The sequence below is a fragment of the Saccopteryx bilineata genome, chromosome 3 (assembly GCF_036850765.1).
Source record: "Saccopteryx bilineata isolate mSacBil1 chromosome 3, mSacBil1_pri_phased_curated, whole genome shotgun sequence".
NCBI classification, from domain to species: domain Eukaryota; kingdom Metazoa; phylum Chordata; class Mammalia; order Chiroptera; family Emballonuridae; genus Saccopteryx; species Saccopteryx bilineata.
In genome coordinates this window covers 116451045-116595223 of record NC_089492.1, presented here as the reverse complement: position 1 = coordinate 116595223, position 144179 = coordinate 116451045, and positions in this window count along the sequence as shown.

The window sequence follows — 144179 nt, the reverse complement described above, 5'->3', positions numbered from 1 at the left end:
CAGCCCTCAAAGAATACAGGCTTTATTTCTCTTCCTGGTATGGGAAAGCAGAGCTCCCAATCAGTATGCACAGCGTCTGGATCCTGGAGATCTTGGAAATGACCTGGATGTCCTGGAGGCTATCCAGGGCCTGGAACCAGATGAAGAGGCCCCACTGCCCAGTGCTGAGGCCTGAACTCCTTGTTCAAGCAACCCCTTTGCCAAACCGCCCTGGGCTACGGCGACCGGCTCCAGAGCAAGACTTGGATGGAGATATTAGAGAATGGTTCTGACACCCACCTCCTTTTCCTTCTGAAAAAGCCCAGCTTTATGACCCTTTCAGGAAATATGGAAAGGGAAGGCCCAGAATATAACTGGGGCAGGAGCAGGGGTGGGGGTGAGACGGAGAATTCTTGTGTTTTTCGTTCTTGACTCTAAGTCAGTCTGTTTTTGTACTTGTGTCTTTTAAGCTTTTCCACATGTGCCCCAAGGGCCCGTTGGTGAGTGTGTTTTATAAACTGGAAAAATGAATAAAAATAAGACCCAGAAGGGAAACACCAGAAGTAGTGTGAAGGGAAAAGTGTTAGTTCCTCTGCACCTCCCAGCTAGGCCTGCCCTGCATTTGTGGGAGTCCCAGGGTCAGGTTTATTTGGCTTTATGGGTAAAATGTGGAGTCTTCGTTCAGGGAAAGCCTCATCGGTTTTGTACTTGGCCTGCTCTGTTCAGCGTTAATTAACTTCAGGAAAGTAAAAGTGATCCTTTTTTATTTGGCTATCTGGCTGCGCAGACCTCGCTGGCTTCCTGTCCCATAGGTGTTGGATTGATGGGACTGCAAATGTGTAAAGTCTTGCACAGGAAGCCCCCCAGCACGGCCATTCAGAGCTCTCACCTCCTGCCGGACCCCAAATGCAAGAAACGAGGAGGCCCAGACCCCATCTCTCAGTTTGCACCTTAGGAAATGGCACCTGGTAAAACACACATACACACACACACACACACACACAACCCCCTCCCCTCAATTTTCTTCTTTTAACACACTTGGGCCAATAGAAGAACCCGGGGAAGGGGCTATTTGGAAAATAAATTCTCCAAATTGCCTGAAAACTTAATCACAACCTTGAAAAGCAGCACATTTAGGAAGTTTGAAGAAAGTTTGATTAATTCCAGAAGGTATATGTTTACCCCACAAGTCTCTGTCTTGTGACCTCAGGCTTTATGCTCCAAACCTTGCTTGATCAACTTTATCAGTAAGATTATTTTTTTGAGAATGTACCCCTAGCATATGTATATTTATTTATTTGTTATAATTTACATATACATACTTTTGTACTCACGTTTTATATATATATATATATATATATATATATATATATATATATATATATATATATTTAAAGAATAACCACCTAAATAAAATGTTGATTTGATACAGATAAAATTAATATTTAAAAATAGTGATTTTATTAACAATAGCAAAACTCTTTTTGTTGGTCCCACTAAGATGTATAATCAATAATTTTTTTTAGTGCAGGCCATTGGATTGGTTAGGTTCATTGTTTTGGAAAATCTTGGCATATTGCTTTGTGACACAGTGAGTCCAAAGTCTGGCTCTAGGTTTGGTTTTAACACCTGGGGTGTAAGATATATAAGCTTATATTAGGCCAAATGGAAGAAAATTGAGGCTCTCATTTTTGAATCCCAGCCCCTGTGAAGGCAAAAATTACAGTCTGTCATGATGTGCTGCAGCAAACAAGCAGGTGAGGATATCACTGTCAGTCACCCCTTGTCATGAAAGTCCCACCTCCCCTCAAGACACTTCCAGTATCACCTGTGACACTGATCGTTTGTCCCACAGTAGCAATTTGTATATCAGATATTAATAAAGCTTATTTTCTTGATTATTGTGGTAGGCAGAATGTTCTCCAGAGATGTCCATGCCCCAACCCCTGGAAACTGTAAACATGTGACCCTCCCAGGAAAAGGGAACATTGCAGATGTGATTAAGGATAAAGATCTTAAAATAGAGAGATTATCCTGGAATATTCAGGTATGCCCAATCTATTCCACGAGACCTTAAAAGCAGAGAACTTCAGCTGGAGTTGGTGAGATGTGACAAAAAGGGAGGATAGAGGTCACTTGAAGAGTGAGAAGGGCTCAGCCCATATTGCCGGAGGAATCTACGTGGGAAGCATGAGTAGCAATGCAGGTACTTCCAAGAGCAAAGACTGGTTCCCAGCTGACAGCCAGCAAAGAAACGGTGACCTCAGTCCTACAGCCTTAAGGAACTGAATTCTGCCAGCATCCTGATCAGTTTGGAAGAAGGTCCTTCCGAATCTGCAGGAAAGAATATGGCCTTGCTCTCACCTTGATTTTGACCTGCGGGGCACTAAACAGAGGATTCAGTCAAGTCCTACTAGACTTCTGATCTACAGAAACTGAGAGCATACACACTGCATGTGTTGTTTTAAGCTGCAGCGTTTGTGGTCATTTGTTACAGCAGCACTGAAACACTAATACAATGAATTATGTTAGAAAAACTGTAAGTGGAGGTTCTAATATTTTCTTCCCACACTCCAGTTGTTCATCTTGTATACCCCTTGGGGTATGGGACCACAGTTTAGAAACCACTGTCATCCAGGATTTCAGCCCTTCACCTGGGAAAAGACCCAGAGGTGACTTTTAGGATGTATTTTTAAGCTATTTACAACTAACCCAGAAAAAGGAGCTGACCTACCCAAGTGCAAAGAAGTAGGACAGTAAGTTCTCAATGTAACAGCTTTAACAGTTGTCACCAACTCTTCAATGTCCACCTGTCAGCCCTGTCTAGTCTTTCTGTACATGAGAGGCAATGAGAAGGAAGTGGTGATAAGGCCCAGGATCCCCACCATAAGGGTCCCCGTGGTTGGAGCCTCCATTTTAAATGGGATGTCGTTCATGCTCATGGCCTGATTGCATCCTTTCAGATTTGGGGGCTGAATGTACTCCTGGAAACTTCTGTTCTGTGAGCACAACAGATGTGATGGTGACACAGTGATTCAGCGTGGGACATTCCTTTGATATTTACAACAGTCAGATGAGTGAGGGCATAATTATTAAATAAATAAAAGCTCAGAGATGCTCAGTGATCTGCCCAAGGTAACAAGGCCAGCAAGACACAGAGTCAGCTCACCTGAGGGACCTGGCTCCAACGAGGTCTGGGAAGGGTGAAGAGGCAGAATGGGGCCAGGACCTATAATCACCAGGACGTGGGGAAGAGAGGGCATTGACACAGGGGCAATGAGCCTTCCCTAAGGCAGGACTGACTGGGTGTGGCTGTGTTACGGCCCAAATGTATCTCACTCATTTTTACTACAAGTCTGCTCAACCCAAATCTGTCTATTTGAAATCCTTCCTGCTTTCTCTCAGCCTCTCAATCCTTCAAAAAGTCCTCTTGAAATGCCCCTTTCAAGCTTTCCCTAGTCTTCTTTTATTCCCTTGAATTTCCATGGTGCTAATCGTCCAAAAGATTAATTCTGGCACTTATTATATGCTGTTTATATTGCCATTAAAATAAAAAACAGTGACCATCATGACCCATTAGGTGGCCTTTATATGCCTTGCCTGTATATATTTCTGTGGCCCTACTCTACCTGGCATAGAGGCAAACACAAAAGGGTTTTAATATAACTAAATATGTAAATGTTGAATGAATGAATGAATGAATCAAGAGATGCTATTGATTCCTCTGTTCTTTTTCTCTGTTTCATGTCTTAAACATAGTTTCCCCTTATTGACAGTAATAGTATGACTTAGATATGGGGGAATGTAAGCCTGTGTGGTCCCAGCTGGATGAAGAATAGTATATCCATTTCTGCCTGAGCCACACACGCTGAATCTGTTTAGAGGCACTGCAAAAGAAGGCCAGGCTGGATCCGATTGGGCGCTGCCTTGGAAGAAGCCACAACACCAACGCACCAATTATCTCGCTGTGTCTGATTTCAAGCAGCAGCTTCATTTGTTCTCCCCCCCCCCCCCATCTAGGACTATATAATCGAATTTGGTACTTAAGCATCAATTCTCAGTCTGGCTCCTAATTGCATCTCCTTAAAGGTCCAGTCTGGGGGTGATGGCAGCATTGGCCACTCCAAGACCTGCACATATAGACTAGTTTTGAAGACTCACATTGGTCTGTAATGCTCGCCATGTTGAATCTGGTCCCTGACATGCCCTGACCTCACCTCTGGCTTGGCTCTACCTGTTCTCAAGTTTCTACCATACAGGACCAGCTGAGTTAACACCCTCCCCCTTCTCAGAGGGACTGGCCTTTCCTGGACCCCCACTGCCCAGCACATCAAGCCTCATTCTCTCTGCCTGCCATTCAAAGCCCTCCAAAAGGTCTTTGCAATTTATTTTCTCTCTCTCTCTTCTTCAGGATAGCTTCTGCGCCACCAGGTGTTGGACACTTACTAGGTGCCAGGCATGGTACCAAGTTTTTTATGATTTTGGCTTTATGGGATCAACAAATACCCCACGACAGGCAGTTCTATCCAGGGGAACAATCCTAGAGAAACTTGGGTGCACGTGCACAAGAGATTTGGGTCAGGGTACTTCCTGTAGCATTCGGTCTGTAATCGTGAAACCACAGAGCAGTCCAAATGTCCATCGAGATAAACAAGTCCCGTTAAATTCACGTAGTGAAGTCCTACAAGCAAATCGTGGCAAATTTGTATAGTGAAATCCTGTACAGTGGTTAAAAGGAATAAATGAAAGTCACACATAACAACTTTGATACATCTTAGCAAACATAACTTTGAAAAAAGAGTGATCGGCTATAGAAACAAATGTCCTGTGTAATACCATCTTTATGGAATTTTAATGCACACCGCACCACACCCTGGAGGGATGCACACATACAGAGTTGCAGCATTACAACACATGAGATGGTGAAGAGCAGGCCTTGGCAAACGGGCTCGCCTGCCCTCTGCTTTGGTACGGCCTGTGAGCCAAGGATGGTTTTTACAGTTTCAAATAGTTGATAAAAGTTATGTGTCAGTTATATTCCCATAAATCTGGAAAAATATATAAGAGAAAAATAATTGAGAAAGAAAATCAGAAGAACAAGACTTTGTGAAAATGACATGAAATTCAAATTTCAGTGTCTGGAAATAAAACGTGTTTGCATACCATCGCACTGGTTCCTTTATGTATTGTCTATGGCAGGGGTCCCCAAACTAAGGCCCGCTGCACTTCTGGAAGGGGCACCTCTTTCATTGGTGGTCAGTGAGAGGAGCACAGAATGCATCCTCATCCTGTGCTCCTGGAGTACTGTGTGTGGCAGTGCCACAAAGCACATCGTCGCTCATGTACAGTACTACTTCTGGTGACGCGGGATGCACGTGTTATGGCTTCAGAAGCACGTCATATCACTTGTTATGGCTAGCAGTGACAAATATGGAACGGACATTGACCATCTCATTAGCCAAAAGCAGGCCCATAGTTCCCATTGAAATTCTGGTCAGTTTGTTGATTTAAATTTACTTGTTCCTTATTTTAAATATTGTATTTGTTCCCGTTTTTTTTTTTTTTTTTTTTTTACTTTAAAATAAGATATGTGCAGTGTGCATAGGGATTTGTTCATAGTTTTTTTTATAGTCTGGCCCTCCAACGATCTGAGGGACAGTGAACTGGCCCCCTGTGTAAAAAGTTTGGGGACCCCTGGTCTATGGCCTCTGGTTCTTGTGACAGGGACCCTAGGGCCCATAGAGTTGAAGACAGTAACTCACTCTGGCCCTTTACAGAAGAAGTCTGTCAACCCTTGCTCTCTGTTAGATTCAGGGCAATGGTTACCTCTGGTAAGGGAAAGAGAGGAATATGACGGAGAGCTGTACAGTAGGGTGTCAATGATAACATTTGATCTTATAAGCTACTGGTGAGGTGTACATAATCACTTATATTTTCAATATGTAAAATATTTCCTAATATTAAAAGAGGTAAAATACCATCCCTTCCCAAACTCCTATAATAGGTACCATTGTTGTCTCTAGTTACAGACGAGGAAGTAAGGCTAAGAGTTGGCACAGACAGTAAATATTGGAAGAGGACTAAACACAGGATTGGGTGTCCTGCAGCCTCAGAAGTGCTAGCCTGTGCTGCCCCCCAGGCCTGCCGACCAGCTGGGCACAAGAAACTTAACACAGAGCTGCCCTGGCATGAACATTTGTCCCAGGTGACAGTTGTTTTCTGAACTCTCCCATACCCGTTACAGGCATATCTCGTGTTACTGCACTTTGCAGGGGCTGCGCTTTTTACAAACTTAAGGCAAGACCCTCCATGGGCACAAAGATTATGATTTGCTTTATTGGGACACTCACTTTATTATTTATTGGAACCACACCCGCAATACCTCTGAGGTATACCTGTATTAGCATCTTCTGAAGGTGAGAGGAGTAAGGCGGACAGGTCACCATCTACGACATCACTTATGACTGCCTTGCCTAGATATTAACCATATCCAAAGTTTTAAAAAGCTTTCTATTTCTGTAAGTCATTTTCACAGATTCACTCGAGAACCCTGGTGGGGAAGCAAGGCAGTCATAACTGCCCACATTGTGGAGATAGTAAAAGGAAAATTCTGAGTGGCCGGTTACCTCTTTAACATCCCCGGAGAGCAGAGAGACGCTGCGGTGTGACTCTGAGTCCCTGTGGCCACCCAGCTGAGTGATCTTGGATAAGTCCCATCTCTTTTCCAAGCCTGGGGAGCTGCATCTGTACAACAGAGACAATAATTAGTTCCTATTGCAGAGGCCTGTTGTGAATTAGATCAAACGAAATAATGCACATCAAGTGCAGGATGCCAGCAGGCTCCATTGGGAGGGTCTGGCTGATGGGGTCTAGGTCACTGGCCCCTCCCTGTGAGGAGAGGAGAGGAGAGGAGAGAAGAGGAGAGGAGAGGAGAGGAGAGGAGAGGAGAGGGAAGGAGAGGGGAGGAGAGGGGAGGAGAGGGGAGGAGAGGGGAGGAGAGGGGAGGAGAGGGGAGGAGAGGGGAGGAGAGGAGAGGCCCATTGTACATCTAGGGTGGCAGGAGCCTGGATGCATGGGAGGTAGGTTTTTTTCTGCCACCTCACTGTGAAAACGAGGGTGATTTTGGTGGGGAGCACATTCCCTTTCGTTTGCCTCAGTACCATGTGCACAAACAAAAAGAAACATGCCATACTGTTGAGCTGATTTTAAAGGGGGAAGTAAGCAGAACCTGTAACACTGGAAACTTAAAACAAGGAAACCATCCAGCATCCTGTGTGAAGTACACTTAAGCTACCTCCAAGTTACCCCTGGGGGCCTCCTTGTCCTGCTTTCTCCTTTAGGCTGAGTTGGGGCTGCCTTCTCACTTCCTGTTTGCTTGTGAGTGTAAACAAAGTACATCAGGGCAGGATCCTCAGGGATCTAGAAGATGCATGGTTTTCCCTAGAGTCCTAACCCAAGTTCCATAGGGACAGATGGGCTCTCTGGGCCCTGGGGAGGGACCCAGCTTCTCGTGGTGATGTGCAGAGGCCGCTCTGGGAAAAAGTTCTACCTGGTCTGTAATAAATCCCTTCCCTTCCTCCCTCCCCCTTCAACAGGGGATGACAAAGCTGGCCCTTTGCATGAACATGAAAGATACTAAATTTGGGCTCAAGAACTGGCTTTTTGGACAGTCATAGTTACAGAATAGTAGAATCTATTCATGTGGCTCACCTTGCCGGCTGCCCCGTTTTCAAAGTCCCAGAACCAACAGGCAAGTCCATTTGTTTTCGGGGAAAAATATCTTGTAGAATCTTTGCAGGGTCTTGCTTTGAGGCTATTGGAAAGTGGTTTTGTGCCCTTCCTTTGTGCCTGGCTGGAAGCCTTTCCCCTCCCTGTGGCACGTCTACCAAGAACCACCTTGGGCTCAGTTAGAGGTGTTGCCCTTTTACAGGGCAGCCTTCACAGCTTCCTCTTCTCTTGAGTGATGGCTAATGCAGCTCTTCCCTTTTCTAGAAAGGGATTAATAAAGTCCCAGCTCTTTGCACAGTGGCCAGGAGGACTCTTCTTGCTCAGTCCTCCTACCTTTCTTCCAGTCTGCAGTGTCCCTTCTCCCACTGCCCTTAAAAATCCTTCCTATCCTTTAAGGCTTCAAGTCTGACTTTCTTTATAAACTGAACTTCAAAAGCATGTCTAATGTGTACTGCCTGACCTTCAGTTTTCCATGTTGCTCTGTATGGGCTTCCCCTGTGTGCTCTTACCACTGGGCTAAGCTGGGGGAGGGGAGGGGTCAGGCTTCTCCTTCCTTTGCCCCCAGCCCCCACCCTAGGACTCACCTTTATGTTGGGCACATAGTAGGACTTGAAGAAGTATTTGTTGACAGATGTTTTTAAAAATGCAACAGAACTCTATTCAAATGGAGTTGTAAGTGGAAAACAAAACACATAAAAATATAAAGCAGAGTTGCTCTGATAGACTGAGAGGCCAGGAATCCCACCAGCTTGCCCCTCTCCCCACCTTGTTACCGGTCCCCTCCCCAGTCCAGCAACAGAGCAAGTTCCCCGGAAGTCTTGGGGACTGGCCCACAGTGGTGCTCACTACACATCTGTCGATTTGCTTGATTGCTGTTAATGTTCATGGCGTATGACTTGAGTTGTTGGCTTGTGTTTTTTGGGGAGCCATTCTGCTGAATGGCGTTCCTAATTGTGATGAGGTGTCTTCCTTGCCCAACAGTCACTCTAGGACAGGGATTGGCAAGATTTTTCTGTAAAGGGCTGGATAGCATATCTTTTAGGTCTTGTAGGCCACATGGTCTCTGTCACAATTATGCAACTTCGCAGTTGTCAGGGGAAAACAGCCATAGACAAAATACAAAGAAATAAGGATGCCTGTGTTCCAATAAAGCTTTACCTACAAAAACAGGTGGCAGCCCAGATTTGGCCTATGAGCCACAGTTTTCTGACCCCTGGGCTAGACCAAGGATTTAGCTGGCTTCAAGGGAGGCCCTTTATGATGACCAGAAGAAGGAAATTAGTAAGTGAAGGCTACTTTTTTAATTTTTTTTTATTTTTCTGAAGCTGGAAACGGGGAGAAACAGTCAGACAGACTCCCGCATGCTCTCGACTGGGATCCACCCGGCACGCCCACCAGGGGCGATGCTCTACCCACCAGGGGGCGATGCTCTGCCCCTCTGGGGCTTCGCTCTGCTGCGACCAGAACCACTCCAGCGCCTGGGTCAGAGGCCAAGGAGCCATTCCCAGCGCCCGGGCCATCTTTGCTCCAATGGAGCCTCGGCTGCGGGAGGGGAAGAGAAAGGCAGAGAGGAAGGAGGGGAGGGAGTGGAGAAGCAAATGGGCGCTTCTCCTATGTGCCCTGGCTGGGAATCGAACCCGGGTCCCCTGCACGCCAGGCCGACGCTCTACCACTGAGCCAACCGGCCAGGGCCAAGTGAAGGCTACTTTGACGGTGTCACCAGCACTAGCTGTCAACACTGATGCTTTAGCTGTGTTTCCTCCTATAATCTCAAAAGGACAAAAGAGGGCCACTACAACCTCTTTAGTGGGCCTGCCATGCTCTCCTGTCCCCACAAGCCACGTTTTTTGCAACTCTTGTGTCTTTGCATCAGTTAGATGCTTCCAATTTAAGGAACTGTGACAAAATACCATCACTTTTAATATTGGGGGATTAGTGGAAGACCACCCAGGGAAGTGAGGAAGAACAGAAAATCTTCTTAGTGGTCACAGCACGGGCCTCACTGAGAACAGGAACGTCAGTCATGGCCACATGGGATTCAACAGGAGGGTGTGGAACCTAGTGAATGAAACCTTGCATTCCATAATCAAACTTCCTGCATTCAGATTGCAGCTCTGTTATTTACCAGCTGTGTCGCTTCCCTAGACTCACTTTTCCCATCTGCAAAACAATCATAATTTTAGCACTGACCCAACAGGGTCTTTGTACAAATTCAGTGAGATCACCTGTGTATGGTTCTCACAATGCCAGGCAGAAAGTCGTGCTCAACAAGGATGGTTGCAACTACAGTGGTTCATTAACAATATTGTTATTACTACTTGCTCCTAAAAGGGGTTCTACCCCATAGACACAGGTATCTGTTACTGTCCGCTCCAGGGATGGATAGTTGGAGCAATTTGGTTAGTCTTTTCTGTTTTGTGGCATCTACTATCACTTGCCAGTTACGGCTCCCCATGTTTCATATCCAGGTGTCCCTAGAAGACCTAATAGCCCTGACAAATGTTCTCTAGTATTGGGCAGTCCTAGGGAGTGGTTTTCATGCTACTAGTCTGTTGTGATCAGGAAACCCATGACTGAGTACTCTCTCAGACAGTGGGCAGAAAGGCATCTTAAAGAGCCTATGTAATGGTTCTGGGGACCCTCTCAGAACCCTACCTGGGTCACAGGAAGGCTCTGCTAGGGAGGGTCCATCCCTGCTCATGCTACACACATCCCTTCCTGCTTTGGCAGGGCTTCCACTTTCACATTCTGTCCCAGGTGTCCCCATCCTAGTGCAAGCATTGACTATCTATATTGGAAGCTAGAAGTGGGCCCCAAAACATACTTCAGAGAGGGTCCCTGGATAGCACTATCTCTGGGCTAAAGAGGTGAGGACAAAAGGGTGACCTTGATACATATCCTAGGGACCCCAAATTCTCCTGTGTATCCTTCCCCCAAATGGCTTCTCCCTCACTGCAGTGGGAATTGTAGGTAAAAGCGGTGCCTGGAATAGGATCGAGGCTCTGTTGCTTCTCTGGAAATAGCCTCCAGTGAACGAGCAGAGAGGGGTCGAGTTTTTCTGGACTGGGTTCTTGGAGACTCATTTAGAGGTGACGCTAAGAGATTTTGGAGGTGGGCTGTTAGTTGAAGCTTCTGAATCTCCTTTCTTTTCTTCCTTCAGCAAAGTCCCAGCCTGTTGACCTTTGGGTCCCAGTGCTGAGCCCAGCTCTGGATTTATCTACCCCACTGGGGCCAAATACCTGACTTGTTAGCCATGCTGACTGGTTTTATTTGTTTTTGGTGTGCATTTTTATCATTTTTGCTCATGTGTCTGGAGACCTTCCTTAGAAAATGATGGATGCGTTTTCATAAATCAAAAAATAAATGAGAAAGAATATAAAGGCAAGAAACAGGCCTAAGCCTGGAATTTGCCGCGCTAGGTCGGAAGGAGCTGCTAGCTATTTCCCAGCGAGGATGAACTTTTTGATTTTATAAGGTCAGATCCTGACTTATTTCATAGCGTACAATTTTCAGAGCGTTTCCTAATAATAATGGTCACAACCGTGGTGATGATAATTCCAACCGTGTCTGGGGTGATGCCGAGGGCTTTGCATACACGCTCACGTTGAACACTCACAACAGTCCTAGGAGCTCGGTTCTGTTATCTCCATTACGCAGATGAATAAAGAGAGGTTCAAGCGGTACTGTTACCTAACCAAGGTCTCACGGTTGGTAAGGAGTCAAATTAAAATGCAGCCTTCCCTGATGCAAACCTCATGCTCTTGATTGCTACACTGAACTCTTTTTTAGTGCTTGATGGAGGTGCTGAAGGGTTGCGGTTTGTGGTTTTTCCTGTCAGCTCTCTGGAGAGTAGGTGGCTGGGAGAGATATAGCAGCTCCCAGTTGGGCGGAACTCCTGGGGAAAATCGGCTCTCACTGGCTCTGTTCACAGGGAGGGCCTGAGTCAGAGCATCAACCTTACTGGTGGCACACAGGGACACAACTGTTTTCCCATGATGCCTTGAACAGTGTCACTGTCACCACCAGCAGGAATATCACCTCCCCTCCTGCTTCATCACCCTTGAGCCAAGGCTCCCTCTCCCTCAGGGGGTCCTCTAGGACCCAGACATAGGGTGGGGGTCTGATACAAACCAGAAGACGACTGGTGAAAGTCCGCATGCTTCCTGTATTACTCATGAGTCCTCTGGTTGTAAATAACAGAGATACCACTGGAACAGCTTAAGAAGAAAGGAGGTGCAGATATTTATTGGTTCATGTGACCAAACAGAAAATATTTTTTCTTCTTGTGGATGGGTGCTAACATGCATGTATTGTCCCAGGCCAATCCTAGGACCAATCGGGGGAATGGGGAAATTGACTGACCCAGTCCTGGTCAGGAGTTCTCTTCTCCGGCAGGAGGATGGGCTTCTGGAGCCGTGGAATGAAAGTGGGGGTGGAAGAAATCCGCAAAAACGGGGGTTGCTCTTCTTACAGACAATTCGCTGAATATCCAGGACGTTTTCTATTGCTTTTCTTCTATTCCATGCTTCCCTTCCTTGTCTGGGTTGCAGTATGTCTGGTCCAAGTCAAAGCTGTGAAATAAATCTTGGGTGAACTTCTGAATAATTCCCTTTCTTATTCTTTCTTTGCCCGGCGCAATCCTGGTGTCCCATCTCACTTGAAGGGATGTCTTTTGTGGTTGGTGTCTATATTCTCTCTTAGGGCTTTTGAGGTCAGACCCTGTCCTTTGCTCAGGCTTGGAGATCTTAAGTGCTGTCTCTAGGAACTGTACAGGTTTGGAGATGGGATTTAAGCCCAAAGACTTTCTAAGAGGCCAAGTTTGGAATTTTCCGTTTAGCAGATTTCCACTTCTGTGAGCATCTGGTAAAACCAGAATCTTATCCTGATATTCTGTGTTCTTTTTTCTGATTTTTGAACAGTAACAACATTTGTAGTTTTGCAAAAGGTTCTTTCACAATTTTCTGAGTATGTGTAAATAGGCTAATAAGCTAATTATTTGCTCTTTCTTCATCTCTGTGATACCATGTGGCCTGGAAACATGTCACTCCTTCTGAGCTCCAGGCAATGAGAAGGGCAAACACCCACCTTTGCTGACCTTGAACTGAGAGATTTCAAGATGCTGCCCTGCAGCTCTGGCCAGGAAACCCCTCCTTTCTTTTTATGGGCAAAGATGAAGGTTTGGGGCTCACTAAGCAAAATATTTTAAAAAGCAAATTAGAAAACAAACTTCTGAGAATTATGAGGCACCTTTATAATACATGGTTCTCTCTCTCTGCTTGCTACCTGGTGACTGTGTTACACAATGGTTTATCAGCTGCTCCGTACCACCCAGGAAGCAGTTAGGAGCTTTGGCCAAATCTTCTCTTGTGTTGTTCCAACTTGTTTCTCGTAGTTGGTCTGGTCTCTAAAGCTCTCAGAAGTTCTCTGAGGATGAGAGGCCTGTCTACTCTTTCTTTTGCCAGACATGCAGTTAGTGCTTGATAGCTCTTCCTTGACAGAGGAATTTGTGTGTGTGTGTGTGTGTGTGTGTGTGTGTTGGGGTAGGGGTGGGTGTGTATCAGTTCCCTAGGGCTGCCATAACAAAATACCACAGACTGGGCAGCTTACACAATAGAAATGTATTTTTCCCAGTTCTGAAGTCTGGAAGTCCAAGTTAAGGTGCCCTCAGGGTTGCTTTCTGGTAAGGCCACTCTTTATGGCTTGTATATGGCTACCTTCCCTCTGTATCCTCTTCTTGGTGCAGGTGTGGAGGGAAAGAGAGCTCAGGTATCTCTTCTTGTATTTATAAGGTATCCAGTCCTATTGGATTAGAAGCTCACCCTTATGACCTCATTTAACCTTAGTTACCTCCCTAAAGGCCCTATCTCCATAAACAGTCACAGTGAGAGTTAGGGCTTCCACATACACCAATTCAGTCTATCACAGGGTGGCAACTACAAGTTAGTGCTCTGACATGGTTGTATCTCTGATCTGTTGGGGGCTCCTACATTGAGTACATATGTAGGTTTGCATTCTTGGGGGAGGCGCTGTTGCCTAATTGTGCAGTTTCTAACTGCCCCTTTCCTCTCATTGCCTGGTCACTGCAGACTCTGAACTGTGCATCGGAAACGTGACTGCTCTCCAGCACAGTCATGCACTTACCTGGGGCTGAGCGGAGGCCCAAGAGTTCTGGAAGTTATTCAAAGCCTTCCTACCAGTAACCTCCTGAAGTTAAAGGCTAGTAACATGCCTGACCTGTTGTTCTGGCTTCTCTAACGTCAAATTCCAGCCGTGGTTGATTCCTTGTTCATTTGAAATATGTCTGTAGGAGATATAGGTAGACATCGCGTGGGAAGGTACGTGAGGAAAGCAGAGTGAATCAGAAGGGGAGAGGAGAGCTCTCTTCCCTGACAGTGCTGCAGCCTACTTTCTTCTGATGTGTCTAAATGGGTTACAGGATTGGACGTGACCACAGGAAAACATGCCTCAGGAAAAGAAAAATGTCAGTGTTTTGAGCCTTTTCCGTTGGAGAGGTTGAAATGCGGTGGTCACTGCACGTTCTCCTTAGACCAGGCGGGGGAAAGGGAAGTATGTGTGAGTCTCTGATAATTCTCTTCTCCTTCTTCCTCTTGCTTTCATTCTTCAATAAATCACTCAGGACAATCTGCTTCTCTTTAGTGGTGTGTTTTCCTAGGGTTTAGCCTTTGTTTGAAATTCTAGAACAACAGAGTTGCAGTAAATATGGTCAACCTACGTGTAATTACGCTGGTATGTCAACTTTGCCCCTCAGAGTCGGGTCTCCTTTGGTTAACCAGAGCCCCCCCCCCCCGCACCCCTGACTCAGAAATGAGACCTCCTGCAGGACCCTGTGGAGGGCTGACCTTGGGCCCTGCATCTGAAGGGGGTAAGTGAACCCATAATTATGTTCATTGTTTGGGTCGGAGCACAGGAGGGTTTACATTAAAGACCTCAGATGGCACACACAGCATGTCGATGGAAAAAATGAACCGGCCCCTCCTCTTGCTCCTCGGGCCCGGCATTGCTTGGCCAAGGGCTTTGAGTTTCACAGACACATTCTGTGACTCCTTGCTTTCTGACCACTCCTGATTAAAAGCTTAGATTCCCCTATTTCCAACATACATCTCAACTCTGAGGTCTAGAAATTGAGCCAGGAGCTGACTTTTGAGAATCACAAGATTTAGATCCTGGAAAGGACCTGGGATGGTCTTAAGCTGATGTATCTCAAACCTTAATCTTCAGACAACTCCCTTGGAGATCTTATTAAAAAGTGCAGAGTTGAATGCAACAGTTCTGGTATGGGGTTGGGAAGTCTGCATTTCAAAAAAGCTCCCTGGGAATGCTCTGGTAAGGTCCCTGGTCATTGGACTACACTTGGAGTGGCCAGATTCTAAGTTAAGCCTTTTGTTTTTACAGAGACTAAAACAAAGGCTCAGAGATCAGAAAATGCTTTCGGGGCAGAGTAGAGACTTGGGCCTTCTTCTCGTCCATGGTTTCACGTGGGTGCTACCAGCAGGAATGGCGTATCTTAGCAGAAAATAACCATCTGGGACGACGGCTAGAATCCTGGAGCAGAGGGCTCTTTCCCAGCCACTCCAGGATGGGCATGAAACCCCAGAACTCTTGACATGAGCCTACAGGCCTCAGCAGCTGGAGGTCTTGATGAGCATGGTTGGATTACAATAGGCTTCTTCCCAGAGTCTTCAAAGGGGCATGGGAAGAGAGAGCACTTTTGAGCATGTCATCTATTGTGAGATGTGTGTGCCTAAACCCAGGCCTATGGAAAATGTCAGGTAGAGCAAGTGGGGTTTGGAGGAGAGGATATACGACCTCATGGTAGAAAGGAAAGAAGGATTGTAGTAGAATTCAGAGGATTGACACTTTATTTCCATCTACAACGCCATGAGACTGTAGGCAAGGCAGTAAATCTCTAAGATCCCGCTAGTAAAATATTGCATGTGCTACCTACCTGAACCCAAGGACTAGGCCACATGCAGAGGCGGATTAAGGTTGGTTGAGGCCCTGGGTGCAGAAGAAAATATTGGACCCCTTAAAAAAAAAAAGAGAGAGAGGGAAAATAAAAATACATGTTAACCATATTTTTAAATAAATAAAAATATTATATACTATTAATGTTGAAATTGTACATATGAAAAAAGTGTCAAGTTGGGGTTTTGTGGGGCCCTTCAGAAATTGGGGGCCCAGGGAGAGTGCTCAGTATGCCTGCGTTAAATCCACCTCTGGCCATGTGCTCTTTTGAAGTTTATTTTGACTCAACAATTGAAATTGTAGATTTTATTCTATCTATCTATCTATCTATCTATCTATCTATCTATCTATCTAATCTATTTTTTCCCGTCTTTACCTTTGTTAAGGTATGTTGATATAGTATACATGGCTATGTTGTATAGAATTAACCTTACCTAAACATAACTCTGGCATTTGCCTTTAACTACTGGGTGGTGATCTAGGTCCCCGGAACATCTTACCTGATAGGAATGTCTTTGTCTTAGGGCTTTGGCCACTAGGAAGTTTAACAGTGTCATTTATGGTAGGGCATGGGGACATACCATGTCACTTCTCACCTGCAGAGTAACTAGAGACTGAAGGTATTGTTGAAGCTCCTGGAAGGGTTGGAGACTAAAGGTCAATGATCTGAGCAGTATGTGAATGGGCCTTAATAAAAACTGTGGACACTAAAGGTTTGGGTGAGCTTCCCTAGTTGTCAATACTCTGTGTATTGTCACACATAATGGCCAGGTGAGTATAACATCAGCCATGACTCCACAGGGGAAGGAAAACCACAAGCCTTGCAGTTAGATCCTCCCAGACTCTGGTCGATGCATCTCTTCCCTCAACTGATAGAAATATGTATTATTTCACTGTACTAAAACTGCAATAATAAGTATAGCATTTCCTGAGTTCTCTCTGTTAGACTTTCTAGTGAGTTATTGAATCTGGAGGTGTTTGTGGGGACCCCCACATTTGTAGCCAGATGGCCTGAAGCGAGGGTGCTCCTGGACACACACAGCCTTGCAGCTGGTGTCTGTAGTGAGGTCAGTGTTATGGGAGTCTTCCCTCAAATTTTGTACTTGGTTAAATTCTTAACAACAGCAACATGCCAATTAACTCCTTTAACAAAAGCCTGCCTAGTTGTAGAGTGAATCAAGGAGTCTAGGAAGTTAATTCATCTTTATATCTTCCATGTTTTTCTATTTGGTAAGTTCTTTAATAGAGGTATGTGCTATGTTGTAAAGAACTGAGGGAGAGAATAGAGGTGACATTTGTTTTTGCAAAACTTTCACTTCTGTTATCTATTCTTTCTCTTCCTTTTTTCACCTCCAGGCATTGACAGGTCTCTCCAGAGGCTATATTTTTTCTCATTTCTCTTGTTTTTTTGCTAACATGTTAGTTACTTGATAACTAAGAAGGTAACTGATAAGGATTCAAGACATTGTCCAAGAAGATTTCTATTTTGATATGAGCCAAAAGAATATAACTATAGTGATAAGAGATGATGATGATAAACTCTATTGATAAACATAGATAGTGAAATGTCCAAAGAAAACAAAACATTCTTATCCCCAAACCCTCAAATTAAATCCTAGAGTAGAATGACTATGGAAACAGTTCTAACTGGCATTCCAGAGTCCCCAGGTTAGAGCAGAATACTGAATCACAGCTCTGACATGGACTAGCAGGTCACTTGACTGCTCTGTGCTTCATTGGTTTTTTTTATTTATTTATCTGTAACATGGGGATAATAATAGTATTTACTTCATGTGTTGCTGAGAGGAATAAACAGACTAATAATACAAAGACTCATTGATTTTGGCGGCCAGTGATGTTTCAATAAAAAAAATTAGTAAAATAAAGACAGCATACTAGAGTAGTTCAGTTGTTTGATCATGATATACTTGAATTGCACAAGTTGACCACTGACATTTTGGGAGCCCCTCAGAGCTTTAACTAGTGGGCTAGGAGTCAAGCAGAACTGATTAAAAATTTGGAAGACAATGTCCTTTTGTGATTTATCAAATTTGATTAGCAGTTGAAATGTATATGGCATGAATCTTGTTTGGTTAAATACAGGTCACCTTTGGGCAACATGGGAGTTAGGGAAGTCACTCCCCCCTCCCTGTGCAGTTGAAAATTTACATATAACTGTTGATTCTCTCAAAACTTAAGTACTAATAGCCTTACCAATAAAATAAACAGCTGATTAACACATATTTTATATGTTGTATATATCATATACTGTATTTTTACAATAAAGTAAACTAGAGAAAAATGTTACTAAGAAAATCATAAGGAAGAGAAAGTACATTTACAGGACTGTGTATATTTATTGCAAAAAAAAATCTGTGTGTAAGTGGACACGTGCAGTTCACACCTGTACGAGAACAAACACTCTCTTGCATTTGGTAGTGATGTGTTGAGATATTGGAGATAAACAGTCATCAGGCATTTGATGTAGGTCCAGATTTCCCCAGCCTTCGCTTTGACCTTGACCTTCAACTGCTGAAACTTGAATCAGAACACAATTGAAAGAGCATAGTGGAGAGAGTTTGGAATCAAACATCAATATAGCTACGGAACTGGATTAATGACAACTTTTGTATGCCTCAGTTTTTTTATCTCTACAGTGAACATGACAAAACTTCCTTCACAGTGCTGTTAGGAGGACTAAATAAGATGATATATTTGAAATGTTTGGAAATAATTAAGGATAATGCAAGTGTTTATTATTGTTTTATCGTTGAAATGTATTGACTCATGTCATTGCTCCTAGAAGGAGGCACAGCTGGGTTCAGTGCATTGCCCAAGATGAATTAGAGGGAGGATGTGATGTGCCTTCGGGCTACACTTGGGCTGAGCTTAGCAATCGCCTCCTACACTTTTTCACCATGTGGGTCCAAGTGTCGGCTGCTTAGGAACAGACTGCAGTCTGTGCGTTGTTTTGTCTGCTTGGTTGAACCGTAAGGATCTATGCATGTGCTGGGTTGGGTTCCATTTTGTGTCCAATTGCTGGTTAATGTGACTCAATGAAGTCATGTAGGTCCAGTGTCTTCATGACCAGGCACTGGCTCTGCCCATCTCAAAGGGCATTTGGAAAATAAAGGGTTGAGAGTACAAGCACACTTTGGAGGACACTTCCATTGTGGAGGCAGGATGGCGTTGGGATTAAGTGCACGGACGCCTGGGTCAGATGCCTGTGTCTGAATCACACCTCTGACACCGACCACCAGGTCACTTAACTCTCAGTGCCTCAGTTTTCTCATCTGTAAGTGGGGGTAACAACAGTAAATTGGGGTTATTGTGAGAATTAAAGACTCAATAATTTAGGCCTGACCTGTGGTGGTGCAGTGGATAAAGCATCGACCTGGAAATGCTGAGGTCGCCGGTCCGAAACCCTGGGCTTGCCTGGTCAAGGCACATATGGGAGTTGATGCTTCCAGCTCCTCCCCCTTGTCTCTCTCTTCTCTCTCTCTCTCTGTCTCTCTCTCTCCCCCCTCTCTCCTCTCTAAAATGAATAAATTAAAAAAAACCTTTTAAAAAAAAATGAAGTTTCTTAAAAAAAAAAAAAAGACTCAGTAATTTAAAAAGCTTTAAACAGGGTGTTTAAAGCCCAGGTGGGTACTCTGCAAGTGTCAGCTGCTGTAGGGTAGGGGTCTGTTCTTGAGGCCCCTTTGAAGGTTAGACTCCGGTAGGAGAGATCAGTAGGGGGTGTCTGGGACCCTTTGGTTCTTATTTTTCTGTATTACTGCCCCATCGATCACTGGCAAGAGGACTGTTGGCCAAGTGCTCTGCCAATCTTTGTAAAAAGGTGAAGAAAAAAAAATGTTTAAAGATAATTTATAAATATTGACCCTTTTCTGACTATCTTCCTAGATCTTTAAAAGAAGATTTTTATTTATTATAAGCTTGGGAGGAAAGTTTAATGGTTAAATTAATGCATACAATGATTTGTTCAGTGGTAAAGCTGGAGCATCACAAAGAAAGTCCCTCCTCATGTCCCAGAACTGAAGGACAAGGTCACACTATAAGGCCGATCAGTTAGTCCTGTTTTATAGTCACAAAGTCTGTCTTCCAAAGTGCTGAAATGAATGCTATCTGTTCTTTGACCTGTTCTTCAAAGTTTGGTGCAGGTGGGCGGTTTCCCTGTTTATGGACAGGGAGCCTGAGACCCAGAGGTACCTCTATTGGCCATCTTTACCAGGAGTACTGATAATGGTTGTGTTATTCTGAGACTAAGTGGGTCAATTATGGAAACTTCTTGGTGGATAGAAATCCTACTTGAAGGAACTTTGGCGGTTTCCTAGGAAAACATGCTGGTCTATGTCTGGTTTAGGAAGAGTCAGTTGTTATTCATTATAATTGTTTGTAGGCAAATTCAATCAATACGACACTTCTGACACAGCAACCCCCCCCCCCCCCCAATACCAATGTTGGACTGAAAACACCATTTAAATACCTGGCGTCCAAGCTGTGTGCTGGAGCTGGGCCTGCTTTTGGGAGGACTGAGCATCCTTGATGAGCCCAGAAGGAGAGAAAACAGAACCCGGTGAGCAGGATCGCTGGGAGCTCTGGGTCTGTGTGTGCAGAAGGCTGCTCAGGTGGGACAGGACTGTGGGCATATGCCCTGGAAGGTTTGCCTCCAGTGCAACAGCCAAGAGATTTCCAAGAAAGCTGTGCATTGCTCTACCCCCACCCTTGTCGGCCCTGGGAATTGCTTTTATTGTGGTTCATAAAAAAATAAATAAAAAATTTTTGTTTTGTACTTTTCCTTTCCAAACACACATGAAATTTGTCCAGTGGAATTCAGTGCTCTGGGCCAAAGGGAAAGGGAAATTTCATCCTAGTCATTTCTTATTGGAAAGTGTAGTTGAGGTCTGGTGTGTGTCATTGTCCAGAGTATGACATCATGTAACATTCTTGGAAATTGTGGGAACATTAGGTATGAGCCTTGGCATTTTGGATCCAGGAGCTGCATTAACATATGGGCTGTGGCATTCTCTTATCTGTTTACTCACCAAGATTCATTTTCTCCCATTTACTCCTCATTCTTTTTTTTTTTATAAATAAATTTTTATTTTAATGGGGTGACATCAATAAATCCGGGTACATATATTCAAAGAAAACATTTCCAGGTTATCTTGTCATTTAGTTCTGTTGCATAGCCATCACTCAAAGAGAGATCGTCCTCTGTCACCCTCTATCCAGTTTTCTTTGTACCCCTCCCCCTCTTTCTCCTCCCCCCCCCCCCCCCCGTAACCACCATACTCCTGTCCATGTCTCTTAGTCTCATTTTTATGTCCCACCAATGTATGGAATCCTGCAGTTCTTGTTTTTTTCTGATTCACTTATTTCACTCCGCATAATGTTATCAAGATTCCACCATTCTGCTGTAAGTGATCCGATGTCATCATTTCTTCTAGCTGAATAGTATACCATGGTGTATATGTGCCCCATCTTCTTTATCCAGTCTTCTATTTTTTTTACAGTGATTGAAAGCCTTTAAGCAAACTTTTGGCCAATACAGCAAGAATCCATAAAAGAGTAGTGTCCTTAACATGTTCACCAAGTCCAAGTTGGCCCCATCACCATGCCAAATCCCTGAAAAATGCAACCCAACCACTGTTCAGTCTGTTAGGAGCTGTCACAGGGAGTAGGAGTCCAGGAAAAGTCCACATCCAGGAAAAGTCCATATGGCACTGGAATTGTTGTCACCATTCTATACTTTGCAGCTCATGTCCAAGTCCCAATGACCACTGCTTCTAGCTGGTAATGATTCAGGTAGACTGGAAAAAGCCATTTGCAGCATGCGTGGATATGGAGCTTCTGTTCTCCTCTGCCTGGAGAGTTGAGACCAGATTGCTTTTCCCTGGAGCTCTGTGACTGTGGCTTGGTAAAGAGAACCTTGGGATACACTAAGCTGGGTGGCAAAGGTAGATTCATAATAGAAATTGGCAAAAGGGGGAAAGAGAGCTCTAAATTAGGAGTAGGTCCCAGCCTGAAATATGTGTGGGGCATTGAGGTAGGAGGGATAAAGGAAACACTATATATTAAGCAAAGCAGCAGAAAATAGGACTATCAACACCCACAACAGAGATCTTTGAGGGAAGAATAAAAAATCTGACTATTCAGGCAAAACATAGTTAAGTGGCCCTTGTGCAAATGAGATCAGTTTACCTGCTTCTTGGAAGAAATACCCTAGGCTCGTCCACAGTGTTATAGATGGGGCCGACGGCCCTGGGCACCTTCAGCCTTCAGTGGCAAACCCCAGCTTTCTGGGCAAGGTTATGTCATAGGTGTCTGGAGCAGGGCTGGAAGAGACTGAACCCTCCCTTAGAGGAGCGAGGGGGAAGCCTACCTTCCAGTGTCCCTATTTCCTCACAGCAGAGGCATGTAAGCCTGGCAGGCTTTAGCTCAATGACCTTCCTTTCCACTATTGAAGCAGGACCCAGATGGCATCCTATGAGACCCCTTTGGGGCATTGGAGCCTTTAAGGGTGTATCCTAAAAGCTGGTAGTTCCCCTGATCTCTATTGGGCTTTTTCTGCCTCTAGGTATCTTAAAAGCCATGCTCAGAAGATCTCGCTGAGGGGTTTGAGGATCCCCATCCACCTATATAAATCTTTTCCATATATCTGGAGCTATTTGGAAAAAGACAAAATAGTGTTATTAGCTGGATCTAATAAAGAAGGTAGTAGTTTGTAGGCGAAGAAGATTTGATGTCTCCTGTTCATCAGCATTCAAAAGAAATGTAAAAAAAATTTTTTTTAAGTAAAAGGTATGATATGGTAGACCTGTAGGAGTTCCAGGATATGACTACCCCCTTAAAAAAATTTTTTTTTAAAAAATTGACCTTACTCCTCATTCTTTTTAGAAGAGAATGTTCTAGAACATCTGAGGGTCTTGTAGTATATGCTGTGGTAAGGGTGCCCAGCTCCCCCGAGGAGACCAAGAGAGTATTAGCTTCATATGATTCGTAGCTGTACTTTCTGGAACCAGCCCTGGAAGAAGGAAGCTGCCTTGTCCAATCTTGCTTCCTCTCCCCAGGCATACTGCATCCAATTGTTACTTGAGTTGAGAATTAGGAAAACCTTGCTCCTTTGCTTTAACTAGGACAATTCAGAAGGGCATCTCAACCCCAGAGGTTTTTTATGGGATTGGCCCAAGCCTTTGTCACAGCCGGACCACGGTTCAACTCCCGCACCTGTCCCTCTCTGCTTCCCTCTCTCTCTCTTACGGCTGTTATTCCCAAGAGCAATTTGCCCTGCACCCAAATCTCTGTCATAGAGTTTGTTTCTGGGGAATCTGATCTGAGGTATGTCCCCTGGAGCCACAATGAGGGCTAAGTGATGGCAAGGTCTCTGACCCTTTCTATCTCTTTAAGAAATGTTTTCTAGTCATTTTTCCCCTCCCACAATCAGAAGGCGGGGACTTCTGAACCTGTCCAGGTCAATATTGTTTACAAGTGTATATATGGAAAATCTGTAAGGACACCTACTGAGCTGTTGTCAACAGTTATTATAGGAGAGAAATAAAGAGTAAATTTCTATTTCAACTGTATAAACTTCAATATTGTCTAACTATTAAAATAAAAATACATGAACGTGTCACCTGGATGATTATTTCATTTACTTATTAGTTGTCTTTAGTATCTGAGAGTGAGCATTCTCCCCGCTCATGTGTTCACCATCCCCACCTTCTTCCTCTCTTCCTTCCTCTGCCTCCCTCTCATCACTGGTCCTCTGCGTGTTTGGTGGAGGGCCATGGTGAGGTGAGAGGTGGGAAGTGGGGATGACTCCCAGCCATCGAGTCGGCGTCTGTTACCTATTCCCTGAGATGAGTCAGAGCAGAGCAATGGAGCAATGCCCTGTACCCTTTACCACACTGATTGGGGGAGCTGTCCTACCTCGGTGTTTGAGGGACTGTTAGTTTGTTATAGCAAGTGAGACAACTCATCGAAAGTATCTAACGTGGCTGGGAAGCTGCTTAATCGATGACAATTGTTTTATCCTCATTATCATGATGTTGTTGGTGTTGTTACTGGGTTTTAGTTCAGAGCTTTAGCTCTGTAATTTTTACTGGAAGGGTTCCCCTACCTGTGCCAGGAATTCCTCATCGAGGCAGGAGAATTTGGTGCAAAATGAGTACTGTGATGGGGCTCTGTCCCTCCAATTCCTTCATGGCTCTGAAGCCATGCCTGGCGCCTGGTCTGCTGGTGAGGGATGGTTAAGAGAAGGGACCTGGGAAAGCTGCCCTTCTCCCTGAAAGTGTCCTTTTAGTGTTTCGGGCTAACTAATCTACAAAGCATGGTGTCAAAGACTGAGTCCTTTCTATTGGGCAAGGACAAATTGTTTCCACTTTGGGGAGGAGGCAGAAGGGCGAAGCCTCAGACTCCCTCCTCTCCCTTCCATGAGCCCCAGTCTTCTGTCTCTCTATCCTGGGTAGCACAGAGCACAGGATGTCAAAGGACAAGCAGGCTGCAGAACTGAGCTTGTTCAAATAACATCAATTCAACAGTAGCCCCCAAATTGAGAGCCCAGATCCTATACCTTGTTGTTCCAAGAGAAGTTACTCTCCCTCCTTGCCTCAGTTTACTCATGTGGGACATTTAAGTTGCAAACAGATGCTGGAGCAATGGGAGTAGATGTTTGCAAAGCGAGACTTGGGGCAAATCCTTATTACTTGTCCAGCCTCGCTCACACTGCTGTTTGGGGCTTAACTAGGTTAATGAATGTATAAAGCAAAATGTATGTAAATATAAGATAGTCATCAATAAAAAGTATGGTTTATTTCATTTAAATAAGCTCTTTAAATAATGTCTTCCTGAAGGTCAAATACGACAGTGCAGCATTAGCATGATAGATGGATGTGGATAAAAAGGGGCTACTTTGTTCTGCAGCACTGTTTTCCAGGTGTGTTCTGAGAAGCTCTAAGCACAGTAGATGGTGCTTTGAGAAAAGGCTATGTGTCTGTGTGTGTATGCATACATATGTATTTATTTGTATGATCAACAACTTTGGGAAATAATACACAGGAATTTGGAAGAATGGAAGCTATAAAAGTAAATTCATATATAGAAGGAGAAAGTACTAACTTATGCAATTCTTAAAATGCTGACACATGATTTTTATTCATTAATTACTTGACATACTTCTGTGACAGTTTTCCTTTTATATTTTATGGCTACACATTCTTTGTTTACCTCTTCATATGACAACATTACAATGTTTTCTAGAGAAAGACTAGAAAAATAATCTAGTCTTTCTTTAACATGGTTGATGAAAATTTTTATTGTTGATAATTAAGAAAATGTCAGCTTTTCCACTTGTTATTGGCAGTGTCATGTAGACGTTTAGGTTGTTGACAAATTTAGGACAACTTTTATCAGGTTTCTTTCTTACATGAGCTGTAAGATTTCAGGATGTTTCAAGTTTTCTGTTGCAGTAACTCATTTTACCTACTCTTTACATTGTTGACCCTCATTGACCTACCAAGGTTTGGAAGGGCCCCCTTGATCTAGTGAGGGCCCTGACACTTAAGCTTCAACCACATCAAGGTAAATTTGCCTCTGTATAAGACCCCTCCTCCACCCCCATGTATTTATTTGGAAAAAATTTCAAACCCAAGGAAAAGTTGAAAGACTAGTACAATAAACACTTGTTACCACTCACCAGGATACACTAATGAACATTTTGCCACATTTGCGTTACCTTTCTTAATCTCTACCTCTCTGCCTCCCCATTACACACACGCGCGCGCGCACACACACACACATACACACACACTCCTTCAGACTATATATTTTTGGAATAAGGACATAAGTTATCACAACTGCAATACTATTACCATGTCAATAAATGTAACTTAGATAACGCTATTATATTTGCCAGTGCCCTCAGCTATGAGTTTAGATATTTTCCAGAAAGAGCAAAAATTTCCCCCTACCATTCTGGTGGCAGGAGAGCTTTGGAGCCCTGAGAACACATCCTGAGCTAAGGAGGGTCAGTAAGCCTGGGCCCTGAAAGGGGCAACTAAGTGTGACAACCAGGTTGCCTTACATGAGCTTGCTTCTCTGCAGTCATTTCAGAGTCAGTAATAAGTTTCCTTTGAGAGTTGTCCTTTGGAAGAGCGCCTGGAGTGGAGCTGTGTCTGCGAAGGGGGTGCTACCCAGGAACCAGAGGGCCACGGGAGCTGGCTGAGCAGCGCACCCTGGGCCGGCCACCCCAGGAGGGGCCAGGGTGGCATCGATGAGGTGGAACTGGAAGTGGCCACTGCTGAGGGCTGCCAGGTGTGGAGGCGGGATAGGAGAAGCCACTCCCAGATGCTGCCACAGGGTAACCCTGGTAAGAAGTCCTTCCACTGGAAACAGAATTTCCTCTTTTTTCTCCCTAAGCAAGTAGCTAAAGAAGGAAGTTGGAAAACCAGTTAACTTTTCCCCAGTGTAATCTCCTCACCAATAAGCCAGGGGACTAGATAAGGTGACTAGTTTTCATGCCTTTTCCCCCATGCATTAGCAAAATGAAGCCTTCTGTGGAAGCCTAATCAGGTAGACATGCACCTGAAGGGGAAGTCAGGGCCCCAAAACCTTCCCAGAATCCCCAACCTCACCTTCCTCCACTCCTCAGTGGCCCCGGAGGGGAGCTCTGGGTTTTTACAAACAGATTCTATCTGGAATTAAAAACAAACAAACAGACAAAACAAAAGAACACTACCCCCCACCACAGGTCAAAAATATTTTCCTCATATTAAACATGCAAATATAGGCAGAAAATTGATTATTTGGAATTGTGCATGGAAGGCCTTTGCAGGTTCTGGTAGAGGTGACATAGGAAGTGCCTTTAATACCATGTGTTTAGATAGCTGCAATGAGAGCCAGTGCAGGCCCCGGAATCACCCAGACTGTTGGCTTTGACCAGGGCTAAGCAAGCCAGACAAACCTGAGTCCTGTGCCTGTGGGTCTTGGCTTTAGGAACTCAAGGGAGCTACAGGGTCCAAGTCTGAATTCACCCCAAGTGCCTTCTAAAGTCTTTATCATTTCTGTTCTGCTTGCCACAGGTCTGTGTAGACACTGTAAAACAGTGATAGTCTTCCTAGAAAACATGAGCAATTCTAGTCATTTTGAGAAACTCTGTGTTATCCAACTCTAGTCTTAGAAGAGGGTCCATTCATTCTGTTTTTGCACAAGATCCATGAAGAGTTAGAACCTTATGCTTCCAGAAGGTTTTAGTTTTCAAAGAAAACCCCATGATCTCATTTGATCCTTATAATAATTCAGAAAAATAAGGAGGGGAGGCATTAGGCTCATTTTTCAGAGTGGCAAACAGAAGCCAAAGAGATGGCGATGACTTGCTCATGGAAATATAGCCGGCACTTGCTGAAGCCAAAAATGTTTTTTCTAATTTTGCTAAGCCAGCTCCAAATGCCCCATGCTGTCTAGCTGGTGGATCAAATGCAGGTGCCCAGAAAAGAGTTTTGCTGCTATGGCTTTGGTGGGGAGGGTTAGGCACAGGCATCATTAAAGGTGGATTTAGGACTCCTTAGCAACTCCACCAAGTGCCTGCTCTGAACTCCAAACTCCACAGCACATGTTGGTATCCACTGGGGAGAGCCGTGCTCCCTGCCACTGCCTGGCCTCCAGTGGTAACTGCTCTTCCCCTAATGCCCTGGGCAGCAGGATGTGGCAAGTGCTCAGACCTGAATACCACTCCTAACTTGACTGCTAGCTGGTTATGTGTGTCTTGGGCAACTTGTCTGAGCCTCACAGAATGTTGGACTACCTCATTGTTCTAAGTGACCTGTGACAGAATCACGTGTGTATGTGTGTTCCTGGGTGGCTTTCAGCCCCACTGCACCAGCATCTCTGGGACTGTGTCACAGGCTCTTCAGGTGATTTGGTGGCCACCACTAGATGAAAGAGTGTCCTTCCAACACAACGCCTGCTTTCAGCAGTAACCTGTTGTTTTGTTCTTGGGTGGGCTGAGGTTTTTGAAGGGAGGCAGTGACACTTAATTTAACTGTGGATTTAAGAAGCTGTTTCAGGTTAAGACTTGTAAAAACGTGAGAGTTTGAGGGGGAAGTTACTGAGCAGGTGGTACAGGCCAGTGTGTGGTGTGAGAAAACATCACGTGTGCTGGTCAGGAACTGATGCAAGTTCTTAAACTCTGCTTATGCCAAACAAAAGTGTGAGAACTGTTGTGGCTCTTATAAATCACCTCGATGGGGAGATGCCTTTTCTTGCTCTCCTCTGCCTAGCCCTCTCAATTGAGGTGCTACCTAGAGCTGGTATGCGAAGGAAAAGCTAATTCTTCCTTTCATTTCCCTGAGAAGAATGTGGCTGAAACTACTTACTGCATTGACCAAAGAAATGAGACCAGAAGCACTGAGATGAGGAAGAAGGCCAGAAAAAGGGTCACATTTTAAAATATGTGCAATACTTATTATAATTGTTCTGTGCACTCCTATGGTGTGTTAAAAGATTTCACACTTTATAAGGCCTGGCTTCCAAACTGAGTATGATATCGTTTTGTACTCAGGTCACATATAAAAGTAGTTGTAACAACTTAAAGAACTAGTCTTAAGAATAGACTCATGGACCAATGTTAGTTGACACTTATGCTTGAATTTGGATATTTTAGTACACTGGGGTTGATCAAGGCATCAAAAGTATCATGGCAAGAATCCAAATCCTAAAGAGAGATCATTGTTTTAAAAATGATTAGCATTTATAGTTTACTTGGGAACGTAAGTTTAACTCACCCAAGTCTACAAAGTGATGCAGAAATTGCGTACAATTTAATATCAAATACAAAGAGTGTAGCCAAATGAGAGGGATATCTTGCTGGGTAAGCTTATCCAAAGTCTTCCTGTATAATTTAGAAATGTATTTGTTGTTTACTTAATGCCTGTAGATTATTATCAGCTGCCTGTGAGATTAATTTTAGGAGCACTCTTTTCTGTGGGGTCCAGAAGGGAGTAGTTTGAGAGTAGCCTGTGGTCAAGAAATGGGCACGATCCACTAGAACAATGAGCAGTCCCATTAAGAACAAGGAAATAAATAGGCCCCCACCAGTGTTCTGATGCATTTATTCTCATTCTTCTTTATTCTTCAAAGACCATGCACAGTGGATGTAAGGCCAAAGCTGCACATTATTTCAGTATCCTGGGATCTTATTTAACAGAGCCAAGGAGACTCAAGTTTCTTTTAAATTGCTAGGTTCATTATTCCAGTCCTTTATCTCTCCTATGTGGCTATTCCAGTGACCACTGTGAGCAACTTCCCTGCAGCTGACAACCCAAGAGTCAGCCGCTTGGACACCAGCATCTGTGGTTAAGCAGGCTTTTGACATTCCAGCCCTCAGTTTTGGCTGCTGGAGCTTTTCCCCATCCAATGGTGATGCTGAAATGAACTGTTCAGATGAAATGAAGATATCTAGGATGAGGCCTGGATGTCTGAGTCTGTGGAAAGGTCTGCAGAAGGAGGAGCTCTCTGGGACGTGCGTTAGCAACGGAAATGAAATGCGGGGTGATGTTCATCCTGCCAGAGTTGCTGTTTCCATGTGGGACATCTAAATTTGGGTTTAATATAGTTAGAATATTTTGCATATTACTGTTTTTTATTTCAAAATAATAGCTACTTTAAAAAATAATAGTTCTTAAATAGTCGCCGGATTTTTCCATTTATTTTTTTAAATTACAAAAGACAGCATTACTGATAATTTGAGTAGTAAAGATAAGGAAAAATAATCACTCATAATCCCTAACAATTATTATTTTTGCTTTTTCCCTTCTATTCTTTTTTCTATATATTTATAAGACTGCTTTTATCGATTGTAACCACAGTGCAATACAATTTCCAGCCCCTTTCCCACTAACCATGTGTCACTTGCATTTTTCCATGTTGCTATATGGTCTTCATCCTCCTAATGGCAGCATGTGGTCCACTGTAGTGCATATCATAATTAACTTAACCATTTACCTATTGTTATTGTTTTGATTGCTTTCCATTTCCCACTGCTATAAAGTGTGTTGATATGGGCATCTTTGTGCATATTGTTTCCTCCTATTTGTGTTATTTGCTGCATTTAAAAAAGTCTCATTCAGGAGCCAAGATATTTACTCAACAGTGGGAATTACATTTGAAGCTAATGAACAAATGGGGCATTATTTAATAATTTGTTAGGTCTTCACTCTTCCAGAAATTGAGTGGATGATGCAGCATTAAGGTATTAGTACAATCCTAGATATTTAGACACCTTAAAAGTACCGCTGATGAATTCAGAAGTCTTAAAGTGCTATTAGAACTGTTCTGTCCTGAGCAACGTGATTATGTACGTTGCTGCTGGTCTTCATTGCTTCCTTAAAATTTCAATGGCATATGCAGATACATAAGAGGCTATGTGCAATGGTGAAAAAAAAATCAGCATATTCTTTGGTCAACACCCTCCAGGAAGGATATCAGTAATATCCTATTTGTCTGAACTTCACCTAAAGGTGTAGGTATTGTGGTTGTAATAGCCCTGCCATTCTTGTCATGTTCAATGTCAGTAATAAGGTCCTCTTCAGTGTCCACATGAAGGTGTGATCCTCTGCTTAATATGGGCTTGTAATTATAATGACAGTCTCTAGTTTTTTCAGGATTGTGAAGCTTTAATTTAATGAAACATGTTTAGGACTAACTAGACTACTTTCTTGACTCTCTTTCTACCTGTTTTCTTGACTGTACTTCATCCCCTCAGTATGAATGGGAAAGGGTGAGTTTGGGGAGGCAAGGAAGCAGGGTTCACAGGACTGGATCTTTGTGAGCTAACAGCAGGGAAGAAAAATAAGCATCGCATTTTTTAAATGGGGGAAAAATCAGGAAAAAGGCATGCATAAAGGATTTATCTTTTCCATGAAAACATTGATTAATGAAATCTAGTATGAACGAGGTGTCATGCCCTTTAAATATTAGATTTCATTACTTAGTAGATGGGAGTCTTCTGAAAGGAGATATTCTGCTTCTGCCGGCTCTTCTAGGACACAAATGTTTCATGCCCTTGCAGTGATCAGGATGTAAATGCCTTGGATAACTGAATCACTGGACAGGGTGAAACATTGTGCTGGACAGATGTGTTGTCAGAAAAGGGCTTTTTCTGATAAAAGGGACAGCTGTCCTCAGGATGGGTTGGTAATGGGGGTGGGGGAGTCACACAAGAGGAAAGGACGTATGCAAGGGAAGGTGACCCAAGCACACGAAGCCAGCCTCTTGAGCCCCCAGCAGGGAAACTCCACCAGCTTGATAGCTCTTCTGGTTCTAGCAGAGCTGGCCAGACATCTGGCCTCTGTTCTAATTAAAGTGGTCAACCAATTTCGTGGCTTCAGTGAGGAAAACAGTAGTGAAATCTTGATGGCTGTAAGGTCATAACAGGGCCTTTCATAATTCTTCAAAACTGATGCTTTGCCAAATTATATCCATGTCCTAAAGGCTATTCAATTCAATTCTACTTAGATTTATTGAGTGCTAGTTATATATAAAGCCCAGATTCCAGCCCTAAGGAAGCCCTTGTCTACTGGGGAAGGGAGACAAGGGGACAGTTGACTACAGCATAGAGAAGAATGAATTACAGACCATGATAGAGGCACACACAGAGTTCTGCAGTGTAGCAGAAGAAATAATATATTTTCATTGAGATAATCTGGAAAGGCTTTCTGGAGAAGATGGCATTTTCTCTGAACTTGGAATTTGAAAGTCAGGTTCTAGACCAGGGGTAGTCAACCTTTTCATACCTACCGCCCACTTTTGTATCTCTGTTAGTAGTAAAATTTTCTAACCACCCACCGGTTCCACAGTAATGGTGATTTATAAAGTAGGGAAGTAACTTTACTTTATAAAATTTATAAAGCAGAGTTACAGCAAGTTAAAGCATATAGTAATAATTACTTACCAAGTATTTATGTCAGATTTTCGCTAAGTTTGGCAGAATAAATCTTTATCAAACAACTTACTATAGTTAAATCTATCTTTTTATTTATACTTTGGTTGCCCCGCTACCACCCACCATGAAAGCTGGAATGCCCACTAGAGGGTGGTAAGGACCAGGTTGACTACCACTGTTCTAGACAAACATTTTGGAAAATTGCCATGAGCAGAGAAACAAATTTCCTAAATGCAATTTCCCACCTGGAATTCTCTTTATGAGAGTGAGACAAGACACTCATTCTACTACATGCACGCATTTCATGGGTGACCTCTAAGACTAGGACTTAGACAGATGGGACAAGCCAGGAGCCTGGCTTTTCACTTACTTGAATTGTTGGAGAAGGATCAGTTTGGCCCCTCAATACCTGGCTTATGTTTATGGCTCCAAACAGTGCATATGGTAACCTGTTACTGTCAGGAATAATTAAGCCCAATCTACCCAAGTTATCTCCTGCTAGGTAGTTAACCTGCACTTGGCTCTGTTGGCTTTGGCGACAGGCAGAGAGAGAGCTGCCCATCTCTATGTAAATGAGCCAGTTGGAGCTTGTTTGTTAACCGTTTTCTTTCCCTTCAGTGCCCTCGCTGACATTCTTCCTCCTACCCCCTCTTCCCTCCAAGTGTCCAATGACTGGCTGGCAAGACTGTGCCAGGGTCTGAAAAACTCTGATTTGATATTTGTTACTGAAGGCAAAATGATCTGCTATGTATATTTTATAAGAGAATGTGTTTTGTTTATAGCTCTACAGTCAGCCTTCCTTTTTCCCCCCTAATAAGCTCATGTCAGTGCTCTGAAGTAAGTTTGCCATAATGGTTGCCTAAAGGACATATTTTGTAAAAATGAAAAATGAACATATTATTTATATATCAATAGTGTAAAAAGCATTGATCAATTCAAGCAGCCTGATGTTTTGCGTCTCTATTTCCCCTCCAACCTTCTTTCTCCTTCCCCTGCTCCCCCTCCCTTCTTGCCCCAGGTTCCTGTGACACTCCTACCATTTAGAAAGAGAGTTCTGGTCACTTTGTGCAGGGATTTGGTCTTTAATATGGAGCCTTCAACGGCTGAGCCTCCAAAATGACTCTCTGACAGCCAGCCATTAATTACCATCATCCGCGTCTAATTCATTCATCCCTCTCCCTCTCATGTAGAGGGACAGCTAGGGCTGAGGGCACTCAGGGAAATGTAGGCATGAGTCCATGTTCTTTATGCAGAGAGGGCTGCCGGAGACTTTGTTGGATGCAGGGGCTTTAATTGAATTGGCTTGCCAATAAAGCTGTTGTCATTCAGTAAGTGAATTTGTTGTACTACTCGAACCACAGCTGCTGCAGACAGCCCGGAATTTCCTGAAGGCAAGCCAGGCCCTGGGCTTGCCTGGGTTCAGCCTTTTCCATTGATCCTGAAGGCTGGGCCCAGGGTCCCTACCGTGAGGCTTAGTTTTGGCACCCATTGGGATGGCTATGAGTTGCAGAGGCAGGCTGGAATTGAGCAGGAACTTGGGAGATCTTGTAGGAAACAGAGAACCCATGAAATGTTAGGGGTGGTGACTGGTTGGCAGGAAAGCCTTTCCCTCTGCCATTGGGTGACTTATTTCAGTCCCCAGACAGTGGCTGCCCTTGGCTCCATCGAGATGGTCATAAGAGGATATCATTTCCCATTGTGAAAAAAGAAATCGAGACTATGACAGTTAATATATTTGTAGAGCCTTCTTTAAGAGGCTGAGCGGTATTGAGGAAATGCCGCAGCATTAGAACTGGCATTTGTTACGGGGAGATCATTGGGCCAGAAATGCACTACCTCTCCCCACAGTTTATAAAACATGGCAAGATTGGCAGGTTGTATGATTTATGATGTTTTTAAAGTAACATCAAGATTAAGGAAAGTTTTTCAAGGGACTGTAGGGCCATTTTTATTTTCTGCATCCAAGCATATGCATGTAATGGGCTCAAGTGAATGACAGCAGGACTGGCAGGCAGATTTTCATGTTTTTGGGTTTCTTTACAATTGATAGAGATGGGGATTTCTCATTGAGCCCCTCTTTCAAGGGCTTTCTCCCCTTGTAGTTGGGGATTGTCTGACCAGTGCCCAGACATTTCCAGGGAACCCACTCAAATGGTGGAGGGTTCCTAGAACAGAAGGATCTCTGGTCTGCTTTCACTTGTTCGGGAGCAGTGGGTTTTCCAGCCCTTTGCACCTGTTCTCCATGGTCTGCTTATCATTTGGCCATTTCATTGGACCTTTATGGGGAAGTTAAAGGGAGGAAAATTCTAAGTCAAATTTAGTTTTCATTTGAGTCCTGAAATTCTGACAAGACAGAAACTCTTTAAATTAAACCTACGTATTGGCCCTGTTCTTGAACTGACTGACAAGTGAGAAATGAATTGTTACATTACACACATAGCTCTAAGATTATAAGGAAAAAGGATGGTGGAATGTGGGCGAAAGAGATTTGGGGCTGCTCTGTCAACGTGAATACATGGAGTTAGAGAGGGTAAGGTGTGTGTGTGTGTGTGTGTGTGTGTGTGAGAGAGAGAGAGAGAGAGAGAGAGAGAGAGAGACAGAGAGGAGGGAGGAAAGGAGGGAGTGGAGGAGAGACTGATTTATGTCAGTGCTGACTTTGAGATGAAATAGAGAAAATGATTCTCCTAACTCTAATAAGTAAATCTGTTGACTATACCATTCCTTAGATATAATCATGTCTTTGTAGACTATTCCCACAAATTAAATCATGACAAAATACGTAACCATGAAGATATAATTATTGTTTTATTTTAAGAAGGTAGATTGAACTAAAAATCAAATTTAAGGTCATCTTCTATTTTTTTTTGTATGTGTGTCTCTCTTTTAAAATTAATTTTAATAGGGTGACATTGATAAATCAGGGTACATATGTTCAGAGAAAACATCTTCAGATTATTTTACATTTGATTAGGTCCATCTTCTGAAGTTTCAAGCTTATACTAATTTTTCACCCCGAATGCATTAACTTTTAAAGTCATAGTCAAACTTGTTATATGAGTTGAAAGTGAGGTCTTTTTTTCCTCCTTTCAAATGAGAAGTTTGTTTGTCCAAGCCACAGACATTCTGAAACAGTAAGAAATAAAAAAGCAAATTAAAGATATTCCTCTGAATGGCAAAAACATACCTCCCCAGTAAACAATTTTGGTGGGTACATTTCTTTATTCCCGCCATCTGGCCTCTTCCTGCACTTTCTGTTCTCTGTCTTCTGGGCTTTGCCATCTTCCTACTACTCCACACTCCTCCCTGGTCCCCTTCCTTCTTTCTCTCATATCTCTCCATCTTTTTCTCCTGGTCTCATCTCATTGTATATCAAATTATCTAAGAATAATATTTAACTTTGTGTCTTTATACATATGATTTCCTTAACCTGCTTCCCTAAATGATCACTCTCCCTTCCTTGATGTTGGTGGGTTTGCACAGCTCTTACCCAATGAAGACGCCACCATGACCCTGCTGATTTGCTCCCAGATGCTGCTCCCTGCTAGCTACCATCTAGGGTGGACAACTGTTTTGAACTTTCTCAGGTAATCAATTCAGGGAAACCCAGCTGAGACCAACCCATAATATTATTCATTTGGGGTTTCTGTTTTTCATAGTGAGTGCCTTTCTGTACTTCTCTTTGATAAGTGGGGATTAGCAGCTCCATGTGAACTGGACATGCTAAATCGACAATAGTCTCCCAGGGATTTTGAACCTTGCTGTGACTCCTTCAGTGACTTCATCAGAATGTAGGTGTATTAAGGGATCAAGGAGTTTGGCTTAAATGTATGAAGTTCTCAAGGTGTTTTCAGAGCCTGTTTCTAAGCCAAGTTCTGATGGTCCCTAGGGGAGAAACCTTTTCACATGCCAAGTGAACACAGTTCCGTGTGAAATCTCATGACAAGTCAGCATAATACTTTAATCATTTTCTACAGTGGCTATGGAAAATGGTTCTGGAAAAAAAGAAAATCAGTATCCCTTTTTGGTCTCCCCCTGCTTTGGTAACATTGTTTTCACTTCTCTTTCCAGGATTTAGAATTCAGCTTTGGTTCCCTTGTTGCTTTTCCTCTCACAGCGGCTATGGGAGGTGGGTGGTGGTGTGCTGAGCAAACCTTGGGACAGAGATAAACACAGGGATTTTATTGGAGCACTTATTTTACTTAAGAATTTTTGAGGAAAAGTTAATTAATGGAAAGATTATTATTACATTATAGTGTCAAATACAATGTTTATATTGATTTTAAGTAAAATCAGGAAACTTCTACGCAGAACTCTCAACTCTAGCCTCTATCTCAGGGGCTCCAGAAGTGTGATTTCACTTTTATCTGCACGAGGGGTGGGATGTTGCATGACCTTTGAGCCAATTACTCTACTTAGTTTCTTATCAGAGAAAGATTGATTTGTCTGACAATGAATTTTAATATCTTTGGAGCATGGATAGTATTGTATATATAATGTTCAATGCACTCACTCTAATAGTGATGCTAGATATTAGCAGTAGTGCAAGTGTAGTAAAGACAAAAGAGTTGGGTCAGTTTGAACTCTTCTTGTTTTATGAAAATGTCTGAATATGCATATGTTCAACCTGTAGTTATTTGGGGACTTATCATTTGTGTGTAGATTAGTTCAGCTTATGTTCCAAATTTACACTGATGGGCTTTTGGGGGTTTCTTTGCTCATTAGGCTAGTTGTGATGAGTTGGAAAGCTATTTAAGCAGGATCCCAAACATCAAATCTTAGATCAGTCTCCAGGGAGACATGCAAAGTGGGCACTCTTGGCAAATGCATCTTACTGATTTCCACGCGGCTTTGGCTCCACATCCTGATGTGAAACTCCTGCTCCTGCTGAAATCTGCAGTGCCAGGTCAGGGGGTTTCCTTGAGCCCTTCTGGCTGAAGGCCTGGCCCACGTGCAGTCTAGTGACCCCTTGAGTCTAAACCTGCACACTGAGCTTGGTCTTTCCAGTTTTGCTTTTTGAGATGAGAAATAGCGCAGGTCCTCAAGGAGGAGCTGATGAAAAAAATTTTCACGGCTAAAGTAGAGTTGATCTAAGATGCCCACCTTTGCCAATCCAAAATGGTAATGGCTCTAGGCTCATGTTGCCCCTCAGTGGCGTGACGTACTCAGAGAGGGAAGGAGCAGAGGAAGCTTGCGCGCCAGGTGCAGGCACTCCACAGTCCTTCGGCCTTCCCTCCTCACTGTCACTGTCACCGGGGGAAGTGTGGGAGTGCGGGGAGGGAGGACTCAGGGCAGAGGGCAGGCCAGTGTGGAGCAGGGCGTGGAGGGCAGTTTCCTGGAAACACTGTCAGGTTTCACCTGCTGGTTGGAGTGTGGGACTAACATGTTGTTCCCACCAAAGGAGGACGCAGCAGTGTCACCTACAAGGACTCCTTGTCATTTTTCAGATTCTTAGGTGTGATAAAATGGCTCCATTGCATTGTGTGCGTGCTCCCCTGCTCGCTCCTGGGGTTGACGGCTCCCTGGCCGGCCTGGAAGAGGTGGCGCTGAGCAGATTCACAGTGTGGATAAGACTGTGGGAGGAGCCATTTATCTGCCTGAGGACAAACTGTCTTCTAGCACTCTCCTAGCACCACTTACATACAATTTTAATGTGTTAATGGCAAACGATTATTATCTAGTTAGTGAATTTACTTGAAAAAAATCACATAGCCTTTACTGGTCTCTCGTTCAGACATCTCACCAACTCAGACTGGCGGGTCCTCTGAGCAGGGTGATGGTAGTGTTCTCTTGTTGGATTTTTGGCGTCCGGAGTGTGTGTGAGCACTTTTCTTCTCCAGAAGAATAAATGACAGCATTCTGTTTGGGGGCTGGAAACCACATGCCTGAAAACATAAAGGTGACAACTGTGATATGGTTTTTTAATGAGGGCAGAGATGTCAAGACAAACCAGCCTTCCAGGGACAAAACAATACTCTGTCAGGTGAGGTGGACGCGAGACCTTTTTCTCTCTTGGAATAATGTTCTTAAAAATAACCAAATTTTCCATTCAGTAGAAAAATGTCCATACCTCCCTCCCCATCAATATGAATTGTTGTCATTGAACATGGGGCACCAGCAAGCCATATTGATTTGGGGAATTAAAATGGGAATGTTCAAGAATGTTTTCGAAGAATTATATAGGATTTTAGCCATCTGAATGGCGTTCTTTTTAGGGTCAGTGAGAGTATTCTTGCTAAAATGTAGCCTATTGCTTTAGAAATAGTTTTCTTAATGTCTTTCCTGTCACCCCTGCTGGGCCTGTGCAGGAAATGTAAACCAACATACAATATGTGTGTTTATTTTCATGTCCCATTTTATGGGAAATTGGATGGGATATTCCACTGAGGCTTCAGCTATGAACCGTTGACAATATGGGGAGAACAGGGCAGGCTGTTGTTGAAAGAGTTTGCAGGGGCCGAAGGGGCTTCTGTAACCTTCGAGTGCTATAGGGAAGAACCAGGCCTGCCTGCTGGGGGATGGAGGGAGGCGTTCAATAATGCAACCAGCCGCCAATGGCTGAGCCGTTAAATGACATCCTTGGCAGTCAGCCGGTTGTCAGCACAGTAGGTCTGCCGTGCCACACCTCATCTTGTGGGATGTTATGTCTGATACTGTGTGGTCTTCCTGCTTCTCCTGGCCGCAGGAAATTTAGGACACCAAACACCCAATCCAAAGCCCACAGGGGTCATTTAACCAGGCGGGGGTGGGGGTGGGGGCTAGTTACCTCAAGAACCCCTGCAGGACAGGAGAGGCTATAGGTTGTCAAACCAGTCATATCCTGGCCATGTGCAGGTGGTAGTTAAACAAAACCTTTTCCTGGGATCCTACTGGAAAAGTAATTTTAAAAGTGTCTGAGTAACGTGGGGCCTGCAGAGGGTGTGTGTGTGTGTCTGTGAGTTTCCTGTAGAAGGTTTGAAATCTCAGCGCTAGGTCCATCTGTAAGACAGCAGTAGGTGTCAGTGGGAATGCAAGTTCTTCCTGCAGAAGAAAGGAGTTAGTATGTTTGCATTTTAAGCTCATAAACAGCTGCAGCTTGAACCATCACTGCAGGCACACTGGGGTTGGGGGCGCTAAGGGCTGCTGTTTGCCAGTGTACTGTGACGATTTCCAAGCTGTAGACAGAAATACTGTATAAACTTCCAGTTTGATTAGAATGTTGTTTTGTGTTTCTAAACATGAAAATTGAGGAGTGTCAAATTAATTTTGTAGTCTTGGTCACTTTTTAATTCCAGTTGGCCATCCCAGCCTAGATTTGTGCAAATACTGATTCCAGGAAATAGTTGAAGTATTAAACATAGTAAATAAATGTGTTTATTTTACAAATGGATTCAAGATGAAACACCCAGCACTTCTCCAGGGCATTTCTGTCCCTGCCTGTTCACTTTAGCGGCTTGACCAAATGAATTCCCTTTCCTTGGTATAATATTTAAATGGACTTCTGGCATCTGATGCATTGCCTGCTGCTCCAATTCCCTAAGCAAGTCATTTAAATAGATTTTGACTATTTTGCATCTACTATGAAAGCCAATCTATTAAAAAATCCTGGTCACTTCTCTTTCTCTCTCTCTCTCTCTCTCTCTCTCTCTCTCTCTCTCTAATTTTAGGAGAGCCATGTGGAATTATTGGCATTTCAGAAAGCTCATCTTACCAGAGCTGAAAGTTTTGGATTTAATATTTAATAAAATTTCTCCTTTCCTAGCTAGGAAAATGAACAAAAAGACAAATTAGAAAATGTTGCCACAAGAAGTTAACAAGCTGTCAATAAAGATTTCACTGCTAAATGAAGCCACTTTAGCTTTTTGAGAGAAGATTCCCACCTCCTCTTCTCTCAGGTCCCCATTTTCGCTCCACCCCACACTCCCCAAGTCCAGTACAGGAAACAGGAAAGAGCCTGGGCAGGTGGACCCTGCCTTCCAGGAATTTGCAGTCTGATTCAGGAAATAAGCTCTCCCCATTTAGAAGGTAACCCCGCGGTTTGGGTTATCTGTGGAGCGCAGGAGCAGAGGTGCAGAGTGGGAGGGCAAGATCATGAGGCAGGTGTCAGGGACCACGATGTAGGGTCAGTTGGTCTGAAGGGCAAGGATGGTGATGCTGATGACAGTGCAAAGATGGCGAGTGTCAGGGGCACAATTGCCACCAAAGGAAGAAGTGAAAAGCAAAATGGAGAGTTGAGAGGCAGGGGATTGGCCAGTTTGACTCACCTCCAGAAACAGAGGGGATCAGGTAAGGGAGTAGGAAGGATGGGTTGGAAAAGGAGTGTGGGTTAGTCTGGGAGAGGCCCTGTGGTCGGGCTCAGGAGCTGGGATTTGGTGTTGTAGCCCATGCGGTGGAGTTGCCCCGAGAAGCAGTGGAGACTAGTGAAGCCCAGGTAGAGAGGCCCCTGTTCTCAGTGTTTGGGGCCTCGGGTGGAGCACATGTTAAATCACGATGTGAGTCACCAGAATGATGGCTTCCAAGAGGCCAGAGGCCAAAGCTTTTCTCTGAGTGGGGAGGAGATAGAGAAGGCTATGGACTGGCTTTGGCTGAGAAGGTGTCTAGGAAGACGAGGGTATTTCGAGGTGAACAAAATAGTACTTAAAAATCCTTAGACCTGTCTTCTACCGCAGAAACATGATTATTAAAGCAGCACTAGATCCTACCTTGGCAGTCAAGATGTATGAATAAAAATATACTGGCCGCCAAATTTACTTCCTGTTCTCTTTCTTCCCGTTCAAAATAGTAATTGATGCTTTTTTTTTTTTTTTTTTCAAACAGATGTTCTCAATTTTTTAGCATGTTGTGGGGTTGCCCAGCATGTGGGGGGTAGCAGCTGGCAAGAACATCTTTTGCTTTTTATTTTCTGGATGTGGGTTGGAGTTAGAATTGGGATTTAGAAATGGAGAAGCCATGGCTTATGGTCCTGCATCCTGACACCTCACACTCTATCTCAGGTAGCATTTGTCCTTAGGAATCAAACCTGCAACCTACTGGCAAGTAGGTTGCATCTTTATATCATGTAAGTTATACCTGCTTGTGGCAAAAGAAAAAAGAAAGGGATGTTTCCTTTGCTCTAATTTCTCTCTCCAGAGGAAACCACTGATAATATTAGATAATTTGCTTGGGATCACAGGTGGTGGAAAGTGAAGCCAGGACTGACACAGAGGCAGAGTGCTAAATCCGTGCTCTCAATCATGACTTCATGCTACCTCCACAAATGTGTATAATAAAATTATGTATTCAGTTCTTAAAAAATAAGATCACATAATATCTGTTGTTTCACAATTATTTTTTTTTGGTAAACAAAAAAAATGTGAATATTTTTTCATGTCAGTAAATATAAATCCACTTCATTATTTTAAAAATCTGCCTAGAATTTTACTAATGTATATACAATCACTTATTTAATGATTCTCCTATTGCTGGCCATTTGTGCTTTTTCCAGGTTTTTGCTATTGTAAACAACAGTGCAGGGAACATCCTAACAACCATAGCAGCAATAGCTTCCATTAATCCTGAATAGTATGCTTACTCCGCGCAGGATCCCGTTCTAAGTTCTCTCCACATATGAACTCATTTAAGCATGCATCTTTGTGTAAGTGAGCAAGTATTTCTACAGGTCAGGTGTCTGGAAAGGGGGTTGCTAGGTGAGAGGTCAAGTGCATTTAAAATTTTGATTGCAACTGCCAACTTTTCCTTCAAAAAGGGATGAGTATTTATTATAAACTTTCAACTCATGACTCTATTAGGGGTCCTCCCCAGAGGTCTCCAAGGGTGGAGGGACAAGATGGCAGAAGTCACCAGGTGGTTGAACAGTCTTTATACAAAGCTGGTGGCATAGCTAGCAGCAGAATGGGAGTATACAGAAGGAAGGTTGGTGAGGGGCAGAAGGGATTGGGAGAGCCTTCAGAGAGGAGGTGGGCTGTATGAGGCTTGGAAGGATGGAAGGGTTTAGAAGGAATGGGTAGGGTGCAGTCCTGGTGCGGGACAGAGGAGAACAAGGCTGGGGGTGGGGTTGAAGGGGAGCCAGTGAGTCGGTGGATTGTGCTTCTGACTGCAGTGCAGGCTGTGTATTGGGAAAAGGCAAGCCCGCCAACCACCGAGAGGAATAAGGTAAGAGTAGAAATGGAAGCACACATGTCTGATGTCTGAAGTTTTAAAATTACTTATTGCTATTTAATTTATTATTACAAAAGCTAAAATATGTTCTATGCTTCTGCCTTGATGCATGAATTTTCATAACTATCTGAAACAGGTTTGCACAGAATTCTCAACTCCATGGAACATGACACTGGGAGGTGGTGAATGTTTCAAGGTCAGCACAACTCAGAAGGGGAATAGAGCCCTATTTTTGCTGTAATCACTTTGTTCGTTTTTCCTGTCTGGCAGTGCTAAAGCTGGCTGGCAGTGTAACTGTGCATGAGAGTAAGGCAACCATGGCCCAGAGAAGGCACGTGGGTGCCCTGGGCGCACAGAGTTTGGATCCCCCATCTCTGAGTTCAAGTTGATGTGTGGATATGGAAATATTCCTCTCTCTTCTCCCTCCTTACCCCACCCCCAACTAACAAAGAAAGAAATGCAGGTGCTTGCCTAGGACTTTCTGTTCTGCAATGAAAATGGCCTCCCGTGTTTTTGTTTCACAAGCACAGTTAAGGTCCGATTTCAGTGAGACAATAGGGAAGCAAGGGCAATGGTAAGAAACCCAGAACTTGGATGCAAATAATTGAGCCATTTTTAATTTGTTCAATGTAATCAGGTGGGGAAATTCTCTATTTAAATGTAACTAACCACTTTGAACGACGTATGAACGGTAAAGCTGTGTACGAGATGTTTACTAGGTGGCATAAGTTGTAAAATTTGTACCTCTCAAAATGAGCACATTCAAAAGTTAAGTTTCTCGTGGTGACGCCAACCTATCCCCATTGCATTGCACAGGCAATTCCACACCGGGACACGTGGATTTACTAGCTTAACCACTACTTAGGAATATCACACGTGGGGAAGTGGCTGAATTAATGTCACTGTGAGACCTTTACTTTCACAGAGGATGTTTCCTCCACTTCAAGCTGGGGCCAGGCAGGGGCAAGCTAGAGAGGGCCACTGTCGCTGGGGCCTGCAACTTTTTCTAACAAGCAAAAACACTGTTTTGGACTCAAGGATCTTGAAGTTCATAGCCACAAATTATGGGGAAAGAGAAATCAAGCATTAATATTACCCCTGGTTATTATTGACCAGAATGGTCTGGAAATTTTAGAGTCTTTCTAACTGTTGGCAGGGGCCTCTCCATCAGGTCGAGTGATGTGGTGGCATTTGCTTTTGTGGCTGCTGTTCCTCCATTTCTGGTTTGACTTGCTCTGAGCCCTCTTGGGACAGGTGTGGGGAGCTCTCTTATTGTACCTTTCCTAGAGCTGGAAGTGCTCCTTGGGGGAGAGGAAATGCGTGGGGACCGGGGCAGGACTTACACTCAAGTCCACGTGGGCCCCAGGGTAAGTCACACCTGTCCTCATTTACCCATCGAGGTAGAATTGGAAGAAAAGAGACTATGATGACAGAGGGAGGATGGGAGGTGGGACTAACAGGTCTGGTCTGCTACACTGCCCCTGGTCCAGGAGGCAGGGGTAAGCCTGCCAAAATGGGGTTCAAGGCTGACCCTAGGTTCTCACATCTTGTAGACAACATGCCTACATGCACTGCTCTCCCCATAGAACCTCTCGGGGTGCTGGTCTGGGGCACACAGGCTCTCTGACAGGGAATCTGCGTTTCAAGGATAGTGTGCTAGGTTTCACTTTCCTTCAGTGGCAGAAACTTGACCAGCTGGTTGCTCTGGTGTGTCTTTAGTGTATTCTGTTGGGCCAGGAGCTGTGGAGGATACTAAAGAAGTCAAATACTGGCCTTCTCTTGAAGAGGCCCAGCCTTTGGTCATGACTGCAAACATACACACATTCTAAGGAGTAAGCCAGGATCATCATGGGGGCCTGACGGGATGGCAGTTAGTAGTCAGGGAAGGTGTCATGGAAGAGGCAGCCCTGAGCTGCTTTTCAAAGGAAATAGAATATTTAGACAGGCAGAGAGGGGTAGCAATGAGTCAACAGGGAAAGGGAATGCCATAAACCCCGGTGACCTCTAGCCCTGTAGGAGACAGGACTCCTAGTGATAGGTTTTGTTTTTGTTGTTGTTGTTGTTTTTTGACTGAGTTCAGGCCTGACTCTCAATTTCAGCTTAAGGGCTGGTCAGCTAAAGAGAAAATGATCCCCTTGCTCGTGACAGTTGTGATAAGTATATAACCAACGTCATGCCCCCAGAGGCAGGGAGGCAGCTAGCCCTCACCACTGGTGCAGAGCACCGAGTCAGCCAAGCGGGCTTCCACCGGAACAGGAAACTGAAGTGCCTGCCTGGCTACGTCCTCTGGGACACATTCCCACCCCGTTCCCTGAGAGGAGAGCGTTGGCATGGCTCCTGCCTCACTGTGGACATGCAGACAAGGCCACCGGAAGGCCAGAAAGAGCCCTGGCTGGCTTTTTTGAGATGTGATGGGTGGCTTGTCATTGAAGAGTGTTCCTCCATCAGGCAGCTGTGTGTTCCAGGTGAGTGACTTCCTCTCTCTGAACTCAGTTTCTGAATCTGTAGACAGAGAGGGTGGACCAGATGGCCTTAGATGTCCCTTGCAGGTCAACTCTCTTCTGTCCCTAAAGGCAGGTGCAGGCAGGTGGGGAGGGCAGCGGAGCGGAGAGGAATTGAGAGGAATTCCCCAGCAGAAACTCTCAGGAACCGCACAGTTCCCCATTCTGATGCCACCTGCGCAGAGGGTACGGTGAGAAGGGTGCTGGCCTTGAAGGCAGCCTGGGTGGGTTGCCTGGCCTTCCCAGACATACCCTCAGGTTCTTGGGGTCCATGCCTGGACAATTGTGGAGCTCTTTCGTAAACCTCTTTTGATTAGCTAGGAAAGGTTCAGTTTTGCTTTGTATAGACAGCTGCCGGAGGTCCCAGGCACGGAACTGTTGCCCGGAGATGAACACCGTCCTGTGATGCAGTAAGGGCTGTGTCATCGTGGCCAGGAACAGCAGAGCAGCAGACAGAGGTTCAGCGGGAGTCCCATGAACTCCCAGGAGCAAACACATCCTCCTGCCCACAGTGCCTGTTGTCTGCAGAGCCGAGGCTGGAAGACCCTGACCGAGGCGGCACTGATCCTGGAAGGAAAGTTCTTTGAAGAATGCGGCCTGGAGAGGACAGAGGACTTGCCCAGAGTTGCACAGCCACTTGGGGTCACAGCTGAAGTTGCCTCTAAGGCTGCAGACTCCCAGTTCGTCATGCTTTCTGTTCCACTGAATTGAGAGGTGGCAGCAGGCTTGGTGCACCACAGATTGAAACTTGCATGGATCCCCCTGGGGCTCAGATCATTCTCTAAAAATGAGTCAGAGGAAGTGAGAATGCAGAGCCTCTCTTCACACAGAGGAGCTGTAGGTGGGGCACGTGCTCTGAGTTCCAGGCCAGGTAGAGAAAGTTGTGGAAGGGCAGCCAACCAAGAAGCTCTTACTGAGCTAGGCACAGCAGGGCATGAAGGGGCATTAAGGCACACACTTCACACAGCAATTTCTCTGCAGCTGGTGAGGCAAATTTAACTCCCAAATGGATTAAAAACAACTAAATTCAAGCTCTTGTTTGTGTAATAAAATAAAACAACATATATTTATGTTTGCATAAAAAAAATCTAGAAGAATACAAAAAGCTAATAAAAGTGGTTAATTGAGCTGTCACGTGACAGGAGTGGGGGTGACACATTGAGATATTGTCCTTTGTACCTTTCTGTTGTAAAAACACCATTTTGAACTATGTGAATGTATTATTTTTATAAAAAAATTAAATATAAATAGCAACAACAAGGCCAATGAATCATGCACTGAATTGGGTGACTAGTGGTCAAAGCAATAAAAAAAGAAGCTGAGTTAGAAGGCTCTTGGAGCCTTCTCAGGCTCCTGAGAGACTAGAACTGGGAGGGAACTGAGGTGACAGGTCATCTGATTTCCCACTTCATGGTGGCATGTCTTATACAACTGTCAACATGTGGGCCTTCCAGTGTCCCTCACTGAATAATTCCTAAACCCAGTGATCTGTATGGACAGTGCTGATCCTGGAGTCACAATGAATAAAGAATCAGTCTTCATCCTCAATGGCTTTATGTTCTCTGAATGCACCTTTAACTGAAATGCCAAGGAGATTTTTTGAGTCCAGGGAAAAAACAAGGTGCTAAGGGACCTTGGAAAGAGAATAAGATTAGGAAGCAGCAGAGTTAAGATAGCACTTGAAATAACTCTCAAGGGATGGGTCACATTTTGGCAATCAGAGGGCAGGAATACCAGGTGGAGAGAAAATGGGTAAAGACAGAGGCATGGGTGTGTTCAGGGAATTCTCTGGATGGGGCGGAGATTGGGCCAGGTGTGGTAGGATAATAGGATGGAAATCTGGGTGGGGACTATGTTGTGAATGATACTGAAAGCCAATCTGAGGTATTTCTTTTTTTCATGCAATAGAAAATGGGGAACCAATACAGATTTGTGGGCATATGCTTGAATTATTCTTCTTGAGATTCTCCAGTGAGTGAGCACTCTCTACTTCATCCAAGTGCTCACAAAGAGAAGTTTGCTGGAAGCAGTAGGAATTAAACTGGGTCTTCAAGAATCAGTAGAATTTAGAAAGCATTCTTGGTGGAAGGAGGAGCATAAAACCTGTATTGATGGACACTAGTGAAAGATTTTGCACATAATGGAGCATGTCAATGCTGTGCACTGAAAGGACACCTCTAGTTGTGCTAGCTAGGATAGAATGGAGGGTGAATTGCCTGAGGCATGGTGACAGGTGAGGAGACTTCCTGAAAACCTGACTTAGCTGGCAGTAATGGGAATGAAAAGAGGCAGACCCACTGGAAAGACCCATCCCTCTCCCATCCTTAAAGTCTCCTTTGCTTGAATTTGCCAAAAGAGAAATTTAAGTCATTTGCCAGTCCTGAGGAAAGAGACCATTCTTAACACTCCCAAGTTCTCTGTTGACCAGATGATTTCCTGGGTCATTTCTCTACTGTCTGTGGCACTGGCATGGAATGGAAGTCATGGTCACCCTAGGCCTGCTGTTCCTTGGCATTTGCTGCAATCTGGATTGCATTTGTATTGTTTGCGTTGATGGTGGGATAAACCTTAGTATCCTTGGGCATCTTTTGCCAGGCTAGAGGAAAACGTGCTCAGTGGAGCACATTCAATGGAGGTGAGAAGTCATCAATACAATCTTATCACTTTACATGTAAGGAAATAGAGGCCCAGAGAGTTAAAGAACATTCTCAAATCACACAGAGAATGGGGGCAGAGAAGCAGGACTAGGTCTTTTGATTCCAAGCCTAGATATTTTATTTTTTAGTATAAATTGCAGTTTGTGTTGAATAATGCTAATATTTACTGAGCATATACTATGGGTCATGTACTGTGTTAAAGATTTGATATCATTATTTAATGCTGCCAATGACTGTCTGCCATTATCTCTCTCTTTGTAGGAGAAACTGAAGGTTGGAGAGAAAAAGTAATTTTCTTAAAGTTGCAAGGTCAGAATTTATATCCAGATTTGTCTGATTTCAAGTATCTGTCCAGCTATTAACCCCCTAAAATTATTTTTATTTTTAATTTTTTTGTATTTTTTTTGAAGTGAGAAGCAGGGAGGCAGAGAGATACACGGCTGCATGCACCTGACAGGGATCTACCCAGCATGCCCACCAGGGGGTGATGCTCTGCCCATCTGGGGTGTTGCTCCATTGCAACTGGAGCCAACCTGAGGTGGAGACCATGGAGCCATCCTCAGCTCTTGGGCCAAGTTTGCTTCAATGAAGCCTTGGCTGCGGGAGGGGAAGAGAGAGACAGAGAGGAAGAAGAGAGGGAAGGGTGGAGAAGCAGAGGGGTGCTCCTACTGTGTGCCCTGGCTGGGAATCGAACTTGGGACTTCCACATGCTGGGCCAATGCTCTGCTACTGAGCCAGCCAGCCAGGACCCTCTCTAAAATTATTTATTAAAAATAATTGGTGCCCTCAATAGAAGTTCTGCTTCTCATATTTGCTGTTTGAGAAGATAACAGTGAACTCAATAATGCCTTTCAGTGAATTTGTGGTTGGTAATCAGTGTTTACACACATTTTAGAAAATATGCATTTGGAAAGTAGTTGTATGTGTGTGTGCAAAACATGGCAAGAATGAGTTTTAGAACTCATCAATTGGGGAGAGAAGGTAATTGGTGAAGTGGGGAAGGTGGTGGCTAGGGAAATATAGTAAGATGAACAATCTCATGGAGGGAGTTTTTAAAGCTTTTCAGATCTCTGATATAACCAGATCACCAACCTGTGGATATAAATTAAGTCACACATTTGATTGGCTCATTACTTCCACCTGCCTAGGTGGAAGTAATTACCTCATGACCTAGGGCTCCTGCACAGTTTTCCGCTTTCAACAGGACTCCTGGGACACTCTGAGAGGCATTGTGTGTAAACAAGGTTGTACCTGCTGATACACCCTGGATATTTGTCATGTGTGGCACTGATCTCCCCAGTGTTCCACCCAGTGTCTCTGTGGCTCACTATACTGCTATACTGAGGGAGAACAGGGGGTAAGGAGAGGGGTGGAACAGAATAATGCCTTAGTCTTCTCTGTTAGAGGCATTTGTTCGGTTCCTGCTGAAGGTCTGCTTGAGCACTGATGTGTTACAGAGTTTAGAGAAACACCTCTTTGTAATTTTTAATTGAGTATAATTTATATTCAAGAAAATGCACAGATCATTGGTGTTTATTTCAATCAATGTTGAACATTGTATATGCCTGTGTAATAATAAAAATGTAAACATCCCAGAAGCTTCTCTTGTATCCTTTAAGGTTATTCCCTCGTCCTCCCAGAGGCAACCACTTTCTAATTTGTCATCTAAGATCAATTTTAACTTCATCTAAATGGAATCTTACAATACGTACTCTTGTGTCTGCTTCTTCCACTTAAAAGAACGTTTTCAAGATTTATCCATGTTGTTTTATGTGGCAGCAGTTCCTTCTTTATATGGCTGAGCTACATCCCATTGTATGGATATGGTACATTTTTTTTTTTTTTTTTTTTTGCATTTTTCTGAAGCTGGAAACAGGGAGAGTCAGTCAGACAGACTCCCGCATGCGCCCGACCAGGATCTACCCGGCACGCCCACCAGGGGCGACGCTCTGCCCACCAGGGGGCGATGCTCTGCCCATCCTGGGCGTCGCCATGTTGCGACCAGAGCCAGTCTAGCGCCTGGGGCAGAGGCCACAGAGCCATCCCCAGCGCCCAGGCCATCTTTGCTCCAATGGAGCCTCGGCTGCGGGAGGGGAAGAGAGAGACAGAGAGGAAGGCGCGGCGGAGGGGTGGAGAAGCAAATGGGCGCTTCTCCTATGTGCCCTGGCCGGGAATCAAACCCAGGTCCTCCGCACGCTAGGCCGACGCTCTACCGCTGAGCCAACTGGCCAGGGCGATACATTGGTTTTTTTCTGTTATCCTATAAATGAATATTTGTGTTGTTTCCAGTTTTTGACTGTTATGAATAAAGCTGTCATTAACATTCTTGTACAAGTCTTTTTGTGGGAGCACTTTTTCATTTCTCTTGCATAAATACCTAGTATCGCAGTTGCTGGGTCATAGGGTAGATGTACATTTAATTTTATAAGAAACAGCCAAACAGTTTACCAAAGTGATTGTATCATATCATACTTGCACCACGAAGTGAACTTTTACTAGCTCAGTGCCAACATTTGGCATTGTCAGTGGTTTTATTTAGATCATGCTAGTAAGGTGTGAAATTATGGTTTTAATTTGCACTTCAAGATGATGTTGAGCACCTTTTCATGTTTAATTGGAGGTGTCTTTTGCCTCCTCCAATTGTGAAGTGTCTTTGGCCTATTAAAAAAAATGGGGCTGTTGGTTTTTAAATGTTTAATTGTAGCTATTCTTTATATGTGCAGGATTCATGCCCTTTGTCCAATACGTGTAAATATTTTTTCTGTGTCTGAGGATAGTCTATGCATTTTCTTAATGGTGTCTTTTGATGCACAGAATCATTTTTATTTTGATAATGCTCCAGATACTATGACTATATCACACACTACCCCTAAATTTTTTACTTTAAATAATGACAACATTTAATTTTCTCACAAATCTATAATTTTGGTAGGTCTCAGTAGGCATAGCTCATCTCTGCTTCTTTTGGTGTCAGCTGGGGTGGCTGAAAGGCTGGCTTGATATCATCTGAAGGCTTGACCGCTCACGTGTCTGGCCATTGACACTGTCATCTTAGACCTTATATTGAGCTGGTAGCTGGAATATGTACCACGACCTCTCCAGGTGCCTGGCTTCCGACTGTGAGGGCATCTCAAGAAAAAAAGAGTCAGATGGGAGCTGTTTTCCTTTTTGACCTAGCTTCAGAAGTCACATAGCATCCCTGTTGCTTTAATCTAAGGGTTGGAACAGTTACAAGCTCACCCAGGTTCCAGAGGAAAATTAATTGACTCTACTTCTTGGCTGGGGAGCGCTAAAGTTTTGGAAGAGCCTGTGAGACTGGCAAACTGCTGTAGTCATTTCTGGAAAACACAACCTGCCTTAGACTAACTCTAATATATCAGTTTATTCTTTATTGGTTAGATTGGTTAAGTCTAAAAGATCTTTGGCTACCACAAAATTGCAAAGATTTCCTTTTATGTTTTCTTCAAGATGCTATATGTTTCTACCTTTTATATTTAGTCCTGTTATTCATCTTTCTTGAATTAATTGCTGTGTAAGGAATGAGGTAGATGTTAAGGTTCACTTGTTTTTCATACAGATATCCAGCTGATCCAGCACCATATGTTAGAAAGACTTTACTTTTTAACAAAAATTGAAATCAGTTGACCATATATGTATGTTGATTTATGGATTTTCTACCTTGTTCTATTTATTTATTTGTCTATTCTTACATCAATAAGAAACTATAGCTTTATGACAAGGCTTAGGTCATGTAGTATAAGACATCCAAATCTTATTCTTTTTCAAATGTTTTGGACATCCTGTGCCATATAGCTTTTAGGCTCAGCTTGTGAATTAAAAAAAAAAAAAGCCTCTTGGCATTTTACTTGCAATGGCATTGGATCTTTAGGTCCATGTAGACAGAATGGACATCTAACAGAATTTTGTCTTGTAATTCATGAGCATGGTATATAAGCATTTATTTTCTTTAATTTCATTCTAAAATCCTCCCCCCCCCCCCGAGCCATGGTGGCACAGTGGATAAAGCATGGATATGGGATTCTGACTGAGGTTGCCAGTTCAAAACCCTGGGCTTGCCCAGTCAACTACTGGCAACTACCAATTGATGCTTCCGGACCTCCCCCTACCCCACCTGCTTTTTCTCTCTTTTCTCCTCTCTCTAAAATCAGTAAATAAATTTTTTTTGTACCTCGCACATTTTCCAATAGATTTATTTTTAGATACTTGGTATTTTTGATGACATTGTAAAAAAGATTTTTTTTTTTTCTACAGAGACAGAGAGAGAGTCAGAGAGAGGGACAGACAGACAGGTATGGAGAGATGAGAAGCATCAATCATTAGTTTTCCCTTGCACATTGCAACACCTTAATTGTTATTGATTGCCTTCTCATACGTGCCTTGACCGCGGGCCTTCAGCAGACCAAGTAACCCCTTGCTTGAGCCAGTGACCTTGGGCTCAAGCTGGTGAGCTTTGCTCAAACCAGATGAACCCTCGCTCAAGCTGGCAACCTTGGGGTCTTGAACCTCAGTCTTCCGCATCCCAGTCTCACGCTCTATCCACTGCGCCACCGCCTGGTCAGGCATTGTAAAAAAGATTTTAAAAATTATTTTCCAACTATTCATTGGTATTATATAGAAATTAAATTGCTTTTGGGATATAGGCTTTGTATTCTGTGACCTTGCTAAATTCATTTATTAGTTCTACTGCTTTGTTTGTAAATTCCAGAGGATTTTCTACCTTTGCAATCAAATTGTGTGCATTTAACAATGGTTTTACTTCTTATATAATCTTTATCTGTTGTATTTCTTTTTCTTGCCTTAATGTGCTAGCTAGAACTTCTAGTACAATACTGAAAAGACATGGTGAGAGTGGATATAAATATAATATCAGTAATAGATTTCTTATAAATTTCCTTTATCAGATTAAGAAAGTTCCCCTCTCTTCCTATCTTCTTAGTTTGCTAACAGGTTTTTTGATTTTCGGTTATGTTTCATTTTTTTTTTTTTTTTAACAAATGGGCATTAAATTTTGTCAGTTGCTTTTTCTGTATCTAATAGGATGATTATGTAATTTTTCTCCTTTTATTACATTGAACAATTTTAATGTTATACTAATTTGCATTCCTGGATCAACTTTATTGAAATAACCTATTTATACATATATAAATTTGTTTTGCTAATAGTTGGTTAAGGATTTTTCATTTATATTCATGAGGAATGTTTGTACTTTTTTTCTTTGCAATGTCTTTGTCAGGCTTTTTTTTTTTTTTTTGTATTATTCTGAAGCTGGAAACGGGGAGAGACAGTCAGACAGACACAGACTCCCGCATGCGCCCGACCGGGATCCACCTGGCACGCCCACCAGGGGCGCCGCTCTGCCCACCAGGGGGCGATGCTCTGCCCCTCCGGGGCATCGCTTTGCCGCGACCAGAGCCACTCTAGCGCCTGGGGCAGAGGCCAAGGAGCCATCCCCAGCGCCCGGGCCAGCTTTGCTCCAATGGAGCCTTGGCTGCGGGAGGGGAAGAGAGAGACAGAGAGGAAGGAGGGGGGGGGAGTGGAGAAGCAAATGGGCGCTTCTCCTATGTGCCCTGGCTGGGAATCGAACCCGGGTCCCCCGCACACCAGGCCGACGCTCTACCGCTGAGCCAACCGGCCAGAGCCTGTCAGGCTTTGATAGCAGAGTACTCTAAGTCTCATGTAACAAGTGGGAAAACATTGCCTCTAATTTCTGAAAGTGTTTGTGTAAGACTGGAAATCATTCTTCTACAAATGTTTACGTAATTAATTGGGGAAGCCATCTGGGCCTGAAGGTTTCTTTGTTGGTAGGTATTTTATTATGAATTTAATTTAATACACATATGACCATTTAGACTTTTCATTTCTTCTTATTTCAGTTCTGTTAAGTTTTATTTTTCAAGGAATATTTCCATTTTACATATGTTTGCTGATATCTTGGTATCCACTTGTATATAATATCTCCTTTTTAATCTGTAGGATCTGAAATGATATTTTCTTATTTCATTCTTTGGTAATTTGTGGGTTTTTTTGATTAGTTCTGTTAAGGATTTATGAGTGTTATTAATTTTTTAAAATATTCAACTTTTTATTTCTTTGCCCACTATTTTATTTATTTTTACTATTAATTTTATTACTTGCTTTATTCTATGTAATGCTGGTTTTAATTTGCTTTTTTTCTTGCATCTTAAAGTAGAAATTTAGTTCTTGGATTTACTTGTTTCTTTTCTAATGTAGGCATTTAAAACTCTATAAAGTTCTTCTAAGTTCAGCTTTATATGCATCTCACAAATTTTGTTAACTTTTCTTTATTATTCAGTTAGAGATATTTTCTAATTTTCTTTGTGATTTCTTCTTTGACTTATGGGTTGTTTCTTAGATACCTTTGTTTGTAATTGCTATTTAACTCAATTCTATTGTGATCAGATAATATTATTTTGATAACTTGATATGATCTTGAGCCTTCATAATTTTTTTAGATTTATTTTATGGCCTAGCATGTAGTCTCTTCTGGTGAATGTTTTAAATACACTTGAAATTAATGACTATTTACAGGTTTGGGGAATAGTATTTTACAAATGTCAAATATGTCATGCTGCTCCTTAGAAGTGATGTTCAACTCTTACATCCTTACTGATTTTTTCTGTCTATTAGTTCTATCAATTACTAAAAGAAGAGTGTTAAAATCTAAAAGTATGGATGTGGATTTCTCTTTAGTTCTGTCAATGTCTGCTTTGTGAACTTTGAAATATTTCTATGAGTGTATGCATATTTAAGATTGCTTGATCTTCCTGTTGAATTGACCCTTTTATAATTAGGAAATGCTCTCTTTGTTTCTAGTAATATGTTTGTCTTGAAGTCCACTTTGTCTAATTTTAATAAAGCACACCAGCTTTCTTATGCTTAGTATTTACATAAAATATATTTTTCAGCATTTTTCTTTTAATCTACCTTTCAATTTATATGTATAATCTGTTCCTTTTAAATAACATATAGGTAAATCTTACTTTTTAAACTCAGTCTGACAATTTCTGCCTTACTATTGGTATTTTTTATCTCTTTACAGTGAATATAATTAAGTCTATGATTGGATTTCAGTCTATCATTTTTGTATTTTTTCCATATGTTCTTTGCTTCTTTTATTCCCATAATTTTATTTATTTATTAATTTTAGTGAGAGAGGAAGGAGGAGCGAGAGAGACAGGAACATTCATCTGTTCCTGTATGTGCCCTGACTGAGGACTGAACCGGCAACCTCTGTGCCCCAGGATGACACTTAAACCAACCAGGATCTCTGGCCAGGACTTTTTTCTTTATTCTTTTGCATGAATCAGGTGGTATTTGGTGTACTGTTTTGTCTTCTTTATTGATGTTTTAGTTAAATTTTTTGTATTATTTTTAAGCATTTGCTCTTTAGAAATTAAACTATGTATCTTTAAATGATCACCATCTACCTTCAAATATGTTCACATTATTTTGTGAACAATGTAAGAAACTGACAGCAATGATTTCATGTACCTGCCTCTTGCCCTCGTGTGCTCTTGTTTTCATATATTTTATTGTTATGCTATAAACACCATAATATATTATTCTTTTTGTTATGAAAAGTAGTAGTTTTATGGGTATATTTATCTATCTTTTTTTATATATGTCTATTTAGCTATACCTATCTCTCTCTCTCTCTCAGAAAGAGAGAATAAAAATTGCAACTGGTATCCTATCACCATGAAAAGAGAGATACATTACATTATATATAAATAACACACAAATAAACAAATATATATTACATACACATATATAATTTTGGAGGGACATTTTTTGCAGTACTGGTCTTCTGGAGACGGATTCTCTACTTTTTTGCCTATCTGAAAATGTCTGTATATTACCCCTATTTTACAGAATGTAAAACTCTAAGTTGATTGTTCTGTTTTGTTTTGTTGTCCCTAGCACTTTAAAGAAGTTGTTCCAGTTTTCTGGCCTCATTCTTATTGCTATTTCCTGTACAAAATGCTTCTTTTTACCTCTGGCTATCTATCTAAATTTTCTTTTTATCTTTGAGTCTTAGCAGTTTATGACATGTGTGAGTGTTGTTTTCTATTTATTCTGCTTAGGTCACTGAGCTTCTTGGATCTATGGATTGGCTTTGGAAAGTATTTGGCATTATTATTATTATTATCATTATTTTTAAAAGAAGGACCATATTTTTCCTGTTACCTCCCTCTTTTCTTTCTGAAACTTCAATTACCTTTTGTTTCCTAGACCAGTTGATATAATCCCATAGTTCTGTTTCCTTTTTCTCCTTAGTTTACTCTTTGTTTATGTTTGGGTAATTTCTATTTATTTGTCTTCAAGTTCATTGATCTGCTCCTCTCCTGTATCTAGTTTAATGTTAAATCTATTAAATAAATTCTTTATTTTTTTATATTATTTTTTATTTCTTATAGCTTGCTTCTCTCTCCTAAAATTACTAATCTGTTCATGTATATGTTTTATTTCTATTATATATTTTTTGTTTTTGAAATTAAATTTATTGGGGTGACATTGGTAAATAGAATTATATATTCTTTAAAATATTTAAATATATAGCACTGTTATTTTAAAGTCTCTACCTGAGCCATCTCTGGGTCTGACTCTATTGACTGTTTCCTCTTTTGATCATGGATAAAATATTTTTGCTTCTTTGCCCCTCTCACATATCCTAATATATGGGGATGTTATGTGTAGAATAATAGCAGAGACTAAGTAAATAATAGTTTCCTCCAGAAAAGGGGAATCATCTTTTTGTCTGAGGCCACATGTGGGAACACTGAGTTAAGTTGTAGTTCATCTGGGTCTGGGCTTGATTGCAAATTAAGTTAAATTTGTTTTGCCACTGGCTTAAAACAATTTGGAGGGGTGGGGATCAAGATTTCCTTTACCAGGGTTTGGGATCTGAGCACTGGTGAGATTCTAGAAAATAATCATATGCTTTATGATTAATATCACTGCCAGTTTCCCTTTCCCACCCACACACAGACTGGGGAGTATTCTCTTTGCTCTTCCATATCCCCCTCTGCTTTCTATATCTCGAGAGTTCTCTCTGTCCCCAGATGTCTGGCCTATATTTTTTGGAGAATGGCTGCAGTGCACCTGGTGGAAGCCAAGAGTGCCTCTGCGTGATTTTTCTCAGATCTCCTGCCCTACCTCCAGCTTCAACTTTGCGCTTGAACAAGGTCCTGGTCACGTCAGGGGGATCTGTCTAAACCCCTTTTCCCTACCTCCAGCCTTCACAGACTATCTTCTGGGTCTGGATGAGAACTGTGGGAATGGATTGGCAAGTGTGTGCAGATTCATAGCCTGGCTGGGGCTCCTCAGATCATAATCTGTAGGAGTTTACCACTCACTGCTATCAGTTTGTCAAGAGTTTGGCAGCTTTCTTTTTGCCCCCATGCATGGCAGATTCTTCTTTCTCTGCTCCATCTCCAGTGATGAAAGCATCCCTGGTCTCTTCTTGCCAGGAAGGAATCACTACTTTTTGAAATTTTTACTTCTTTGCATCTTCAGCTCTCCAATGGTCTTTAAACAATTGTGATTTTGTAGCTTATTTGGCTTGTTATCATTGTTAAGGTGGAAGCAATAGTCTCCTGTAATTTTCTGCATCTAACTGGAGGTGGAGCTCAGTTCTTTCTATTTTTATTAACTTTCTATGTCCATGATCTAGACCCCTATCCATGTGACTGGGATAACTCTGAGTGATTCCGACTCAAAATCCCTACACCCTTTCTGTGCCAAAGGCTCTCTATTAGGTGAAGTTCATAATTTCTGATTGTTTTTCTCAGGAGGAGTTGTTCCCCAAGAGGCTCTTCAGCCCCCATTAAGTGAGTTTCTCTTGGGTCCACGTCACCAGTATCACAGAGGTAATTGCATCTCACTATTCACCCCTCACATTAAAATGACAGAACCTCAAAGAAGACCACACCTTAAGGATATTTTCAGGGAAATGACATCAAAGTCTAGAGAAATGACAGAGTTCTCATTGGAAGGAAAAGGGTGAGAAACTCTTGCTTATTAATATCTATGTTATCTGTTTTGAGTCACCCCTTTTCCCAGTTAATCCCTGTGGTAGTCCCTTGAGATGGATCTTCTCACTTTATATATAATAAGTCTAAATCTCAGAGAGGTTATACAACTCGCCTAAATAATAGAGCTGGAATTTGAATTCACAGCTGACCATTTGCAAACCAAGGCTTATTCTTCTTTCTTTCTTTCTTTCTTTCTTTCTTTCTTTCTTTCTTTCTTTCTTTCTTTCTTTCTTTCTTTCTTCTATTCTTTCTTTTTTACTAACATGAATAAAGGCACAGCAGAAGATGGGAGTAGGTGGACCACTGCTTCCTGGCCTGGCATGGGGCTGATCCTAGAGATACGTTGGCTATGAGGTTGGTTGGCACCAGCAGTGGGGACTCTGGTTTCTGAGACAAGAGCTCTTCTTAGCAGACTCTACCATAATCAAATCATGTATTTGCTGAGAGGCTTTGAGCTGTTCACTGATTTCTTTTTATGAATATTAGTATTTTACTGAAAAATCTGAGCTGCACCAAATCTTTAGAAAACATTCCCAGAGGAACTTGGGAGCAGCTCCTTCATGAGTCCTCTTTTCAGCAGACTTCTCTTCAGTTAACTGGATTTGTAGTGAAGAAAGGAGAGAAAAGAGCCCCTATACCCACACCAGCCCTCTACCCATTCCAGTCTACCAAGTCTCCTGTCCATACCAGAGGCCACCCCACACTCAGCCTCTTCTTCCTGGCACAACAGCTAACACAGGAAAAGCCAAAATGTAATTAGTTAATAGCAGAGCTCCTCTGTTAATGAAAAGGGCACTTAAAACTTACTTATGCAAACCAGTACTGTGGGATTTGTCAGAAACCATCAATAGAATGCAACAGAGTAGACTCATAGGTTGCTTGTCCCTGGGGGCAAAGCTTGTCTTATTTAAGTTTTGAGAGCCAAAGAGGCTCTCTGGACCTCTAGGTACCTGAAAGTAAGAGTACCAGGAGAAAAGGCTAGGGACTCCCTTTCTGAACATTTTCCCCCTAATAGTAGTCATGTGTCAGGACTGTGGTACATATTCAACCAGCGTTATCTCAGATTTTCCTCTCTATAACCTAAGAAGTTGATATTATTATTGTCATTTTATAGTTAAGAAATGTAAGACTTAGAGATGTAAAGTCAAGCAAGTAGTCAGTATGGGCCTGGAATTTGCACCCAAGACTCCTAGGTCTAGGTGGTTCATCACACTGCATGGTGCCTTCCCACTCAATGGTTGCAGTACTCTAAGACCTGAGTTACTAGTAGAAGATAACATTTGGATCTTCTTTTTCTAATTTTTTTTTTTAGCAAGAGAGACAGAGACAGAGACAGAGAGAGAGATACAGTTAGAGGGACAGATAAACAGAAAGGGAGAGAGATGAGAAGCATCAATACTTCATTGGGGCACCTTAGTTGTTCATTGATTGCTTTCTCATATGTGCCTTGACCGGTGGGTGGAGGGGAGGGCTCCAGCTGAGCCAGTGACCCCTTGCTCAAGCCAGTGACCTTTCAGCTCAAGCCTGAGACTATGAGGTCATATCTATGATCCCACACTCAAGCCAGCAGCCCTGTACTCAAGCTGGTGAGCCTGCATTCAAGCCGATGAGCTTGCACTCAAGCCGGTGACCTCAGCCTTTCAAACCTGTGTCCTCTGCATCTCAGGTCGATGCTCTGTCCACTGCGTCACCACCTGGTCAGGTCTTTGGCTTTTCTTTTTCTTTTTCTTTTTTAAAGGAAAAACCCATGATTCAATCTTTTTAAGGACTTTATTAATTTTTCAGAGAAGAGAGAGAGAGAGGGAAAGAGGAATAGAGAGCGAGAGAGAGAAGGGGGAGGAGCAGGAAGCATCAACTCCTATATGTGCCTTGACCAGGCAAGCCCAGGGTTTCGAACCAGCGACCTCAGTGTTCCAGGTTGATGCTTTATCCACTGCGCCACCACAGGTCAGGCTCTTTGACTTTTCTTAAGACTGGACCTGATCACCATACCTTTTTTCTCCTGGGCTCAAAGCACAGTATATTTCTGAGACTCCTGTGCAGTAGGGTTGTTTACATGATGAGTGCTAGTCAATGTAGTATGAGCAGAAGTAACCCCCCACCTCTACACACAGATACCTATAAATGTGACCCTCACACTGTTTTCCACTTCAGGCTGATGAAAGTTATTCCCAACACAATTTTGTAAACCACGTGTCAAAGATGACGGGTCCACAAGTTAGAAAGTGCCTGGGTCCCTGATTCACCATTTGGAAGAGCTCATTTCTGCAAAAAACACCTGTATCAGACTACTTTCTGTGTTAATCCACTTAAATATGAAGGTTTATCAGTGGTGAACCACCTGGACCTAGAACTCAGGTTTATATTACCTTATAAGTATTATCATCTGGAAGGTGACTCAGGAGCTAGGAGAATTGGCTGTAATACTGTCCATGATTAACTGCCCAGAGTGGGAGGGGTGAGCCAGCTGGGTCTTTGTTGTATAGCTTCAGGTTTGGGTGCAAGCTTCACCACAGATTAGCTAGGAGACCTCGAATAGTTTATTTAATTTTTATGAACATCACTACTTTTCTGAAAATGAGAATGATATTTGTATCATTTTGGATTTAACTCATTTAATAAATTTTATTGAGCACTGACTATATGCCAGGGTTTCTCCAGGTCCTGAGAACAAAAGCAAAGTCCCTGTCCTTAAAGAAGCGAGGGGGTGAGAGAACTGGATACTCAATGAATAAGCAGGTGTCTCACATGGTGATCAGTCACAGGGAGAGCTAGTAAAGCAGTAAGGGGGAATGAAAACACCAGGAGTAAGGGTAAAGGGCAAGTGGTCAGGGAAAGGGTCTTTAATTAAGAATATTTGAACAGAGACCTAAAGGTAAACAAGAGAGTGAAACATGCAGGTATCTGGGCAGAGAGTGCTTTAGGCAGAGAGCCTGGAAAATGCAAAGGCCTGAGGCTGGAGTGTACTGTGGCTGCTGGAGTAGCCAGGTGGTTGGTGTGACCCAAGTAATGCAGGCGAATGACAAATGTAACAATGTTGGGGAAAGAACAGTACCTTTCAATGAATGTTAAGAGTCCTTTCTTCCTATTTGATGGTTTTATAGTCACCCTAGGAAGTCTTCATTGCCGAACACAAACAAACAAAACTTGAGGCAAACCAAACAGGAATTTCCTTCATTGACCTGGAATTTCACCAGGAGGTGTTATGACACTAGTCCAAGGCTTTGAGTGCTGGTTCATCCAGGTACTTTTGGCAAAGAATGATCTTCTAAGCTACTTACAGTTATTATGCCTTAAATGGGTTGACTGCAAGTTGGACTAAGGTTAGTAAGAGAGAAGGAAGCAACTGGGTTTCTGGAAAGGGGTGAGCTGAGGCCAGGGAAGGGAGAGCAATGGGAGATCATGGAAGCTTAACCCTGGCTGAGGTCACATTTTGAAGCTCTTGTGTGTGGTGGTGGGTGGCTGTCAGAGGAAGTTACATGTGCAGACATCATTGATTAAAAGAAAGAATTGCTCGTAACCTACGAAGTTGCCTTGCATTGAAAGAATGAGTTCCCTATATCCCTGAGGAGATGCCCCCTGCCCCCTACCCTGGTAGTAAAGACCAGCAGAGGAGAGAGCCTCTGTGAGCATAGACAAATGTCAGAGGTCTATGTGTCCCTAGGCTCCTGTCCCCTCTGCTTACAAAATGCCCATGGTCAGCATTCTTGGCTGAAGCAACAGAAACTACTCTGACTATTTCAAGATGGAAATAGAATTAGTAAATGATATTTGGTTCCTTCCAGAATCATTGGGAGTTGAGGGAGAAGCAGGTTCAAGGTTGAACTTCCAGGAAAAAATACTTCAACCACACTGTAACAGAGTCTGAAGATGAAACCACCATTGCAGCTGCTGAAACTCCATACCAGGAACATCTCATCTCTCTTTCATGCATTGCTCCCTCCAGCATCAGAGCCACTCCTGTGTCTGGGGCTGAACCAGGTCCCCCAAGGCCTTGCTGCTGATACTTGGGTCAGCCAGATGGAGTTTATCGTCAGAGCCTGGTCCGTCACGTTGCTCACTTCCTCATTTCCAGGACAAAATCCTATGTAGGTGTGTAGGATGACAGAGTTAGGTCACAGCCCTCCATCTTAGTTGCCAAAGAAGCTAGGAGTTTGTGCTGCGACTACAATGAGGAGGCAGGACTGATATCATGGGAGTTTCCCCAAATACAGAAAGGATTGGTAAAAATATTATCAACCTAGCCTGCAGGCAATGTCTGCAGAAGGCCCTTATTATAATTTTAAATGTTAGAACAAAAGGCCTGGATTGCCTTCTAGGCCCCAGGAAGGAACAATGCTCAGGGAGCAAGGACCACAGCGTCCAATGAGGCATGGCAGAGGAGCATGCTGGAGGGCGGGGCGTCTGCGCAGGCATGCAAACAGCACAGGGAGTGGAGGGAGCCAGGCAAGCTTGTGTGAGCTTGGTCTTTCTGATCTACTCCACCCTGCAAAGAGAACAAGGCCTTCATGGGAAATGACAGGGAAAGAAAAAAAAAATTGTCTGAGTTTGGTTTGTGTGGAGACTTAATTACTGAGTTATCCTGATGCCTGCATAAACTCACAGCTCAGAAAAGTGAAGATTTTTTTTTTTTTTCTGAGAAACTTCTGGTAAACAGAAACCTATAAATACTTAGAGAAACCTGGGGATGTTTTCCATTTGTCCTGAGCTGGACACCAAACAGATATGTTCATCATTCCCTGCACACTTGGAAGATCTCTTCCTGTCCTGGGGTAATAATGAACTTCAGGTTTGAAGGAGATGACATCTATTTCCATTTTTTTCTAATCTGATCGAATGGCATTTTGAATAAATTTTGAATGATCTGGAAGCCCTATCTTAAACTGCAGTGCATGAGTCAGAACGCCGACATGACTCAGTATGAACTCTCCACACAACTCAGACAGAGCCGACTTTGATGTTCCCCAAAGCACTTTCCCATGAAGGGTGAGATTCTCTTGGCAGGGTGGGGTGTGGTCAGAAAGAAGAACCTCATCTCTTACTTTAAGTCAAGCGTCCAGCCTCTGCTGGACCCTGCTGCCTCTCACCCCCTTGTTCAATACATCACAACTTGTCTTCTGTTGGACCCCCTGCCTGGCTTGCCATCCTTCAAGCCAAGCCGCCAGCCTCCTCCTCCATGAAGCTTTCTTGTCTTGATGTGCGTCTTCTCAGCAGCTCCAGCCTGACTGTTTTAAGAGATGAGATGCAGAACGGAGGTGCTTTGGAAATCCTAGAGTCCAGGTTGAGTCTGACCTTTTGGATGCAGGACCCCTGCTGAGCTTGATTCCTGAAGACATCGCATTATGTAGTTTGGTCCCTGAGCCTGTCTCTGTTTAACTTCCCTGCTAACTTTCTGTTCCCCAGCAACATACGACCCTGTTTTCTACTTCAGTAACCTCAGTGGTAGTTCTCACCATGTTAAACAACGGTCTGATTTGGCATGGAAAAATGCAGTCAGTTGTTTCCTTTAAATCTGAATGTTTTAGGCCCTGGGAACATTTTAAGTAACTTTAATGAGAAGAACTTCTGGTGAAGCCGAGTTAAGGTCTTAAAGGCTCTAATTGCTCCCCAGAGGAAGCTGTCAGGGTTAAGTAACCTCATTCAGGTTGTGTGTGTGGAGCAGGATGAGCAACACAAGGCAGAAGCGAGGAGCAGAGGCTGCAGGGAAGATGTCCCAAGTCTGATGGATGAAACTCCTTGGATCCAAAAGATTTCTAGAGCTGTGTCTCCTGCAGATACCTGGGGGTCAACGACTGTAGCCTCCCGTGGTCAAACAAATGACTTACTTTTTCCTGGGCTTTGTTGCCTTTTAATTTGGAACACAAATGAAAGGTTTTGTCTTCTCCTCTTTCATTTAAGTACAAAACAAAACCAAACAAAAACCAAACTCCAACTCTCTCTTCCTTTTTAACCCTCACTTGAACTTTTTATTTGTACATTATTCATTTGTTTATTTGCTACGCCAATATTGATAAAGTGCCTCCTGGGTGTCAGGCACTGTCCTAAGCACTGGGGATGTACCCAATTACTCACTATAAATTTAGGGGCAATAAAATGTATTTATGCACAAATGAGAACAGAGAGGGACACCACATCTTCTGGCAGGAGACACTTCCTAAGGTGGAATCCCACAAAGATGCTAGTGTTCGGATGAGCAAATATACCCCCAAGTGAGGGCCAGAGTGGTATAGTGGGCGGGGAGGGTTGTCATATAACAATAATATTCCTTCTGTACCCTGAAAGGCCCTGTGGAAAGTGAGGCACTTTGAAAATGGGGCTCAAATCGACTTATACTTTAATTGAAAAATAAAGCCCTTTGTATGGGCTGTCCCCCTCCAGTCCAACCGAGGCGGTCTGTTCACTCTGACGATGGCCCTGCAGCCACTGTAGATAGCAAGGCTCCTGGCTCAGGATAGCCATGCTGTTTGTGACCATCACACAAGCCTAAGTGGGTTTGGGAGCTGCACCCTAGGAATTCGGTAAAAACAATGCAGGCGAGAGCAGGGCACACCATAGCCCAGACAATGCAGTTTTCTCTAGGTGTGTGAGTAAGACCTAAACAGGGAAGTGTTTGGCTGACACTGAGGGCAGATAAATAAACGTTACAGATTTGATGTAATCCCAGACCTCAGGCTTGAAACTGAGCTTGACCCTTCCTATTGAGCACTTTTGTGCAATACTGCTGGACATGTAGTAACAAGAAAGGAAACAGAGGAAGGGTATTATTGGTTCAGCCGTATGGCAATTTGGGGAAAGAAGACAGCAGGGAGAGCAAGTCATGAGGCGCGCAGTGAGTCAGGAATTGAAAGAACAAAAGAAAATTCTGTGAAGTTAGAGCTCATGTGTCCTTGAGGAGACAAAGGAGCTATGTGAGGGGGATGATCTTCCATTATAGGATATGAGACACGTGTGTGTTGCAAAGGGGCCTGGGATGTCATCTGGCTCTTCAGAAGTCCAACGAAACCATATGGCCTGAAATTCAATTTATAATAATTTCAAGTTGTCTTCATTTGTCTTCAGAAGCCTATGTGTTAAGGAAGGTGGAACAGCTTTCACTAGCATACATTTCAGATGGGGAAACTGAGGCACTGGGTGTTTACATGACTTATCCAGGGCTGTACAACTGGTGGCTGAATTTTGTATGAAGAACAGTATTTGCATAAAGTGTACTATGCCCTCCCATAATGATGATGTCTTGAACTCACCAAGGACACTTGCATTTATTATCTCACTGGACCAGCCCAACAACCCTGTAGGAGATGGAAAGGGTGATAAAACTGAGGACCAGAGGAAGGTTGAGAAGGCTCTAGAACTCTTACTTGTTGGGTGCTTGCTATGTGCTTTCTGTATGCTGTCTCAGAAAATCCAGTCTTTTGAAGGTAGGTATCATTTATCTGTTTTAAAGATGAGAAGTTAAATCACCTGACCTGTGGTGGCACAGTGGATAAAGCATCAGCCTGGAAATGCTGAGGTTGCTGGTTCAAAACCCTGGGCTTGCCTGGTCAAGGCACATATGGGAGTTGATGCTTTCTGCTCCTCTCCCCTTCTCTCTCTTTCTCTCTCTCTCTCTCTCTTTCTCTCTTTCTCTCCCCTCTCTATAATGAATAAATAAAATCTTAAAAAAAAAAAGATGAGGAGTTAAATCATGGGAGCATAAGCAACATGCCCGAGGCCACCCAACTAGTCAGTGGTAGACTTGTGATCCAGACCAGGTATCTGACCGCAGAGCCTGGGCCGTTCCAGCATGGTAGATGACTCCCACCCGCAGCGCCTGCCTGTAGATTTGCTGCAGCCCACTGGGCCAGGGCAGTGTTAGAACTCCATTCCCTACTCCTGACATTTCTGTCAAGCCGCTGTAGCAGGGGCACGGAATCAGAGAGGTCTGTGTTTGGGGCTGGGCTCCCTTGCATACCAGGGGAGGAATCACTTAGAGTCTTTCAGGGCCAGTTGCCACATCTATAAAGTAGACAGGTGGAAGCAGCACTGAGGCATGGGGAGCGCTCCGCACGTAGTGGCAGGGGTCCGGTGGGACAGCCCGAGGCCCCGTCCCAACTTGATCCATCCATGTTCCTCTATCTCGGCCCCTCCTCATTTCCGCAGGCAGGCACACATTTTTGAAATCTTCCTGTGCCTTCTCTCTCTTCTCTTTTTTCCTCTCCTGAATTCTTGACATGGGTATGGAGTAACCTCTTCTCCCTCTCCACTCATCTATATGCCTTAGCCAGTGTGTAAGGGGGCAGAATGGAACAGTCAACTCACTTCTCCCTGAGCCCTCCGCGGCTTCCGTACCAGTCAGGGTTCCTCGGAGAAACGGGATGGGAAACAGATGCAGTGTGGGCATTGGCAGGTCGGATACCGTGGGGCTGGCCGGTCGGCTGCAACTCAGGCAGGAGCTGATGCGGTCAGAGGCAGAATTTCTTCTTCCTCAGGGAACCCTTGGCATAGCTCTAGAGGCCTTTCCACTGATGGCGTGAGGCTCACTCACATTGTCCTTTATTTAAAGTCAACTGATTGCCCTGGCCGGCTGGCTCAGTGGTAGAGCGTCGGCCTGGCGTGCAGAAGTCCCGGGTTCGATTCCCAGCCAGGGCACACAGGAGAAGCGCCCATCTGCTTCTCCACTCCTCCCCCTCTCCTTCCTCTCTGTCTCTCTCTTCCCCTCCTGCAGCGAGGCTCCATTGGAGCAAAGATGGCCCGGGCACTGGGGATGGCTCCTTGTCCTCTGCCCCAGGTGCTAGAGTGGCTCTGGTCGCAACAGAGTGACGCCCTGGAGGGGCAGAGCATCGCCCCCTGGTGGGCGTGCCGGGTGGATCCCGGTCGGGCGCATGCGGGAGTCTGCCTGACTGTCTCTCCCCGTTTCCAGCTTCAGAAAAATACAAAAAAAAAAACAAAAAAAACCCCAAAAAACAAAGTCAACTGATTGTAGATGTTAACCATATGTATAAAATACCCCCACAACACCACCTAGTTAAGTGTTTGGTGAATAACTGGCTACTGTAGACTAGCCAGATACTAGCCAGATACGCAGTAACTTACCATCACAGCTTCCAAGGTTGCTCTTTGATGATGGTTCTCAACTAGCATCTTTCTTTTTCCTTCAGGTGGTGTGCCTGCTCTTTAAATATTGGGAGTCTCCGGGGTTCCCATTGGTACCATGCTGATTCTAAGTGCTTCTCTGGGACAGTCTTATCTTTGTGTCCAGAAGACTATTTCTGATTGGCCACTGAACACCTTCACCAGGTGCTCCCCTATGTGGTCACCTAGTTCCCTCTCCCAGTTGCCCACCCTGCTGAGTTCTGCCTTCCCCCTTCACATGGTCAGCCCAACCAGAAATCTGGTTGTCATTCTAGACTCTTTCCTCTCCCCATCTCCACACTTTCAATAGGTGACTAAGTCCTGCTGATGTTTACCTACTAACTGTCATTCACCTAGCAAAGAATACATTTATTGATTATCTTACACAGAGCACTAAGCTAGTCTCTCAACTCTGGCACTATTGACATTTTGGCTCAAATAACTCTTGGTTGTGGGGAATGCCCTGTGCATTGACAATATTTAGCGGCACTCCTGTTCGCCAGGGCCACCCTAACAAAATGCCACAGACTGGGGAGATTATACAACAGAAATGTATTTTCTCATGATTCTGGCAGGTGGAAGTCCAACATCAAGATGACCTCAGGGTTGGTTTCTCCTGAGGCCTTCCTGCTTGGCTTGCAGACGATCACCTTCTCCTTGTGTCCTCACATGGCTTTTACTCTGTGCATGCGTATCCCCGGTATCTCTCTTCTTAGCCTTATAACATTGGTTATATTGGATTCAGGCGCTATCCTAAAGGCCTCATTTTAATTTAATCAACTCTTTCATGACCTTATCTCTGATTACTGCTACATTCTGAGGTACTGGAGGAGGATTTTGGAGGGAGAAATTCAGCCCATAAAACCCCATTGACTAGACATTAGTAGTACTCTATGCTCCAACTTGGAATGACAACCCAAAATGTCTCCGGATATTGCCAAATGTCCCCTGGGGCAAAATTGCCCAGTTCTTAGCATAACTGCTCTGCACAATCATAGTTTTTAACACTGGCTGCATATTAGAATCACTTGGATAAATTAAAAAACAATAGCAACAACAACCAACCCACAGAAATTCTGTTTTAATTTTTTGAGGGTGGGGCCCAAGCAGGGATAGTTTGTAAAAATATTCCCGATTATTCTAAAAGGATGAAAACATTCTGGCAGAGTGAGAGTGAATAGGACAGACATTATATAACAAATTTCATGATTAAAATTTTAAAACACAGTTAAGATTATATATTCACAGACTGTTTTGTAACAGTTCTTTAGTGATATATCTGGAACATTTTCTTGTGTCATTAATCTATAGGTAATTTTTTTTTGTATTTTTCTGAAGTGAAAAGCAGGGAGGCAGAGAAATACACTCCCACATGTGCCCAACCGGAATCCACCCAGCATGCCCACTAGGGGACGATGTTCTGCCCATCGCTCTGTTATAACCGGAGCCATTATAGTGCCTGAGGCAGAGGCCATGGAGCCATCCTCAGCGCCTGGCCAACTTTACTCCATGGATCCTTGGAGGGGAAGAGAGAGGTAGAGAGAAAGGAGAGGGGGAAGGGTGGAGAAGCAGATGGCCGCTTTACCTGTGTGCCCTGGCTGGGAATCGAACCTGGGACTTCCACACACCAGGCCAATGCTCTACCACTGTAGGTAAATTTTAATGAATCTGCATGTGGATATTAAAGTATCTTAGAGATTTTAAACTCTTCTATTGAAATTATACTGCTAAGAATATTCTTGTATGCATATCTTTGTAAGCAGCTTTGATTATTTTCTTCAGGTAAAATTTGAGAGGTGAAAACCCTGGGTCAAAACAGTGAATATTTGAGTGTTTTTTGATACATATTACTAAATTGCTCTTCAGAAGTGTATTAATTTACAGCTCTGCCAACAGAATATGTGAAAAGCCATTACCCTATTTCCTCACCAGCCTTGGGTATTTCCATTTTTGAAGTTAAATTAAATGTGGTGTCTTGTTTTAACTCAAAGTTCTTTGGTTATTATTAAAGCTAAACATTTCAAACACTTCTATGTTCTCTGTGTTTTTCCTTTTTTGAATTGCTTGTTCTTGTCATTTGCTCATTTTTAACAATATTTTTATTTTTCTTATAAATTTATAAGAGCTGACTATAAGAATCTTAATTCTTTATCTGTTACATGTGGCAAATATTTTTTATCAAGTTAATAATTCCCTTCAGTGTTTGTTAATGTCTTTATTTCTAGAAATAACTTTCCTGTCATTAAGTATATTATTTCTTCCCTTCCTAATTTTATTTATAAAAAAGTTTTCCTTACTAACCATGAGATCAGTAGTCAATGGCATTTTTGTTCTTTTATTATTTTTTGAACATTTGATTTATAAAATTTGCTTGAAATTTTGGCATTCATATGAGGTAAAGATTGAATTTTATATTTTATTTTAAATAGTTACCAAGTTGTCCTGGAACCACTCCTTAAACATTTCATCTCTTCCTGTGCATTTGAAATGTCACCCTTTTCCTAGCCTAGATGAATCCTTATCTGGTTGGGCCTGTTTTAGTGCTTTCTGTTCTGTTCTGCATTATTTTATTTCTGAGATTTAGAATTTGTTTTAGCAGCAGAAGTTCAACTTTTCCTCAGTATTCTTGATTTTTTTTTGTGTGTGTATTTTTCTGAAGTTGGAAACGAGGAAGCAGTCAGACAGACTCCCGCATGCACCTGACTGGAATCCACCCGGCATGCCCACCAGGAGGCGATGCTCTGCCCATCTGGGGCGTCAGTCTGTTGCAACCAGAGCCATTCTAGCTCCTGAGGCAGAGGCCATGGAGCCATCCTCAGCACCCGGGCCAACTTTGCTCCAATGGAGCCTCTGCTGCGGGAGGGGAAAAGAGAGGTAGAGAGGAAGGAGAGGGGGAGGGGTGGAGAAGCAGATGGGCGCTTCTCCTGTGTGCCCTGGCCAGGAATCGAACCCGGGACTCCTGCACGCCAGGCGGACGCTCTACCACTGAGCCAACCGGCCAGTGAGTATTCTTGATTTTTCAAAACAATTTTTGAAATTCAAAATTATTTTCTTTCATATGCCTAAAAGTTTCATTGTACTTTTGAGTAAAAGTTCATTAACTTGGGAAGACTGTACAACTTTTCAATATTAAGTATTACCTTTCAGACAATATGTATGTATATTAGTTTATGGAGGGACGTATGGATGTATATATGGATATATATATATCACTTCTTTTTGCAAGAACTCTTTGTGGATATTTGTAAAGCATGTAATTTTCTTTATAAAAGTCCTGCACATTTTTGGTTAAATTTATTCTAAGATCTTTGTATTTTTGTTGCTATTGGAAATGAAACCCTTTGCCCACTATATATACTGGGTAGTTATTGCTACAATTTTAAGAAGTTGCTCTTTATATATGCTCTTTATATAAATATTTTATAATTATCTAGTTTACTGGATAATTAGTTTCAATGGTTTACTACTTTGAGTTTTCTGGGTTGGTGACTTATCAGTTATGCAAATAACGTTAATTTTGTCTCCTTTTCAATGTCTACCTTTCTTATTTTTTTCTCATCTTACTGCACTGGCTAAATGTCTTTAAAATATCATAATAACTACAGTGAGAATAGTGAATATACTTAACATGCCCTTCATATATTTTTATCATTTTACTTATACTAATATGAAGTGGGTCAACTTTTTTTTTTACTGTTTACTGTGCTATTTTTGTCTTTGTCAGATTTTTGTATTGGCATTATGCTAACTTCACAAATTAAACAAGGGAGCTTTCAAAAAAAATATATGGCCTGGAACATTTTATATAGCAATAGAATAGTTGATTTATTGAAAGTTTGAAAGAACTTGCTCATAAAACCATCTGGGTCTAATCCCTTGGCAGACTTTTTCAATTTCTTCCATGGTGTTTGTTTGTTCAAATTTTCTGCTTCTTTTGGATACAATTTTGGTAATCTGTATATTCTTAGGAAATTATCTGTTTTGCAGAAATTTTATTTTTTGTTTGTTGTAGTATGGCACATGAGATTCTTGTATAAGTAAAGTATTTCATGTCAGTGGATTATATACATTTTACTCTCAATTTTGAATATTTATATTTTATTTTCTTATATATATTTTTAAGTGCAATTTTTTTTTTGTATTTTTCTGAAGTTGGAAACGGGGACTCAGTCAGACAGACTCCCGCATGTGCCTGACCGGGATCCACCCGGCATGCCCACCAGGGGGCGATGCTCTGCCCATCTGGGGCGTTGCTCTGTTGTAACCAGGGCCATTCTAGCGCCTGAGGTAGAGGTCATGGAGCCAGCCTCAGCGCTTGGGCCAACTTTGCTCCAATGGAGCCTTGGCTGCAGGAGGGGAAGAGAGAGACAGAGAGGAAGGAGAGGGGGAGGAGTGGAGAAGCAGACGGGCGCTTCTCCTGTGTGCCCTGGCCAGGAATCGAACCTGGGACTCCTGCACGCCAGGCCAACGCTCTACCACTAAGCCAACCGGCCAGGGCTAAGTGCAATTCTTAATAAAAATATTAATTTTATTTTTGTTGATGGTTTCTTCTTCATTTTTCCTAAATAATTTGATTTGAAATATTAGGTTTTTTTTTAAATCTTTTTAAAAATAACCAGTGAAAACATTTAAGGCTATATATATTTGCTTTCTGACTATAGATTTGAGAACGTCTCATAAACTCATGTATATAATTTTTTATATAGTTCTGAACTGTACCATTTCTCTCTCTTTAATCAAAATTTTTGTGAGTGAATTTTAAAAATTTCAAAGAGCTAAAGGTACTTGGGAAGGGGTTATCACTTTTGTTAATAATTTCTAGATCTGTTTATGGTGAACAGAGTGTGTGCTTTAAACAATTTCTACTTTTCCAAATTAATCGTAACTTTTTTCTTTAGAAGGGTCTTATACTTTGTGCATACCCCTAGTTTAGCATGAACATTTTATTATAGTTATGTGTCCACGTGTCTATCATTCCATTAGCCAATAAGCCGTGGGTGTCCTAGGTCGTTTCTGTATTTTCCGTGTTGAAAGCAGTGCCTGGTGAATACCAGGCATCAGTAAATGTTGGCTGAACTGATCTTGAATGACAGATGGGAGGAACATGACATGCACTTTATTGGCTAAGGGGGCTGAGATTATAGGTTCCATTTTTAGATATACCAGTTGATTTTACTGATCCACAGAGAAAGGCCAGGTACAAGGGGGGTATTTGTAAAGCAAGGCGAAGTATGGGCTCCATATTGGTAATAAATTAGTGTCATTTATTGATAATATTAGAGTTAATTCTAACTTCTTTGTGGTGCTACCACATAGGAGTGTATCTAGTCATGAGGAGAACCAAAGTTATGAAGATAAGCATTCTGGATGGTGGGGAACAGCTGGTCATAGAGCTGCGTCTAGCCGGAGGTCAGACCATAAGCCCTCAACGTCTCAGTTTCCGTATCTGTCAAAAGAGGACACTGGACAGGATTATTTTTAGTGATTAAAAAAAAAATTTTTTTGTAAGTGACAAGAAAAAAATAATTCACAACAGCAAAAGAAATTTTATTAAGGGACACAAAGAAGAAATATTTTATATTTTAGGATTAATTTTTAAAACCACTTAGAGTTCTGAAATTGAACACAGAATTTTATATATTTGTGTGTTTTATCTTTATAGATATAAAACACACAGAATATATATATATATATATATATATATATATATATATATATATTCTTCAGAGAGGGTCTAATTAAGTTTTATAAGTGTCTACGATCCAGAAAAGCTTAAGAAATACTTTCTTTTTTTTAAATATAATTTTATTTTTTTAATGGGGTGACATCAATAAATCAGGATACATATATTCAAAGATAACATGTCCAGGTTATCTTGTCGTTCAATTATGTTGCATACCCATCACCCAAAGTCAGATTGTCCTCTGTCACCTTCTATCTAGTTTTCTTTGTGCCCCTCCCCCTCCCCCTTTCCCTTTCCCTCTCCCCCCTCCCCCCGTAACCACCACACTCTTATCAATGTCTCTTAGTCTCACTTTTATGTCCCACCTACGTATGGAATAATGCAGTTCCTGTTTTTTTCTGATTTACTTAAAGAAATGCTTTCTTATAGGGATTCCAAGTCTGAGGATCAGAAATTCTGATGAAATATGGGAGAAATTTTTATTTCCTTTATCTTTCAGACTTCTTCATCACATCATGACTCAGCTGATGACTTTTAAATGCTTAAGGTATGATTGGGGAGAGAGGAAAAATAAATGTGGAAAGTCAGCAAATAAGACTTCAGGTACATGGAGAATACATTGGCTGTAGGCCGAAACGACCCCTTCCCCTTGATAGGCACACAAATTTAACAACTACAGAGTTATACTTAACTCAAGAGAGGAAATTTCCAGCCATTATAATGGAGAGGTTTTCATAAAATAGGTTAACACGTGGCCACACTGAAATTTAGAGGCCTTAGCCGTTAGGCTTGTGGGAACTGGGAATAGAAGTGTCTGATCAATGGGCACAGGCTGGGACCCTATTACCCTAAAATCTAGGGCCTGGAAACATGCTCTCCCCACTAACTGTGGAAGATGTCAGAAGGAAAACCATGCTTTCTTGCCTGGGGTGTGGTTAAGTTCCTGAGAAGCACCTCCCAGGATCTTGGGACCATGCTATATGCTCAGGGCCAGGGTCCTGAAGCAGATTAGTTTGAGCTAAGAAGCCTGAACTGAATATCAAGTCCTCTTTAAGACTTCCTTAGATTTCCTGGGTATTTATGGAAGAAAATTTATATAAAAATCTATATAAAAGATAATTTCACAGAAAATTACAAAGCACTCAAGAAGTCCAGCACCATAAGAGACAAATAACAAATTCAACAAATGTATAAATGAACATCCAAGAAAAAGAGATGTTAGAGCAATCCAGAAAAAGAAATACCTTTAAAATAAATAATTTAAATGTTTTTGCTAAGGTAAGGGAAGGTATAGAAACAATGAAAAATGAACAGAAGGCAATGAAACAAGAACAGGTGTTTATAAAAAATAAGAAACTTCAGAATTGAATAAATAGCTATTGGTATAAAAAATGAGTCTATGGTTATATTAGTTAATGAATCTTATCAGGACAGCAGCTTAAAACAATAAGCATTTATTATCTCAGAGTTAGTATCAGGAAAGCAGGACTGGCTTAGCTGGCTGATTTTAGTTTAGGGTGTCATTAGATTAGAGTGAAGATGTCATCCAAAGGCTTGACTGGGGCTGGAGTATGTGCTTCGAAGATGATTCCCTCATAGATCAATTGGTAGAGGACCCGTGTTCCTCTCCATGTGGGTCTCCCCAAAGTGTACATCATTACGTGGCAGCTGGCGTCGTAAGTGATCATAGAAAGAACATGGAGGAAGGAAACCACAATGCTTTTGGTGACCAAGTTTTGAAAGTTATACACTCTTACTTCTGCCATATTCCACTCATTAGATGAGAGTCATGAAAACTAGTTGTAACTCAAAGGGAGAGGAGTTAGATGCCCCTTTTTGGATGAAGGACTATCAAAAGAATTTGCAGGTATACCTTAAATCACACAATGAACATATGTGAAATAGCATATTACACACAATAAAAAATGAATTATGAACCTGGAAGATTGAGCTGAGGAAGTGTCCCAAAATAAGGCAGATGAGATAATGGAATGGAAAGCATGAAAGAAAGTTAAGGAATCTGCATGTTGAATGCGAGTCCCAGGAGGAGAAAATAGAGAAAAAAGATGCAGAAGCCATGTCTGAGGGTGTAAGAGCTGAGAACTGCCCAAGTCTAAAGATAGCATTTCCCAGATTGAAAATCTTATTAGGGCTGAGCAGTATAACTCAATGTAAGACAACTCTCTACAAAGCAGTTACACCGACAGAAGAGTGGCAGCAAAACTACTTCACGGAAATAAAGCAGTTATATAGACAAAAGAGCGGTAGCAAAAGTACTCCAGCACAAGCTGGAGTAGTCAAAAACATCTTCATAGATGGCAGCAAGTCTGGAATATTCTGCTAGGTGTGGTATGGTGGAGGGAATTTGGGGCTCAGAGGGCAAAAAGGAACCAGCTGTGTTCTGCAGCCATAATGGTGCCCTTCCACCTGCCACTGACCTTCCACTGACCCCTGGGACAACTTTCTCTCTCTCTTCCACTATCAAAATACTGACGAAGATGGATGAGTCAGCTCTGGTAACTCTGACGCCCAGGGTATATCTGAAGACACTGTGCTTCTCCCTGAGGGAGCGAGCTGAGGCTGCTTCCTGCCCCAGGATGCTCTCTCTCCGGCGCTTGGGCCTCCAATGTCAACCTGCTACAACTAAATGAAGATATTTTTCTTCTGCCTCCACTTGCCACACTCCCATTTCCTTTCACCCCCCAAAGCTGTAATTAGTAGTCAGACTTGGTTTTCTCTGCAGACTCAGAGACAGGAGCAAGTGTTAATTTGAACATTTGCAACTAACAAATGCCTTCCCATTGGTCCACAAATAATCTGAAAGTTCTGAGAGAGGCTGGGTCCCCTGAGGAGGACAAAGGGGATAGGGAGTTAGGGGTGGGAGGTGGGAGGCTGCAGGGAGTTGGGGAGCTGGTGCAGTCCAGCCCTGGCTGCATTGCCCATGTCACCAGGCTGAGACTTGGAAAGTGACAGCTTTAAAAAAAAACAAAACAAAAAAACAATGGCTTTGATGGGAAGTGGCAGAAAACAGATATCTACAACCAACCCCAGAAGAGGCAAACATCACTCCTCTTGCATGGGAGTTAGAGAGTTGGCTGTGGAAAAAAAATCAGTCACTTGAGGAGAGAAAACAATGTCAGGAGAAAAAAATTCCTTCTGGCCAGGCAGTGTGATCTGATCCCATGAGAAATTTTCCTTGGGGTGAAACCTTTGCCCTTTGCGTCCTGGTGTCCTGCCCCAGGCTGAGGCTGCCTGGGTGTATATGTCTATGCTGAGGTCACTATTGTCTGAGTTTCAATAAAGCAGGGCCTAAGGGAACAAGTTTTGGGGGTGGGGAGAAAAAAATATGGACAAGGAGATGTCAGAGTCACAAACCACAACCATTTGATCGCCACACGAACGTTCACAGTCGTTACCAGTCCACTCACCGTTCCTTTCTTCCTCTTGTCGCTGTTTGCCTGTTCCACAGCGCCCCCACCCCAGCTGCCTGCAGACTACTTAATAATTAGATAAAGAGCAGACATCATCTACTTTCCTACCCCTCAAGGAAAATAAAGCTCCAATATCACCAACTGGGATGATGATTTATTCATTTTGATTTTGTTTCTGATTTCTAGGAACATAGAAGAAAAGAGGGCACCACCTTTGTCTTCCCTGCCTCTTTGTCTCGTTGTCACTCATTCTATCTCCCTCCGTCACTGGGTGTCATTCTAGGTCTCTCTTTCCCTCTCTCTGTTTTCTCTTGCTCTGTATTTGGGTCTTTCTCTTCAGCTCAATAGGTCAGCGTGCCCTTCAGCGCCCGGGGCCAGCCGCGATCTAATATCCCGCACAGTCGTCACCTACTAGGTTGTATTTTCAACCTTGTTTCAGCACCCCTGGGCAGGATGCACACTGAGTAACTTTGGTTGTTTCAGCTTTTTGGACGATCTTTTTATTTTAGTGATCCTGGGCAGACCACAGACGGAGCCCAGGCTACAGACTGAGACCTGACCTCTTTTTCATGTAGTTATGTTGGAAGGGGCATTTGTGGGATAGCCAAGTTTTCAGGCCAACAGTTTTGGGATGGTTGCATGTGAGTGAGTGAGTGAGAGAGAGAGAGAGAGAGAGAGAGAGAGAGAGTGTGTATGCAGGCACACACATAGTGTTGCAAAGGGACATATATTTTGGCGATGCTATTTGATTTTTATGAAGCAATTTGAAAGTCTTTTCCCTCTTTTTATCAGAGAAGGAAATAATTTCAGCTACTGAGAAAAAGACCTATCCAGAGTGGGTGTAGTGCCCAAACTATATGTCATGATGCAGGCAGAGGGTCAAAGGAATCCGAGCTGAGAAAGAAGACAATGACTGTGTATTAGGGCTAGAAATAGCACGACGGCAAGGAGGTTGCTGGACACAAACTCCAGGATGATTCAGACGCAATGCAGGCTTCTTCTGTGACTCAAGGACTCTTAGGGCAAAACATGACCTATGGCTTGAGTAAAATCCTTGGCTTTCTTGAGAAATTCAGTGATGGAGGATGAAGGTCAAGGTTTTCAATATGTTTCAATAGCACACCAAAATTTTAGGGAAAGAGTTATTATTTACAAATTGATGGATCTTTTCCAATGAACAGGTGGCCATGCCTGGCTGCTGGGCATTACAGAGACGTGTGGGAAACCTGGGGGAAGAAGAAGGAGGCTGGCTGCCTGGAGGTCTGGGACAGTTTCGCTGGTGGTCTGGATACTGGCGAGCCCTGGAGCTTTGCCTTTAGACCTGGCGCTAGAACACAGGCTTACCAGCAGGCTGAGCAGAGAAGATTTTTGCCAGCTTCTTGCCTTGTATAAATAGGATAGTAGCTCAGAATCTTGGCATTTATCTCCATGAATATTTGGATGATCACCTCTTTATTGCCAGATCGAATCCCCAGCAAAATTGCAAAGCAGGGGAACCTTGCCTCTGTGCCTTCAGCCCTGTGCTGTCCTCTCCCTCCTTACCTAGCCCCTAGGTCCCTCATTCCCTTTCGACTGGGTACCCTGTGCTCCTCTCCCCCTCCCACTGACCAGTCCATAGAGAGCCCAGATCGCAGCCACATCTTAGTCACCTGTTTGCACCTCTCATTCTCTTATGAAAGGTTTCCTCCTTCGTGGAGGGACAGGATGTGCATTCGATGGGGACAGATAATTTTGTCAGTTTTATTCAGTGCCTGGCATATAGTAGATGATCAATACAAGTTATTGAGTGAATGAATCAACTAAGCAAATTTAAATTTTGGTCAGCACATAAGGACAGCTTTCCTTGTGTGTGTGGAGAGAGGGGATGATGGAATAAATAGGCATTGAGACTGCTCTCTCTTTTTTCTTTCTTCTTTAAAAAAAAAATCTTTTGTGGTGGATGCAGGCCAAAGGCTTTTTGTTGTTGTTGTTGTTCAACTCATTTATATGTTCATTGGTTGATTCTTGTATGTGCTCTGACCGGGGATTGAACCCACAAACTTGGTGTATGGAGATGATGCTCTACCTAACTGAGCTACGGGCCAGGATGAGACTGCCCTTTCTGACTCTGGGGTTTCACATACAGTCTCCCACCTCCTCAGCCCCCTTCATAAGGCCAGTTTTTCAATAACTTTTTAAAGATGTAGCCTTTCTTCATGAGGCTCTCTGGGATTCTAAACCCTCTGCTTTGGTTCCTGGCAAACTTTCTATACTCTCAGGACAAAGATGGTTTCCTTTCCCATTCTCCCAGGCTCCCGACTTCATTACCATGACCTCTTCCAGCAGAGTGGTCAGTGCCTAACGTTCATTCGCCCCTGGGGGATAGCAAAGCTGCATATGCAATGCCCACCTCTGTCCTCACGGTGTCGAAATGGAACAGCGTCTTCCTTTCGCAAACCTCCAGCGCCTGCATCTCCCTTGCTTAAGAATAAAATTGATCTGCTTCTGGGCATGGGGTGAAGGTCTGGAGACTTGGCCTTCGAGTCTCTCCTGCAGAGGACAATTGCCCAGAGCTGTCCCTCTCTGAGGACTGCGCCTCGTTAAGGTAAGAGATGGAAAGTCGACAATGGAATGAAAATATTTCAGGCTGTTTGGAGAGCTATTTTTAATATGTGCAAAGGATGTGGTGTTCCCTGTTTAGACCATCTTCAATTTGCCAAGGAGCTCTGTGAATGGAAAATGTGAGCCAAAGGCCTAAGGTGGAGAGGGAATATACATGCAGGGGCCCCTTGCGATCTGGAAATGTACCCGCTGTTCCAAGCTGCTGGGGCTTGAGTTCTGTGTACGGTAAGGATGGCTCTTCTTTTACGTCTTGCTCTTCTCTCTGCCACCTTTCAGCTGGCATGTAAATACCCATCAGCACCCCGGTCTGCAGGACCATCCTAGCCAGCCCTGCCGTCCACAGTGTATTGTATACATAATGCAACACCATTAACTCTAATGCTGTCACACGGCAGAAAGAGCACTGGGAGGTGCTGGGAGGGAAGCAGGAAGCAGCTGACCGGCCGGCTCTCTTTTATATAATCACAAACTCAAACCCACATTTCTCTGAAAGCAAGAAAAATCCCCCAACCACCTTTTGATTACACTTTTACACAAATTAATGTCATTTTCCATTCCACCAGTATTGACTCCAGGATTCACTTTGGTTGGGAAGGCGCTGGGTAATGAGAAGCCTGCTAAGAGCAGCTGTGTTAACAGTGTCCCCTTTGAGAAAGGATTCTCTGAGAAGGGTGAGAGGAAAGAGGAAGAAGAAGATGATGAAGGAGGAGGAGAAGAAAAGGGGGAGAAAACAACTTGCAGGCACACACATGTCCCTGTGTGCTGCTGCTGCTTCGGCTGCCACGGCGGCTGCCTGGATGTGTCTCAGATGGCACCTTGGTGCCCTGCCACAGTCGGTCTCCTTGGTACCGAAGCGGCGCTCAGCTTCTTGTCACTGAGTGGATGATGATTATCTGCACCGGGGTCTCAAGGGTGCTCAAGCTTTGCTGGCGATTGGAGCTGAGATGCTTCAGCTGAAGGATTTTAAAAGCTGTACAAGGCCAAAGAACCATTACCAGTCACTTGCTGTGTGATGCCTGTTGAAGAAGCGGTGGGTGTGAAAAAGAGAGGTGCTGGGGGCTGGAGAGGGGAGGGCATATGATATCTTTATCTCCTCCGCTGTTCTCTCTCCCCACCCCTTCCTCCCACCTCTCTACCTCCCCATGCCTTTTTAGCCACTGTACCCTTGCTGAGGCATGACAAGGTTATGTCAGTGTGGTCTGAGAATCTATTGATCACGGCCATCAAAGATCTTTGCGGGAGTTTAGGGATTTGGTGCTTTGCATAAAACCCCACTCATCTCGATTAACTCCTCTTGTCCCGGCCTGGGCTCCTACCACCTCTGAGCTGAGCTGTTGGCAAAACTTGCTAATTTCTGACAGCTCCTTTCCGAACTGTACTCATAAGGCTGTCAAAACCATTGTAATTACTATTATAACAGAGCTCAGGTGCATGACCCAGGCAGAAAAATGGAGGGACTGAACCAGACATAGCAAAGGGAAAAAAACCCACATATAGATACTAATCCCCCCAACACATTTGCACATACACAGATACATACATCCATTCTCCTTGTATTCCCCACGAAGGACCACAAAAGAAAGACCCAATAAGCTAAAAGGAGCTTGTCAATCTCCTACTCAGGTAATTTTTCTTCTAAACAGTGAAAAACAAAAACAAAAACAAAATGTCAGAAAGGACTCAGTCATGCATTCTGCAGCATGTAAAAATTTTCAAAAAATATTTTTTGACCATGGACTGGTGAGCCAGCACTATTCTAGGAGCTGGGGCTAAGCAGTATACAAGAGAGACAGAAGTCCTTGCCCTCATGGAGCAGACATCTAGATGCACTGACACAAACTGCCTGTCTTCAAAGTCTGTGAGCAAATGAGACCTCCGCGTGACCAGAGGATGAGGTGGTTCCAGTATTTCCCTCGGTGTGATTTGCTCAAACACACACAAACATGCACATACTCCCACACAGTCATGATAAGCTTAAATAATTCAAAGCTAGGAAAGGGTGTGAGATACTTCTCTTTGGGGCCTGCAAAAATAGGGAAAACTAAAATGCCCCAAACCCATGAACGAGCCTTGGAGAAAAGTGGTGCTAGTTTTCAAGCCCTGGAAGTTCACTGTGTCATGGAAGTTCTTTGCATTGGCCAGACTCTGTCCATTCAGAAGGACGATTTCCAGGGCTTGTTCATGGAAAAGTCCAATTGCTTCTTATAGTAAGTAAGAGGTGATACCTTCCTGGAAGGCACTTGGATGAGCAGCACCTGCAGGTACCTGACCACAGGTGTTCTGGGATGGGGTGGGGAGAGTGGGGTAGAATGCAGTAACGGGTGTAGGTGGAGGGGTCTGGGCAGGAGGCTGAACCAGCATGTAGAGGAGGAGGGCAGGGCTTGCAGGCTTGCTCTGTGCTGTGCGAGAGGCACCGGGAGCCCTTCTGGTGACACGGCATTTTCAAATCCTGGCCTGTGCTCATCCTGCGCAAGGCAGAGTGCCCAGCTGCCCAGGGCACACTCAGCCTGACCGAAGGGGAATCACTCATTGGCTTCTGGCCCATATCTGGCAACAGAAGAGCCTCCGCTTGTTCCCCTCTCCCTTAGCACTGGGTGTCACTGCAACCAATGCGGTTCTTTTTAGAGACCCTCTTGGGGCTTGGAATTAATCACCTGTCTGGGGAGACCAGAGGGGTGAAGGCTGGGAGGGAGAGAGAATGTAGAGGAGGGGAGAGAAGGACCATCCCTGCTGGGCGATCCCCAAACCCCCACAGGATCTGGCTCTTTATCCAATGCTGTCCTTAAAGCCTCATTTCCGGAGCCAGGTGCAATGCCTTGGCTGAACCCAGACACTTTATGCATTAGCGTGCTGCCTTTAGACACGCTGGGGGCTCTGGGTTGAAATCCCACGTGCTTATGTTTACTGTGAGACCAGAGTTCTCTCCTAATATCTTTGAGGGGCCCTGGCAGTTCGGGCCATTTTCTTGGAGGCAGGGAGTCTACATTGGGAGTGGTAGTGCTTGGCAACCTCACTGTCTTCCCTGCAGACCCAACCCCAGAACTGTCTGAATGGGAGCCGCAGAGGGTCAGTGCCACACAGCACAATCCTGAGTTTCCAGCTCCAGCCCCAGGGGGAGAGGAAAGAGGGTTTCTTTTTTCTTCTTTTCTTTCTTCAATCTTCATGCTGTCTTCAGAGTGGGGGGGGGGCTGAGGTTTGAGTGGTCCGCCTCAAGAGGCAGCTTGTTTTGATTAAGCATGCACTGCCCCCACCCCACGATTTTGAATCATACAATGACTTTATTCATGTAGTCACCCTTTCCAAGGCAGTAGGTTAGGGGATGAAGAGTCTAGGTCCACGGCGAAATCATTACCAGCCAAGCTCGAATCTCAGGGGCGCAAGCAAGACAAGTGGACATCGTCTTCCAAAAACAACATTTTTAAAAGTAATGAGAAGACAAGCCATGAGTGGGGTGAGTGCATATACGTGCTTCATTCACGGGCCGTATGACAGCATAACTCTGGGCGAACACCGCAAGCAGCTTGAACTTGGTCTTTGTGATTTTTTGCGTATTTTTAAAATAAACAGAAACGTGGAAACAGAATAGCCCAACTCCAGCCCCACCTCCAGAAGTCTGCTTCTCATCCTTCTCTGCCCTCCTCTCTCCTTTTCCCCTCCCCCTCCTCCCTCTTCTTCCTCCTCCCTCCTCCCTCCTCCTCCTCCTCCTGCTCAGAACAGTTTCACTTCTGTCGTGTTTTTTCATTTCTCCTTTAGGTTCTTTCGCCTTTCTGAATACCTTTGTAGTGAGAAGCCGGCTTCCTCCCCACCTCTTCTCACTTCTGCCGGTTTGTGATCTTGCTGTTTTAATGAGAACACAGTCAATAAGTATGGAGAGGTGCTGATGACATTACAAAGGAACTCGCCCTTAACAAGTCAACTGCAGATGAGGTGCCAACGGGACGGACAAGAGGATTAAAGTATTTGTGCCAAAATATTAGAAGCACACGCAGAATTAGTTCTCCCCGTGTTAGATATTTCACTTTTGGCAAGTCCATATTTAAAAATCTTTTATCCTTGTTTTGCTTAAAGTATTACAATAAGCCCTGGATTTTTCACAGTTAGACTTGTATATTTTCACAGCTGTTTTAATCAGAAAAAATTAATGTGCTTTTGGATAGTTCAGAAATCTATCACTGGCAAACGCCTTGCAAAAAATGTGTTACAGAGCAGAGTGAAGTTCTCAGCTTTCTATGTTTTGCTGGCTATTTGAAATTCATAGAATTGCCCCCAAATATTTTCTTTTGCAATTCTTGCCTAAATTAATCTAATAGCTTGGGCTGACTTCTTTGATAATCTCTTTTGTTATGAATGCAGGGGTTGCTATTGTTAACGTTCTTTGGGAACCAGACATGAACTGTCTGTCACTGGGGGAAAACACAATTGCTGTTTTTTTTTTTTGCTTGTGTTAGAAAGTATTTACTCAAATAAAATATACAACACCACGGGTAGGCAAGACTGGCAGTCTCCTTGATGGCTTTATGGCCACCGGCTTGGCTACTGTGCTTCCCCGGATTTTTTACGAGCAGCACAGAAAAGAACTTGACTTTGGCTTCTCAAGGTCTGTGACACCCAGAGACTCCCAGACGCACACCCCGGGTCCAGGGCATGGTGAGTACGCAGGGTCCTGCCTCCGGTCTCTGAGCACACATCCCACACGGCGCAAGAGAGGAAACTGCCATGAGGAAAGTTCTGTGGCCGCATGGCAACAAGAACAACACCAACAATAATTTAAAAATCAAAGCCAAACAAAAAAAAATATTGCCACAAGGGAAGGAAAAGATGGGGAAGGAACAAAAGAGATGAACAAAAAAGTCTCGGTTGCCCCCATCTGCCTGGCCAAGAAGAGGCTGATTTCCAGGGGTGGGAGAATTGGTGGATTAATGTGAACTTTAATACTGAAGCAGTGTGTGTTTATTGCTGGTGACCACAAGACATAAATCTTGCAAGCACAATATACAATACGATGCAGTCCCCAGTTTCCCCCCTCCCTCCAGTCTCAATTTGTGTGTGTGTGTTAAGTGCTGTTGAAAAATAGTGACCTTTAATAAAGGATTGTATCCTGCGACTATTTTCCCAGACACACAATGACCTTTCAAACCAGACTGAGGTGAGGGGGGGTGTGGATTTTGGACTTTGAACTGGCCAGACCCCGCTGTGCTCCTCTGTTAGCCTGGCCACTTTTTATTGTGTCACCAGGGAGCGTTCTATATGCAAAGCAGGCCGGGCTGGCAGCCTGAACCTTTGCAAATCAATTTGTCTGTGAAGGCGAGTCCACTGGAGTGAAAGATGGTCTAACAGGGCACACTGCCCCCTCTCTTTGTGACATCATCGCCTGTGGTACTCTTGTCAGTCATGTCTGCCCAAAGAACTGTAGGAAGGAGGGAGAATGCCAGGGTTGGGGGTGAGGGTGTGGGAGGGGTTAATCCTCATGATCAACTGTGGCCTGAGAGACAAGGGCCATTCTTAATAGGAAGAGTCGGGGGTGGACTATCAGCTTGGCTCTGAGGGTGATGGGGGAGGGCGCCATCTATACTCAATACTGTTGCCTGACTGTGATTGCCAGCCCTACTGTTTTCTCTTCCAATCTCAAGCTGTGACAGGAGGGAATTACTATCTCCCTCAGACCAGGAGAGAGCTAGGGCTCAGAGGAAACGTTAAAGGTGATAGTAGCAATAGAGTTCACTCTACCCCCACCCCTGCCAATGCAGGTGGCACCCTTGAACTGTAACCTTTGACTGTTTTTCCATCACAGACCCTGACCTGAGAGGTACAATCCCTTCTCCCAGCAAGCCTTTTCATAAGGGTTAATATTATTATTGATCCCCCTAAGTCTTTCCAACACCCAGGACTCGACATTAATCAGTAGCTAAAAATGCCAAGAAAGACAGAAAAATTCAATTACTTTGGTCCCTAATTCAAATTTCTTCTCCAAGTCCCTCTAAAGATATGGAAATCCTGCATTTTTCATAAAACAGTGGTTAGATCAATTTTTGTGTAAGCAATTAATCATCTTTATACTCCACAAAAGATGGAGAGCAAAGTTTGACCTACTATAGCAATGCTGACTGATTGGTCCCTTAGTGAGCAGCCTAGTGGGAGGACTTCATACTCCTGACCTGTGTATGGGTTTAAAATGTAAGCCTCCCAGAGGGGGACACCGGTGGTCACCCGATGGGCTCTGGAGCTGGATGAACCTGAGTTCCAATTCTAGCTCTAATACTCAGCAAATTATGGAAACTTTGGTTTCCATGTCTGTAAAATGGGAATGATAAAGAATAGCTTTAAGCCTTGGTTTCCACGTCTGTAAAATGGGAATGATAAAGAATAGCTACCTCACAGGGTTTTGGTGAGAATTAAAGGTCAAGGCCAAATATGCTGCTTAGCAGAGTGCTGACACATGGTTAACCCTCAATAAATGTTCCCCCTGGTAATGATGTCACACGCAATGATGATTAAGATGGAGCACTAAACAGAAGGCAGCTCTGATTCCAAAAATCTGATATTTGACCTCATTCTTAGCTTTACGTACGCCTCTAGTACTTCCCTTTGTCACCTAGAACATTCCACCTTGCTTTGGCCTCTCCAAATTCCTTAACTTTATCCATATCCCCTTCCAAATCTCCTCTCACTCTTCCTTGATTATGAGTTCCTAAGTAAAAAGGTCAGTAAAAAATTTTTCCCTCAAAATGAGATACGTTGACCAATACCCCTTCACCATTTTCATAGTGAAACTCAGCTTAAAACTTCAATAGTTTTGGGAAGTTTTCTTTCAAACTTCAACCCATCCAATCCTGTCTGTGCTCTTTACAAATGGACGGCTGCTCTTGCCTCACAGTGACTTCCCCTTTCAAATCCTGCTCCCCAAAATGTTTTCTCCTTGTCAGCTTGCTACTGACTCTCTGCCAATCATTCTGGGATCCTGTGAAAGATAGACATGGTTTACAAGTAAATTTTAGTGTCCTGTCTTTGGGGGTTAAAACTGAAAATAGATTGGTAACCTAGAAAAACTGATGTGTGTATAGCACAAGCAGTATATATTGTATGTATATATCATATATATGGAAATGTGGAGCTACATGTATGATGAATATGTCAATTGCCTAGAATCTCTTAAGAACAGCAACAAAACAAAATGCAACAAATAAACAAACAAAAAACCCCCAAACACTATAGAAACAATAACTAAAGAAAACAATCCTTTTAACCACAAGTTAGTGGTATAAAAGAAAGACTTTGGAAAAGCACCCCCCCCCCCCAATAAAAAAGGTTATATTGAGCATCCCTGGGTGAAGCACTGAACAACTTTGGGATTGAAAGCAGATCTGATGTTTATTACAAAAACAATTAATGATCTATTCCAGAAATGAAGAAAGGATGATAGAAGCAGGACATACAAGTCCAGTAGGATCCTGTTTGCTAATTTATGGATTCAGTTATCCAAGGTGTCAAGTTGTATTTCCTGGATCATAAAACTAAATGATTTGAGAGCTGAATCCCACACAAGCAGTATCTGAAGTGGGTGTCCTCTGGACCCATGGCTTAAACCTCCCTTGAAAAGTGTTCCATTGTACTGTCTAAATGAGAGGTAAACCAAGATCATTGTAGCTAAGGCCTGGACAAGGCCAGATGGAGAAGCAGGAGAAAGGAGAGTGATTTGTTGGGAAAAGAGGAGCAGAGACCATTCTTAGGAAGGCTGGTGGTGTTAATACCATCGAAACTGCTTAGGCATAGTGCTGCTAGTGTGCCCAGGGACTGAGTTGGGAAAAGTGGTGTGGGAAGTCGGAAGTAGTGTGGCCTCTTTGAACTTGTTATAGTTTGCTCTGTTTTTCTGAGAACTGGGAAAACCCTTGTGGAATCCTCTTCTTCAACTGCTTAGGAATAGAAGGGACTACATGATCTCAGAAGGCCCCTTCTAAACTTCTACGATGAGAGAAAGTTGATTACTATTATCAATTAGAATTATGGAGACAAATGAGAAGAGATTAGGAATTCACAAGCAGGGCATTAGTCGCCGAGGACAGGGCAGCTACTGGTGGGATGGAAGTGAAAGTCCGGGTGAAAGTGATCTGGGAGGCGGTAGCCGACGGTGCTGGTAGAACCACAGACCTTCATTAGGGAAAGGAAACTCGGACGCTGTCCTTCCCCCTCTGTCCACAAGAGAGAAATAATGGAGTCATTTTCTGCTATTATTCTGGCCATACCATGTGTTCTGACAGGGGTTGTGTTTGGGGACCTGGCCCAGATGACACTCTGTCTCCAAAGCTGCACATCTTGATCAGTCTTAAGGTGATCTGTATCAGGAAAGGGAGACATGGGAAAGAGCAGGGCCTCCTGTGCTGATATACTCCATTTGGTGATTTTAATTATTCATCCAATAGGAAGCTAGTGCCTGTCCTGGCACCTCTGACAACAGGGTGGGAGATCCCTGGTGGTTTCTAGCTGCTAGAAGAAGTTGCAAAGTGGCCATGATTCCTGGACAAAGTGCGGGATCACTGTACAGGATCGTCCCTGGGGATGTAGCCAGCACAGTGCCTGACGAGCTCGAGATGCCCAGGAAGTGGGAACTGTCTCATGCTCCTCTGCTTACCTGGACCCTGTCTCTTCAACCCCAGTGTGACGCCTTGTGGGCAGGGTCCATATCTTCACAGTCAAATTTCCCAGAATCGAATTCTGAACTGTCATGCGTTACCATCATTTTTTTTTTCTGAATCCCAATTAACTTTGAGAATCTTTTGTGCTTACAGCTTTTCTGATCTCCACAATGGCCATGGAAAGCTAGTAGAGCTGGGAACTATCTGGACCTTACAGCTGTGGACACCAATGTCCCGGAACGGTGCCAGTCACCAGTTAGACCTGGGGTGGGGACTACTAACAAAGAAGCTTTACTTTGTGCAGCTCTCCATAATTTTCAAAGTGCATTTCCGGAGTTGATCTCCAGGTGGAAGGTAGAAAAGCAGAATAAAGTACAAAACACTTAGTTATATTTAAATTTCAGATAAACAGCAAACAATCTTTTAATATATGTATGATCTAAATATTGCATAAGACACACCTAGACTAAAATATTATTTGTTGTTTATGTGAAAGTCACATGTAGTTTGGTGTCCTGTTTTTTGTTTTTATTTTTTCTTCTAAATCTGGCAATACTATCTCTGAGTGGAGGACTGGCATAATGTTCAAAGTACAAACGCTGGTAATATAGCTGAGGTTTGCACTCTAAGCTCTGCAGGTTACTAACTTTGTGTCTTTTAGTAAGATTTCTTTTATAAAATCCAACCAGAGGTTTCTTGTGTGCTCCAGGCCATGCTGTGAGGACTTAATGGGATAATGCATGTGTAGTCTCAGCACATAGTAACGGCTGAGAAAGTTGTAGTTAGTTATTTTCTCTTATTCCAGCCCGCACAGGCCTGGAAGAGGGCAGCCAGACATTTCTCTACCCATGTAACAAAAGAAGAAACCAGGACTCAGAGAAGGTCTAGGTCTCAAGCTTTGACTCCCAATCCAGCTCTTCCTACTAGATTGGCAGTACTAGGCTTTTGTTTTGCTGACATTTTGACCTGGAGAAGCAGCCGCTGCCGAGGAACCTTGCAGTGCCGCCGATCCTAACACACCGGGAATAGCAGACCCCTCCCTACGAGGTTCAACCAAGAGGCTGATGAACTGCTTTGCCCTCAGCACCTGTGGCCAGCAGGGAAGGAAAAGACATTTCTTCCAAGAGGTTTCAGTCAGTAGCCATTAGATGCCGTATGGCGCGACCCAGGCCACAGTGGGCTGAGAAGCCTTTCCTTCCATCACCCTCTTTGTGCCTATCTGTGGACCAGCAGAGACTCTGCCTACGAACAATTCAGGGCTCGATCCCTGCCACCCACTTGCCTTCATCTGCAGTTTGGCCTGATCCACACTTGTTCCTGTCACTAACTTACATGCCCCTTCTGGGAAGTATGAATGCTACATAACTCCTGAGAAATTGTATACGGATGACACTCTAGATACAAGCGCTAGAACCCTGGGAGATCCGAACTCCTATAACCCCATCTCAGGCAGGCAGAGGATGGTTGCCTTAGAGCACTGCAGCCAGGGCTTGTCAGTACTCTCTCAGGTTCTGTCTTCATTTGGTTCAACTGCAGATGGTTTCTCTCTTCTAAAACGAGACAGGCAGCTCCTGACTTTCATGTTTACAGCCTCATAATCAGAGAGGGAGGAGGGTCTTCTCTACTAGTTCCAGTTAGAAAATCTTGGGGAAGAATACTATTGGCCTATTTTAGGTCACATGCTCAGTCCTGGACCAATCATTGGGGCCAGAGAGATGAGATGCTCATCCTTGTGGTTATCCCTGGGCCAACCATTGCAGACAGAGGGATGAAATACTCAGCACTCATCAAAAGCATTTGTTGTGTTGGGAGTAGAGAGGTTTCAAAGAGTTGGGATGAGGGGATGCTCTATTATTGGGAGAAAGAAAGATTGATGCTTGTGCCTCCTTATAAATGAAGAGTTCAATATGAAGAGAGGCTAGATTGGGTGGGACTGGCTCAGGGGTAGTCAACCTTTTTATTCCTACCGCCCACTTTTGTATCTCTGTTAGTAGTAAAATTTTCTAACCGTCCACCAGTTCCACAGTAATGGTGATTTATAAAGTGGGGAAGTAACTTTACTTTATAAAATTTATAAAGCAGAGTTACAGCAAGTTAAAGCATATAATAATAATTACTTACCAAGTACTTTATGTCGGATTTTCACCAAGTTTGGCAGAATAAATCTTTATAAAGCAACTTACTATAGTTAAATCTATCTTTTTATTTATACTTTGGTTGCTCCGCTACCGCCCACCATGAAAGCTGGAACGCCCACTAGTAAGGACCAGGTTGACTACCACTGGACTAGATTATCTTCATGAGGAGGAGGTAGAAGGTCACCTGGGTCATGGAGATAAAATTATTGACCTTTATTTGGGCCTCTGCCTGACAACACATCACTTTGGTTTGGCTTGGGAATTCGGATAGGGCTGGTAGTAGTAACTTACTAGCATACCCCCTCAACAAACAAACACCCAAAGGTATGCTTTTGGCTAGTGGGACAATGGATGCTTTTAGCACTTTAGGGGGTAATTACATCCGTAGACATTTTACTAGGCATTTACTTGATGCCTAGTAAAGTAATAAGCACTTCAGAAGTTTCAAAAACAACAGAAGACAAGATCCCAGCCTTGAAGAATTTATAATCTTCTTAAGTTGACAAGTTGTCCACATGTGAAACACTTAGAAAACCCTTTAAAAAAAGTGCCAGATGGTGTCTGGTGAACAGGCTCTGAGCTCTGACACCTCAGGGCAGGGGATAGGCCTTGGGCTGAAAGGTGGGGAAAGGCTGGGGGGGGGGTTGAGCTGGGACTTGGATAACAAGTGTCAGGTGAATACAGGAGGCTGAACTCACAAATAAATGTTTTAAAATTTTTATTGTACCTTAGAATCAACAAGCAAAAACTGGGTTTAGTGAAGGATGAAGCTGGGGTGAATGCTGCCTTAGGATGAGAGCCCAGGATTCTTGCCCCAAGGAATGTGAAGAACTACATCTGTTCCCAGGCTAAAACTTGGGTTGTGTCAAAGGGCAATTTATGTACTTCCTATGAAGATCTCTGTTTTGCTAACGCTCCATGTAGTATGAAACCTTGGATCATGTAAATGACCGTGGAATAGGGAAAATAATTTATACTTCTTATCTCTAGCAAGTTAGGACTTGTTTATAAATGAATAAATAAGAAATGTTAAGGCCTGACCTGTGGTGGCACAGTGGATAAAGCATCAACCTGGAACACTGAGGTCGCCGGTTCGAAACCCTGGGCTTGCCTGGTCAAGGAACATATGGGAGTTGATGCTTCCTGCTCCTCCCCCTTCTTGCTCTTGCTCTTTATTCCTCTCTCTCTCTCTCTCTCTCTCTCTCTCCTCTCTGAAAAATTAATAAAGTCCTTAAAAAAAAGTTATATATATAAAAAAGAAATGTTAAGACAGAAACTTTTTAAAAAGACCATAGTTATCAAATCAGGTAGGGTTTTCATGAAGATTGTGAGGATATAGGATACAGCAGAGTGCTGGAAAGAACAGGATATTTGAGGTCCAGAAAGTCTAGGTTCAAATTCTACCTCTGTGGTTTACTAAGAAGCATGGCTTCAGTCTCTGAGCCTTTGCTTCTCGGCTTATAAAAGAGGAATCAGAATGGTGCTTCATAGGGTTTTATTTTTGAGGATGCAATAGATTATCTATGTGAAATACTTAGGACAGTACTTAGCAAGTGGTAAAGACTCAATAAGTAGTTGTAATTATTATTGTAAGCAAATATTAACTTGGTCTGGGCAGTTGGGGCTGGCACCCTTGTGATTCTGTGCCTGTTATATATGTATAAATATATGCCTGGCACTGGCTTACATAGGCACTTTACACATAGGATTAAACATAATTGCCATAAAAGACCCACGAGGAAGAGACTGTGATTTTCATTTTGGAGATGAAGAAACTGAGCCTCAAGGAGGTTAAGGACCCCAGTGAGGTTGATTTGACCCTGGATGCCTGATTCTAGAATCTTGCTCTCTTTTCCTGAGAGAGCAGATCAAAGGTGGGGCTTGTCAGGCAATTTTCAGGCCAGCGCCCTGCTGTAGACTGTCTGTTCAGATACCTTAGAAAGGACCAAGAAGGTTGGGGGACAAGGGGCAGTGATGCAAACCCAGTGGAAATGGTTGCTAATGACAAAACACAGGTAGGCGGTCTCTTCTTGAGCCAAATTCCTCAGTGAGTTCCTGATGCCAGTATTGCCCTGGAACGTCAGAGAGAGAGAGAGTCCCTGAGAACCCCGAGAGCTTTGCTAAGCCAGTGTGACCTTTCTCTTCCCTTGGGTCAGTGCCTCCTCCCTTGGGGAGGCCTGGAGCCCTTGGGAGCCCTCCTGCTCCTGTGACCCTTCTCCTGCCCCATGGAGGAGGGACGCTGGCTTCAGTTCCCCACGTGGGGGTGGCAGCTGGCCTCTGCCATGGCGATGGCTCTCGTCTAATGAAAACATTGCAAGGTGGACAGGGCATAAAGCAAAGCAGAGCCACTAATGTGTGGGCAGGTGTGAGCCAAAAAAAAAAAAAAAAAAAAGAAAAAGAAAAAAGAATTTGTGCATGCAAAGTTGAATTGCTGAGACATAGAATATCTTAATAGCGTGGGAAAAGGGGATTCTGAGATCAAAAGCTGTGATAAGAGGGAGATTATTTCATCACAACACTCTGCAGAAGAGAGTGACTGCCACACATGTGGGACAGACACCCCACACATACCCACTTCTTTCATTTCCAAGTGAGAGTCACTCAAGCCAACCCCACACAGCCTGGACGCCTGCCCTGACTCCCCGCTGCACTGGACGATGCCGCTCTGGTTTTATTTGCTGGTGGAACACATGAGTTCCAGGGCCCACCAAATTTGCTCTTGTGTAATTTTAACTTTATTTCTAGTTCACATTTGTATTTCTCCATAGCTGAGTATTTTTCTGTGGTGGAGCATCCTGGGTTTGGCTTGAAGTCCCAGCCTGTGTTGTTGTAACCATTGGGACTTAATTTGGAGGTTTTTTAAATATTGCATTTTCAGAAAGGCAAATCTGTTTGCCAGCATGATTTCTAGTTCTTAAAATTCAAAGCAGTTCGTTAGCAATTGTTCCTTGCTTTCAGAAATGGGGCTGATTTCAGCTTATAGCCCCTTGTCTTCACACCCACCTCAGTGACTAATACTGAAAGATGGATTTCCTTTCCTTTTTTCCTTGAAGTGAGTTTCAAATCCCCAAAGAATTTCTGGGAAGGTGAAAAAAAAATCTTTTAATTGAAAGCAAGAGAAAACAAAACAAAAAAGCATAAGGAAGCTGACAACAATATCGTGTTTAATGAAACCGTATTCCATCTCTGCATATGTTTGCAGAGGCACAAAATGACCTGAAGATAGAAAAACGGGTTTCCTTTACGCGCCCTGTAAAGGGTGGTTTTCCTTTTGAATGCGGTAGGTGTGACTGACCAGCACCTCACAGAGCCCCTGACTTAGCGGGCAGGAAAGGAGTCCAGCCTACGCATCCGGCTGCGCCAGGGCACCCGTGACAGCACCGAGGTGATTCGGGAAGGCGTCCTGGGTTCTGCTCTCCTCTGACCGCCCACAGCCTGTACCGTGAGTTCTACATTACTCGCTACTCAGTCAGGTGCCTTCAAACCCAAACTCAGCCACTTAACTAGCTGCGTGATCTTGGGCATTTAATCTCCCTGGGACTTAGTTTCCCCCTTTGTAACCCCGAGGGAATTGTATCTGTCTCCACAGGTTTTGGTGAGTATTTTTAAAGAAATGGTAGGGAAAGTTCTCGGGACAATGTCTGGCCCTTAAGAAAAAGTGCTGGTTCTTCCTGCGGCCTGACCTTCCCACTTGTGTGTGCAACCAGATCACCGTGTCCTGTAGGGAGGGGCTGGGTCTTGCACTCCTGAGGATCTTCTTGGGTGCTAGGTACCAAGGCGGCTCTTACGATCTGTGTGGGCTAAAGGTGTAACCAAGAATAATGAAATTACTGAGGCAGGTTTCTTAAAACAACCTGAAAAAGTATCAGCCTCTCTGAACTTCCCTCTTAAACACACAAATTCAGCAAAATATGTACAAAATAAATACATTAAAAAACTCCGAAAGTTTGAAATTAACTTCATTAGGAATGGATGACTTGAAAGTTTCCCCATCCTGTTGTCAATTCTTGCATCTCTTTGGTAACGTTTCCTCTTTCTCCTTCTGTCTACGGAATGACTCTTCCCCAGGCTGGGAGGACTTGGTTATCACGTTTCACTGCTAGGAATGGACTTGACCTTTTTCCATTAGGAAAGGGTGTCATGGCTGAGAGAATGGCACATGGACTTCTGGTTCATGAGATTCCAAAGTAGCAGAGTTGCTTTTTATTTTGGAATCTTCCTTGCTAGAAAGCAAGGGGGACCTCTGTATCTCTCATCCCTCCTTTCTGCTTTCCTCTTCACGCACACCATTTCCCGCGCAGCCCAGAGCTGTTTTAAACACTTGGCTGGGGTCTCTGACTCTGGGACTCCTAGTCTGCATGCATTTCCCCTGGCCTCACTTCCTTTCCTCCATGTTGTCTATGCAGTAACAGCCCCTCTTCTGTTGAATTCTTCAGGGTGGAACTTTATCTCTCTGCGTGCTATTGGCTCATCTCAGTTTCTTTTGTTTGTTTGTTTGTTGTTGTTGTTTTTGTGGGAGAGAGAGAGAGTCAGAGAGAGGGACAGATAGGGACATACAGATGAGAAAGGGAGAGAGATGAGAAACATCAATTCTTCGTTGTGGTTCTTTAGTTGTTGATTGATTTCTTATATGTGCCTTGACAGGGAGGAGGGGGGCTACAGCAGACTGAGTGACCCCTTGCTCGAGCCAGTGACCTTGGGTCCAAGCTGGTGAGCCTTGCTCAAACCAGATGAGCCTGCGCTCAAGCTGGCGACCTTGGGGTCTCGAACCTGGGTCTTCCGCATCCCAGTCTGACGCTCTATCCACAGCGCCACCACCTGGTCAGGCTCTTTTTTATTTTATTTTATTTTATTTTATTTTTTACAGAAACAGAGAGAGTCAGAAAGAGGGATAGACAGGGACAGACAGACAGGAATGGAGAGATGAGAAGCATCAATCATTAGTTTTTTTCGTTTGCGCATTGCAACACCTTAGTTGTTCATTGATTGCCTTCTCAGACGTACCTTGACCGCAGGCCTTCAGCAGACCGAGTAACCCCTTGCTTGAGCCAGCGACCTTGGGCTCAAGCTGGTGAGCTTTTGCTCAAACCAGATGAGCCCTCGCTCAAGCTAGAGACCTCGGGGTCTCGAACCTGGGTCTTCCGCATCCCAGTCCAACGCTCTATCCACTGCACCACCACCCAGTCAGGCTGGTCAGGCTCTTTTAAGATGGAGCGTGGGCACCTTAATTCATTGAATTGGCTTCATTAAACCCAAAGCGATATGGCCTCTCATTTGTCCTTTTTTTTTCTTTTTTCTTCTTCCTTCTCTTTCCCTATCTTAGTGTTTGCTAGTTTGTGTACCTCCCAGCTACAGTTCTGGCTAAAGTGTCATATTTTTAAAAATTCAGAGAAGCCTTTTCTTTTGATGTTCCTTATAAAAATTCCATATCAAACCTAGCTACCCAAATTGGCTTGAAAGATAAATAGCAGATACTTTTTTCTTTTTTAAATTACAAAAGGTTTCCCCTCTAGGAACAATAGTTGGTGCACTGACAGTGAACCCCATTATTAAAATGATTAATCTTTTACTTTTATGAAATGGGTCTATTGTGTAATTTGAGGCAAACTCATGTTCCTTTATGGGATGCTCGCACCCTCATTTTGTTCACTCCAGCTCTCCCCTGCCCATCCTTGCCATCGCCACTTTGCTAGAAACTTAGCAAATGCACTTTGTCAGGTGAGTGCAGTCTGGAGCTCCTTGGTGGGCATCCTTCCCTTGCTCTTTTAGGGCGCGATGGGGGCAGGATGGGTGTGAAAGCAGCACACCATTTCCCGCGCAGCCCAGAGCTGTTTTAAACACTTGGCTGGGGTCTCTGACTCTGGGACTCCTAGTCTGCATGCATTTTCCCTGGCCTCACTTCCTTTACTCCATGTTGTCTATGCAGTAACAGCCCCTCTTCTGTTGGGTTCTCCAGCGTGGAACTTTATCTCTCTGCGTGCTATTGGCTCATCTCAGTCTCTTTTAAGATGGAGCGTGGACACCTTAATTCATCAAGGTGTCTTGTTGCTTAGAAAACATGCCCTTCCCTTTGGCTTTGTTTTTGTTCAGAGGCTTTTAAGCCTGTTAAATCACACCTGGCCCCCAAATAATTGCATCTTCCACATTAAAGTTTATGGCCCCCTTTAATAGGGATGGCATGGAGACTGGGGGATTTAGAGACAGACCACAGGCTTTCACTGAGCAGTGAAACTCGCCCAGGTGTGTCGTGTGGGGACGCGCTGCATCGTCTTGGAGGAGAGAGCTCACCCACGGGGCCTTGTGGGTTTCTGGACCTAGAAGCCTATTCACCTGACAGCAGAAGTGACTCTCCCCAAACACTGGTTAACGGTGCCCCCTTCTTGCTTGGTGATCTTTGTTTTCTATTTTGTTTAAAATCCCTTCTTTCAGATAACCTCAAATGTCTTTTATCTCTGCCAAGGCCAAAGGGGCAACAAGGGTTAAATCTAGTTAGCTGTGCCTGTGCTTGAAGTCAGCCTCTCTATCTCTCTCCTTCTCTTACACACAGACACACACCGGCACACACACGTACACACTCATGCATACATGCACACTGTTCTCTCTCCTCTCTCTCTCTCTCTCTCTCTCTAACTTAACTGGTTTAAATTCCATTACGAAAGGCAAAGTCCTGGTAGGGAGTTGAGACATTGCCCTTGGGAACAAAATGAAAGGAGCCCACAATGGTAATACTGAGTCTGAGAAAGATTCCCTTCTTTTCCCATAAGGGCAATAAGGTGACTGGGTGCAGGCTCGCTGCCCCAGGAGAGCCTCGCGTCCTGCAGACAGGCTGTTTTTGCCCCTTTTCCTGGTCACCCGATCCCTCTGCATGTGCTGCTTTTAGAACTTCCTGGTGCTCGGGCCTGGCCTCACAGAAGGGAACAGCCAGTCGTGTCCAGACACATTGCAGACTTCTGGCAAAATAGCCGGAGCTCACGAAAATTTACACTTTTCCTGGCACCTGGCCGAGAGTATGAGCAGGACTTGGCTTGGGTTTGCTTTCAGTTAGAAAAGCCCTTTGGGGGGAGGGTTGAGAGTTGGGGGTGGGGTGGCAGCAAGATCCCCGGGAAGGGTCAGAGCTGCTGAAATAAATATTGGCTCGGCTGGGGAGAGCCATTCCTGTAATTATATCTGCCCAACGACTTATAATCAGCATTCTCAGCAGTCTGTAACTTTCATGTTTTCTCCTTCTGTGTGCAGTATGGGTGGCACTGATGGGAGGGGCGAGGGAGAATAACACCTGACTTGAAAAAAATGGCGGTGTTAGCGGTGGTTGTTGCCGTTACCATGAACATCATTCTCACTGAGATTGCCTTTGAAATGCTGCCAGGGGGGCATTTGCTGGCGTTCCTGGTGGTGGGGAAGGAGCCTGGGGACTGTGTATTGTTTTTCCTAGGGAGAAGCCTGTGGACGTAGACGTTTAAAACATCAAAACAAAGCCGAGTGTGTGAACGCAGCTCAGGCTTGCCATGCTGGTCCTGTCCCCCAAGTGAGGGTCCCTTTTGGACACCGCCCCCCACGACTGCAGCGCACTCTCCATCTCCCCTCTTTGAAAAACTTGAGAGAAACCAGCCGTCTGCCAGTCCATGGACTGTGTCATTTCCTTCCCTCTCCAAGCCTCACTCTTTCCACAGAGGAGACTTTTTCAAATTAACGTTTTCAGTTCATTAAAGACCTTTTCGCAAACATTTCGTTCTGGGGAAGGCGGCATTTCATCTGGAAATGGTCAGGCTCACGCTGGCACAGGATGGTGTGAGAAAGAAAAAAAAAAGTCAAGTCCTTTCTCACCAAGTGGATAGACAGTGTGCGCTAAACCTCAAGTGGATCTTCCTTGGAGGATGAAGGGATTCCCTTGGAAGGGAAAGACAAAAATCAATGAATGACATTTTTTTTTGCTCTTGTTTGTTTTGCAATACTAGCAAGGGAATTGGGGAGCTGGGCTTTCTTCATTCTCTTTCTTTAAAAAAAGAGGGGATTTTCTGGGAAGAAGCAACTTATAATTGTGCCCCTTTGTCTTGCTTTTGCTAACATCCATTGCTGCCTCTCCAGGGTTTGCTCTGTGCTTGAGGAGTAATGCATGAAAATCCTTCTGCCTCCAGATGGCCTTTCCTGTCCCTGTCTGGTTTGAACTAGACCCTTTGAGAGGCTCATTGAAATGGTTGGCTGCCCTAGAACAGACCAATGGAGCAAAGCAGCAGTACCTTGACCAGCTTGAGTGCATGGGGCTTGTTGGACAAAAGTACAGAAAACATCCAGTCGACGTAGGGCTGGAAATAGGCATGCCAAGCAGGAGTTTCTGCTCTGTCGTCGCCCCAGTCTGGGAGGAAAGAACCCAAGAATCTTAGCACAGGCAGGAATCTAAGAAACTAGCTACTGTGAGTGTGTGTGTGTGTGTGTGTGTGTGTGTGTGTATGTTTTAAACTGTATTTGCCGACTCCCAGACGACCTCGGGATTAGCTTCATTTTTATCTGTTTCACATGGTGGAGTTCGGCATAAGATTTCCACTAGTCTTTAAGCTCCCTGAAGCCAGGGCCATGTTTGTGTTGTTCATGTGATTTATACAAAGTTGGCATCTAAGTAAGTTATTTGCTAAGTGAATAGAGTGAATAACGGAGCTTCAAAGGCATTTGAAAACCATAGATCTAGGCCTTTTGACTTCCTCTTCCACCCACTTTACATCAAGGCCAGAGAAGCTGGGTGAGTTTCCCAAGGTGCTCCAGCTGGCCTAGCCAACAGCTAGTGTCTTCGTGTCTCCTCCGTTAGTGGGACCCAGCAAAAACTACAAATGCCAGCTTCTTGGGTGCAGCTTTCAGGTAGGAACACTGTTTCTCACTCACCATTCAACTAGTAGTGGGCATGACTAATGAGGGGTATTTAAGACCATGATCTGTACGAGAGTAGGAAGTATGGTTGTTCTGTTCATCACTGTGTTTTTTGTGCCTAGCCCAGTGCCTGGCAGTAGCTTGCTCAGTCCCTGTACAATGTGTTGAAGGAATGAACACAAACACAGTTGCAGCCAAGTTCCCTTCTCTTGAGTATTCTAGACAGAAAAGATAATGCTTAGTTCCAACTTTATCCTCAAGAACCTAAGGGTCACGAAGGTCTTTGGGTCTTAATTAAAGTGTCAGCACCAATGGGACTTTACTCTTAGCAGCACCCACCCTGCACTGTCATTGCTTTCGTTGTCATCATCATCATCATCATCAGCAGCAGCAGCAGCAGTGCAGCAATGGCAGTGGCAGGCAGGCAGGTAGTGCCTTACTTTGCACAGGGAAATAAGCAGTTCTGGTCTTGTTTGAATGTGGCTACTGGTTGGTCCTATGCCAATATTTGTCTCACTCCTGTCCAGCGCAAATAGCAGACTTCTACAACCTAAATTCATGGGGTTGCAAAGAGCATCATTCTTCTGAAGTAGCAGATTTGGGTACTAGAGTTGCCTTTACAACTTCATGGTTCTGTAATCTTGTTACATGTCTCCTGTCTTATTTGACCCTCAGTTTCTGCATCTGTCAGAAGGGAAAACAGACCATGTGCATTTGCTTCTTACCAGCTGTGTGATGTTGGTGAAACTACCTAATCTTTAGCTCTAAGCCTCAGTGTCCTTAACTGTAAAATGGGCTACTAATAGCAGGTACCTCTAAGAGTTGATGTAAAGATTATGAGTTAATATATGCAAAATGCTTAGCATAGTAAGTGTTCCAAAAAATTTATATATACAGGGTGGGGTAATAGTAGGTTTACAGTTGTGAGTATGTGAAACACAGTTTATTCTTGTATTATTATTTTTTAGCTATTGTATTATTTTCCACACAAACAACTGTAAACCTACTTTTGCTCCACCCTGTATTTATATTGTCATACTCATTCTCTTCTCACAGGGACTGCAAAATTCATATGGAACAATTCATTCCGCAGAAGAATTCTATATAATATAAGGGAAGGCTATTGAGTTTTTAATTATTTTCTCTATATATCCAATTACCTACTAGCATTCACACTTAGCTCTTTTATGGACATACCAAAGGTAAATGGTTCCAAATGGAAGTCATGACCTTAGCTCATTTCCAGCCTTCTCCCCACATGCCTTACCCTTCCTGCCCCGACTCATCTCCCCTTCCTGTGTTTCCTGTTTTAGCAAATGGTGTCCACATCTTTGCAGTTATCCAAGCCAACAGTTGGAAAGAAGTCAATTTCTATCTCACCTTTATAATCAATAAATTACTAAGTCCCATCAATTCCCCCACTTAGAGGACCCTCTCCTAAAGCTGGACACACTCTCCCTCAGCGCTGTACCACCTGGTATCAAGGCACAGCCTGCTGTCTGGGCTCGGGAAGCTGCCTCTCAGTGACTCTGTTGCCCCATTCTTGCTGTCTACTCTCATATGTTTGTGTCTTTCCACTTCTTGCTTCTGACCTTTATGCAAACAACTCCTTGTTCCGTTACCTGGACAAGTTTTCAGAACTTAGCTTAGAGAGTCCCTCCAAGAAGCTCGCCTGGCCACCCTTCTTCAGTCCAAGTGGGGAGTTCCTTGTAAGGACATCTTATCTCTACTGTCCCAGGAATACCTCTACCATAGTGTTCATTATTATCAGGCCATATTAAAATTTTTAGAGACTCTAAACCTGGAATGGATTAAGGTGTCACTGTTTAATATGCAATCTAAAATAAAAACAGTACTAAACTATAGAGGTCATAGTAATAAGAGCTAACACTTACTACGTACTTGTTATACACCAGGCTCTGCTGCTGTACATATGTTAAAATTCATTTAATTTTTTACAGTAATTAAACTCACATAATATTCTCTGTGCTGTCCTCATTTTATACACAAGGAAATTGAGGCCCAGAATGTTTAAGTAACTTGTCCAAGGTCATAGAGCTAGTAAATGGCAGAGCATCAAATAAGGCAGAATTGCTCCAGGATGTATATTCTCAACCATATACTATAAAGAAGTCTAAAAAAATTCTAATTCTTTCTATTTTGAAATTTGTTTTTGAGAAAAATGCAATACAAATTTTTTTCAAAACTTTTTTTCCCTCTCCCCTGTTGTTGCCACTGCTAGGCTTAGCACCCGTGCACGCACTTTGCTTGCTTTCTGGTCACCCTCGTTCACAGTGTGAAGTTGACTCTGACATGTCTGTCTTCCCTCAGGACTCCAATCCCCGAGGGCAGGTCCTGCATCTTTATTTGGTTGCCCCTGGGGGTGAGGCTCACCCGAGATGCAGAACCAGTGCAACTCCCATAGGCTGCCTAGACCCCCAGCTCTGTTTTCAATTTTCTGTTTGTTCCATCCCCATTCAGGTTCAGCTCACTTTGCCAGTCAGTGGCTAGTGACAGGTGGAGCTGAGTTAAGGATGGCTTCATCTTCTCTAGAACCTTCCATCCCCTATCCCAGGGGTCGGGAAACTTTTTGGCTGAGAGAGCCATGAATGCCACATATTTTAAAATGTAATTCCACAAAAGCCATACAATGGCCTATGTACATTACACATTATCCAATAAAAATTTGGTGTTGTCCTGGAGGACAGCTGTGATTGGCTCCAGCCACCCGCAACCATGAACATGAGTGATAGGAAATGAATGGGTTGTAATACATGAGAATGTTTTATATTTTTAATGTTATTATTTTTTTAATTAAAGATTTGTCTGCGAGCCAGATGCAGGCATCAAAAGAGCCACATCTGGCTCGCAAGCCATAGGTTCCCGACCCCTGTCCTATCCCATACTCCTACAACCAATTCCTTAGTTTCCTACCTCTCTCCACATACCCCCCAAAAACTGTCTTTTGAACTATAGTTGGTAGGAACCATGAGCTGTAAATAGCTTTTAATATGCTAAATATAAGTAATAAAAAATAAAGTCTCTTCCTTGCTCTTATTTTCAGGACCCCTCATTCTAAAACAAACACTATAGGATTAAAAACAGGTGAAGAAAGCTGATTTCCTATTAGGTGGAGGTTAAGCCAAAGTTTCAGCAACATCCTTCTGAAAGACTCTTATCCCCGGTAGCCACCTCAAACCCTGATGCACAAAATACTGATGAGCCCATGAGCTCTTCAATTTTCCTTTGGGGAACTTTCTCCTCTGTGGGGCTACCTCTGTACTGTTGAGATGGGTCAGTGAGGACTCATTCACTCAGTATTATGAGGGAAAAGCTTGTATTCGCCTGGTCAATGTTTTGTTTGCCTCTTTTAGGGGGCGAGAGTCCCTTTCTCTTTGGGCCTCAAGGATATTCCATTCCCACAAGGCAGCAATGATGCCTTTCTCCAGAACTTTCTCTTTTTTGACACTTCACAGTTTTATCCAACTTGAGCTAATGTATTGGAAATATAGCTTTTGATATGTATTACATTTTATTCTTTCCACAAATAAGGATTGAACCTACTATGTGCCAACAAGGGTGCCAGGCTTATTCTGGGAGAGTTAATTGTGGCAGGGAAGCCGGGCATGTGGGTTCTACTGAGGAAGGACACAGAGAAGTGACCACATCCAAAGCCACTGAGATTCATACTGGATGCAAACAGCCTCCGAGGTATGACGGTTGTAATGTTCCCAGTAAGGGTTTTATATTCTGTATGCATATATAGAGTAAGTTTCTCCTGGTATTGATTATTTTAAATGTAATGTTATGGGAATCAGGAACAAAATTACCTTTAACTTTTGCATTATTTTCAGATTCTTTGGCAATTAAAAAGGTGAGTTCAGACTTCTCACCTTTGCAGCTGATTGCAAGTAAGACCAAGATATGTTCACACCTGGGAGAGAGAATTTGATTTTTGGATTAGAAGATTTACAAACTCTGATTCCACTTGGATAACTGGTTTTGTGCAATACAATAAACAATGAAAAAAAAAATATTTTTTAGTATAATGTATCTCACATATTGTCTGGAGTATACTTATTCTAATGGTTTTTACATGAAATTAACATTTTAACTGGGTACCCCCACCCAGGGGTGGGGAAATCTGGCCACCCTAGAAGGACGGCACTTAAAGAATGGGCTTTGGAAAGATCCACGTTGTATATTGCATGTGCCTGGGTGTGTTTGTGTTTAGATGTGTGTCTGGGGGAGAACAGGGAAGGTTAAAGGGAGAGGTTCTTGGGCAACTGGACACGTGCATGTTGCAGGAAAAGTTATGATGGAGACATTAATGGTGGATACTTCCTCAGCAAATAATTCTGGGTATCTCAGGAGAGGTCAACCCTGGGCTTGGTGATGGCCTAGGAGGAGGGTCTCTCGCTGCTCTCGGCACCAGAGCCTTAGCTGAAGACATGGTGAAAGGAATTCTAGAATGTGCCGGGAAAGCTGAGTTCCCTTACTATTTGCCAGCCAGGGTGATCCTGGGCAACCCACTTAAATCTGCTTCATCTCACTTTCTGCATCTGTCAACTGGGGCTTAATGATCGTTACTTTATTTTCTCCATAGGTTTACCCGGAGACAAAGATCGACACATTGCTTAAGCTTTTCGAAAAAGCATAAACTTGCTATACTGCTAAAGGAAACAGACCCTTTGTCTTGCGAAAACACACTTGACCATTACCAATATTTTGGGGAATCCAGACCCTGACAGGTAGTGAACCGGAGCCCTCATCTCCTTTCAGTAAGGAAAGTTCTTTGGGTAAGTTGTCCGATGGTGTTGGTTTTCTCTAAATGCTGTTCTGAGGTGACTAATGTTCCCAGTACTTCAATGGGATTCGAAAGTATGACCAAAAAGAATTTGAGATATTTATGTACAAGCTTTTATTCAACTTAGCAGAGGGTTGTCTAGGCAAAAATTGAGAGTAGAAGATGATTAAACATGGATTTCTCCACAACTTCAGTATCTCTTCTCAGGTGAATAAACAGAGTGTGTCATATGCATAATAAGATATGTAATTCACATTGCACTTGAGAGTTTACAACGTGTCTTTTCACACACATTATCTCATCTATGTATATATTATCTCCCTGTGGACAAAAGCAGGCCTTTTGCTTCTCTGTGTACATCTGGGGAGGAGCACAGGCTGTAGAAAGAGCGACTAAGCAATCAGTCCCATCTCACAACCTTCTTCTTGTATGCAGTTGACCTTGACCATCTGGGCAACACCAATCTCCTTTGCTCCTCATTCTGCTCTATTAAAAATGCTCACTTAGTAGTCTTATTATTGGTGTGTATGCTGAACTTATTACTTTCTTGTATTATTGTTCACAGGACTGTTTTATCATCAGCTCCCTGAGGGCAGGGGGTTTTGTATCTTTTGTTCATTGTTTTATTCTCTATATCGAGAATCTTGCATATTACAAGTGCTTTAGGTTTATTTATTGAATGCATAAGTGAACTGTTCTTCATAGCTTAATCATATCTTCTCAGCTAGATTCTAATTGCTGTGAGAGCAGGGACTGCATCTTCGTTTCTCTTGTTCCCCCAGTGTACCTGGCACGGTGCTGAAGAAGCTAAATATTAGCGCTATCATTTATGTGCATCACCCACACATGAACATGGAACTGTGTTTTGGATCAGTAGACGTAGCCCCCTTAGAACCTTCATGAGCTGAAGACACTTACTTTTGGAAGCTTCACCTCTCATTGTACTAACCTTTAAAATGCAGGTACATTTCACTGTGTGTGCATACACACATATTTTTGCTCTAAAATAATTCTTGCAATTTGCATTGTCAATAATTTCAATTATCATTTTCATTTCACAGTTTCTGTTTTGTAATTTGGAGCCCCCAGTTTTTTTCTTTTCAAACATTTTCTTGGCCCTTGACACACCCCCAGTCCCTAGGCACTGCGCCTGCAACAGTAACTGACCTAAAAGGAACAAGATGGATTAAAATGGAGTCCAGCATCCCAACGAAACTGTTCTCCATCCCCTTTATCCTGTTCCGGGGCCCCTCCCCTTCCCTGCCCCATCTGCCAGACTGCAGGCGTGTGCGGAGAGGGGATCAGCTCTGAGTTTTATGGTATCTGTAGTTGTCCTCCCAGTGCAAGTGTCTAATTAGGCTTTACACTGCCGAGGCGTTTCCTTGACATTTATGTCACTGTCTCTCAATCTTTAGCAGCATTCGGTCTTGTGGGAAGCACAACAAACAATGTCAGAAACAACATAAAATTCCCCATTAGAGGGGGCCCTCAGAAACTGAGCCGCTGTTTATTACGAGCACTCAAAGGAGAGGCCGAAGGGTGGGGCCGGAGTGTGGATTTTGGGCTAGGAGGTGGAAATAAAACGGCTCATTTAAATTCTTAAGAACTGCATAGGAGGCAGAAGACACAATGAGTATCATACAGAAGAAAGGCCATCAGTTGAACAAACTAATCACATGGTAATCAAAGTGATTCGCTGCCTACTGAGAAGTACTTTGGAAGTTTCAGCGTGGAAGAGTAAAAAACCTTATCGAATGACAGCTTTCATAAATTATAGATTTAAAAAAATTGCATAAAGTAATGTGTAATAATGTGCGGAATGGATTTAAAGACGAAAAGTGCCCAGAGCATCTGAGTAAAGACAGAGAAAAGGCAGCTTGGATGTGGAAGGGACTGTGCGAGTCTATGCAAGTCCCGCCTCCCTGTGCAAGTCCCGCCTCCCTGTGCAAGCTCCACCTCCCGTGCAAAGCTCCGCCCCCGTGCAAAAATGCGCCCAAAGCGGGGCCTTCCTGAGGGGTTGGAGGGGGTGTCCTATGTGGATTGCTGTTGGGATTTGGATGCCTGGAGAGACTGATTCAATGGAGACCTTAACAAGGGGGTAGGTGCCAGTTCTCTTTCCCCACTGCAAACTGCACCCGCATTTTTACAGATTGCTGTGCCTAAGCTTTGGCCAGGGAACAGGGAGGCTGGGAGCTACCTGGCTAGGAGCTTGGCTTTTGGCAGAGGCTGGACTCCCAGCCGTGTAGTCAGGTGGGCTACTGGGTGAGCTGGGGTTGATGAGAATACTATGCATCCAAAGTTCTTCTCCCCTCTCACCCTAAGCTTGTCATAGATCTGGCCTGAGCCCTTACTCCCTCTGCCACCTGTGCTGTCACCACGTGGTCATGTAGGATTGTGGCCTGCAGGGAAGGATAGCTCAGGGACAGGGCGGGCGGTGAGATGATTCTGAGCGTCAGAGCCAGGCCAGCTCTTAGTCAAGAGTCAGGTAGGCAAAGTGCCTTCTGGCCTCTTACCTCTGCAGCCAGCAGCCCTTTGCTTCCACAGGTGCCCACCATAGCTGTCTTGAGGCCCCTTGTTCTCAATTCCATATGCTCTGCTATCTGATAAACCAGGTGGTAACTGGTAAAGCCTTCAGACGTGACTATACCCAGGAGTTTCTGTCTTTGAAAAGGTGATTAGAGAAGTTGGAGAAGTAATGATAAGTCAGAAGTATTAGGACTGGGTGCTCTTTCTAGCTGTGTCTAGAGACAGTTACTTAATCTTTTTGGGTCAAAATGGAGATAGGACTAGTATGTTCTTCTGAGTTGTGCTGAGGGGCTGAAATGAGATTCTGCACATCGTGTTCAGCACAGTGGCAGTGCTGTGTGTCTGAGGTCTCCCTGAGCATGACAGCCAGTGGTAGAGGTTGGCAAGGGTGGGCTTCGCTCTCTACCTGACCTCTAAGAGGAGCCTGAGTGGAGAAGGAGCATTACTCTGTGTGCGTTCCTAACAGTGCCTCTGAGGGAACTGTGAAAACACCAGACACCCTAAGTGAGTGAGCGAACATTGCCAAGAAACTTTTAAAAGTTTGTAATGCCCAGGCTCTACTGCTGCTCCCCTCAGCGCCACCTTTTACAAGGTTCTTCGGTGATTCTGATGTTCAGCCAGGGCTGAGAACCACTTGTTTAAGTGACAAGCAGCATAAAAAGGCATGGTTTGGGCTGAATATCTGTAGAAAGGAGCCCCATTATAGGGTAATTTTGCTAGCTATTGTACCTATTATAACAGATGGTTCTCAAATCTCAGTGGCATACCACAATTAAACTTAATATCTAGGTCACATCACAGTCCTACATAGCCTGGGTGGGAAGGTGGACTTTCTGCTCAGTGTTGTCAGTCAGGAGCCCAAAGCTTCTTCCATGTGAAGGCTCAGTCCTCTTCAACCTGTGGCTTCAGGGTGTCCCTGGAGTCACCCAGCTGGCAGACCATGGAGGAGAGAGCATGGAGAAGATAAGCCTGCTCTTAACTGCCTCCAACCCAAAGAGACATACTGTATCACTTCTGCTCACATCTATTGGCGATAATTGGCCATGCATCCCCACTAATGTGCAAGGGGACTGGGAAACGCGTTTCAGCTGTGAGCCCAGGAGATCAAGCAGGCTTGACGAGACCTACACTCCTAAAAGTAGCAGGACAGCTTAAACGCTGGGCCTGAGGTTCTTCACCCGAAATCCTTGAATTTGAGGAGGGTTCTTGCACCTCTTAAAATTGGATACAAAATGTTGTAAGTATGAGGTTTTTTTCTTTCTTTTTTTTCTTTTTTCTTGTTCTTAGAGTCTGAGAGAGTGAAGTCCCACTGCTGCTTGGATTAGAGTAGTATTCTAGTACCTGTTTCCGGCATCTGATATTCTTTGAAAACATGATGGGGCAGGGGCAGGATTTCTGTTTCCTTGTCTCTGTCTTTCCTTTTCTTCCTCCTCTCTAGTAGCAGGGGAGGGGATGGTGGGTGAGAGGTAGAGATTTGTTAGCATTATAGCCTATGGCCATACTGCTATGGAGAGATTGTCAGTGTTAGGAAGAGGGGGGAAGAATCTGAGAGACGGTGACGGGCAGGAGAAGGATCCAGCCTTGACCTTCCAAAACGGAGCCAGGAGCAAGGGTCACCTGGCCCTGACCAGTTTTCAGTTTAGGGGTACAGTGGGAGGAGCAGGGGAGACCAGAGGGAAGGGACCTCCAGAGATGATCTGAGACAGCCTCTATAAGGAATGAAAAGTGACTCCATGGAAAAGTGGACATTTTGCACTATTGTCTCAGTGCTGTGTTGCTCAAAGCGGGTTCAGGGTGCCATTGTCTTCTTCCTGGTAATGGGCTCTACCTGAAAGCTCTCCAGACGTCCAGGGCATGGCTGAGGGGTCATAAACGGTTCCATGGCTTAATAAGTAAAGTTGGAAAACCACTAGCGTAGCCTAACAATGGGGCTTTGTGCACTAGCCTGACCCTGCCTACTAGAGAGCCTTTTGTTTCCAGCAATTTCTGGCACCGGACTTCGGGAGGCCATCGGCCCTGCTTCTCTCTTACAGTCAGACATACTTGCAGCTGGCATTTTGTTTTTATCCTACCTTGTTAATTCCAGGGACCGGCCCCTCTCTGAGGCCACGGCTGAACAGGACTGGCCTGCTCTCTCTCTCTTCCCCATTTGTAAGGCAGGACAGGAGACAGTACTCTGTCCGACTCAGTGCCGGCTGTCTGGATGAATGCGACGCCAGCTGTCAGCCTGGGATGAGGTCAGACAGAGGCCACCCTGGTCCCAGGTGGGCAGGGGTCACCCAGGTGACCAGACTGCACCGGAGGCCCAGAAAGGCAGCGGGAGCATGAACTGTTGGCCGCCTCTGCGGGAAAGGAACTGCAAGCGCTGATGGGAATGAATTGCACACTCTGGCCAGGGGGCCAGCGTTCCAGGTGCCTCCATCCTTTCAGGAAGTTCAGGCTTTCTATCAAGCCTGTGGGTCTGCAACCTGAGCACAGGGGCCTCCAGGCTTTGCTGGCAGGGCAGCCTGTCACCCTTAATAGTTTTATCGTCAGGGGGAGTGCTCCAGGCACAGGCGATGCGTGGATCAAGCCCACACTCTGGCTTAGGAGGCAGTGAAGTATAATGATTAAGGATGAGCTTTCTGGAGCCAGACAGACTGTGTTCAAATTCTGCTGTGCCACCTTGTAGCTTGGCAACTTTGGGCAAGTGATTTAATTCATTCCTCTATAAAATAGGTGAAATGAAAGTATGTACTTGTTTCATAGGGTTATAAATTTGAATGAATTGATGCATGTAAGACCCTTAGAGCAATGCCTGGTAAACAGTAAGAACTCAATAAATGTCAGGTTTTATTATTAGCAAAAAAATACACATCTGTAAGCTGATCTCCAGGGGAAAGGACCCTTCTCAACTCCTGACGGTTCCAGGTCTCTGTGAGTGGTATTTATGTCCATCTATCATCATCCCTGTGAAGTCTTCTCTGATCACTCAAACCCACAGGGGTTCTTTGTTTTAACTGCCCTGGTAGTTGTGTTCTGGTACTGTCTTATCTAAATAATTCCTTTAAATTGGGGTTTCTGTCTTATTTTTTTCTATAAGTTCTCCTACCTTCAAACACAGTAAATTCTTATTAAATACATTTTTTGGTTGAGAGATTGCATGTTCCTTTTTTTTTTTTTTTTTAAATAAACCCAAACTCTTTGTGTGAATATCCTTCAAGAAAGGAAAAATCTCTAGCCTAGGATAAAATCCTGACAGTTTTGTGCCCTTTATAAACTCTAGTTTTTAAAAAGGCACTCTACCAGTCCAAAAATATGTTGTAAAGCTATAGTAATAAAATAGTTTAAAATAGTATGATACTAGTTTAGGAAAAAGATAGACAAAGCAATGGAACAAAATAGAAAATCCAGAAATACAGCCAGAAATATATGAGACTTTATTAAATTATAAAGGTAGCATTGCAGAGCAATGGGTAATTGATATTTACTTTCAATAACTGGTATTGAGACAGCTGGCAAGTCATTTGGAAAAATAAATAAATCTGGATTTCTAAATGTAAAACAAAAAAGTAACTTGTAACAATGTAATCACACACAAAAAATGAAATATTTAACGATATTCAAGTAGAGCAGACATTTCTAAGTATGATGTGAAACCATGGGAGCTATAAAAAAGGCTGTTAATTAGTTTGATAACACAGAATCTGAAACTTCTTTGTGGCAGAATATTATAAAAATAGGAAATAAAACATGGCTGAGTCTATAGATAAAAAATAACATAAATATGAAATGACTAACTCAGGAAAATCTTTTTAAATATATATGTCCCTTATATGCAAAAAACTGTTTCAAATCAATAAGGGGGAAAACTCAAGGATATTTCAAAGGAAAAACATAAGTGGCCAATAAATGTATGAGAGATTATCTTTCTTTTTAAAGAAGGTTAAACCATATATCACTTTCATTTTTTTTCCTTTTTAATATTTTATTTAAAAAAATTTTATTTAGAAAATTAACTTTAACAGGGTGACATTGATTGATAAGAGTACATAGGTTTCAGGTGAACATTTCTATAGCATTTGAACTGTTGATTGTGTTGTATACCCATCACCCAAAGTCAAATCATTTTCCGTCACCTTATATTTGTCCCTCTTTACACCCTTTCCCCCACCCTTCCCCCATTGCCTTCCCCCACATCCCCCCCCATAACCACTTCACTTTTATCTATTTTCACTTTTCTAATTGGTAGTTTCAAGAATCTGGTAATGACCAGAGTTTCCAGAGTATTAGGTAACAAGCTCTCAAATAGCTTGGGCATGTAATTGGTACTATTTTTTTAAAAAGACAGTTTGATAATATCTATCCAAATTCACAATGTACATTTCTGGTGACATAGAAGTACCATTTCTAATAATTTATTCTACATATACTTGTGTATATGTGTGTACATATACCTATGTATATAAATGGATGTTTAATATGCAACATTGCTTATAATAGCAAAAAATTGAAAATAGCCTAAATTTAGATCAGTAGGGGAATGGTTAAGGAAATAATGGTACTTTGATACAATGGAATTCTGTACAGCTTCTAAAAAGATGAAATAAGTCTTTCTTTCTGTATTTTTATAGAAATTTGTCTAAAATATGTTAAGAGAAACAGTAGTAGAACAGTTTATATAATGTTAATTTGCATAACAATAATTGTATGTGTTATTGCATGTGTAACACAGTTTTGGAAGGATATATATATACAAGGAAGGTCAATGGTGTTTACCAGTGGCAGTAGAACAGGAGGAGTGCTGGTGAGGGAAGAAGGGTGCTTTAACTTTTAATTCTTTACCCTCTGAACTCTTTCATTTTTTTTCTAATAAGCATGTATAATCTTTAAAATGGAAAAATGTTAAACTCTAAAAAATTATATTGATGCCAACAGAACAATAGCAATATTAATAGTGATGGGTTTCAGGAAGCCTTTTATCAGCACCACCAAGTCCAGTTGCACAGTTTCTTTATTCTACAAATCCAGACAGCACCGTCACAGAGGTAATCTGCACAGCCACATGTGCTACTGGAAATACGCTTTAATGTAGTCCTTGAAGTTCACCCCTGTATTTTCTTTGTTAGATCAACAGATATGAAATCCATGACACCTGCAAGACTCTCTGTTAGGGTAGGTCTAAACAAAATGAAAAAACACAGCTTAATGTCAATATGAAGAGCCAAATAGCAAATGAACATGGCTATTTGACTCCTGAACCAACCCCACAGACTCACGGAAACAAGATGAAGGTTGATACACAGTAGGCACCTATTGCAATGAGTGAGAGTGGAGACTGAGAAAGAAAACTAAAAGGAAGAATAAAAAGATCAAATGAGGGGACCTTGCTTGGGCCAACATGATGTGTGCCATGAACTGGGGTATAAGGGCAACTCAGCCCTGGGCACCTGTCAGTTTATTCATTACCCATCCTAGGTTACAGCTGTAGTTGGTATGCCACTTGAAGGAGGATAGATTTGGCATGGAACGTCTCTTGCCAGCTGACAGCACGCTCCTTTTCTTCTGCATGCCTTTGCTAAGCTTCCATTCAAAGCTGGCCAGAGAACAAACTGTGGGTCTCTATTCCAGGTGCTTTCCCCTCGGCCTGGCCTTGCCCTGTCCTGCTTCTGGCACCATGGCTTCAGTCTGAAAGAGCAGTGCAGAGCTCCCTCCTCCTGTTCCCTGTGCTTGTCCATGCCGTCTTTGGTCTGCTTCTCAGGCCACCTTGAGCACATTTGACCTTCAAGGATCATCCCTGAGTCTGAAAACACCCCTCTCCTTCTGGAAGGTCTTCTTCCTTGTTAGGTTGCCATGGTTGTCAAACTTACCTCACATGAGCTGTGGCCAGCATGTTGACCTGACTAGTGGAGGTGCATATGCATATGTAAAAGCAACATCGACCAAAATTAACTCAGTAGTTTTGGTCAGTTAGATTCTGGCGACTCTAATCTTAATTAGGCTCCAGCATCCATGAAAATAAATTGTCTGTTGCTAGTGAAACTTGAGCTTGTGGGAGCCTCTAATTACACCCATGTTTGTTTTATTTATTTATTTATTTATTTATTTATTTATTTATTTATTTTGTATTTTTCTGAAGCTGGAAACGGGGAGAGACAGTCAGACAGACTCCTGCATGTGCCCGACCAGGATCCACCTGGCACGCCCACCAGGGGGCAACGCTCTGCCCACCAGGGGGTGATGCTCTGCCCCTCCGGGGGGGGGGTCGCTCTGTTGCGACCAGAGCCACTCTAGCGCCTGGGGCAGAGGCCAAGGAGCCATCCCCAGCGCCCGGGCCATCTTTGCTCCAATGGAGCCTCAGCTGCGGGAGGGGAAGAGAGAGACAGAGAGGAAGGAGAGGGGGAGGGGTGGAGAAGCAGATGGGCGCTTCTCCTGTGTGCCCTGGCCGGGAATCGAACCCGGGACATCTGCACGCCAGGCTGACGCTCTACCACTGAGCCAACCGGCCAGGGCCTACACCCATGTTTTAGATGATGACCTGTACAGAATGATTCTTGCCATTGGACAAAGAAATCACAGTGCCAACCACCTCTGGCCCTGCCAGGTCTTGGGTATATTCTCCAAGTTCAATGAGGCTCAAAGTATGGTATGTTAGCTTATCATAACTTTTCTTTGTAAGTCTTTAAAGATAAAGGAAGGAGTCAGGAACTTAAATAAGCAAGACCTAAAATTTTGAGCCAGAGCTATGAAGGGGAACATTAAAATGTTTTCATCTGGATTAATGCCCTGCTGGTGGTATCTTTCTATATCTCTCTAGGGATAAAGTCTAACCAGAATAATAATAATTAAAAAAAATCCCAATCGAGCCTCCAAACATCCTATCCTCATCAGAAACTTGGCTGCCTCATTGTAGGGTGATTGTTTAGTAGCACTGTGGGGAGCAGAGGCCTGGAGCTGTGCACTTCTACAGCTGTCCTGCCCAAGCTCGGTTTCCAGGATGGAGATGGTCTATGATATTTGTCCCTCATGGTTTTGAACACTTGATTTATTTCTTTATCTTGTATTTTTCCTTTTCTGAAGGTTTAATTGATATACTAACATGGCAGTAGAAGAGTCTTCTGAAAAGAATCTTTTTGCAAGGTACCATGGTGGGAAGTGGTAATAAGAATGAAAAGATATGGCGGGGGGCGGGGGGTGAGGTGACTGTGCATTGTGGAGGCAAGGGTTGTCACTTGACAGAGTCTGCCTGCGGGAACTACTGGAGCGGAGGCTTTCCTGGTTCTAGAAGCTTCAACAGGATGTCCTGAGCTGGGCGGTCTCCTCTACTGTTATGAGAGAGCTTGGGGATAGGGGCAGCACCAATACCCTCTGACCACTCAATCTCTTCCAGCTTTTATGGAGATCTTGAAAATTTATGTGGTGTGGGCCTGACCTGTGGTGGCGCAGTGGATAAAGCATCAACCTGGAATGCTGAGGTTGCCGGTTCGAAACCCTGGGCTTGCCCAGTCAAGGCACATATGGGAGTTGATGCTTCCCGCTCCTCCCCCCTTCTCTCCCCCTTCTCTCTCTCTCTCTCTCTTTCTCCCCCCCTTCTCTAAAATGAATAAATAAAATCTTTAAAAAAAAAGAAAATTTATGTGGTGTGTAACAACCTTCCTTTTTATCAACGGTGGCAACTGGTTGCACAAGAAATACTTTTTCCCAGGTTGATGTTCATGTTAGTGAGGAAAGAAGGGCACCAATAGGGAATTTGTAGCTGTTTTTTGGGCTGTTTGTCTTTTTCTTTCCATTTTTCCGAAGCTGGAAACGGGGAGGCAGTTAGATTCCCGCATGCGCCCGACTGGGATCCACCCAGCATGCCCACCAGGGGGCATTCTGCCCCTCTGGGGTGTCGCTCTGTTGCATCCAGAGCCATTCTAGCGCCTGAGGCAGAGGCCACAGAGCCATCCCCAGCGCCCTGGCCATCTTTGCTCCAATGGAGCCTCGGCTGCGGGAGGGGAAGAGAGAGACAGAGAGGAAGGAGAGGGGGAGGGGTGGAGAAGTAGATGGGCGCCTCTTCTGTGTGCCCTGGCCTGGAATCGAACCTGCGACTCCGGCACTCCAGGCTGACGCTCTAACGCTGAGCCAACCAGCCAGGGTGGGCTATTTGTAATTGTGATAATCGACAAGGCATCTGGCTCTCTCTGACTAGATGAAGGCACTCCTTTCTTCTAGGTTCTGATAATACTGTTAGGAAGAGGTGTGGTAATGAGGCTATAGAAGAAATTGGGGGATAGAAATAAGAATGAACTCCTATTGGAAATGTGCCTAGATACCACTGAGAGGAACTTCTTGTTATAAAGCTGGTGATTGGAGCACAAGCTGTCGTATGATTGCTTGGTATCATGGTCTTAAAAATAAGCATAGAAATGTTTCTTGCCCATAGAAATGTTTTCTCAACCACAAAGATGGTGGTAGGAAAGCAGAAAAAATTGGTTTTTTTTCTATAAGACTGGCAATAAATAAATAAAGTAGTTATGCTGATAAGTACTTACTTCCAAACTACTCTAAGATAACCTTTTTTTTTAAGGGTAAGTGGAACTGGGATGTAGGGTCACAGTATCCAAAGACAAGAAGAACAATTAATCCAAGTGAAGTTTTCTCTTAATTGTGCCCCGTGTCTTTGGTCTTGAAGGGCAGAGACTCAGAATTAGTCCAGTGTGATGCTTCATCAGTCATAAAGATTTCATTACAATCCCTACTTGACCAGGATTATAATGTGACTTCCGGTTCATATAATATTTACTGGGACTCTCTCTTGTTGCCCCTCACTTTCTCCTCTTCCCGCCCACCTTCCCAAGCACCCCCTCCCATTAAAAGGATGGCCAGTTTTGAATTATGGTAATAGCTACACTCTTGGTTTAGGGCTAACCTCCCTGAAAATTTCAGGACCACTAATTTGTGGTTACTCCAGTGCTAGAATGAACTTGGCGCTCTGGCCTTTAGACTAGCAATGCAGTAAAAGTTTAAAGCGAGACTGCCTCAGAGCCAAAAGAAGAGAGAAGATTGAAACCTAAAGGTTATCCTGAAATGCACTTTACTGTTATCTATGAGAACAAATGAGTTAAAAAAATTTCAAATACCAGAATACCCTACAGGGAGGAGATATAACTATTAAAGGGCTGTTATAGCTGCAATAAATGTAGGAACAATAAAAATAAATTGATGAAGTAAATGTCAGCGCTGTTCCCCTGAGCTGCCCCCACACCTTTGTCCAAAAGTAGAACATCTCCAATTACAGAGGGTGGAAACAGCCTTCAATGACAATATGACAAGGACAGAACACAGAACGCTGGCACAGAGAACACAATTATGCACAGCCTTGAAAAATTGTATCATAGCACAATGCATGGGAGAAATCAATTAATGATGCAGGGCTTCCACTGCTGTCTAATAATCCTAGAAAGGAAAGGAGGGGGAAAGAAAACCCCCGTACACCCAGTGCATCAAAAGGTGACCCTTAAGTGGAAGTCTACATAATACCAGAGGTCAGTCTTCAGAGTTTATAGCATCTGAAATTTTCTTTTTCTTTCTTCTCAATTTTTTTTCCCCTTAAAAAAAAATCTAACAGTCTTAAGGAGGCATTTAGGTAAAAGTCACTTCTTTCCTGGTTAAATAGCCTTGCAAAAGAGAGTTCTTTGGAGGAAAGGGCAGGGATGAGCAAAGCGCGTGGCTGTCGTCGCAAGCCCACCACCTGAAAGGGAAAAGGCAAAAGTTAGGCATAAACACGGTGAAAGGTAGAAGGTGATTTATCTTGTGCAATTTACAACAGGTGCTAAACATTACGAAAACCAGAGCTATTAAGCAATCAAATTAAGCTATAATTATAACCGAAGAAAACTGTACAGGAATTCTAATTAATTCAAATCTGAACATGTCCAAGAGGAATGCTCTAGCAACCCCACTTCTGAGTAAAACAAAACAAAAATAACCCTTGGATAATGCCTTCAGATTGCACAGGAAATTAAGAAATACTTCTCGGCCGGAATATTCCAGGCATTCCTTATTAAATGGTGAGAGAAATTCCCTGCAATGCCTGAGCACTTGGCTTTTCAGGTACACACCATCTAAAAGCATGTAGTTGGGGGGCTCTTAACTCAGCAGGATTTTCAGACGGAGAGGACCAAGGGGAGTCCACTGTGTTTTTAAGTACTTCAAAGGGTCTGAAGGGTTAGCTCATTCTTCTCTCCTCTGAAGTTTCTCCCAGGGCATATGAACCTTCTAAAGAGCTCTTTACACTCCCTTTTATTTTTTATTTTTTTTGTGTGTCTTTTGGACCAATTCCATTTTCTTTTCAGTCGCTCCTCTTCCAGTCCTCCACCTGACTTGAGCTTTCTGCTTTTCTTCGGGTACCCTGGGGTGTCAGAAGACCAGGGCGGCGTTCTCTCTTGGATGCACCTGAGCCATGCAGCTTGTGTCCCATTAAGCCATTGATGTTTGGGGAAGAAGGAGATGTTTAGATATTTGAATGAAATTTCTAACCCAAAGACGGAACCATTTAGTTAAGGTTCCTATTTCCTTGATACATGATTCTTTAATTTTAACAATTCAATAACAGGAACAACAACAACAACAACAACAAAAAGCAATGACATCTAATTATCAAAAGCGTATTATGTGTCAGATATTGTGCTGAATTCTTTACCTGTATTATCTCAATTGATTCTCTCAGCCACTATGAAGTAGGCTCTCTTTAATACCCATCTTATAGAGAAGAGTCAGGATCTGTTGTTGGCTGTTAAGTTGACTATGAAACAAAGACCTCTTTTTATTAAAATGATGCTCTTCCATTTCTAAATAATTGAACATAAATTCTCTTTGGTTTTTACTCTCCCAGCTTAAAGTGTTAGGGAGTATGAGTGGAGGGAGAGGATTTTCTCTGGATGAGTATCCCTTCCAGACTGAGTGCAGCTTGGCCCCCGGGCCTTAGAACCATTTTGCCCACCATTTTGATAATTAACTTCTGAACACATCCTTGATTTTTGCTTTGGCTTTGCTTTCATTCACATTACAATATGGTGCTTGGGGGCCAAAGATGTGTGAAGAAACACTGATACCATGCATACTGTTGAATTCATAGCTCTTTTAACCATTATTGAAGTTTATGTTCTCATAGGAACTTCTGCATTGACTGTTGACAGTGTTGATAAATGGCACGTAGCTCGTTTTCTGTGTTGAGTTTTTTGGAACCCTCCTTTCCCTTTGAGTCATAGAGTAGGGAAGAGCATTGGTAGCTTCCTACTTTGGCAAGATTAGTTTATAAATGTTTGCCGGAGGCAATTTTCATAATAGCACCACGAAGGAATTCTAATTCCCATGGACAGACGAGGAAACCGAGAGTCAGAGAGTTAGAAATCTGACTAAGGTCACATTGCCAGATCTGTGGTAGACCCAAGAAACAACCTAGAGGGAAAAATGCTCTTCCTTGGCCACCCCACCTATGCATGTACATGGGCACCCACACCCATACCCCCCTTCTCTGCCAGAGTCCCCTGGGAAGTGGAGCTGCTGGAGTGGGGGGGTTGTGTGAATTATTAGCTACCAACGTACCTACCGCCTTCTTTTGATACCACCAGGCAGCCAGTGGTGGGATTAAACTGGTTCACACTGGTTTGGCAGAACCCATACCTAATTTTTTGTTGAGTTCTGCAAACTAGTTGTTAAAATGGTGCCTGTAATCAGGGTTCTCTCTAAGGTGGAGGCCAGGGAAAGCCGCCAAATGTAGAAATCACAAAGTTACATTCCTTACTCTTTTTGAATGTTCATCTGTGCAGCAGCGTATTTTTTTTATAAGTAAATTTTTATTTTAATGGAATGACATAAATAAATCAGGGTACATATATTCAAAGAAAACATTTCCAGGTTATCTTGTCATTTAGTTCTGTTGCATACCCATCACCCAAAGAGAGATCGTCCTCCGTCACCCTCTATCCAGACTTCTCTGTACCCCTTCCCCTCCCCCTCTCCCCCATTCCCTCCCCCCACCCCCCGTAACTACCACACTCCTGTCCATGTCTCTTAGTCTCGCCTTTATGTCCCCCCAACGTATGGAATCCTGCAGTTCCTGTTTTTTTCTGATTCACCTATTTCACTCCGCACAATGCCATCAAGATTCCATCATTCTGGCCCTGGCTGGTTGGCTCAGCGGTAGAGCATCAGCCTGGTGTGCAGGAGTCCTTGGTTCGATTCTCTGCCAGGGCACACAGGAGAGGAGCCCATGTGCTTCTCCACCCCTCCCCCTCTCGTTCCTCTCTGTCTCTCTCATCCCCTCCTGTAGCCGAGGCTCCATTGGAGCAAAGATGGCCCGGGCGCTGAGGATGGCTCTGTGGCCTCTGCCTCAGGCGCTAGAATGGCTCTGGATGCAACAGAGCGATGCCCCAGAGGGGGAGAGCATTGCCCCCTGGTGGGCATGCTGGTGGATCCCGGTCAGGCGCATGCGGGAGTCTGTCTGACTGCCTCCCTGTTTCCAGCTTCGGAAAAATGAAAAATGGAAAAAAAAAAAATGATTCCACCATTCTGTTGTAAGTAATCCGATGTCATCACCTCTTCTAGCTGAATAGTATACCATGGTGTATATATGCCCCATCTTCCCTATCCAGTCTTCTATTTTTTTACAGTGATTAAAAGCCTTTAAGCAAACTCTTGGCCAATACAGCAAGAATCCATAAAAGAGTAATATCCTTAACATGTTCACCAAGTCCAAGTTGGTCCCATCACCATGCCAAATCCCTGAAAAATGCAACCCAACCACCATTCAGTCTGTTAGGAGCTGTCACAGGGAGGGAGCAGGAGTCCAGGAAAAGTCCACATCCAGGAAAAGTCCGCATGGCACTGGAGTTGTTGTCACCATTCTATACTTTGCAGCTCATGTCCAAGTCCCAGTGACCGCTGCTTCTAGCTGGTAATGATTCAGGTAGACTGGAAAAGCCATTTGCAGCATGCGTGGATATGGAGCTTCTGTTCTCCTCTGCCTGGAGAGATGAGAGCAGGTTGTTTTTCCCTGGAGCTCTGCGACTGTGGCATGGTAAAGAGAACCTTGGGATACACTAAGCTGGGTGGCAAAGGTAGATTCATAATAGAAGTTGGCAAAAGGGGGAAAGAGAGCTCTAAATTAGGAGTAGGTCCCAGCCTGAAATATGAGTGGGGCATTGAGGTAGGAGGGATAAAGGAAACACTATATATTAAGCAAAGCAGCAGAAAATAGGACTATCAACACCCACAGCAGAGATCTTTGAGGGAAGAATAAAAAACATGACTATTCAGGCAAAACATAGTTAAGTGGCCCTTGTGCAAATGAGATCAGTTTACCTGCTTCTTGAAAGAAATACCCTAGGCTCATCCACAGTGTCGTAGATGGGGCTGACGGCCCTGGGCACCTTCAGCCTTCAATGGCAAACCCCAGCTTTCTGGGCAAGGTTATGTCATAGGTGGCTGGGGCAGGGCTGGAAGAGACTGAACCCTCTCTTAGAGGAGCGAGGGGGAAGCCTACCTTCCAGCGTCCCTGTTTCCTCACAGCAGAGGCATGTAAGCCTGGCAGGCTTTAGCTCAATGACCTTCTTTTCACTATTGAAGCAGGACCCAGATGGCATCCTATGAGACCCCTTTGGGGTGTTGGAGCCTTTAAGGGTGTATCCTAAAAGCTGGTAGTTCCCCTGATCTCTATTGGGCTTTTTCTGCCTCTAGGTATCTTAAAAGCCATGCTCAGAAGATCTCACCAAGGGGTTTGAGGATCCCCATCCACCTATATAAATCTTTTCCATATATCTGGAGCTATTTGGAAAAAGACAAAACAGTGTTATTAGCTGGATCTAATAAAGAAGGTAGTAGTTTGCAGGCAAAAAAGATTTGGTGTCTCCTGTTCATCAGCATTCAAAAGAAATGTAAATATTTTTTTTAAGTAAAAAGCATGATATGGTACACCTGTAGGAATTCCAGGATATGACTACCTCCTTAAAAAAAAAATTTTTTTTTAAATTGACTTTAAAATGTTTGCTGGGTACACTTTAATAATACCTTAACTTTAAAGATTGTAGCATGACAAAATACAGTAAATGCTTTTGCTCCATATGCAGGAGCATTTTCAGTTTAGCCAGTTTAGGAAGTCCAATAATAGAACAATGCATACAGACAATGAACTATAACATGCTTAGCAGCTTCTCCTGTTCTGACAGAGGTTACTATAGATCCGGAATATGTATCCACTGTAATGTGGACATACGACTGTTTGCCAAATGAAGGTATATGAGTAACATCCATCCGCCAAAGTTGTCCTGGTAGGGTTCCTTGAGGTTAACTCCAAATGAAGGGGCAGTATAGGACCCCTTGGACAGGATTTCCCAATCTGCCGTGCTGCTTCCCGAGAAAGTTGAAACTGTTTACACAGGGCTGCAGCGTTCTGGTGATGAATAGTATGAGACTGACTTGCTTGGTCTGTCATGGTTGCTCCATATAATTTTCTTTTGGGTAGCTTGCTCAACAAGGGCATTTCTAGGTCCTGGCCAGTTGGCTCAGTGGTAGAGCCTTGGCCTGGTGTGCAGGATTCCCGGGTTCGATTCCCAGTCAGAGCACACAGAAGAAGCGCCCATCTACTTCTCCTCCCCTCCCCCTCTCCTTCCTCTTTGTCTCTCTCTTCCCCTCCCGCAGCCAAAGCTCCACCAGAGCAAAGCCACCCCGGGCACTAAGGATGGCCCCATGGCCTCTGCCTCAGTTGCTAGAATGGCTCTGATTGCAACAGAGCAACACCCCAGATGAGCAGAGCATTCCCCCCTGGTAGGCATGCCAGGTGGATCCCGGTCAGGCGCATGCGGGAGTCTGTCTGACTGCCTCCCCATTTCCATCTTCAGAAAAATACAAAAAATAAATAAATAAAAGAAAAAATACAACAGCAACAAAAAAATAAAAAAAGAGGAAAAGAAAAGAAAAGCAAGAAAAAAAAAAAAAGAGCATTCCCTTGTGCTAAAGCTCCAGGGAGCATGGAGTGAGCTTGAGTATGTCCTATGAAACATGGAGCTCTATGTTGACATATAGGTCTTTGAAGAAGGAGGAACTGCTGAAATAGTTCATCAGCATTTGTCCCTAAGACAGCAGTCTTTATAGTGGAAACACCATAAGTAAATATTTGCTGTTTGTCTATACATTAAAGGGGGAATATGGCAAATGCTGAAAAGCCGTGATCTTTGTGCCCCTCCCCTCCCCCAACCCCCTCCCTCTCCTCCCCCCACCCTGTAACCCCAGCACTGTTGTCTATGTCTCTGAGTCTCATCTTTATGTCCCACCTATGTATGGAATCATATAGTTCTTAGTTTTTTCTGATTTACTTCTTTCGCTCAGTATAATGTTATCAAGGCCCATCCATGTTGTTGTAAAAGATCCTATGTCATCATTTCTTATGGCTGAGTAGTATTCCATAGTGTATATATATATATATATATATATATATATATATATACCAAAGCTTTTTAATCTACTCGTCCTCTGACGGACACTTGGGCTGTTTCCAGATCTTTGCTATTGTGAACAATGCTGCCATAAACATGGGGGTGCATTTCTTCTTTTCAAACAGTGCTATGGTGTTCTTGGGGTATATTCCTAACAGTGGTATAGCTGGGTCAAAAGGCAGTTCGATATTTAATTTCTTGAGGAATCTCCATACTGTTTTCCACAGTGGCTGCACCAGTCTGCATTCCCACCAGCAGTGCAGGAGGGTTCCCTTTTCTCCACATCATCGCCAGCACTTATTCTGTGTTGTTTTATTGATGAGCGCCATTCTGACTGGTGGTGCAGCAGTGTATTCTAAGTGCCTGTAGTAATGTTCATTTCCGTCCAGATAGGTGAAAAAATTTTGATGGAACTATGCTTATAGTATTTATTTATTTTATAAAACTTATTATACCTTTGATGTAATACTACATTTTAATTCCCTCATGTTTGTTATTTCAGTAAACAAACATAATGTAAAGAGAAGAAGTGCCAAACAACCAGGGGGTGACAAACTGTCATTTGTTTCAGTTTTGTGTTACATCCAAAATTCCCCTGAGATATTATGAGTGTGCTGGTGTTCCCTGAACGGTGAAAGCAACAGAAAGCTAGGACACAAAGAACCAATAGAAATATAGATTTCACCCTGGCTGGTTGGCTCAGCAGTAGAGTATCAGCCCAGTGTGTGGAAGTCCTGGGTTTAATTCCAGGCCAGGGCACACAGGAAAAGTGCCCACCTGCTTCTCCACCCTTCCCCGTCTACTTTCTATCTCTCTCTTCCCTTCCTGCAGCCAAGGCTCCGTTAGAGCAAAGTTGGCCTGAGTGCTGAGGATGGCTCCATGGCCTCTGCCTCAGGCACTAGAATGGCTCAGATTGCAGTGGAGCAACGCCCCAGATGGGCAGAGCATCGCACCCTGGTGGGCACGCCAGGTGAATCCCGGTTGGATGAATGTGGGAGCCTGTCTGTCTGCCTCCCCCTGGCCCCCCTTCCCCACTTCTCACTTTGGGAAGAAAAAGAAATATAGGTTTCAAGGGTTATCTTATTGCCCATGAAATAAACTACCTTTCAGTATATCTATTTTTTAGACTTAAAACGGTCATTATGGCAGAGAACCGGTTGCTAAATTATTTGAATCCCCACTACAGGCAGCTCTTTTATGATTAAACAAACAAGCACCCTCTCTTCAAAGCTGCTGTTGATTTTATTTCATCTGGTTGTGTTATTTTTATTCTAGGGGTAGCTGTGGGAGGGCTGCTTGCCTCCTTGATATCCTTTGCCCTCTATATGCTCCGGGATAGGAGAGGCCAGCACAGACACGTGTGGCCGCAGAACGTAGGGGAAGTAGGCAGGTAGGGCAGGAGGAAAGTGGTCCAGCTTGGGGAGGGGTATGAACTCTGTGACGCTGGGCAGGGTGCCACCTCCATCCTGCATTTGCTCCCCGGTTATCCCTTGTCTGCTTGGAAGGGGTGAGGTGGGCTGACCTTCACGGCGGATGTGGAAGAAGACATTGCCCTGGTTCCTGTCACTGGAGGTTACAAAGATTTATCTGTGCTGCTTTACATCCTTTTTGGAACCTGTCAGGGAATAAAGTAGAAATAAATAAAAATAGCTTCATCAGCACTTTACAAGTTTATATCAAAGTCAGGGTTGGCAGTGGAAGTGCCTCTCTGTGCCCTTTAAGTCAGGGGTCAAGGTGTGGGTGAGGATCTAGACCAGGGGTAGTCAACCTTTTTACACCTACCGCCCACTTTTGTATCTCTGTTAGTAGTAAAATTTTCTAACCGCCCACTTGTTCCACAGTAATGGTGATTTATAAAGTAGGGAAGTAACTTTACTTTATAAAATTTATAAAGCAGAGTTATAGCAAGTTAAAGCATATCATAATAATTACTTACCAAGTACTTTATGTCAGATTTTCGCTAAGTTTGGCAGAATAAATCTTTATAAAACAACTTACTATAGCTAAATCTATCTTTTTTGTGTGTGTGTATTTTTCCGAAGCTAGAAACGGGGAGAGACAGTCAGACAGACTCCCGCATGCACCCAACCGGGATCCACCTGGCACGCCCACCAGGGGCGACGCTCTGCCCACCAGGGGGCGATGCTCTGCCCCTCCGGGGCGTCACTCTGCTGCAACCAGAGCCACTCTAGTGCCTGGGGCAGAGGCCAAAGAGCCATCCCCAGCGCCCGGGCCATCTTTGCTCCAATGGAGCCTCAGCTGCGGGAGGGGAAGAGCGAGACAGAGAGGAAGGAGAGGGGGAGGGGTGGAGAAGCAGATGGGCACTTCTCCTGTGTGCCCTGGCCGGGAATTGAACCCGGGACTTCTGCACGCCAGGCCGACGCTCTACCACTGAGCCAACCGGCCAAGGCCTAATCTATCTTTTTATTTCTACTTTGGTTGCTCCGCTACCACCCACCATGAAAGCTGGAATGCCCACTAGTGGGCAGTAGGGACCAGGTTGACTACCACTGGTCTAAACCAAATAGCTGCTTTTGTCATCTGGATCTCTCCCCCTGAACAGTATCTCCCAGCTAGACATCTTGATGAAAGAAGGGACATGAGATAACTGTTAATATTCCCATGTGCTGACTGTAGACTCTGCTGTGATAAGCCCTTAATGTGGATTAATCCTTCAAGGTGGGTACAGTAGCACCATTTTTCAGATGAGAAAACTGAGGCCCAGCAAGACTAAGTCAATCACCCAAGGATACACTGGTGAGTAGTAGATTGTAATTGGAATCTAGGCAACCTGGCTCTAGAGGTTACAGTCACCCCTGGGCCACCAGCCCCATTTGCTTAGAGAAAAAGGGACTCTGTTTATTACTAGTTTGTTGGAGACAGTTGATGTTCTTGACTCTATTTCATTCAGAGGCTGGCTTGAGTCAGTATTGTTTGTGTTAGGCAGACGGGCAGTTCCTGGAGATCAGAGACTAACTCTGCCAAGGGTCCAGCATGTTGGACTTATGTCATGGTGGCAGGTGCTCCCATTGTTGGCCTAAATTTTCTGCTCAGCTTTGATAGAGAACCACTTTTCATCACTAGCATGCTCTCCTCTTCTCATCATACTTTTGCCCTCTAAGTTTAGCATCTGTCGTTGGTCCTTGCCTGTCATAATTACTACAGTGTATTTGCTTACTAGTGATTTTCTGTTTCTATTATATCTTCCACATTTATTCATTGGAGTTCTACTGTAAGAAACAGATATTCCTTTTCCTGACTGTCTCTGTATTTTGGTTTTCCTTTATATCAGTATGGACTCATGGATACTTATTGCATTAAACTTATAGATTATTTTTAAATCCTACCACCACTGTCCTGAGTTCAGCCTTGCCTCATTCCCTTCCTGGATCACTATAGCAGCTTCCTAACCAGTCTTCTTGTCTCCAGCCTCCTTCATTTCCAGCCAGACTTTACATGCCCACCTGAGGCTGAGCAAGCCAGTCTAACCTGGTCACAATCCTTCAGCTGCTCTCTTTTGCTCACATGCCCCTTTAAATGGTAATATAGCGACAGAAGACATTTCATGAATACCTACTAAATTCTTCACATGCATATTCTCATTGAATTCTCATGATACTGGATGGATTATATAGGATCACCCTCAACAGCAGCCATATCCCCCTGGTGCAGATAAAGAAACCAAGGCACATAAGGATGAAGCATCTTCCCCAGGGTTGCTGAGCTATTAAACATTGAGCTCATACTCTCAGCTACTAGACTCATCACCTGCTAATTAGGCCCTTAATGATCTGACCTTGGCTGTTTCTCCAGCCACAATTTACAGCCCTGCATTCATTGACAGTACTTGTAACAGAAGTAGGATTTCTCACCCAATGTTGCTGAGGGTCCAGATGACATATTGGCTAGGGTGGTGGTTGAGACATTGGCAGCAGCAGAAGGCATGGTTTTCTAAGAAGTATAATTGTATAAATAGTGGCCGACTCTCCTATGACTGTACATGAGTCTAGTAGATCAGTACAATTAACTAGCTTGCAAGCCCTTGCGAGTTATCTTGCCTACCTGTTTATACCTGGACTGCCTCCCAGGCCTTTACTGCTTTCTCTGTTTCTTCCTTGCCACTCAGGGTAAGGTAAACTTGCTCTGCAAAGTTCTTTCTGAGCACCCAGTCTACCATGGTGCCTCTGTCATCAGGTTCCTGCATAGGGCTGATGCGTATTGGTTCTACTTTAGGTCTCTCAGACCACGACTGGTCCAGTGGTCAAGGATCTGTAGTTTAACTTGTTACAAGCCTTTACTACCTGGAAAATTGTCTTATAATACGTGCTCAATTTGAGAATTCACTGATTGATAACTGGATATAAAGCACAAAGAGTAATGATTCTAACACAAGTTAATACAGGCTCCAAATCCATTGTCTAAAACCCTATGGGCCATGTGTGTTTTGGAATATAGATTTTTCCAGGTTTTAGCAAGATATTGTGGTGCATACTCAATATAACTTGTAATACCCCCAGTGGGGTATGGGGAAGTGTTTCATAGTCAAATATATTAATATTTTAGTCGTTAAATGTGTGAATATTCTAAGTGAGGTAAATAAAAATTTTAAATAGCCTCATGAAGAATTTTACCATCAGATAAGTTCCAACAGCCCCCCCCCCATTTTTATATTTTTTTCTATTTTGGAATTTCAGATAAAAGACTGTGCACTGCTATAATGTATTAATAGGTGGCAAAAAAGCACCAACATTGTGTTCTGAGAGTGGAGATGAAAGAGACTTCCAGGGACAAGCATGCTGAGGCTACCGGAGTGGTGTGGAGCCGGGGAGCTCCGGGGTTCCTCACCTGCTTGAGGATTAAGATCCAATGTGCAGGTTGAAGGGGCCAATTAGGAGTAATTCCAGCTGCAGTCTGGGAGAGAGGTCCCAGGGTCTGACTTGGAGTGCTGGTGATGGATGGAGAGACAAATCTCGATGTGACATGTTACAAAGAAAGGAGCCACAGAACTTGAGGGGGTGGTTGAATCAGACATTCCCAGACTTCGTGCTCTAGGGCTGTAGAGCCTGTTGATGTTTCTAACAGCCCCAGAGAAGAGGGGGCGATGGACTGAGAAGATGGATGCATTTGAGCATGTGGAATGCACTTGTAGCCCTTCCAGGTGGAAATAACTTTTGAGAATAAAAGAGAAAATGAGTATGAAATTACTTCTTAAGTGATATGTGATATGAAGGTATTTGTTATGGTCATCAATCTTTATATTATTATTATTATCACTCTGTTTGCAAGCATCCTCATCACTAGCCTGCATCCTCATCGCTAGCCTGCAGTCCTCTGCTGTCCAGGGTTGGACCCATTCTCAGGCCAGCCTTCTCCCAGGGGTCCAGTCTGATCTGCTTCCAGGCCTCCCAGGAAACTGTCACACATGTGTTCTGTTGGTTTGCATGGTCAACCTATAAATGGTCATGTATGTGTTGAAAACCAACAGGCTTTGCCTCTGAGTAGATGTTTGGAGCCAAGTTTCACCTGGGGTGCAGGTTACTTGGTTGGGTTATGAGCCCCGGGAAATAGAGGACTGAATGGATATCGTTCATCTTGGGTAGGCCATATAGTTCATGGTTAAGCTTTTACAAGTGGAATCTAGAGCTGGAAACAGCACAAAACATATGAAAACAGCCCTTGACCTGCAATCCTTGGTCGAAATGACCATCCTCACAGCTAACTGGAAGCCTCCCGCTGTGAGTTCACCCTTCTCTTTTTCAAGCTCCTTCTGCAGGGCTGTCTTGTGTATGAAGGATTGGTCCAGTGGGTCAGCCAGGTGGTTTTCCTCCTGAGGCTTTCACTCCCACCTGGCTTAAGCTACCACTTGACACCTTGGTATTCTTTTGGGGGGGGAGTCCGAGACATCCTTTCTATACTTCAGATTGCATCTGCCCTCAACTCACTTTGCTTTCACCAGGAAGAAATGGGGACACGATCACAATTTTGAGGTTTGAGTTGGGAAGCAACTATGAACATGATTGGATTTATATTTGATCATGTACTGAATACAAACTCTATATTCCTCCCATCTTTCTCTTTACAAGTTCCTGAATTGCCCACTTAACACCCCTGTTTCCACTTTTTCAATCTCTAGCTCATTATAATCTGGGTTTATGACTTTCTAAGTCCAAAGGGATCCTGTGAATTTGTGGTTAACCTGACTTCTCTGTGGTATTAGACACTCTTGGCCACACCCTCCTTCTAGAAAGTCTCCTCCATTGACTCCTGTGACTGTACTCCCTTGAGTTTGGGGCAAGTTATTTAGTTTCTGTGAGCCTTGATTGCCCCAGTGTGTAATGAGGACAGTTGTAACATAGCATGGAGTTGTGAAGAATTAATGACACGATGTGATGTTGCTCCAAATGGGGCTATGGGTACCATTATAGATAATGTTTGGCGAACAGTTCATTGAACATTATGGTTATATATTTTATTCCAGTGTGTTTTACCAAAAAATAACACATCAAACCATGATTGTATTAAGACGCTATGGGATTTTTCTCTGAAAATAATAGATAAATAAATAAATTGATTGAAAGTAAAACACTTAGCAAATGGTACTATAAGTGCACATGAGCATGACCAAAGTTGTAAAGGTCTTATGCAGGTAGTGGAAATTTGAAAAAGACTGAGCTTTCACACATGGAGGCACCAGCAAGGTGCCTGGCATGCAGCAAATGCTAGCTATTAATGAATTATTATGATTGTTCTGATCTCTAGCCATGTTTTCTCTGTCTTTGCTGGGTCTTCCTCTTCATTCTGCCCTTTACATATACACTCACACACACACAGTACATGTCAAATGTGAGAGTGTGTGTGTAACTAATATATGTGTATATGTATATATATATATATATAGAGAGAGAGAGAAACTAAATACATGTATAGTATTATACATATATCATATATGCATGTATGTATATATATGAGAAAGAGAGAGAGTGAGAGGTAGAAACACACTAATTACTCTAATACAACAGAGGAGTTCCAATTGTGTCTAATGTATGATCCTGTTCCCACAACCTATACAGACTTTCGGGGGAGGGGAAATGAGTATAAACTGAAATAAGGATACACATTCTTTGTAGAGAAACACCTGGAGGAAACTTTTAGTGTTGTTTACCAATGTGACCCCCCTGGAAGTTGCCCACCTGTGGCCTTCTGTATTGCCCACCAGCCCCTAGTACTATCGGAAGCCTGGTGGTCAGCCCTTTGAAGGAGAGGGGAGCTGCAAGGAAATGAGACATTGGCATCCAAGTGTGGGTCAGGTCTCTACAGGCGACTCTAGAACTCTTGGCTCTCACCAAGGTCCCACTCTGTCCTCATCTGATGGCAGCAGTTCTGGAGACTTTGGTATGGGAAGTTACATGCTCTACCAGTGGGCTGAGTCAGGACCCAGAACCCCCTGAGGTTGGCCTTTTTATCAAGAGGGACTTGCATAGATTTACAAGATACACAATGATTTTCCATCAGAACTATTGGAATGTGTTCTAAGCCACATCTACAATGTATATATATTTTAAATATTCATGACCATGTCCCATAGCAGACCTCATTGACACTGAATGGCCCCTAAATTTCTCTGGGGAAGCTTAGTTGGTCTCTCAAAGGTGATCTTCCCTCCAAAGGAGAGATCGGAGATTTCAGATTCCGGGGTCACATTAGGGTTTAACTCTGGACCCTGTGCAGTGTCCCATGTAGGCTTGTGTCAGAGTTTTTATGCATGTAGGACAATGAAAGAAACGGACCAAAATGTATTATCCTAATCCAATGGACTGATTTAAGAATGTGGTGGTTGCATTTCTGTTGAGAGTGTATTTTCTGGAATGAGAGATGGAGTGAGTTAAATAAGCTATAAGCTTCCTCATCTTGGCTCTCCTATCCCACTCTGCCCTTCTCCCTCCCCCTCCCTCCCTCCTTCCCTCCTTCCCTCCCTCCCTCCCTCCCTCCCTCCCTCCCTCCCTCCCTCACTCCTTCCCTCCCTATACTAGATCCAAATCTGGAGCAGGGGAGGGCTGGCAGAGATACCCTCTTTAGAATTCACACTTTCTCAGGAGCTCTTGAGGAAAACTTATGGCAGAGAATTTTTCTGCTCTCCTTAACAAAGGGATTTTATCTGCTCGTTTATAAATAGATGCTGTTTACCTTTTTCACCCAGCAAAGAAAAAACCCCTCATAGACACAGACAACAGTATGATGATTACTACAGGGAGAAGGGGGTGAGGGGTCGGTAGAAGAGGGTAAAGGGTAATAAATGGTGATGGAAGGAGACTTGCCTTGGAGTAGTGAACACACAATATAATATACAAATGATGTATTCTAGAATTGTACACCTGAGATTTATATAATTTTATTAACCAATGTTACCCCAATAAATTCAGTAAAAATTTAAAAACTAGGTACTGTGTAATAGTTAAATATGCTAGGGGATTGGGGTGTCAGAGAGCATTTGAGAGTTTCTTGTTGATAAATATCACATGGAAATAGAGTTCTGCTAGCATAAGCCAAGTCCTGAAAAATGGGTCCTTTAATGTCCTCTCAATGAAGCCAGCTATGTGACAGCTAGCCCGGGGAGCTAAAATACTGGTGAGAAATTGAAGCCATAGATCTGTCTCAGAGCGCGGCCCCATCAGCTGTGATTGTTAGGTGTTACGTTGAAGACTCTATAGCCCTCTGGTCTTGCTTGTGTTTGATGAATGGCAGCTCTGGGATCAGCTAGGGCAGGAAAGGCTGATGGTGGGTGCTGCCGATGGCACATGCTAAATATATATATCCCTCCGGCATGCACTAGGTCTGCCTCAGGGGAGAAGCAAGACCCATGAGGGCTGGTGATTTCATCATTCAGGGTCCAGCCAGGAAAACAGGAACCGCCTGCGATATTTCACTCAGAGGAGATTTAATGCAGGGTATTGACTACAAAGGTATTGGAAGGAAGAGCAAAAGGAAGAAGGTAGGTAGTTGTGAAGGAGCAGAAGAAAGAAGCAGCAATACCCAGATATAAGGAAGCTGCTAATTTCCCTGGACTAGAGCCTGCAACTGAGCCCATGGCTGCGCTGCTGGAACTGCTGAAGAGATGCTGCTGCCACCTTCCCAGGTGGCTGGAATCAGGAGAGACTCTATCCCACTGCCTCTATGGCAACTGCCAGCCAGTGCCAGGGCTGCCTCTTGTGTCCTAGAAAAAAACGCAAGAAGCTCTTCTCTTTCTTCCACCTTCTGATCTCTTACTAGTGCCTCCCCTTGGCAGAACGTACCCAGAAGCTGCTGGAGAGTGTGTGAAGTGTAATTTGCAGACTCTCACCCCTAGGGGTAAGGAGGAGAGGATAGGAGGGCCTGTGTCGAAGTGAGAGGCAATGGGTAAATAAATGACGGAGTTCTTGTGATAAGGTGCAGAAGTGGAAACTAAGAAGTTCCTAGCTTGATGAATAGGGCACATTCAAGATTTAAAATCCCTTCTGTCCTGAGTGTGTATTTTTTCCCCTACAATCCTCTAGAGAAAAGAAGTTAAAATTTGAAGGTGAATAGTAGTATTTCACCCAGGGCAGGAATGTTCTCTGCAGCATTTGGAAGCAAAAAAAAAAAAAAAAAAAAGATGGCCCTATAGCTATTGCCTGAATATTTTTAGTGAATGGGGTAGCCAGTTCATTTCACAGCTAGACAGTGTAAGTATGGGCAAGCACTCTGTTGAGCTGAAACCTGTCTTCCAGGGACTTCTGCCCACTGGTCCTTGTTCTATACATTCCAGGGTATTTCCTCACCCTCCCTCCTTTTACTTTGGGACACACTGTGTGTTATGTGCACTTTGGATTCTGTATTCCTCAGGATGAGGTTAGTTTGTGCATAGCAGGACCTATCCTCTATCCCCCATCCCAAAGTAAAGTGGGGCTTATACAAAGTTTAGAACCTAGGTAAGTTGGGGGTTCTTCCCTGTCAAGTTCTGAGGGGCCCCCCAGTCTTCTTCTTCATTTCTACTCTGTCATCCCCAAAGTATAGTCCTCATCCTCCTGATCCAAAATGGAACGCCAGCCCTCACATTCCTCACGTCCATGTTCTGAGCAGTAGAATGGTGGGAAGGAGAGTGGGGTAGGGGTGAGAGGGATGGTAGTTCTCTCTTAAGAACGTGTCTTGGAAGCTACCGTTGTAAACTTTCACTTACTATTTGATTGGCTAGAACTTGGTCACATGGTTAAAATCTAGCTGCAAAGGAGGCTGAGAAATGTATTAGTTATCTGGATAGCTAAGTGCCCAGTCAGAACTCTATGACTGTGGAAAAGAAGACAACAGATACTGGGGTACAGCAAGCACTCTAGCAACAGAGTCAAGTTTTTGGGTTAACACAGGTCAGGCAATGTGCTGGGCCAGTTCTCCTTATATTTAATGCAACACCAATCCCCCGGGGGAGTTTGTTAACTGCAGATGCTGAGTGAGTAGATCTCACTGGGGCCTCAGATTCTGCATTTTATCAGGCTTCCCGTTGATACAAATATTGCTGATCCGAGGATCACAGTGACCACCAAGGCTGGGCTCTGGAAATACAAAGATGAGCGAGATAGACAAAGGCTCCTCGTGTCTCACAAGTGGAACTGAATCCCAGCTTTCTTTTTTTCTTTTTTTTTTTTTTTTTTTTCACTATAAACCCGCCTTTTGGAAATGCAGTGAGATTAAGAGCTCGGCTCTGTGGAGGCACTTAAACGTAGCTTCCTTTCTTTTCTTGGAAAGACTTCTCACCTGCCCTCTAGGAGGATGTGGATTGGGCCAGCAGATGGTGAGCTACTCGAGTCTAGTGTGTCAACCACAGAGTCCAGATAAACAAGCAGTGGGGGTCTTCTGGGAGCCAGGCAGAATTTTCAGTGGCTGTGGACAGAGAGGGTCTACCAGGCACTGAGGACAACAGAGAGGAAACTTCAGGCTGGGCACAGGGCAGAGCTGCAGAGAGCGCTTCCCCCTGTGCCAGGGAGGACCAAGGTCTGAAAGAAACAAGGCTGCCACTGCGGGCCTGCCCAACTCCCCATCTGCTCAGGGAGAAAAAGGACACGGAGCAGAGGCAGGAATTCAGGCAATTAATCCTTTATTTAAAGAATAATAAACAGCCAGATTTTACATACTGAAAGAGGGAACAAGGTAAAAGGGGTTAAAAACTAAAAAGAAAGGACGGCAGACACCAATTAACACAATGCTAATTGACAATTTCCCCAAGCTTCCATGAAACATGCCAGGCCGATTTCCCCAATTGCTAATTAAATCAAACCACACACACAATACTAATTTCCCTAACTTAGGGAACTCAGTAGACAAATAAAATGGGAAACTAACTTAAACATTTTGTCAAAGTATGGGAAGAAGGATGAATGAAATCTTAACATGAATAAACTTTGGCTCCATGTAAATTTGTTAAAGTTCTGGCATGTTTAACGATGTCTTGAAATATTCTAGTATCTCCAGTCTATTCAGAATTGCATAAATGCACTTTGCTAATCACAAAATAATACACAGCAGTCCTCTTAAACTCACATTCTTTCCCTCTGGTGAAGGGTACCCAGTGCATCATGGAAGTGACATGTAAATAGCACCATTTAAAAATTATAAAATACCTACTTAATTACAATTAAAAACAAAGGAATAACTTTTCTTTAAAATAGTCCCTGAGGTTCTTTGAGCTGGAGTCTGGCTTTGTGAAAAAGAGAAGCCAGTCACTGAATCACGGAGTTGAGTGTAGAGGCAGCTCGCCTTGGTGGCCCTGCTCGCATCTCCCCCTCCCCCCAGCCCTGCACACAGTCTCGCTCTGGTCTATCCCAGGGGCCCCATCACCCCCTTTTCTTACCAGGCCCCACGGCAGCCTGCTTTGAAGTGTCCCCTTTCCCTTCTCCGCTACACTCAGGGCCCACTAGAAGCATCCCCGTTGGATTATGCCACCACAGAATGGGGATGGATCTTTGAGGTCATCTATCTAATTCACTCATTGAACTTTGGAGGAAACTCATGCCAAGAGATACAGATATGCCTAGGATCTGACAGTTGGTTTGAGGCCCCAGGGTTGTTTTTTTTTTAACTATGAAAGAAATATATGATTATCTTGTTAGTAGGTAACACTTGGACATGTTTACCGTGAGCCAGCCACTGGTATGAGCACTCTACAAAATGAACCCTGCTGATCCTCACAGTGATCCTGAGAGGTCGGTATCACCATTTCCCCATTATACAGATAAACTGAGGCACTGGAATGCAAATGAGTCACCCGAGGTCACGTTCCTATGTGGCAGAACTACATTTGACTCCAGGAAGACTGGCTCCAGGCCCATGCTCTTAACCACTCCATTAATCTGCTCCTCTGTAGACTAACTAGCAAATGCAGATAGGAATAAAGTAGAAGATAAGTAAACATCACCTGCAATAACTCTACCCAGACAGATACAACCATTATTACAATTTTGACTATAACCTAAAATAATTTGTCCTCCTTCTTACATGTTAAAAATATAGATTCAAACATGTTCACATATTCTCACATGATTTACCTGATTTCACTTTTTTCTCTAATTAACAGCTTTCCATTCTTTGTTTATTTTTAAAAAAGATTTTATTTATTGATTTTTAGAGAGAGAAAGAGAAAGTCAGGGAGGTGGGGAGGAGTCGGAAGCATCAGCTTATAGTAGTTACTTCTCATATGTGCCTTGATCTGGCAAGCCTGGGGATTTGAACCGGCAACCTCAGCATTCCAGGTCGATGCTTTATCCACTGTGCCACCACAGGTCAGGCTCCATTGTTTATTAATACACACAGGCAACAGGATCTTCAATGGTTGAAATGCATTCTGTTGAATGGATGTGTCACAGTTTATTCAGCCTGTGCACTGCGGTTAACATTTAGGTTGTTTTCATCTTTCTCTCTTATAGCATGTTGTACTGGACATCTGTGCAGAACATCTTTACAGTCTTGTTTTTTATGGCAATTCGTTCACTATTAAATACATGGAAATTAGAATATCTGAAAGGGGAGAGGGAGAGAGGGAGTGCCGGCAGGTGGAGGTGGGGGACACTTCCCAGATATGCAGAACTAGGAAGCTGGACTCCCATCCAGCAATGGAGGAAAACCTGTCTCCTTAAATGAAATATTTAACCTCACATTGCATTCTTGTGTAGTCCCAGTTTCTTGGGGATTATTAAGGCAAGGACCAGAGCCCCTGCCCCCAGTCCCAAAAGAATGTGATAGGGGACTCACTTTCTGAGCAAGTGAGCAAGCTATTCTTTGAGGGAGTGGTTAGCTTTAGGCTTATGAGTGTGTTTTGAAATTATTATTATTATTTATGGTAATGGCTGTTCAGTGAGGTTTATGAACACGAGGCTGTTGGTGAAACTTGGTTACACTAACCTAAATGTTCCACCCACTAGACAGAGGGGCAAGTAGACATCTCTGCCCAGCCTGGGAGGCAGGCATGGGAGAGGGCCACGCACAGCTGCAGAGCTGGGTTCTTTGGCCTTTTTGTCCTTACTGGCATTTGTAATACATTTGTCAAGAGGGAGGCTGCTTATCTGTCCTTGTTCCTTCCTGGACAAAGGCAGACCTGTCATCGTCAGATCAAGGGAACTCTGGAACCGTGTGGAAGGACAGCTGAAAGTCTTCCCATTCATTGTGATTTATCATAATCACTGACCCCTCCCTCAGGATGAAATAGGAATGAAATAGTAATGTGATAGGTTAATGCCAATAATTAAAGAGAGTTTAAGACCAGTGTGAGACTGAGCTGTATGTGTGGGTGGTTGAAATGGTTGTTTGATGTGAAAGTCAATGATTGAATTATTCAGAGAGAGTGATTTCCAAATGATAATTTTACACTTTACATAACTGATTTTGATTTATTATAGTGGCAACCGGTCGAGCTGCTTTAATTCTAAGGGCTGTCAGCTTTTTCATCCCAAACCCTTGGTTTGGAGCCCACTCACACAAAAACCTGCTCATGTCTGAAATTTGACAGGGTTGTTGTTATCTCTCTGGCATAGCTTTCCCTCTCTTGTCCCTCGTAAGAGTTTATGGCTTGTTTGGCTTTGCAGTTTATAACCTGGCAGAGGTGTGCCTGTGTGTGCGAGCATGTGCTGGGTCTGCACGAGCATATGAGTGCACGCATGCCTACATTTGTATATGCTGAGTGGCCCAGATAATCTGATCTTTTTCCCCTTTCATTGTGGCTTTATGAAAGCTTTGATCTTTTGTCATTTAGCTAGAGGTAGGGCCATGCGGGAAATAGGACCCCACGGGCAGTTGAAATGAAAACAGTGTAGCAATTGCAGGGCTGCTTCAGAACTGAAAGGAGAGAGTAAAAAGCAAGGGGAGCCCTACTTGAGGATCAACCCCAGAGGAGGAATGGAAGATTTTGAGAAGGTATGAACTTACGTCAGGTAAATCCATCTGAAACATCTGGCCTCCAGAGGCTGTTGCTGTTTCTCATCTAAATCGTTTTTGCTGGACGTGACACAAAACAAGACTTAGATCTCCTGCTGATCTTTTCTGGAACAGCCTAGAATGCAAGCACCACGAGACAGGCAAGCGAGTTGCTTCCCTGCACATGTCTGCATGGTTAACACCATACTCTGTCCCCCTTCAGTCCCAGCCCCTCCCTGCTTTGGAACATCTGGGAGGGGATTGCTTATTCTCATGGCTGGAACCACTCCTGGACAGTCTGACTGAGCACTTACATACAGTGTAATGATACAGACAACAGCTAACATTTGTTGAGTGCTTACTGTGTGACAAATACTCTTTTAAGGACTTTATATTAACATTTAATTCTATGAAGAGTCCTATGAAGTAGTTCTATTTTTTGCCTCATGTTACTTCTTAGTACACTGAGGGTAACTAACTGGCCCCTGAGCCTTCAGTGCAGCATCTGCACTCAGAGTTCTGCTCCAGCGCCTGTCCAGGTGGGAGGTGCCATGTTCTAGGCTTACTTCCTAGGAGAGGAGATCTTTGCTTGCCTGGTCTTTTTGGATGGTCAGTCGCAGATCTGTGATCTGTGGCTCTGACACAGGCAGAAATAAAGGAGACCCATCCGAGAATATGCTGGGAAATTGTGGGGCAATGTGAGGAGTCTGGGGATGGAAAGGAAAGGTCGGGGTGAGTGGAGGAAGGAGAAGGGGCGAGGACACCTTTGTGGAGGAGGGCGGAAGGATGAGGGAAAGGAGGCCTCAGCAAAGAGGTTCTAGATGCCCAGACCTGCCCCTCCCATCTGATTTGGCAGATTTCCATGATGACAGGTCCTGAAAGTAGTTTTAAGTTTCCTAACCTGTAGAATTTGTCAACTGGACACTGTCCCTCTTCTCTGCTTTGGTCTGTTTTTTTTTTCTTCATTTTTCTGAAGCTGGAAACAGGGAGAGACAGTCAGACAGACTCCCGCATGCGCCCGACCGGGATCCACCCGGCACGCCCACCATGGGGCGACGCTCTGCCCACCAGGGGGGATGCTCTGCCCATCCTGGGCGTCGCCTTGTTGCGACCAGAGCCACTCTAGCGCCTGAGGCAGAGGCCACAGAGCCATCCTTGGCTGCGGGAGGGGAAGAGAGAGACAGAGAGGAAAGCTCGGCGGGAGGGGCGGAGAAGCAAATGGGCGCTTCTCCTGTGTGCCCTGGCCGGGAATCGAGCCCGGGTCCTCCGCACGCTAGGCTGACGCTCTACCGCTGAGCCAACCGGCCAGGGCCTGCTTTGGTCTAATTTTTAATAACCATATTAAAATGCCACAAACTGGGCTTCAGTTACTGCTTAGAGGTACCCAATGCTGCCTAATTAACCTGGTGGATGATTTTAAGGAGGGGATGATAATGTACTTAGTAATCAAAATATTAGTTTTAAAGCAGAATAAATATCAACATATAATGGAGTAGACACCCAGTTTTTAACAAATTCTTAAGATGAAATGCAGGGTTTCTAAGAACTTTTTTCCTTTCACTGGAACTTTGAGCTAGTTCCCCAGACCACGGGCAGTGTGGGTCTACTCCCCTCTGCCCTTTGAGGGCAGTTTGGGAGACAGCAGGAGCTATCTTGTTGAACACTGACCCCCTAGTCTTGGCCAGCAGTCAGTAGGCCAGGTAAGGCCTGGCTCCAGCCCAGCACGTTTCCTGTGTGACTCCAGGGGACTGCTGTTCTAACCTTACACTGTGGATAATCTAGTAAACTTGGGGGGTGGAATGCCAGACAGAGGAAAGAAGCCCAGAGAATTTAGAGAAAAAAAGGAATGGAAATATAAGGCTCAATAAAAGACAAAAGACAATATAAACAAGTTTATAAGACAAATGACCAACTGGAAGATGATATATGCATCACATATAAAGGATTAATAATCTTAATATACAGAGATGCCTTACAAAGCAGAAAGTAAAAAAAAACAACAAACAAACAACGGAAAAATGGGCAAGTTTGAACAGGCAATTTACAGAAAAATATATATACCAATGGCTGATAAACATTTGAAGATACAGAGCCTCCCTAGTTATTAAATAAATATTAAACATACATATTTTTTTTCACCTAGGAGATTTGCAAAAATGAAAACAACTTGATGTTGGCAAGCGAGCAGGGCAATGGGCATGCTCATGTCCTGTTGGTGGTACATGGGTAATTGGCACACTCTGATGTGGATTTGACTGGATCTCTCGGAAATTAAAATGCTCTTATCCAGCATGTAAGAATAAAATAATGGCAAGAGTATTTTATCTGTCTAAGGACATATGTCTTATGACATTCTTTATAGTTGGTTTGTGAAATAGTTGGTTGCAACTTAAATGTCCAGTAACAGGGGAAATGGTGAGGTATACAGTCTAAAGCATGTGATGGAATATTTTGTAGCTATTACCTTATTAAGTAAATCTTTATATCCTGGCTTGATAATAAGCACAGCGCAGGCTGACAGGCAGAGTATGAGCACTCACTTTTTGATAGAATAAAAAGATGTGTTTATAGATAGCCATGCTGTCTAGACATAGGTACAAATCAGTGAAGAAAATGCACAGAACTGCAAAACTGGTTGCAGTTAGTGAGACTAGAGATGGCTTTTCTTTTATGTGTTTTGAAATGTTTTTCAAAATTTAAACAAAATACATGAACAAATGTACTCTTGCTATAGCATTTCCTTTCTGTGCACTCATTTGGCCCCAATATTTATTTTATATTCCTGGTGAGCTGTCCAGATAAGTAAACCCACCCCCACCCTACCCCACCCCGCCCCATTGTACTTACAGAATTCAGGGTTTCAGCCCTGGAGTTAAACTTGAGGTTTCATCCAACCTCCTTATTTTGCATATGTGTGCGGGCTCTAAGGGAACACAGATCTCCATGACCTTAGTACAGTCCTGGTGTGTCGTCCCAGCCTCCTGTCTGATTAGCTCTCCCTCTCAGTCTCAGATGCTTCCTGGTCTGGACTCTAAATTACATGGCTACCCTGCTCAGGGAGGTCAAACAACAGCTCAAGTTCGCAGAGTTGGTGAGCGGTGGAGGCGGGGATCAAACCCAGAGCTCCTAATTTCATTGGATTGGGTAAAAGGCAATTCTTGCCCTTAGTGAGCTTCTAGTAACTTTGGCAGGAAGAGGCCTTTCCCCACAAAGGCAGGTGATTCTCTGGAGAAGAATATTGGATTTAGGTTCAGACTGCATTCGCATTCAAGTTTTTGTTCTGCTGCTTCTTACTGGCTGTTGGCCTTTAACAAGTCTGTTAATTTTTCTGAATCTCCGCTTCCTTCTTTATATATGGAGTTAATAGTACCTCTCTCAGAGGGCTGATATGAGTATTACATAAAAACGCTGAGCCTAATATTTAGTATATAACTTCATTTATATAAAGATCAGTTTAGTATAATTCTAAATTATGTAAAGCTACAAGTGTACGGAAGTCTGATCATTTTTGGTGTGTCCTGGCACTGAAGAACACCAGGTACCTTGGATAATAAGCCCACTTTCATTTCATAGAGGCACTTTCCAAATAGCCAAGAGAAAAAGTTCTGTTTTAGGAATGCTGGAAGAGGGAAGAGCTTTGAGTTGTTTGTTAGAGGTCAAAGTTGATGGCTAAGTGGTTTGGTTCTCTCAGAGGAGTGTTGTCGAGCCAGAGTCTCTTGCAGTCAGAAGTGAACTTGGAAATGAACTGGTGCCACTCTGGGCAGAAGTCGCTGGGGCAGCCTCTGGCAGCCAGAACCTATGTTGTCTTGTGCTGATCCTGCTGGGAGACACCATAAGAGGCCCTCTGGTCCTCTCCCTTCTCTCTGGCTTTCCTCTTCCAACAGTCTCTCGAAGGCCCTCCTGCCACATCTCACTTGGAGTGCCTCCCACTCAGCTGGGTAGGAGCCTGGGCCAGAGCTACTCGGTGGTCAGTTCACACTCTCTGTGCCCTTGGCAATGGCTAAGTCTCTAGGAAAATGCCTCCCTTGTTTCCTAAAAGCTCAGAAAAGGGCTTTTGGGTTTTCACTTTTGAGCTAGGTAAAAAGAAGTGACAAAAACATAGATAAAAACAACAACCAATAGAAACACTTTTTAGACTTCAAAACGGTACTTGGTCTGTTTGGATTCAAAATGGTACTTGATTTGTTTGGAAATTTGAGCCTAAAATCTCACTCATTGTTAGCTCAGCAGTGAACAGCATTCAGCAGGGTTTGTGGTTAGGTTTATTTTCCATTCCTCATGTTTTCCTTTCTTGTAGTTTGAATGTAGTATTTCCAAAGAAGGTACATAATTCCAGGATAACAAAGGCAGACTCCAAAGGGCTCCGTGAACATGAACTAACGTGATTGGATGAAAAGCTTGAGACTATTCAGCATCTATGTTTACCACAACAATAGTTTTTAATATTTTCTGAGCATTAACTATGTGCCAGACACTGTGCTAAGTGCTTTGCAAGCCTGATCTCATTCAATTCTAATGAGAACCTCTGAGATTGGTGCTGTTTTTATTGCATTTATTGAAATGTTGAAACTAGGCTTAAAGAAATTAACTTGCCCCTACTTTTCCAGCTATAAAATTCCAGAATATGAAGCTGATCTTTCTGAGGTCAACACCATGTCTTACCTCCAAGCAAAGGCGGATTAAGGTTAGTTGAGGCCCCAGGCATAGGAGAAAATATTGGTCCCCTTACATTAGAAAAAAGTGTAAAGTTGGGGTTTTGCAGGACCCTTCAGAGGTCGAGGCCCAGGGCGCGTGCCTGGCTCACCCGCCATTAAATCCGTGTCTGCCTCCAAGTTACTGCTTCCCTCTGTGCTCCATTAACTTACAAGGTGCCAGGCATTGTCCCGAAGAAGAGCTCTTTTGTTGGCAGGTTTTGACCATGAATTTCCATGGCACACTTAGAATATTTTTGCCCAGTTCTGATGATGCTTCCCTCTTCTTTTGCTCCCTCTCTTTGTTCTAGAGAAAGTAAGCCCCAAATACCTGTTGGTTGTCATATATCCCTGCCTATATGGTCAACATTTAATTACATTAGCATTTGTTTTCACTAAAAAAAATAATCACATTACTGCCTTTCATGTAACATTAGTGAAAATGGATGCCAATATGATACATATTAAGAGAATATGATGGGAAATTGCTAATACAATTAGACTTTTACATTTTATTAATTCTGGAGTGTCGCCGGATGCTGAAGAACAGCTCACTTTAGCATCAGTGAGGAACAAGATGGAAAGTGGTGGGTGCCTGTCTATTCTGCGTGGACAGGGAAAGCTCGCAGGGGGCCCTGGACCATTCATGGGGTCCCACACTCAGTTTCTGAGCTTCACTTCCTGGTCCTTCTTGTAACATGAGCCCCTTCTGGATTTGGGCCGGGAGAGAAGTTCTTCCTTCACAGCCAGGCCGTGTTGCTTGAATTGTGGTCATTAAAGTATCATGTGACATGATCCTGCCTGGGTGGCCCCAGATCAGATAGAATTAATATTTCATTATCTCTTCTGTAGCGGGTGCTGGCAGAGAGGGGGACACAGGCAGGGAAAATGTCCCCAGGGCCCTTCCCAACACTCTTCAGCAGCTTTCTGGTGGGCCTCTGCCTTTGGTGGGAGTAGCATTTGGTTGCTTGGGCCTCCCAGAGGTCTTTTCACCTTCAACCCCTCTCTTCCTGCCCACCCCCTCCTTTCCTCCACCCACCAAGTGATGGTGGGAAAACTCTTGACTGCATCTCTGGCAGATATCTGTAGGTGCTGATTTTGAGGAACATCCTCAGGCCTGCTTAATTGCTTCCTGCCATATTGGATCTCACTCCTGTGACTTTCTCTCCCCTACTCAGGACACTATTCAAATGTCTTTTAAGGCCCATTTTCAATTCTCTTTTCTCCATGAAGCCTTCCCGTCCACCTCAGGCTGATGTTATCCCTGAATTAAACACACACTGCATACTTGCTTGACTGTTTTCATGTGACCTCTAGAAAGTTACAGTGGTCACTTTCTGGTCTTATTCAAAAGAAAAAATAATGTGATTCCAAACTCGGAGAGTTTAGTAAAGGTAATGTTAGACTTGAACGGCTAGGAGGGACACTGACTCCCCAGACGTGTGGTGCAGTGTGGGAAGTTAGTCCCAGGACTCAGGCCTCAGGGTCCTGCTGCCTTTCTTCCACTGCTCATCTCCTGGCCTTTAACTTTATGTTTTTTCCTGAGGCGTGATCCAGAACTTGGTATCTTGGACTGAAACTTGTGGTGTGATAATTGGGAAGAAAAACTGGCCATTGAGGAAGACATCTATTGCCTTGACAAAGGAAAGATTCCAATTGAGGGGAGGAGAAGTAGGTGAGATGAGATAAAATGGGCTGAGAATAACCCGACTTTTAATAGGTAATTTACTTTGAAGAAAACTTTTCATTGCAGAAGTAATAAAAGAGAACTTGCAGCTTTCATGTGATCAGCCAACCTTAATCAATATGGTAGCAGGGACTTCATCTGCCAGTTCTTCCATACTCCTCTACAGGGAGAGACAGCATTCTCAGGAGAGAGTGGGAGAGGCAACCTATTGGAAACCGCCGTCCAGAGCTTATTAAGCTGCATGGCCGAAGGCAAGAGCACTGGTCTGTGGATTGGGGAATCCTGAGTCTACATTTCAGATTCTTCAGCTGAAGAACTGAAGGATGCTGCAATAGGTGATGAATAAGACTGTATCCCACTCTAAAATTCTGTAACTCTGTTGAAGAATGCACACACCAGGTGTCAAAGAGGAGATGTCAGAGCACGAGAGGTGGGCGGATATGGAAGGGACTGATAGGTTCGAGACTGATGGAGCAGGAGGCTGGGGAGTGCTCTCAGAGTAGGTGAAAGGTGGGAGAGAAGCGTGGAGGCAGGAATTCCCATCGGGACGTGGGGTGTTGTGAATAAGAGGGTTTTCTATAGGGAGGCCAAATTGTGAGGCTGGGGCCCGATGGTGGGCAGCGTGGGATGGTAGCCTAAACGTGTGGACTGGACCGTGGAGGTATAAGGAAGCCAGAGTCTCTCCTGTGAGCTCCCTTCTGCGATGGCTCACGAGGGACCTCAGGAAGGAGCCAGTTCTGTCCAGTTCATTCTGCAGGCCCTGGAATGCTGGCAGAGAATCCTATTTGCAAAGCTGGGGACCTGGTGGGAGGTGGTTCTGAAGGAAGCTGACCCAAGTGAGGAGATGTTAGATGGGTAGGTTTGCTTATCAGTTTTCAAAGTAAAGGGAAAGCTGAGGGTGTATAGGGGGCCTCTCTTAAAATTCACACGCAGTTTGCCTTTTTGAGGGTGAAAGATTTTCAAAGTGAAGCACAGAGTCCGCAGTTGGCACGGCATACTGATTCTACCTCTCCCACCTGGGTGTCTCAGTGCGCTGTCTTGTTCTCGCCTCTTAAGAACACACAGACACATATATCTCAGACACAGACAAGCAGACACACATAGACACAGAGCTCAAAGGTGACTGTGGGAATGTGCCTGTCTCAGGTGGAGTCCTATAATATCCCACACAAGGTGGAGGTAAAATTGAGGCAGTTGTCAATCAGTTAATGAACCCAGTGAGTTCTGACCCAGTATTCCAGGCCAGGGGGTTCTGGCCACAAAACGTCCCCCGAAGCTAAGGGACATTTCATTAATGCTGTGCCATCACCGTTGCCATTGCAGGGAGGATGACCCAGCATCAAAACCTGCCGATGGCGATGGCTGCGTGGTCTCTTTTCCTTGTTCTTCTTTTCAATGTTTTTCCTAAACACACACAAGAAATGGGTGTTTGTAAATTCCACGGATTACATATTGAAACCGTTACCACCATTCAGGCCACTGTAACAAACAATACTGATTATAGAGTAGGGATATATTTTGTAATTATAATGTTCTTCAAACTTCCCTGATTGACACGCAGTGTATTTAAACAGGGATGATCAAAAATTATGTTCCCAGTGCGGGCCTTGTCTTCCCTTTGGCAGCACAAAAGCTCGCCTCGGTAGGTAACAGTCACCAGGCTGCCTTTGAGCAGCTGTGTTGAGATGGGATTCGGTTTCTTTGTGGGAGAGTGAGGTGGGGGAAGGCACCCCGGCTTTTAAATCAAAGACAATTCAGTTTAGAGAAAGATGTACCTTGTGGAAATAAATAAAAGGAGGTGCAGTGTACCGTCAGCTGGCCGTCTTAAATCAATAACGCAGGCAGTCCATCATGCATGCCCATTCAGCTCCTCGCTCATTCTGCGCTGAGGGGGAGGAGCACCTGCCTGCCAGCATGGTCCCAGAATAAAAGCCCCTATCGAGAGATGTCGGGGGGTGCAAGTGAGTCTTGCTCTGCTCTTCCAGGCCTCTCTGGAGCTAGCCTGGCGGTGTGCCTGCCGCAGGTCCGAGGATGTTAATGTCCTTTACCTGCAGATCACATCAATCTGCGTCCATTATTTTGCCAAGCAGGGACACCTGGACGGGAGGCTCTATTTTCTTTCAATGGCCTCTGGCTTATAAAACAAAACCAGCAAAGAGCACATAATCCCTTTGAGTATTCTTCTGGTGTGGCTAATGGGGTTTTTTGAGAGTGCCAGGTACTGTGAGAAGACTCTGGGCTAAAAAAAAAAAAAGGAGGAGGCAGCATTTTTAAATCATCGTCTTTGTTTACAAAGTGGTGACATTCAGTCTTGAATCAAAGAGGATAGTTTCCAGGTAGAAAAGTCTTGTGTTTGTTTTTTGTTTGCTACCAGCTACCAGCATGCCTCTCCTCGAAACTTTACACAAAATCAACGTACCTTGATTTGAGCAACAAAGAAAAGAACTTGGAGGTTGGAAGGATGGAAAAGGGGAAAGCTTTTAAAAGATTATCCTTTTGCAGTTTTGATAGATTAAGAGGGTGATCAAACTAGGCAGCATCTTAATAATAGGGCCATGTGAATTTTGGCTAGACTAATGGAAGCTCTTTTGTCAATTTCCTGTAACCTGTACTTGACAGGACTCAGGAAATGGCATGACTGGCCCACCTTTGATACCCAGAAGGGGCTTAATGAGATTTAAAGGTGCAGTACCATGACTGGAGTTTCCCACATTAGGTGTAAGTTACACACAAAGTCCTTCTGTGCACCAGTCCCTGGCTGGCTTGGTCGCCTATCTGACAGAATTCAGAGTGTGTTTTTTCTAGAGAAGTAACAGCTGAAAGCTGGGCAGCTGAGTTTCCAAACAGAAAATCTTTTTCTAAGAAGATTTTTTTTTGGTTCCATTCAGGACTGTGTCTCTGAAATATTATCTATCATAAAAAACATGACATGAATTTACCATGGCAGTCAGCTGCAATTTTTAAATACACTCTTTAGGTTATTGAGTAACATCTTCCTTTCCCAAAAAGACAGAGAAGAGGAGAGGAATATCTGGCTATTTCTTGGGGGTAGACAGGGAAGGGCGTGGGCAAGGCTGTGCCAGAACGTCTGAGTCCCTGTACGCCTGTTCTGTGGGTTGGAAGGTTGAGCTGCCTGGACAGGGTGTA